At 45.5% G+C, this 113013-nt stretch overlaps 2 protein-coding genes and 2 long non-coding RNA genes across 4 annotated transcripts; 2 read left to right on the top strand and 2 right to left on the bottom strand.

Annotated features, from left to right (window-relative positions):
- Nucleotides 1-41055: 41055 nt before the first annotated feature.
- On the bottom strand, nucleotides 41056-89833 carry LOC103005008 (uncharacterized). Its single transcript, XR_449663.2, has 5 exons — nucleotides 89794-89833; nucleotides 85114-85195; nucleotides 84028-84140; nucleotides 49176-49344; nucleotides 41056-41232 (listed from the first exon to the last, which is right to left on the bottom strand). It is a non-coding gene; the product is annotated as an uncharacterized LOC103005008 (long non-coding RNA).
- FMOD (fibromodulin) lies at nucleotides 73295-83712 on the top strand. Its single transcript, XM_007166127.2, has 3 exons — nucleotides 73295-73579; nucleotides 76320-77307; nucleotides 81807-83712. Exons 2-3 carry the CDS (start codon nucleotides 76329-76331, stop codon nucleotides 81956-81958), a joined length of 1131 nt encoding a protein of 376 aa, XP_007166189.1. The 5' UTR covers nucleotides 73295-73579; nucleotides 76320-76328; the 3' UTR covers nucleotides 81959-83712.
- Nucleotides 89834-103468: 13635 nt separating the features above from the next.
- On the bottom strand, nucleotides 103469-107478 carry BTG2 (BTG anti-proliferation factor 2). Its single transcript, XM_007166126.3, has 2 exons — nucleotides 107325-107478; nucleotides 103469-105961 (listed from the first exon to the last, which is right to left on the bottom strand). The coding sequence occupies exons 1-2, from the start codon at nucleotides 107476-107478 to the stop codon at nucleotides 105627-105629; spliced, it is 489 nt and encodes a 162-aa protein (XP_007166188.1). The 3' UTR covers nucleotides 103469-105626.
- On the top strand, nucleotides 106765-111283 carry LOC130704788 (uncharacterized). Its single transcript, XR_009005276.1, has 3 exons — nucleotides 106765-106972; nucleotides 107332-107493; nucleotides 107921-111283. It is a non-coding gene; the product is annotated as an uncharacterized LOC130704788 (long non-coding RNA).
- The last annotated feature ends 1730 nt before the right edge of the window (nucleotides 111284-113013 follow it).

Here is a 113013-nt window from a genome sequence, read left to right as displayed (position 1 = left end):
ATTGTTGAAAATGTTGATGCTGTTCCTACATTTGGCAAATATAGACATGGAGGTCCTGGCTGTAAAGAGCTTGTAGAAAAGGGAAGTTGGAGTAAATGAGTTGGAAGGTTTGGAATGCACCAACACTTCCTCTATGTAAAGGCAGGAGCTTGTTCCCTTCTCCCTTGTCCCAGTCCAGCTCCAATTCTAGGCTCTCTAACTCCCAGACCTTCTGTTGAACAATACTCCCCACCCTGTCCAACCCCAGCAAACTCTAGGCCTAACCCACTGGCTTCCAGGGAAATGGCAGGCTGGGGCAGAGCCTGGGATGACAGCTCCAAGGGAAGCAGTCAGTGCTGCCCTGTCTCCAGAAGCCAATGGAAAGAGTGATATACAGAGTAGGAGAGGCAAGCTGTTACTCGGGTGGAAAGCTGGACTCTCTGTCCAGTTAATCAGTGGGCACTTGTCCAAAGATTTGATTCTGGGACCCCCCCTGCAGAGTCTGAAGGGACTGGGGGAGAGGGTGTCCATAGACATTTTGTTAAAAATTGAGCCAGGTAACCAGCTGCCTAGGAGATAGGCCTGCCTTAAAACAGGGGCTGGCCGCTAGGCTCCTAAAGCGTGTTTTGAGAGACCTGAGAGGAGGCAAGTTTTCTTGTTACAAGCCTTGAAAGTTCCAGAACATCACTTCTGTCACATTCTATTGGTCAAGCAAGCCACTAAGGCCAACCCAGTTCTCAAAAGGAGGAGTAGTCCAGGTTTGTGGCCTTCTTTAATCTACCATGCATTCTCATTTGCCAGAAGAGTGAGGCTCACAGTGTGGCACCTGACTGCTTCTAGGGCATATACTTGTTAGACACTGTATTAGTTTCCCAGTGCTGCTGTAACAAATTACCATAAGCATAGTGGCTTAAAACAACCAATTTATTCCCTTATATTTCTGGAGGCCAGAAGGCTGAAATGTGTCTTATAGGTGAAAATCAAGGTTTCAACAGAATGGTGTTTCTTCTGGGGGCTCTAGGAGAGAATTTTTTCCTTGCCTTTTGCAGCTTCTAGAGGCTGCCTGCATTCCTTGGCTGTGGCCCCATCCTCCACAGCGGGAACACACACTCAACCTCTGCTGTCATCACACCTTCTCCCTGACTTTGACCATCTTGCCTCCCTCTCATAAGCACCTTTGTGATTAAATTGGGCCCACCCAGATAATGAAAGATGATCTCTCCATCTCAAGATCATTAACTTAATCCCATCTGCAAGGTCCCGTTTTCCATGTAAGGTAACATATTCACAGGCTCTGAGAATTAGGATGTGGACATTGGGGGGCCATTATTCTGTCTACAACAGATACTGAGCCTGACCTAGAACACAGGCTCCCAGCTCATGAGGTGCTTCCTGTGATAGTAGGAGAGGGCTATGTCAGTTACTTATTGCCTCAAAAATGCAGCATAACTGACCAACCCCCAAACTGAGGCCTTCAAACTAGAAGTGTTCATTTAGCTCACAAGCCTGAGGGGTGCTGAGTGGTTCTCATCTTCCCTGGTCCTGCTCACATATCTGTAGGTCAGCCCTCCTCGTCTGGGACAGCTGAGACAAATCGGTTCCTTTCTGCATGTCTCGTATCCTCTGTGGGCTAGCTCAGACTTATTTTCACGGCAAGGGCAGAAGTGCAAGAGCACCAGGAGAAACATGCAAGTGCCTTATAAAGCTTCTGCTGGACTCACGTCTGCTGACAACCTGTTGGTCAAGGCCAGCCATATGGTTGGGGCCAGGGTCAAGGTAGGGAGGGCACCAAAGATTTCACGGCAAAGGATGTGGATACAGAGAGCAGTGAAGAATTTGGACTCTGAATTAATTTCCCTCCCCCGTGACATGGTTGTTTCAGTTCCAAGTGCCAGTGAATACAAAGTCCACCCATGAGCACTTGTGTTGGGCTCACAAGGGCCAGAGACGTGGTCGCACTCTATTCTCCCACTGCGGCTACATCTGTATATTTATCCCATCCCACGAGCTCTTCTTACCAGGTGACTGGAACCCAGTGAGAGGCAGGTTTTATGTTCCCTCCCCCCTTGAATCAGCAGGGTCTTGAGATTGCCCTGAACAACAGAGCACAGCAGAAGTGATGCCGAGTGACTTCTAAAGATTAGGTCACAAAAAGCTTCAGCTTCTGCCTGGTTCACTCTGTCTCAAGATGTTTGCCTTTGGAACCCATAGCCATGGGTAGTAGCCATGTTGTAAGGAAGCCCAGGCCACATGAAGAGGTCCCCTTGAAGAGGAACCAAGGCCTTCCCCCAACAGCCAGCACCAACTGGCCAGCCATGTGAATAGGCAACCTTGGAAGTGGATCCTCCAGACCCAGTCACACCTTTAGGAACTGCAGCCTTGGCTGACATTTTGACCACAACCTCATGAGAGCTGAGTCAGAACTACCCAGCCAAGCCACTCTCAGATTCCTGATCCGTAGAAACAATGAAAGGTAATAAATGATTGTTGTTGTTTTAAGTCACTAATATTTGAGATGATTTGTTATGCAGCATTAGCTAACCACTACAGGCCTGTTCATGAGGCTTAGGACAGAATGAGAATAAACATGGTCTGAGACCTTAAGGAACCTACAGTCTCCAGGTGACCAAGCAGACACTAATGGAATCAACAATGTATATTGTTGTATATATAATGTCTTAGTCCATTTGGACTGCTATAACAGAGCACTATAGACTGGGTGGCTCATAAACAAGAATTTATTTCTCATCTTTGTGGAGACTGGGAAGTCCAACATCAAGTTACCAGCAGATCTGGTATCTGATAAAAGCTCACTTCCTGACTCACACACAGCTGTCTTCTCACTGTGTCCTCACATGGCAGAAGGGGCAAGGGAGCCCTCTGGGGTCTCTTTTATAGAGACACTACTCTATTCATGAAGGCTCTACCCTTGTGACTTAATCACCTCCCAAATGCCCCGCCTCTAAATACCATCACATTGGCAATTAGGATTTCAACATATGACTTGGGGCGGGGGGCACAAACTTTCAGTCTATAGCAATATACAAAGTATTTAATACAGTCAGGATATATTAGGGTTGCCAAGAGAAAATGTGGGTCAGAGATATGGTGACCATATTTTTCCAACTCAGAACTGGGACAATTGACTAATGGTAACCCATTGTAGCTTAGAATTGGAACAGAATATTTAGATCAGGGCTGACCAGAATAGTCAGGTTGGTATGGTCCCTTTGTCCAGCAATTGTCCTGCCCAGTTGGGGCCTGTTGTGATCTGTAAGGGCTATCTGTAGTGACAGCTACTGTGATGGGGAAAAAGTGATGACTGCATGAATATTTCCAGCCTTCACCCTTTCCCCTGCCCAGGAGAGAGGGCTTTACCCAGTCATCTTCTTCCCCTCCCCTCTCTCCAGGGGTGGTCTGTGTGTTTGGGGCTTTTATGTTACAGAATCAGGAAGAAAGTGGAGATAAGACGAAGAGCTGGAAAAGGAGTCTGGAGGTAGGAATTTTGGAAAGGAGAGCTACAGGATCAGATTTGGTATATAGAGAAATAAATGGGAGAGGGGAAACAGGATTTTGAGAAGTATTGTTTTGAGAATACTACAAATAACTTGAGTTATTTTGAAAAATTTTTTGGTTGCCAGACTGAGTTTATTGATGGCAACCGCTTTGAGCATGGACCACGTGGGTGACAGCTCTCTGGGGGCTGCGCTGTGATTTCACAGCAGAGCAGGAATGGGGTGTGGTGTTTCTATGTGTAGGAGACGGTTGGGTCAGTGACTGTGAGGGGAAGAGGCTTGAAGCCAAAGAAATGTTCATCTGTTCCAGGCTTAGAAGTCTGTGTGACTTATGGCCTGGAGAATTTAGGCTGCCCCAGGCCCAACCGCGTCCAGATATGTGAAAGGAGCTCAAAGACTCTCGGGGCTTTTAGAGACCTGTCTGTTTGTGGTGTCACTGACTACTCTGGCTGTAGCCCCTGGAGCAACTCTGGGAGAAGAGGGGGAAGGAGGGGCTTGGCCAGAGCTTGACTGTCTATCTCTCAAAACAGAGGGAGCTGGGCTGGGGGGAGAAGCAGGAGCTTTGCTGGCCCCCCAGTTAGGAACTCAGAAGTAAAGATAGGGAAAAATTGTCCTGAGAATAAGGGTGTATGTGTAAAGAGCTGCCTCAATTTCCTGGAATTTCTCAAAGGATTGTGAGTTCCCCAAGGGGAAGGGTTGGTTCTTAGTCGTGTTTGTTCCTCAGACTTAACACCATGCCCGACAGGTTGTAACTGCTCCATAAATAACGTTAGAGGGAGGAAGGGAAGGAAGGAAGGTTGGTTGATTCTGTGACCTCCCTTCAAAATTAATTGACTACCTAATTAAGACATGACATTGTTCTCACTGAAATCTAATTTCTCCTGGAGGCAGAGTTGTTGTAGAAGACGCCGATGTCAGTCCTAATTTTCCAGAGTTCCGGAGTTCCTTTCGTCTGCTCTGATCCAGCCACACCTCCTCTCACAGCGAAGACAGAGTGGCGGGGAAGCCACCTGCAGTCTGATAGACCTGCCTTCCATCCCCGCTCCACCACTTCAAGCAAGTTACCAAAGTTCCTCACAAAAGTTTCAGTCTGCTGTAAAAGAGGTCAGGACCTGGCTGAAATGAGGGTTAAATGATATGTGTCCACAAGGCCCTGACACAACCCCTAGCACATGGGTCTCAGGACACTCAGCTTTTCCTTTCTCTGGTGGATAAACTCAGTCCTGTTCACTGACTGATCTGACCGTTCCTTGTACTTTATCTCTTCAAGCTGCCCTCCTGCACTTTCTTCCTTGTCTCTGACCTTGCTTCCTCCTGACGTCTTCCAGTCTTGGTCACTGCTCCCTGACTCTGTTTCCCTGCAGCATTCCTCTCGCTAGCCCTGCTTGGTCTCTTTGGTAGGACTGTGGCGGTGTCCCTCCAGGAGGCTCATGCCCTGGGAGGTGAGGGGCCAGCACAGAGTCATAGAGATAGGACTGTCCACTCCATGGCTCTGGAAGGTTAACGCCCTTCTCTTTCCAGCAGCTGCACACAGCCTGTTATTAGGGGGAAAATGAAATTAAAATTAAAAACCGGATGCTCCTACATTCCACAGCATTCCAGGGCTCTGTCTCAGCCCCAGGAGAAGCCCATCCTCCTCCAGCCTTTCGCCTCACCTCAGTCGCCATCCCCTCTGACTCTGCCCTCCATCCTCTGCCCAGATGGAGGTGGCAAGCTGCAGGCTGACCTTGGTTTCTTGTCGGCATGATCACTCTCATCTTCCCCACCCCTGAAGGTGGGAGGCTTACACAGGGTGCCCCAGCCCTGCTGTGGGCATTTGGACTGACCTCCAAGGAGCTTGTTTTTAATTTAAGATTGCATTGGGATAGGCCCACCAGCAGGTGGTGGGTCTGTGCCTGATTCGAAGGAAGACAGTACTGGAGTGGGGTCAGCCTATCCTGACAATGAGTTTGCCACACTGTCAGGAAAAACCCCAGAGAGTCCAGGTGAGTGGTCAGAGGTCAGAGTGGAGAAAGCTCAGGGGCCATGCCCAAGGCTCACCCCCATGCAAGGTCTTCTGAGGCCTCTGCATCAGTGATACACAAACCCTCAGGAGGGAATGAGATCGGGGCCTGCTTTCTGTCCAGCATGGGGCACCAGTGCACCGTGAGGAGGGCCCGGGAGGAGCTGCCAGCGTGGCTCTGTGCAGGGTGAGGAGCCAGTGGCTTGGGGAGGAGCTGCAAGCCCTTGCCACATTCCAGAGCGCAGAGGACCAAGAGCCCCCAGCTTGGCCCAAGGCATCCGGGCTGGCATCCAGCCCAGGCGTTTCCTCCTTTCTCTGTTCTCTTTCTGCATGCTGGGGCTAAAGGTTCAGCTGGAGCTTCCATCTCTTTTCTCTGCAGAGGAGCTGTGCTGGAATTGGGGAGGATAGGGGAAGGGTGGGTGTCAGCCAGGGGAACTTTCCACTTTGCTTAAAGCTGTTGGAAAGCCAGGTATCTCTAAAATGCGGGCTGAGCATCTCAAGTGCCCAGAACTGTGCCAACCACCTCCAGAATACAGAGATGAGGAGGCCTGGTCTCTGCCCCGAGTTGCTGTCTGTCTAGGAGGGAGGGGACTTCTCATGGAAGGGTCCTGGACAGCCTCATTGGCGGGGCACCTAGAGGAGATCAAAAGAGGAGACATCACCGAGGTTTCCAAAACATTGTGCTCCACAGACTGCACAAGGATGGGAGCCATATCTGCTTGTTCATGGCCAGTGCCTAGTACAGTGCCTGGCCCACTGGAGGACCTTAATGCACATTTGTTGAATGAATGAATAAATGAAATGAGGTAGTCCAAGAAGGCTTCCTGGAGGAAAGGGGATCTGAACAGGGCCTTGGAGGATGGGCAAGATTTAACCAGGCCAAGCTTAAAGGGAGTTTATCCTAGGCACCTGGGAGCCTTGTAAAGGAAGGCAGGAAAGGGAAATGGCCACAGAAGGGCTGTTCTGGACAAGAGCAGGAGGGACAGCTCCCTGTTACTCTCAGGATAAAGTGCAGACCCCCAGCATCACTTCTGAGCCCCTTTGCAGTTGGCTTTGCCTTCCGCTTCAGTACTATCTCTACCCTCCAGCCAATGCAAGTATTTACTTGCAATCCTTGGAATGAGACTCTTGCTTTCTCTCCTCCAGGCCTGTAAACATTCTCATCCCCTCTGGCAGGAAAGCCCTCCACCTCTACCTCTGCATCGGTGGTCTCGTCCTCCCAAGGTCTTCCCTTCCACAGTCAGGTTGTTCAGCCTTTGCCGACCAGGGTTCTTGGCCTCCTTAATCAATAGAAATTGATCAGAGGCCAGACGAGAAATTCAGGCAAGGCTTTATTGGGGCCCCTCCTGCAGCAGGGGTAACGAGAACAAACAACAGGTTCCCTTGATTGCTCGCTGACTCGCTCACTGGGGTGGGGGCGGGGCAAGCTGTTTCTAATATGCGGTGAGGGTAGGGGTGTGTCCAGGGGTCAGACCTGAGGGGTGGCTTAAGTGGTTTGCCCTCCCCTTAGGTGGTGTTGTGTGCAGGGGTCACGTGCAATACCCTGCTTTTTCTCCCAACCCCCTGATTTTGCTCCCGGCTCTTTGGAAGTGGCAGTTGGGCTTTTTGGTCTCTTTATATCTCGTTGTCCAGAATTTGCCCCAGTTGTGCATGCACACATTTATTTTTAGTCCCTTATAGTTTCTTTGTGTTCTGTTGCTCGAGGAGACGTGTGTTCAGGTACAAGCACTGCAGCAAAGGGTCCTGGGTCCCAGCCTGTCTCAAGCCCTCCTGAGTGTGGCCACACCGCTCCATGCTTGCCCCATGCCCACACTTATCACCATCCACTGGTCATGAACAAGTTGTCCCAGGTTCCCCCAGAGACTGCCAACCACAGTCAGAGACAATTGACTATGATTTCAACAACGTGGGTGCCAATGTCAGAGGTGGCCAGCATCCAAGAGGCCAAAGGTACAGCTGACAAAATAGAGAAGGTGTGGTCCCAAACACCCTTGACCTTGGCTCACATGCATCTCTGAGTGGAGGAGCCTGGGCTGAAATGGGCATGGCTTACCAAGCTTTTCCATAAAGCGTTAGCGATTTCTGATCACACTTGGCAAATATCCTTTGTGGATGTGGGTTTCCCATTAGCCCGTAAGCTCCTTGGACCTGGAGGTCAAGTCTCATTCTCCTTTGTATCACCAACTAAGCACCATGTCAAGCACATGGTAGGTTTAATACATATTTGTTTATTTATTTGGTTAGTTAATTGATCACACCACGTTAGAAAGTGTCATCATAATTTCTAGTCTCTGCCCTCAATCTTGAATGGGCTGCAGGAAGGGGTACCCACCCCTAGTTCGCATGCCCAGAATAGAACATAATACCAGAAGTAGGAAAAAGAAGGCTACTGCAGTAAATGGAAGCAGGTTCACAACTAAACATTATGTGCTTAGAGACAGTAAAGGCTTTAGAGAGCACCTAGCCCAAGCTCTCACTTTATAAGACGGGAAACTGAGACTAGGAGATGGAAATTATTTGTCCAAGGTCATAAGACATCTCTTGCACGTCAGATCCAGATATTTGACCTTGGTCTATGAGGTTCAGCATTCTTTCCACTATAGCAGGCTCTCTTCCTCGACTCCCACTAAGCCTCCTCCTACTGCCTTTTCCCAAGAAGTACCCTGGTGGAAAGATCATGGGCATTTGTGCCAGACTCGAGTTCAAATCCTGATTCTGCTACTTAATTGCCATTTGACCTTGTATAGCATTCAGATTATTCCCTTGTGAAAGAGAGATCTAGCCCCTGCACAGGGGCCAGTGTCTGCATTCCGTGACAGAATGTCAGCAGACAGCCTACACTGTGGCCTTCAATTAATGTCAGTTCTGCCCTCCTTCCTCCCAGTTCTTGCTTCTCTCTTTCCCTGGCTCTGAGGAAACTGTAAAGTCTACTTAGAAGGGCTTCTGGAGGTCCCTAGGCCCGTTTCCCTGCATGTATTCAGAGCCCATCCCTCCTTCCAGCTTCTAAGGAAGACGTCTCACTGTGCAACCATGCCAGTGGATAAAGGTGGGTGGGCCCCCCCTCTTGAAATCTAAGATCTAACCCAATGCTTCTTGCTGAAGTTTAGCAGTGAAGCTATCTTCTCTATTTCGCCCTCCAGGAGGATGCTCCTTTTTTTACTTTCTTCCTTCCTTTTTCTACTCTGTGTGTTTATTTTTTCTTCACTGTCCTAATTTAGATTCCCTTTCTCCTTCCCCAAGGCTTCAGGAGCCACCTCCATCCCTTCTCTCCATCTTCCCCATCCCTGTAATTTGTCTTTAGATGGCGGCTACATAATGTCTCCTGTACACAGCCCCTCCTGGACCCAGACATCTTCCCAGCCACGCTGGATACTGCCTCTGGCAGAGAGCTTATCTCTGTCCACCACACCACAGCTCCTGAGGCAGTCAGTCTGGGACAGATGGAAACAGAACAACTGAAGTGAGTCTGCAGGCTGGGCCCTGGAGCTGTCTCACCCAGCTGTCGACTTGGGGAGAAGTAGGAATCGAGGCTGCCTTCCTGGCTCCTCTGACAAAATGCCAGAGACCCCCCCCCCCCAGAGCCTCCGCCCATTCTGCAAGATGGGTGCTACGATCTCTTCTTGTCCCAGGCCCTCTTCTTGGTCTGCACTGACCCTTTGCTAGAAAAATTTCAGGTCAGGCTGAAGCGATCTGCTGGGAAAACAAACTCTGTGCCCAGCAAGCAGGATGGGCCAAAGGGTTTCAGTTTAATCCAAAAGCTCAGAGCATAGACCAAACTTCTAAGTCAGGAAGGGACTTTTGGTTGTTGTTTTAAGGTCAGCCTGTCTTTTCTTGTGTTGACTGCCTTCTTACTCCTTTCTGCCTCACTCTCTCCTCTCACCCTCCTGGAGTTGGAGAAGGTCAGGAATGGAGGGCGGGCAGGCCGAGCCAGAAGGGAAATAATTTCCCTGCCTCTCAGTGTCCTTGACCTTCAGTCTCACTAGAAGACCTCATTGATATTCCAGTGCTGGCCAACCTGGGGAATGGCATGACCTTGTATTCAGGGAGCACAGCCCATCTTTATCAAAGCACCTTCATTCCCATTAATCCATTTTAGACTCCTAGCAGCCCTGGATAGGGCATAAGGTGAGAGACAGTCCTCGGAGGTCACAGAGGTCAGCCGTGCCCATGCTTAACTCCCTCCTAGCCCTTGGCATCTTTGACCATCCCCTTAGAGAGCATTTCTTCTGTGACCCAGAGAACTTCCTGAAGCTTCCACACAGTGGCCTCACACTGAGGTCCTTGAGAACATGGACTCTGGCTCAAAATCTGACTCTGCTGTGAGTGGCTGTGGAGCCTTGGGCAAGTTACTTAACCTCTCTGTAGCTCAGTTTCCTTATCTGTAACACATTGGTAATATTGTACCTAACCCATAGGGCTGTTATTTAGACTAATTGATTACTATTTAGAAAGTGCTTAGCACAGTGTCTGACACATAGCAAGTGCCATGTTAGTGTTTGTTCAAGAAATTAGTCCCAGGAAGGACAGGAATAAAGATGCAGACATAGAGAATGGACTTGAGGACACGGGGAAGGGGAAGGGTAAGCTGGGACTAAGTGAGAGAGCCCATTCTTCCCACTAGTCACACCCTATGTTCCAGCTGAACTGGAATATTCGTGGTGCCCCAAACATGCCTGGCACATTCCCACCCTGCGCCTTTGCTCCTGCTGTTTCCTCTGCCTGGAAGTCTTTCCACACTTCATTCTAGCAGGTTCTACTGATTCTTTAGGGTTCTGGCAGGCACTGCTTGCTGTCCAGCCCATATCTGTGCTCCCCTTCTGCCTCATTTACAGTACATTGCTTTTGTTTATAGAAGGGAGATCAATGTGCCCTCCTAAAAATAATGATTTTCCAGGCTTCTTTGTTGCTAGAGGTGATAATGTGACACAGTTCTGGCCAATGAGATATACATTTTTTTTAGCAAAAAAGGAGGAGGCAGAGCTGTCATGTATCTGGCATGTGTCTTTTGCTTTTCACTTTCTTGCTCCCTTGAAAGTCTATGATGTGATTGATGCCTGGGGGTGGAGGAGCCAACTTCCAACCCAAGAAGGCTACATATTAAGGATGCTGGCCCGGAAGACAGAGGGGGCCTGGGTTCTTGATGACATCCTTGAGACCTGCACGGGCCTCCCTCCACACTTCTTGTTAAAAGAGAAAAACAAACACCTATTTGTTAAACCTCAGTAATCAGGTTTCTGTCACATGTAGCCAAAGGCTGTCCTAATTGATGAGAAGCCTCATCCCAACAGCTGCTCTCTCCATTTTTAACCATTCTGACTGGTAGGCTCTTCCTTGCCTCTGAGCTCCCCTGGTTTTTGTACCTCTCCCAGGGAAGTTATCTTACTCTCCCTAACATTCTCACTGTGTATTTGTCTCAACAACTTCAATGTGCATGTTTTGAGGGGAAAGGAATACTTCCTCTCCCCGGGAACCCCAACAGTAGCACTGGCCTTAGGAGATCCTTGGTAAAGTTTGTTGAACAGACTTGATTGGTGCTGGCCTCTCTCCTCCAGGATCTACTAGGATTACAGCATCACTGAGGATTATTTTATGATGATCTCATCACAGGCTCTCCACTAACTGCCCATGCCTCCTGAGTGTGCCACTCATCCTCTATCCAGGCCTGGACTCCTCTAGAGCAGTGAGGTGTCAGGGTCAGAGAGGGTGGGGAGGAACAATCCTTATCAGTCCCTTCTAAGGAGCAGGAATAGAGTGGATATATCCTTGCCTCCTGAGTGTCTGCTCCTTCAAGACAAGACATGTCTTATTCATATTTGTTTCTACCACCTAAAGGATACCTGACACAAAAAAGATGCTCAATAAATATTTATGAGAGGAAGGAAGGCAGGGAGGGAGGGAGGCCTTAAATAAAGTTGTCAGGCAAATGAGTTACGAACCAGCATGCAAGCCCTGCCCTTCCCCAGCCCAACCCAACCTTCCTTTGTGGCACTGATCTTCAAATGTTGCCCTGGCTCTCCCTTCACCCTTCAGTCTCTACTCAGATATCACCTTCTCTCCCACCTCTCTCTGGCCTTCCCACGTCCAAGCAGAATTGACCATTAAGTGCTTCAGCAGTAAATTGGATTCTCCATCACAGCATTTACTCAACTGGATTGAGAGTCTCTGCCCCTCTCTCTTCAGCAGCAGATGGAGCTACTTGAGGGAAAGGATCAGGGCTCAATCCTCAGACTGGCTGAGAGGGTCTCCAGGTCTCTCAGGTCAGAAGGTTGCACAGCAGGGTAACTGAGATGAAGGTTTGGGTGAGACAGCTCCCTCCTGGCATGAGGAGGAAGGTGGGATAAGGTAGAAAAGGATCACCTTTGAGGAGGGCTTGCAGACACGCAGGGCAAATGAGGTACTCTCAGGCCAGCAGGAATGTGCCATTAGGATAGGCTTGTTTTTCATAAAGGAAACAAGATATCTCCTGGAACTGGAAATCAGAACTGAGCCTACGAGCAGAATGGAAAATGTACCCCCACTGGCTGCTAAGGGGCACAGGGCTCCGGCATCATGGGAGAGGGAATTGGACCTCAGCGATCTCCTAGGCGAATCCCTAGATTATGACGAGTCCTCAAAGATAATCATGTGGACCTGAGAAACATTTACAACTTTCCAAAGAACTAATGGAAATTTTATCCTATGATAAGACTAAACAGGTTAAATTTTAAAGTTGTTTTTCTTTGCTTTTGGCTGTAATTATATCAACAGAGTATTCTCATGGGAATATGAATAGTTTGATAAATGCAGTTAGGTAGACCGAAAGTCTTTCAAAAAATACAGGGTTCTTCTTTTGGTAAAGTTGAGAAGCACTGATCTAGCTCAAATCCTTCATTTTATAGGCTGAGGCCCGGAGAGGTCACACAGATAGTTAGTGGCAGGCTGAGGGCTAGGACCAGAGTAACTAATCCCAGCCAACTGCTCTTCCTGCTACACAGCGTATCTCTCTTGTCTTCCCTACTCCCTTCCAAAGAGAGGCTCCTCTAGGTCTGCTAACCCAGCTCCTTCTGCTCTCCTGTTGTACTTATACAGGAGTCCTGATACCCACATGTTCTATGGCATGGCCCACTGGGCCCCAGCATCTACTGCCATTAGTATTGTGTCCACAGCTGTCAGGGGAGTGCATCCACGAATAAAAGGAGGCATCCCAGAGGCCCCAGGGGTATACATAAACCAGGTTTATGTTTAGTTATCAGTAATAGTAACCCTGACAGATAATGGCTCAACTAAGAAAGTTGTTTTCTTCCTTCCTTCTTTCCTTCCTCCCTCCCTCCCTTCCTTCTTTCCTTCCTTCCTTCCTCAATGAAACAAAAAGTGTGGAGATAGATAGTACAGGGCAAGTGCAGTTGCTCAAGGAGATCATTAAGGTAGCAGGCTCTATCTTCCTGTTCCGTCATCCTTAGTGTGTGAACTTTCTCCTCATGGTTGCAAGATAACTGCTGGATATCCAGGCATCAAAGCCAATGCCCAGCCAAGAAAAAGAGAGGAAATAAAAAAGTGGGAAGGAAAAAGCCCACTGCTAGAGATGCTTTGCCATTTTATTCAGGAAGGGAAAGCCCCCTCTAGGATTTCAGCTACTCCCATTGACTAGAACTCATCCCATGGACACTCCTAGCTGCAAGGGACACCAGAAATTTTAGCTTTGCTCTTTCCAGCCTCTATAACAGAGAAAGGTAATATAGAAAGGGATTGAAATGGGGGTAGAGCAAGCTGACATAGATATATACAATCCTCCTTGCATCCTTTCCCGTTCTCTCTTCCAGCCTTCCTGTTACAATGGAAGGCAGCTTGTGAGGCCAGTCTTTCCACTGGTGCTATGGATCCCACGCTCTACCACCTTCACACCTCTATTTTCCATATTTTCCATCTTTTCTGCTTTCCTGGATCTTATTCATTTTTTATACATGCTCAAATCATTCCCATGTGATAAAAGTCAAACAACTCCAGGAGTGGTGATTTAGGGGGCTTGATAGAAAAATGTTGGGATGTTGACTTGTGTTGGTCAGTTCCTGCTGACCGTCAGTGAGTTGTTGCAAGAGAGAGACAATCATCACTCATGCTTGTCTACACGACAACAAGAAGGAAATAATTTACAGCTTCATTGAAAGGCCCTTTCTGCCCATAGCTAAAGGTCTAGGAGCTCTGAGAGTCAGAGATTCATGTCCCTTGAAGACTGCAAATCTAAATTCCCTTCGCTTCTTGAGTGAGGACAGGACACTTAATCTTTTAGGCTTTGGCTTTTCATGTTTAAACTGGGGACAATAATATACCTGCTTCAAAGGATAGTCATGAGGATATAATGAATTAATATACACAGAAATGGTTTGTTATCTTATAAAAGATAAAGAAAAGTGGGAGCTGGAGGGAAGAGAAAAAAACCAACTTTCAGATCTGAGTATCAGTATTAGATGCTCTTGGACTAAAATTTAGCCCCATCCTATGTATTTCCTGCTGTGTGAGCCAAATTTGTTCTTTTTCTCTCCTTAACCTTGTTTGAGTTGTATTTCTTTCTGTGTAACCCAAAGCATCCTCTTTAATAAATCCCTTTACTCCCATGGCTTCCAATAATTCTCAAATCCATATCTATAGCCCAGACCTTACTCTTGTGCTCCAGAGTGATATATCCACCTCCATACATGATATTAATACTTGGATATATGCAAACTCCTCAAACTCAAAATGTCTAAAAGTAGACAGACACTTCATCTTCCCCACATCTGTGTTTTTTCCTCATATTTTCTGATGACATTATAATCCATTGGCTGCCCAAACTGATAACCTGGAAATCAACCTTTTCCTCTTCCCCTCCTTTATTCTCCTCATCCCATCACCAAGTTCTGTAACTTCCACCTTTTAAATATCTCTATCTCCAATGTATCTTATCTGGGGCCCTCTTCTCTTGCCTCTGTGACCTTGCTGTTCTCTTGCTGTTTATTTCCTACTCAACAGTCATTTCTCTTTTCACCTGGCTATGAGAACCCCAGTTTTGCTCCAGGCAGCAATGTGTCTAGCTTCAGGTACTGAATTATAATGTACAATCCAGATTTTCAATTTTGCAGTCTTGCTTGCAGTTAGAGGGGCATTGTGATCCAATTCTGACAAATGAGATGTAAAGAGACATCTGTGATGAGCTTCTGGGAAAGTTTCGCTTTTCTGAGAAAAGGAACAGATGGTGGCTAGCACTGTTCCTTCCTCCTTTTCTCTGCCTTCAATAAGATTATTGTGTCTTGAGGTAAGACAATCATCTTGCAACCATGAGGGGACAAGCAAGAGAATAAAAAGCCAACACATGGACAGTGGTGGAGTGGAAGGATAGAACAAGCTTGGGTCTTTAATGATATTATTGAGCTGCCCAACCGTCCCTTGGGGATGCCTGATTTCCTGACTTCTTGTTGTTAAACCAAGGTTTAAACTATGTTGGGTATTCTCTTACTTGAAGCTGAAAGCATTTCTAACTAATAAAACCTCCTAATTAGTCTCTCTGTCTTTATTCTCTTTCTCTCCTTTAATGCATTCCAAAGTATTCCATGAATACTTTGAAACTTTGGGTTTATTTGTTTATTTATTTATTTATTTATGGCTGTGTTGGGTCTTCGTTTCTGTGCGAGGGCTTTCTCTAGTTGCGGCAAGTGGGGCCACTCTTCATCGCGGTGCACGGGCCTCTCATTATCACAGCCTCTCTTGTTGCGGAGCTCAGGCTCCAGACGCGCAGGCTCAGCAATTGTGGCTCACGGGCCTAGTTGCTCCGCGGCATGTGGGATCTTCCCAGACCAGGGCTCGAACCCGTGTCCCCTGCATTGGCAGGCAGATTCTCTACCACTGTGCCACCAGGGAAGCCCTGAATACTTTGAATTCACCAGTATTCAAAGTAATCTTTTACAAACATAATTCTGATCTTTACATTTCCTAGCCTAAATGCTTTTGATGGTGTCCCATCAAAAACATTTAGTGTAACTTGTATGACTAATGTTACAAGTTTGGAATAAAAATAAGGACTTGCCTCTGTTTACTATTCACATTAACCACTTGAGCCTCAATCTGTACTCCTTTTGGGCCTAAGGACCACAGTGGTCGCTTAGCCCAAGAAAGTCAATCTGCATTCAAATGTCAAAAGAAGGTGGGGAACTTGAGAATATGCCAGGCCACCATCAGGTCCTTTCTTTTGGCCACCTTTGAGTGTTATATGGTGTCTTATTTGTAGGCTGGTCACGTTTGGCTGATGCATCCCTATCTGATGCTGCATGACACCCTTGTTGATCCATGGCCCTGTACCAGCCATGATGGTGAGTCTTTAAGGAAGGAGAATCCCATGCCTTCATGTGACATGGCTACAGTATACCAAGGTTGCAGCTCTGTTGGCTTACACTTGTAGTCTTCCTAGACCACATCTCCCATACCAAGTGACTGGGTGCAGAGGAGCTCCCAGCCCAAAGCTCTTTAATCTCATAGAGTTGAACTCAACTCATAGAGTTAAACTCCAGGCTCTGTCTTCTTAGTGTTCCCCCTAATTCTGCACACAACCATATCAGGAGGAAGTGTGTGTGTTGGGGGAATCCCTTAATATGTCTGGACCCTTCCTACTTCCTTAGCCTCATTTCATGGCACTCTCCTCCCTGTCTCTTAGCATCAATGATGCCAAACGTCTCGCTGTTTCTCATAAGCATGAAACTCTTTCTCACTTTTAGATTCGAACATATTCCTTCCTCTGCCTGAATATGTTTCCACTCTTTTTCACCTAGCTAATGCTTATTCTTCCTTTAGGTCTCAGCCTAAGTGTCACCTCCTTAGAGAGGTTCATCTCACTCAGTTTCCCCTTCCAGAACACTCGCATGTGTGTTAAAGTTTCCATTAAAAGTAAAGTCTGTCTGTCTTGTTTATTGCTTATCACAGTCCTAAAAATTAGTGAGTGAAGGAATGAATGGATGAATGAATGAATGATGGTTTGGTCCCCAGTGACACCCCTCTTTTTTAAGTGATGGACTTTTACTCATCCTGCACACCTTCTCCATACTTCCACTGCCAAACTGATTAAATTACCCTTCATCTGTATTCCAGGAGCACATTTTACATCCATATCACAGGCTTAATCTCATTAAATCATGATTATCCTTGTACTTATCTGCCCCCCACATCTATGATTTGAACTCCTTATGTTCCATGGCTTCGTTTCATTCATCTTTGCATCCCAAGATGACTGGTTGGCATAAACAGACTCCCAGTGATGTTGACTTTATAAATTAATAAGTCCACGGTTGGAAGAGCCCATAGAACCCTTGAAGTGGGAAGTGGGAAGGGGGTGGGGGAGGAGGCAGAAGGTTAGACTTAGCTTACTGACCTTAGCATGGCAGAGATGACTTCGTCTTCTGCCTAACCTGTCTGGTGACGTGGACAGAGAGTTCTGTGTTTCTGTGGCTAGGTGTGTATTTGTATATTTAGGTTCAACTAGAAAAATATAAACTACCCTTGAGAGGACCTTCAAGATGGCAGAGGAGTGAGACGTGGAGATCACCTTCCTCCCCACAAATACATCAGAAATACATCTACATGTGGAGCAGCTCCTACAGAACACCTACTGAATGCTGGCAGAAGACCTCAGACTTCCCAAAAGGCAAGAAACTCCCCACGTACTTGGGTAGGGCAAGAGAAAAAAGAAAAAACAGAGACAAAAGCATAGGGACGGGACCTGCCCCTCTGGGAGGGAGCTGTGAAGGAGGAAAAGTTTCCACACACTAGGAAGCTCCTTCACTGGTGGAGACGGTGGGGGGGGCGGCGTGGAAGGGGGGAAGCTTTGGAGCCACGGAGGAGAGCACAGCAACAGGGTGCAGAGGGCAAAGTGGAGAGATCCCCACACAGAGGATCGGTGCTGAACAGCACTCACCAGCCTGAGAGGCTTGTCTGCTCACCTGCCAGGGTGGGTGGGGGCTGGGAGCTGAGGCTGGGGCTTCGGAGGTCGAGGTCGGATCCCAGGGAGAGGACTGGGGTTGGCTGCATGAACACAGCCTGAAGGGGGCTAGTGCGCCACAGCTAGCTGGGATGGAGTCTGGGAAAAAGTCTGGAACTGCCGAAGAGGCAAGAGACAATTGTTTTGGGGTGCCTGAGGAGAGGGGATTCAGAGCACCACCTAAACAAGCTCCAGAGATGGGCATGAGCCATGGCTATCAGCGGAGACACCAGAGACGGGCATGGGATGCTAAGGCTGCTGCTGCAACCACCAAGAATCCTGTGTGCGAGCACAGGTCACTCTCCACACCTCCCCTCTCGGGAGCCACCCGCCACTGCCAGGGTCCCGTGATCCAGGGACTACTTCCCTGGGAGAACACACGGTGCACCTCAGGCTGTTGCAACATCATGCCAGCCTCTGCCGCTGCAGGCTCGCCCTGCAATCCATACCCCTCCCTCCCCCCAGCCTGAGTGAGCCAGAGCTCCTTAATCAGCTGCTACTTTAACCCTATCCTGTCTGAGCAAAGAACAGATGCCCTCAGGCGACCTACACTCAGAGGCGAGGCCAAATCCAAAGCTGAACCCCAGGAGCTGTGTGAACAAAGAAGAAAAAGGGAAATTTCTCCCAGCAGTCTCAGGAGCAGCGGATTAGATCGCCACAATCAACTTGATGTACCTGGCATCTGTGGAATACCTGAATAGACAACGAATGTTCCCAAAATTGAGGCGTTGGACTTTGGGAGCAACTGTAGACTTGGGGTTTGCTTTCTGCATCTAATTTGTTTCTGGTTTTATGTTTATCTTAGTTTACTATTTAGAGTTTATTATCATTGGTAGATTTGTTTATTGATTTGGTTGCTCTCTTCCTTTTTTTTTTATATGTAGATATATATATGTTTTTCCTTTTTCTCTTTTTGTGAGTGTGTATGTGTATGCTTCTTTGTGTGATTTTGTCTGTATAGCTTTGTTTTACCATTTGTCCTAGGGTTCTGTCTGTCCATTTTTTTTTTTTTTTAGTATCGTTTTTAGCACTTGTTATCATTGGTGGATTTGTTTTTTGTTTGGTTGCTCTCTTCTTTCTTTCTTTCTTCCTTTCTTTCTTTTTTTTTTTACTTATTACTTTTCTTGTTTTTAATAAATTTTTTATTTTAATAACTTTCTTTTCTTTTCTTTTCTTTTCTTTTCTTCATTCTTTCTTATTTTCTCCCTTTTCTTCTGAGCTGTGTGGCTGACAGGGTCTTGGTGCTCTGGCCAGGTGTCAGGCCTGTGCCTCTGAGGTGGGAGAGCCGAGTTCAGGACATTGATCCACTAGAGACCTCCTGGCTCCATGTAATATCAAATGGCAAAAGCTCTCCCAGAGATCTCAATATCAACGCTAAGACCCAGTTCCACTCACAACCAGCAAACTACAGTGCTGGACACCCTATGCCAAACAACTAGCAAGACAGGAACACAACCCCACCCATTAGCAGAGAGGCTGCCTAAAATCATAATAAGGTCACAGACACCCCAAAACACACTGCCGGATGTGGTCCTGCTCACCAGAAAGACAAGATCCAGCTCATCCACCAGAACACAGGCACCAGTCCCCTCCACTAGGAAGCCTACACAACCCACTGAACCAACCCTAGCCACTGGGGGCAGACATCAAAAACAATGGGAACTACGAGCCTGAAGCCTGCAAAAAGGAGACCCCAAACACAGTAAGTTAAGCAAAATGAGAAGACAGAGAAACACAGAGCAGATGAAGGAGCAACGTAAAAGCCCACCAGACCAAACAAATGAAGAGGAAATAGGCAGTCTACCTGAAAAACAACTCAGAGTAATGATAGTAAAGATGACCCAAAATCTTGGAAATAGAATGGAGAAAATACAAGAAACATTTAACAAAGACCTAGAAGAACTAAAATGCAAACAAACAATGATGAACAACACAATAAATGAAGTTAAAAATTCTCTAGAAGGGATCAATCACAGAATAACTGAGGCAGAAGAACAGATAAGTGACCTGGAAGATAAAATAGTGGAAATAACTACTGCAGACCAGAATAAAGAAAAAAGAATGAAAAGAATTGAGGACAGTCTCAGAGACTTCTGGGACAACATTAAACGCACCAACATTCGTATTATAGGGGTCCTGGAAGAAGAAGAGAAAAAAAAAAAAAAGGGACTGAGAAAATATTTGAAGAGATTATAGTTGAAAACTTCCCTAATATGGGAAAGGAAATAGTCCAATCAAGTCCAGGAAGTGCAGAGAGTCCCAAGGAGAAACATGCCAAGACACATATTAATCAAACTATCAAAAATTAAATACAAAGAAAAAATATTCAAATCAGCAAGGGAAAAGCAACAAATAACATACAAGGGAATCCCCATAAGGTTAACAGCTGATCTTTCAGCAGAAACTCTGCAAGCCAAAAGTGATGAAAGGGAAAAACCTCCAACCAATATTACTCTACCCAGCAAGGATCTCATTCAGGTTTGATGGAGAAATTAAAAGCTTTACAGACAAGCAAAAGCTAAGAGAATTCAGCACCACCAAACCAGCTTTACAACAAATGCTAAAGGAACTTCTCTAGGCAGGAAACACAAGGGAAGGAAAAGACCTACAATAACAAACCCAAAACAATTAAGAAAATGGTAATAGGAACATACATATCGATAACTACCTTAAATGTAAATGGATTAAATGCTCCCACCAAAAGACATAGACTGGCTGAATGGATACAAAAACAAGACACGTATATATGCTGTCTACAAGAGACCCACTTCAGACCTAGGGACACATACAGACTGAAAGTAAGGGGATGGAAAAAGATATTCCATGCAAATGGAAATCAAAAGAAAGCTGGAGTTGCAATTCTCATATCAGACAAAATAGACTTTAAAATAAAGACTATGACAAGAGACAAAGAAGGACACTACATAATGATCAAGGGATCAATCCAGGAAGAAGATATAACAATTGCAAATATTTATGCACCAAACATAGGAGCACCTCAATACATAAGGCAAATGCTAACAGCCATAAAAGGGGAAATCAACAGTAACACAATCATAGTAGGGGACTTTAACACCCCACTTTCACCAATGGACAGATCATCCAAAATGAAAATAAATAAGGAAACACAAGCTTTAAATGACACATTAAACAAGATGGACTTAATTGATATGTATAGGACATTCCATCCCAAAACAACAGAATACACTTTCTTCTCAAGCGCTCATGGAACATTCTCCAGGATAGATCATATCTTGGGTCACAAACCAAGCCTTGGTAAATTTAAGAAAATTGAAATCATATCAAGTATCTTTTCTGACGACAATGCTATGAGACTACATATCAGTTACGGGAAAAAAATCTGTAAAAAATACAAACACATGGAGACTAAACAATACACTACTAAATAACCAAGAGATCACTGAAGAAATCAAAGAGGAAATCAGAAAATACCTAGAAACAAATGACAATGAAAACACGACGACCCAAAACCTATGGGATGCAGCAAAAGCAGTTCTAAGAGGGAAGTTTATAGCAGTACAATCCTACCTCAAGAAACAAGAAAAATCTCAAATAAACAACCTAACCTTACACCTAAAGCAATTAGAGAAAGAAGAACCAAAAAAACCCCAAAGTTAGCAGAAGGAAAGAAATCATAAAGATGAGGTCAGAAATAAATGAAAAAGAAATGAAGGAAACAATAGCAAAGATCAATAAAACTAAAAGCTGTTTCTTTGAGAAGATAAACAAAATTGATAAATCATTAACCAGACTCATCAAGAAAAAAATGGAGAAGACTCAAATCAATAGAATTAGGAATGACAAAGAAGAAGTAACAACTGACACTGCAGAAATACAAAGGATCATGAGAGATTATTACAAGCAACTCTATGCCAATAAAACGGACAACCTGGAAGAAATGGACAAATTCTTAGAAAAGCACAACCTTCCGAGACTGAACCAGGAAGGAATAGAAAATATAAACAAACCAATCACAAGCACTGAAATTGAGACTGTGATTTAAAATCTTCCACCAAACAAAAGCCCAGGACCAGGTGGCTTCACAGGTGAATTCTATCATACATTTAGAGAAGAGCTAACACCTATCCTTCTCAAACTCTTCCAAAATATAGCAGAGGGAGGAACACTCCCAAACTCATTCTACGAGGCCACCATCACCCTGATACCAAAACCAGACAAAGATGTCACAAAGAAAGAAAACTACAGGCCAATATCACTGATGAACATAGATGCAAAAGTTCTCAACAAAATCCTAGCAAACAGAATCCAACAGCACATTAAAAGGATCATAAACCATAATCGAGTGGGGTTTATCCCAGGAATGCAAGGATTCTTCAATATATGCAAATCAATCAATGTGATACACCATATTAACAAATTGAAGGAGAAAATCCATATGATCATCTCAATAGATGCAGAAAAAGCTTTTGACAAAATTCAACACCCATTTATGATAAAAAAAACCTCCAGAAAGTAGGCATAGAGGGAACTTACCTCAACATAATAAAAGCCATATATAACAAGCCCACAGCCAACATCGTTCTCAATGGTGAAAAACTGAAAGCATTTCCTCTAAGATCAGGAACAAGACAAGGTTGGCCACTCTCACCACTATTATTCAACATAGTTTTGGAAGTCCTAGCCACGGCAATCAGAGAAGAAAAAGAAATAAAAGGAATCTAAACTGGAAAAGAAGAAGTAAAGCTGTCACTGTTTGCAGATGACATGATACTATACATAGAGAATCCTAAAGATGCTACCAGAAAACTACTAGAGCTAATCAATGAATTTGGTAAAGTAGTAGGATACAAAATTAATGCACAGAAATCTCTTTCATTCCTATACACTAATAATGAAAAATCTGAAAGAGAAATTAAGGAAATACTGCCATTTACCACTGCAACAAAAACAATAAAATACCTAAGAATAAACCTACCTAAGGAGACAAAAGACCTGTATGCAGAAAACTATAAGACACTGATGAAAGAAATTAAAGATGATACAAGCAGATAGAGAGATAGACCATGTTTTTGGATTGGAAGAATCAACATTGTGAAAATGACTATATTAGCCAAAGCAATCTACAGATTCAATGCAATCCCTATCAAACTACCAATGGCATTTTTCAGAGAACTAGAACAAAAAATTTCACAATTTGTATGGAAACACAAAAGACCCCGAATAGCCAAAGCAATCTTGAGAAAGAAAAACAGAGTTGAAGGAATCAGGCTCCTGGACTTCAGACTATACTACAAAGCTACAGTAATCAAGACAGTATGGTACTGGCAGAAAAACAGAAATATAGATCAATGGAACAGGATAGAAAGCCCAGAGATAAACCCATGCACATATGGTCACCTTATTTTTGATAAAGGAGGCAAGAAAATACAATGGAGAAAAGACAGCCTCTTCAATAAGTGGTGCTGGGAAAACTGGACATCTACATGTAAAAGAATGAAATTAGAACACTCCCTAACACCATACACAGAAATAAACTCAGAATGGATTAAAGACCTCAATGTAAGGCCAGACACTATAAAACTCTTAGAGGAAAACATAGGCAGAACACTCTATGACATAAATCATGACAAGATCCTTTTTGACCCACCTCCTAGAGTAATGGAAATAAAAACAAAAATAAACAAATGAGACATAATGAAACTTAAAAGCTTCTGCATAGCAAAGGAAAACATAAACAAGACGAAAAGACAACCCTCAAAATGGGAGATAATATTTGCAAATGAAGCAACTGCCAAAGGATTAATCTCCAAAATTTACAAGCAGCTCACACAGCTCACTATCAAAAAAACAAACAACCCAATCCAAAAATGGGCAGAAGACCTAAATAGACATTTCTCCAAAGAAGATATACAGATTGCCAACAGACACATGAAAGGATGCTCAACATCACTAATCCTTAGAGAAATGCAAATCTAAACTACAATGAGGTATCACCTCACACGAGTCAGAATGGCCATCATCAAAAAATCTACAAACAATAAATGCTGGAGAGGGTGTGGAGAAAAGGGAACCCTCCTGCACTGTTGGTGGGAATGTAAATTGATACAGCCACTATGGAGAACATTATGGAAGTCCCTTAAAAATCTAAAAATAGAACTACCATATGACCCAGCAATCCCACTCCTGGGCATATACCCTGAGAAAACCATAATTCAAAAAGAATCATGGGGGCTTCCCTGGTGGTGCAGTGGTTGAGAATCTGCCTGCCAATGCAGGGGACACGGGTTCGAGCCCTGGTCTGGGAAGATCCCACATGCCGCGGAGCAACTAGGCCCGTGAGCCACAACTACTGAGCCTGCGCGTCTGGAGCCTGTGCTCCGCAACAAGAGAGGCCGCGATAGTGAGAGGCCCGCGCACCGCAATGAAGAGTGGCCCCCGCTTGCCACAACTAGAGAAAGCCCTTGCACAGAAACGAAGACCCAACACAGCCAAAAAAAAAAAAAAAAAAGAACTAGTAGCTGTAATTAAAAAAAAAAAAAAAAGAATCATGTACCACAATGTTTATTGCAGCTCTATTTACTATAGCCAGGACATGGAAGGAACCTAAGTGTCCATTGACAGATGAATGGATAAAGAAGATGTGGCACATATATACAATGGAATATTACTCAGCCATAAAAGAAACGAAATTGAGTTATTTGTAGTGAGGTGGATGGACCTAGAGACTGTCATACAGTCTGAAGTAAGTCAGAAAGAGAAAACCAAATATCATACGCTAACACACATATATGGAATCTAAAAAATAAAAATAAAAAAATGGTTCCTAAGAACCTAGGGGAAGGACAGGAATAAAGACGCAGACGTAGAGAATGGACTTGAGGACACGGGGAGGGGGAAGGGTAAGCTGGGATGAAGTGAGAGAGTGGCATGGACATATATACACTACCAAATGTAAAATCGATAGCTAGTGGGAAGCAGCCACATAGCACAGGGAGATCAGCTTGGTACTTTGTGACCACCTAGAGGGGTGGGATAGGGAGGGTGGGAGGGAGACACAAGAGGGAGGAGATATGGGGATATATGTATATGTATAGCTGATTCACTTTGTTATAAAGCAGAAACTAACACACCATTGTAAAGCAATTGTACTCCAATAAAGATGTTAATATATATATATATATATATATATATATATATATATATATATATATATATATATATATATATATTACCCTGATTGAGGAAGATGGGAGAGGCAGATGGCCTTAATCAGCAAGCCACGGGGGCTATTTTCAGAGTTTCCAGTGAGTTGTTGGCTGTCCTAAGGGGGTTCAGGAGCCAAGGTTGGGGACAGAGGTTGGAGACAGCTGAATTGCTCCATGCAAGAAAATGAGAGGAATTTGGATTTTGCCCCTGAGAAGAAGACAACAGAGAAGAGGGGAAAGAAGATTTGCTGAATAAGGTGGAGAGAGTCTGGCTCTGGAGTTGTGAGAATGACCAATAGGTTTTTAAAAATAAGAACAGAAATGTCTATTATTTGAGTTTTTTGCATTGTTATAATGTAAATTTCTTCATTTCTTCAAATCTTCCTAAGTTTGTCACATCATGGAAGCCTTGAGAGTGTTTCTGCCATGTTCTCTGTCTGCATGGAGGTGATGTGGAACAGAGATTGTCGTGAGGAATGGCCAGGGGACCCTAGCCTATATGATTCATCAAAAGCAGGCATGCCCTCTGGAAATATGCAGAAAACTTGAGATGGGCGTTAGGCTTTGCAACATCCAAGGGGTGATGATGGTTCAAGGCACGTTGGTCTTGATCTTTAGGGTCAGTGTACTCCCTCTGGTCTTGATGAACATGGCTGCCTGTGTTTCAGAAGCAGTATGCGTGTAAGTAAGATGTATGAGCTTTCATTGTATGTATAGTTGATGGCTGCGTTTGCAACTATACTTGAAGGTGTATGTGTTTATGTACTTCTTTTGGGTTTATGCATGGATATGGTTGCATGTTTTGTCTTTGTTGGAAATGCTGCTAAATGTTCATGTGATCATACTTTTCTTCCTCATTGAATCTTCACACAAGGAAACTGAGCCCCCTCCCACTCTGTAAGGTGCAGAGGCCTTCCCAGGATCAAACCAGCTCTCCCTGTCTGAGCCCAGCCAAGTAACGTACACTCCCTGCCCCCATCTTCCCTTTTAGGGCCTCATCCCATTTTCCGGACTTCTTCCTCCAGCCCCAAGCACAGCAAAGGCCCTCAACCAAGCAAGAGTAGGAAAACAAAAAAATCAGGTCACCAGATGTGTTCCATTCCATCCTCTCCCTCCCCACCCGTGCTTACCACAGGCCAATAAATTCTGAGTATATATACAGCAAGCACCTGGCATGCCCCCAAACCCAGCTGTGCCCCTGCCTGGTGACAGACCCAACGGAGGTGGAGACTGAGGGTGTACTCCCAAGCCCACCACACAGCCCACCCATGTCTCTAGCACCAGGGTCCAGTTCATTTGCTCTGTCTAGTCAGCCAAAGCAGACCCTAGAATGAGTTTTCCCATCTGAATAACAGGTGATATATTTGTGCCATCTGTACTGTCAAGTCTTCTTCTCCCTGTGCCTGTCTGGGGACAGGAGGAGACTGAGATCTCCTGGGCAACATCCCTGTCTGGATATGGGAGGGCGAGAGGCCGGAAGCTCTGCCTCAGCTTGTGCACAGGCTCCCTCTAGCTGGCCCCCACCTGGAGCCCAGGATGAGTGTCTGGGTCTCTGCAATGAACCAGGCATCTGAGATTCTCATTGGAGACTGTTTACTTGTCGATTTGAATGGCAGGTTAACAGCCTACAGCAGCTCTCTTTCTGCCAGGGACTTTCAGGAACAATTTCTCCAAAGCCAGCGTGGCCCAGCCTGGGCATGAGCCCTCCCTGTCCCTCCCTCGCTCCCTCCCCACATCAGCCACGTGGACCTGACTCATGCAGGCTCTCTAAACCCCTGCCAAGAGCAGTCAGAGGACTGCATGGATAAAGTTGGATGGGTTACTTCAGGAGCAGAGAGCAGTCCAGAGTCCCTTTGGAATTCCGTGCGTCTCCATATCTTCCTTCCACTATTGTCCCCCAAGTAGCCTACCACCCAACCAGCTGAGGCAGCGTGTCATCTCGCTGTTCCAGAGAGCGTTCACCCCTCGCCACCTGGTTCATTCCTTCCTCCAATACCGTGCAATATGATCAGGGCCCACTGGGGGAGGGCCTCTGGGCTTTTCATGGGAATATTATACTAATAACTCACACCTAAAGCAAGGCACTCATGTACGATATATTACCACGTTTTACCCCCATGATCGCCCAAAGAAGAAGAAATTGAGGATAAAAAGACCAACTGAAGGCAAACACAGAGAGTTTTTTGGGCAGTGAAACTATTTCTGTATGACAGTGAGTGTACTGGTGGATACATGTCATTACACACTTGTCAAAACCCATAGAATGTACAACACCGACAGTGAACCTGAAAGTAAACTATGGACTTTGGGTGATAATGATGTGTCAGTGTAGGTTCATCAACTCTAACAGATGTCCTGCTCTGGTGTAGGATGTTGATAGTGGGGAAGGCTGTGCCTGGAGGGGGAGGCAGTTGTACATGGGGAACTCTTTGTACTTTCTGCTGAATTTTGCTGTGAACCCAAAATGGCCCTAGAAAAAGAAAATCTGTTATAAATAAATAAAAGATTAAGTGACTTGTTATGATCACAGAAAGTGGTAGACCTGGGATTTGAATGGGGGCCAGCCTGCTCACATAGTCCATGTTCTTTCCCACTGAGATGTCTCTGCCTAGGATAGGATACGAGAGATTAATGAGCCAGGCGGCATGGATACACACTGAAGTTTCTCTGAGTCTTGTCTCCTTGACCCCAGTTTTAGATGTACTGCCTAAGACTCTGAATGTACTTGGAGACTTAGCAGTTAACTCTCTTTGCCAATTGTCACTCCTCCCCCGAGCCTGTCATCTGGGTGCCCCACCCTCCACAGGCCCTAGACCGTAAAAGCCTTGAGCCTTGACTTTTTGACTCTGTATTTTTAGCTCATAGCACAGTGTTTGACATATAGCAGCTGTTACAGCAATGCCCACTGAGAGAATGCATGAATGAATGAATGCATGAACAAAGAAGGAGAGGGACAGAAGAAAACAGGAAAGAAGAGAGAAAGAGAAGAAGATAAAAAAAGGGAAAAAGATGAAGGAATGGTGGGTGGAGAATGGGGTAGGAGGAGAAAAGGCTTGGCTCCCTGACTTGACCTCATCCCCTCTGTCTTCCTTAGGGGCTGGAGAGCCCTCTCCATTGCTTCCTCTTGCCTTCCCTCCCAAAAGGAGAAGGGCTTTGGCTGAGCCCTGCCCATACCCCAGGTATTCCTCATAAAATCTTTAACCCTTAGAAGAACTGCCCCATCCCTTTTCCACAAAATGAATGTGTTATTTGGGCAAAAGAGAAAAATTGAAGTGGAAAAAATCTGTTATTTGGAAATTCAGCTGACTGCCCTCATTTGGAATGAAAGCTCCTTCAGTCGCTGGCTGTGCTGCAGGCAGGCAGGCAGGCAGAGCCAACACAGTAACACCGGAAGCCGGGATACTGGGAGGAGACCTGGGGACTTTTCAGAGGAGCTGCCAGAGTGGTATGAACTTGGAGTCCAGGAAGACAGTGATGGGGCTCATCTCTGGGGGCTGAATCCCAATGTCCTTCCTCATCTCCATCATGACAGTGGTCAGTCAGATGGATCAGGCAGAGAACCATCCTGGGGGCAGGAAAAGGACCAGAAGAGGGAAGCCAGGGACTGCATCTGCCTTGTATCCTTAGCACCTCCCTCAGTGTCTGACACATGGAAGGTACCCAAAAAACACCAGCTAGAAAAAAAGAGTAACCCTTGTTCTGAGGGTTGATGGGAGACCCAGGCCCTACCCTTACCCTCAGGTTGCTCACAGCCTAATGGTGGAGAGAAAACAGCTATAAAGAAAACAGACATGAGATCCAAAATTTGAATACCAAGTCAAATAAAAATCATGTAAACCAGGGGCTTGCTTTCAGAGTAGCACAGTGGACTGGCTGGCTTGGAGGCAGGCGAGCTTAACTGAGAGAGTCTTCTCAGAGTCAGTCTTAAGTGGGCCTTTGAAGGAGTAAATGAAAATTATTGGGCTGAATCCAACAGGATGGGTATGAACATGGAGAGGGAAAATTTGGACTAAAGCAGAGTGCAAGGAGAGCAGGAGGCTGAGCGGGAAGGCTGCGGCCGGGTCTCCATGGCGGCAGAGAGGGTCTCACTGGCCCTGACAGGTGTCTACAGATGTGGTATATGTAAACAGGGCTGGAGTTTACATGGGTTCACTCATCACCTGGGTAGCTGGGGAAATATAAAAGGATGTGTTAAAGGCCCCAATGTAATCTCCCAGATTCTTTGTTTTCAGCCATGGTTGTGCTTATAGGGGTGATGGGTAGAGGCCTAGACTTGTAAAAGCCCAGAGACCAAGTCAATTTCCACAAGAAAGGGCACAGAGACCAGTGAAGAAAAACATGGAAACATAGGACAAGAGGTCAGAGGTGTGAGTGAAGATACACCTGTTTTACTTTGTTTAGCAAGAGAGGGAGGTTGGAGCAGTACTGAGAGGAGGTAGATAATAGCATAAAGAGGCTTGTAAAAAAGGTTGGCTAGGTGTGCCGTGTGATCTGCTGCACATGTGCATGGAGGTTTCAGTGAAGACCCATATAGATGTCAAGGTTTCTGGAGCTGGACTAACAGTTCCTTCAAACGTGACCTGGTGAAGTAGACTTTAGAGATAAAGGGAAACAAAAAGGCTCAATTTTATTCATTATGCCTTCCTGGCAGACAATGTTTCTTACCAATTATCCATTCTTTCCTTACTAATAAACCACAATTTGTTGCCCAGACACAACATATTTCCCAGCCTCCCTTGGACCTAGGAGCTCTGACATAGCTCTGACCAATGAGGCATCTGCAGAAGCTGCTGGAGCTTTTGTGAGAAAGGTTGGATTTCCTGATATAGGCCCACCCCTTCCTTTTTTATCATTGTCTTTTTACTTCTTCCTGCCTGGAACATGTGATCAGGAGGCAATCATGAGGATGAAAGTCATAAGCAAAGGATGATGGAGCAGAGAGGCTGAAGGAGCCTGCCTCAGGCAACCTGATTTCCTGCTATGTAAAATCGAAAAGCAGCCTCACTGACATGGGTGTGTTACCAGCCACTAAACGCAGTCCTACCTGACCCAGTGGCCCTCACCAAGGCTTAGGAAATGAGGAATAGCCCCCAAATCACAACAGCAAAAACAAGTCATAGTTTTGGGGCATCTCCCTGTGGCTGGTGACTGGGAGGGCAGGACCTCATGCAGCATAGGGGGGCACCCCCAGCAGAGTTGTGAGAGGCGGGACCTGAGAGGCTCAGCAGGTGTTCTGTGGTGGGACTGAAGGCAGAAAGAGGAAGATTTGCAAAGCGCAGCTACTCACCTACTCTTGCCTCACGTGGGGACTCCCTCACCCCTCATCCCCAGGTGGTAACCTACTCCTGTTTTCATTTTTCTCTGGGGTTGGAGGAAAGAGAAAGGAAGGCAGCAGTAGCCAGACTTCCTGGTGGCTCTTGATTGACCTCATTGTGCCCCACTAAAGTGCTAGCTCCCTGTCCATCCCTCCAGACACTGGACAGATGCCCAGTGATTCCAGCCATTTGTCAAATTCAATTTTTTCTAGGAAACTTCAGAGACACATCATACTTGGTCAAGAGACTTGAGTTCTACTCAAGTTATTCAGTATGTTCAGTAACTGGTCATGGACCTTAGCTGGACAAGTCACGTCTACTCTAGACCAGTTTTTCCTTATCTGGAAGAGGAAAGCGTTGCTCTATCTGCAGTTCCCAGAGGCCAGTTTATGAAAACTTCCTGGTCTGTGGAAACATAATAATAATGACTGTTATTTACCAGATGTTTCCTTTGTGCCAAATGCTTTTCAAATACTAACTCGTTTAATCCTGATAACAAATCTGGAAAAGTGTGTAATCACCGTCTCTTAATAGATGATAAAACCAAGGCTCAGAGAAGTTAGTAACTTTCATCTGAGGTTCTTCAGACCATGAGTAGTATAGCCTGTGTTTGAACTCAGGTATTCTGGCCCCAGAGTTCATGTACTCAATGAGCACACTACAGCTCCTGTGTGTTAAGGAAAAACTAAGGCGGATGATGATAAGCATGTGTGCATTTGGATGCATGCAAGTCCACACACGTATTCTAATATATTTGTGTAACATTGGTGTAAGCTTGACACTGACCTTCTGGGAAAGAACTGGGATATAACCTTTATGTTAAGAGTAAGAATAAAAGTCTTTCATATTTTTATGTTAAAGTGCCTTTTTTTGAAATGATGACAGAAGATGAATATTTTATTTGTTCAATAGGCAAAATAAAAATTGACAACCTGTTATTGTTTAACCTTATTTCCCCCGCAAGTCCTAACAGACCATGAAATTAAAAGTCTGGCAGGCCCTGGGCTACAGGGACTTCAAAGTACTTTCTGGCTTGAACAGTTTGAGAACTTCAACCGTCAGATAAGGTGATTTAGGCCACATGTTCCAGGAGACATCGTCCCTGATACTGAGCCACTCCACCCTGATGCCCTGGTGAGCTTAGCAGAAGGAAGCAGTCAACAGAGGGGCCTGTTGGTACCACACCTGCTTGAAACTGCAAATATGTTGATCCATAAAGAAATTTCCCTTTCATGTCCTGTCCTCGCCCCAGCTTAACTCCAGCCCTCTCTGCACTTGTCTACTTTTTGGGATAAGCACCATAGAAAAACTCTTAAATTACTCATTAACTGGGTAGAGATATTTCATTTGAGATCAGGTCCCAAACATAACCTCCCCCGACCCAGTCTTGAATTCCAGGTGTCAAAGACGACCAACCTCTAATCAGAGTACTAAGAGAGAGGAAGCAAAAGGAAAAATTATGGGTTATCTTGAGGATATCTGTTCAAAGTAATTGTCCTCCACTTAACATGGATTCTGCTAATGCCTGGAGCTGATCAGAAACAGAACAAGCAGTACAGTGGGCAGTCCACTGGTGCTTTCTTTAACACAAAGCTGGCGAACTCTTATTTTGAAGCTAATATAGAACAAGTAATTTGGGAAAAAAGGAATTTGTGTATCCCTATGTTGTTATTATTATTATTTTTTTCCTTACTAAAAGTCTCAGAGACACTTATGAAGGAGGGACATTGCTAATGTCCCAACAGCAGCCAGGGACATTCTTAGGAAAGGCAGTGGAAGCCACAGTGCTGCTTCTGCTGTGAGGCCCACATGCCTAAAACCCAGAAAAGAATTAGCCTTTGTGGGCTGGGCTAAGACCAGACAGACTTAGGGTTAGGATTTGAGGAAAGGGGGGTGCTTTTTTCTTTCTGTCACACAAGCATAGAAACAAAAGAGTCACGAAGGCTACCAATCTGGCAGAAATCTAAGGAATTAGAGGAAAATGAACAAAAATAAACAAAAAGACATCAGTTTTCCAGTTTTTCAAACCAGATGTGACCCTGGAATAGGGTGTAATGAGGAAGAAAAACAGCTGTTGAATATAACATGTGGTGACTCAAATGATATCAATCTTTCATCATCAAAAGGGGCTTTGACAAATTCACCATTCACAGTAAGATTTAAAATAGAGAAAGAGGAAGGAGGAGCTGGGTTACAGCACTAATCTGATTTATTTGCTTCAAAAACTCAGGCTTGTGGCCTGAACTGGCAATGGAATCTAGCCATTAAAAATGATTTGCTCTGGTGATGGGATTTTGAGAAATGAAGTTGACAAAGTGGATTCATCTATTTAGAAAAATGTTTGCAGCTATGGTGGTCCATTAAAACACCAAGAAAAAGACAGAACAAAAGAAACAAATCTTTACCAGAAAGATTCCTTATTAAACCCACAATCCTGTAGTTTCAAAGTAGCAGCAAACAACTTGCAAATTAAAATTGGAAATTCGTGTTTCCTGAGCTTTTTGTGGGATGGAGGGCTAGGGAGGGACTGTCTGCTTTTTATGGGTGGGAAGTGATTTCTCACCCTGGCTAGAGGCCCATGGTTTATGTAATCAATTACTCCCTCAACTGTGTCCTTAGCCTTTCCCACTATGGGCTCTTTCCCTTCAGCCTACAAACAGACCACAGGAAGTGTTGCTGTCTGCTCTACATGCTCAGACAATCCCATCTAGACATAACTTTCCATTGACCTGGGTCCCCTTTCATCTATGGCCCTGGCACTCATCTTTTATTCCCAGCCACATTGCTTGAGAGAGAAGTCCACATGCCACCCTGTTAGGATTACTACACAAAATACAGAATGCCCAGTTAAATTTGAATTTGAGATAAACCATGAATAATTGGTTTATTCTACTAATACTAAAAATATTATTCATTGTTTATCTTAAATTCAAATTTCAGATAAATTCAAATTTAACTGGGTATGCTTTATTTTTATTTGCTAAATCTGGCACGCCACTGACCTTGTACCCCCTTCCTCACTTTCCATTTGCTGCTCAGCCCATTGAAATCTGCTTTCTGCCTCCTCCTCTCCACTGATCCTGCTCTCCCCAATTTCCCCAGAGATCTCCTAATGATCAAATCTAAAGGAGGTGTTTCCAGGCCTTACAGCAGGCACCTATCTGGAGCATTCAGCAGTCACTCTTGGCCTTCCCTCTCTCATGGTGAAACTGTCTTCGCGTTTCTTGTTTTCTCCATCTTTTTCTGAAAGCCCTTCTCTGCTTTCTTCATGCACTCCCCTTGCTAAACTTGGTGCTCCCCAGGGTTCTGCCTTTGAGCCTTCATCATTCTCTACACACAGAGCTGTGTCGCTGCTGTATTTCTCTCCCTGCTCAGCCCCACTGGTCTCAGCTGCCCTGAGCAGCTCTTGCCTCCTTGTCCATCATCCTGGCTGTGGGGGACCAGAGTACATCTCACAGAGAAACCTTCCTGCCCTAGGCCTCTGAGGAGAAGGGCTCAGCTGTCAGAGAAGAGAGCGGTTTCCAAAGGGCTTGGAGCACTGGGCCCTCCAGGATTGATCAGCTATGAATTATGGACATCATATCCCAGTCAGTCTTGGTGCTGCAGAGCCAGCAGGGGTGTCCCTGCCTTTCTTCCAGAGTCAACCTCTTCTCTTGGGCATCCCTTTAGCATGCATTCATTTGACTTTAGGTGTCTTCCTGATCTGTTTTTTTATATTTGTTGTTTTTTAATTATTATTATTTCTACACACACACACACACACACACACACACACACACACACCCCATCTGATTGGGAGCTCCCTGGGCCCTCCTCCACCAGACTGTGCCCAGCTGGAGAGCAGGGACTGACAATGCCTCATGGGTAGTGTTTCATACACAGGTATGACCGTGTGACTATTAGGATTGAGAGCTGTGAAGGGCGAGGAAGAGTTTTTTGAGGGAAGAACTAGGAGACTGTGAAGGAAAGGACGTCCTCAACCCACTGCAGTCTGGTGCCTCCAGCCAACAACAACCTGCACAAACTGCTCTCAATGTTGCTAGTCCTTCCAGCTGCCCAGTCCAATAGACGTTTTCCAGTACTTACCAGTTTGGACTTCTCTAATGCATTGGATCCTGTTGTTCACTCTCCTCTGTTACTGTTTGTTTTTTAAAATAATTTATTATATAGCCAATGGTAGCAATTCTCAGTCATGCTGTCATGGTACATTCTAGTGGGGGTGGGAGGCGGGGCTGAAACAGATAATTACTTAATCAACAACTTGGCAAGTGGTTATAAATATTTACAGATGAATAAGGCAGGAAAGATGATACAGTCTCTTTGGTAAGGTGATATGTGAGTAGAGACCCAAATGAAGTGATGGAGTAAGCCATGGGGATATCTGGGGGAAAAGTGCTCTGGAAAGAGGAAATAGTAGGTGCAGGTGAACAAGGAGGGAATGTGCAAGAGGGTCAGGGTGGTAGAATCAGAGTGAGGGTGGAGGAGTAGGAGATGAAGTCAGAGAATTAGCAAGGATGACTAATCATGAATGGCCTTGTGAGCCATAGCAAAGACTTTGAGCCTACTCTATGTGGAATAAGAAGCTGTTGGAGAATTTGGTGGCAGTTTAGACTACTGTGTACTGGTAGAGGTGGTAATAAATTATTGGACTTGAAGGTGCAGCTGACAGAATTTGCTGATGGATTACATGTGACTGTGACAGGAGCAAAGACTAGCCCCAATTTTTTTACCTGAATAACTGGTAGGGTGGTGATGCCATTTATGGAGAAGGAGAAGACTACAGGGTACATGGATTTGAGGGGGAAGATCAGTTTAGTTTGGGACTTGTTTAATAATATCTATTGAATATCCAGTGGAGATGTATAATAAGTAGGCAGTTGAAGAGAGGAGTTAAATGCAGGATAAAGGGTGGAAATAGGGATGTAAAGTTGGAAATCATCAATATATAAATGGTATTTAAAGCCATGGACTTGGTGGATCATCTAGGTAGTAAGTGTGGGTAAAAAAAAGTCAGGAAGATGAGGAGGAGCTAGCAAAAGAGACTGAGAAGGAGCTGCCATTGAGGTAGGAAGAGAGTGATGAGAGTGATTTCCCAAAGACCAAGGGGAAAAAAAGGTTTCAAAAGAGGGCATGATAGGTTATGTCCAAATGAGAGACAACAGAAGATAAGAAATGAGGAACGATCATTGCGTCTGCAGCATGGAGGACATTGGTGACCCTGACAAGAACTGTTTCACTGAAATGGTGAAGCCAAAGCCTGACCAGACAGAATGCAAGAGAGAGGAGATGAGAGAGCAAGTTTAGAGAGCTCTTTCAATAATTTTAGCTGTAAAAAAGAGAGAAATTGAGCAATAGCTGGAGTAGGAGTGTAGGGAGAGGTTTTTGTTTTGTTTTTTAAATGGGCGATATTATTGCATTTTGAGAAATGTTAAGATTTTCTCAATAATAACATCACATTCATTTACTTATAGTCTGATAGGATCTGAGTGGAAAAGGGGCAGAAATTTCTCACTAACCATAGGCTATCTCCCATGCTGCATACCTTACCTGATTCCCCCCCCCCATAGAAGGAGCCATCCCCCAGAACATTATCTATTGAGGGGGTCACAGTGGTGGTAATGTTGGATTTATTTACTAATGTATTAGAATTTTGGCACATCTACCTCTGCAAATATGTAAATTTTTTTCTAAGTACTTGGGGTTGTAGACAACCAGGCAAGTAAAGATAGTGAAGATTTCCATTTCTGTCTGTAAAGGAGTAACAGGGACTGGACTTGCCATCCCACCTTAAACAACTTTTAAAAAATTGACAAAATATATGAAATAATGATTTTCAGACTTTGGACAACAGGCAGCATTGTATAATGACTTCTGAGAGAAGGGAAACAAATGAAGTGATCTCTGAATTAAGGATCAAAGTTCAGTTTTGGAAGTCCAAGTTGGCCAGACTTTGAAGGGCAGAGTTGGAGAGGAGAGAGCTACACACAAAGAGAGCTTCAGAGATCTACAGAGGGTTCCCTCAAGTTTTCACCTGAGTACTGATCAGTGCATGCATATGAGGAAATTACCCAAGGCTGGGGGAAGAACCACTTAAAGGAGGAGGCAGAACAATCCCCATTGCTCACACAGCTCAAGAAAGTAGGTTCTTATTCCCACAAGCCAGAGGGGAAGGATCTCCTAAATCATGGGGCATAAAGTAGAGTCCTCATACTGGTATTACCTCAGTAGTGAGGCCAAATTAGACTTAGACTAAAGGCTTAACAAAGCCTGAAAGCAGTTCAAGAAAGAATCAATCTATTTCTATATGACTTAACTGTATCCTAGAACAAACTTCAAAATTATTTAAATACATATATAATTTTAAAAATCCAGCAACCAAGAGTGTAAAATTCACAAAGTCTGGCATCCAAGCAAAACTTACCAGGCATACAAAGAGACAGGAAAATATAACCTTTAATGAAGAGAAAAGTAAATTTATTGAAACAAACTCAGAAATGACACAGATGATAGAATTAAGTGGACAAGAACATTAAAACATAATGATAAATATACTCTGTGTGTTCAAGAATGTAGAGGAATGAGTGTACATGATAAGGAGAGGTATGGAGGACATAACAAAATACCTAATCAAATTCTGTAGGTTGAAAAACATACTAGATGAGATTATAACATATTATTAGACTCTATACAAGAAAAGACTTTAAAAACCGAAAGACATAGCAATAGAAACATTTAAAAATGTAACACCAAGAAAAAGTCTGATAAAAAATAAACAGAGCATCAGTGAACTGAGGGACAACATCAAACTGCATAATATACATATAATCAGAGACCCAGAAAAGAGGAACAGAAAACATGTTTAAAGAAATAATTACTAAAAATTTTCTGAATTTGATCAAAACTGTAAACTTACAGATCCCAATGAACCCTAAGCAGAAGAAACATGAAAAATACATCAAGACATATCATGATCAAATTGCTTAAAACTAGTGATAAAGTCTTAAAGCAAAGAGAGAAGATCACAAGCAGACCAGCAGTATAAGAAATGTTAAAGGAAGTACAAAAGGAAAATGATACTAGGTGAAACTGAATATACATAAAAGAATAAAAGAAATTACTGGAAATGGTAAATACTTGCATAAATATAAATTTTAATAATTAAAAAATATACATTTAAAAGATAATTTACTGTTTAGTGTAATAATAATAATAATTTATTATAGGGTTTATGACATATGTTGAAGTAAAATATATGACAATAGCACAAAAGTTGGGATGGAAGAAATGCAAATATACTTTGTACAGATGTTATATTTTACATGAAGTGGTAAAGATAGACTGTATAAGTTACAGATGAATACTATAAACCCTAAAGCAACAATCGAAAAGAATAATACAAAGGAGTATAGCTAATAAGTTAATAAAGGAGATAAAATAGAATCATTAAAATTATCAACCAAAAAGATGACAGGAAAAAAAAGGATAAAGGAAATCAAGAAGAGACAAATAGAAAACAAATAGCAAGATGATAGATTTAAACCCAACCATGTCAATAATCACATTAAATGCAGTTAGTCTTAACAGTCTAACCAAAAGGCAAATTGTCAGATTGGATTTTTTAAAAAGACAATTATTTTCTAAGATACCCATGTTAAATATATAGGAAAAGACAGATTAAAAGTAAAAGGATGAAAATGATGTATCATGTTACTATTTCAAAAGAAAGTTGTAGTGACTATACTAATATCAGACAAAGTAAGTTTCAGAACAAGAAATATCACCAGGAAAAAGAGAGTCATTTCATAGTGATAAAGGGGTCGATTCCTTAAGAGGAAGCAATCGTCCTAAAATATTTATGTACCTAATATTAGAGCTTCAAAATACATGAAAGAAAACCTAATAGAAACACAAGGAGAAATGAACAAATCCACAATTACAACAGGAGTTTTCAACATTCCCATGTCAATAATTGATAGAACAAGTAGACAAAAAATAGCAAGGATAAAGTAGAGTTGAACAACCCTACAACCAGTTGGACCTAACTGATATTTTGAGAACACTCTGTGATACAGCAGCAGAATACACATTGCTTTCCAGTGCCCATGGAACATTTACTAAGATAGATAACTTGGGCCATAAAGCAAGTCATGAAAAATTTCAAATGATTCAAATCATACAAAATATGTTATCTGGCCAAAAAGGGAATATATTAGATATTAAGAATAGAAAGATACCTGAAAATTTCCCAAGTATTTGTAAACTAAGCAACACTTCTGAAAACATCTCATGTTTCAAACAAATATTCACAAGGGACATTAGAAAATATTTTGATCTGAATGAAAATGAAAATAAGACATATAAAAATATGTGGGGTGTAGCTAAAGCAAGATTTAGAGGAAAATTTATAGCACTAGACACTAATGTTAGAAAGGTATACAGATTTACAATCAATAACCTCAACTTCTACCTGAAGGAATTAGGAAAAAAAGAAAAATTAGACCCAAAGCAGAAGAAAGGAAATAAAGAGCAGAAAATAAATTGAAAACCAAAATATAACAAAGAACAATCAATGGAACCAAAAGCTGAATCCTGGAGAAGACCAATAAAATGGATAAATCTCTAGCCAGATTGATCAGAAAAATAACAGAGAAGACATATATTACCAATATCGAGAGTGAGGAAGGGGTAAGCACTATAGATCCTACAGACATTAAAGCATTAATAAGGGAATATTATGAATGACTTTATGGCAGTCAATTTGGTGCCATAATGACTTTATAAGACAGCTTGGTCCTAGCCAATGCAATAAGGAAAGAAAAAGAAGAGGCATACATATTGGAAAGAAGGACGTGAAAACGTCTGTACTTTCAAGTGACATGATATTCTATATAGAAAATCCTAGAGAATCTACCAAAAAAAAAAAAAAAAGCCTACAGAACTTTTTAGTGAGTTCAGCAAGGTTGCATGATACAAGGTTGAAATCAAGTGTATTTCTATATATTAGCAACAAAAAAACAGAAATTGAAATTTTAAAATACCATTTATAATGGCATAAAAATACAATCCAGGGATAAATTTGCCAAAAAATGTACAAGATATTTAAACTCAAAAGTACAAAACATTGCTGAGAGAACTCACAGAGGACCTAAACAAATGGAAAGATACACCAATTCATGAATATTTGGGGTTCTGGGACCCAGTTCCACTGCAGGGGAGGAGGTGCTTTCCATAACAACAACAAACAATTCTCAGACCCCAGTTGTCTACAATTCAACTCAATTCTGACACTATCCACCTGTAGATATCATCAGACTCCACAGATTAAGGGCTTAGTCCCACAAGACTCCCCACCCCCACCCACTTCAGACGCAAGTTGCAGGCTGAGGTTATCACCTGTGCTTCTGACCAACCCACTGTAGATTGGAAGTTCCAATGACCCCCTCCAATTCAGTGTGTCAGTCACAAGTCCACATTGTCGTTACCTGTAATCCTGAATGATTGGCTCTACATCAGAGGTTCCCAACACCCCCTCCTTGGGTTCGATTAATTTGCTAGAGCAGCTCACAGAGTCTGTTTGCTACAGGGATATTAATTTACTGGATTGTGTCAATGACTTTATGGGTATACACCTATGTTGAAACTCAACAAAGTGTACATGTTAAAAATGTGCAGTTTTTGTACATGTAACTTGATAAAGTTGTAAAAAGCTAAGAAACAAAAGACTTGACAAGCTGATTATAAGATTAATATGGAAAAGCAAAGAGCCAAGTTCAGCCATGACAAAAGGAGGAGAGTCTTGCCCTAATAGATATGAGGACTTGTTTCTAAAAACTACTATAATTAAGACAGTGTAGTATTCATACAGGGAGAGACAAACAGTCCAGTGGAACAGATTAAAGAAACCAGAAACAGACCCACAGATGTGGAAACCTGGTAAACAACAGAGATGGCATCCTAAATCAACAGGGAAAAGATAGACTTCTAAATAAATGATGCAGAGACAATTAGGCATCCATAAGGAAAAAAAATAAAATTAGATATTTACCTCATAATATTCACAAAAATAAATTTCAAATGAGTAGATACTTAGATGTTTCAAGAGCAAAACTTTAGAACTCTAAAAAGAAAATACAGATATATCTTTATGCCTTTTGTATAGGGAAGACATTTTTTTTTAATTAATTTATTTATTTTTGGCTGTGTTGGGTCTTCGTTTCTGTGCAAGGGCTTTCTCTAGTTGCGGCGAGTGGGGGCCGCTCTTCATCGCAGTGCGTGGGCCCCTCACTATCGCGGCCTCTCTTGTTGCAGAGCACAGGCTCCAGACGTGCAGGCTCAGTAGTTGTGGCTCACGGGCCTAGTTGCTCCACAGCATGTGGGATCTTCCCAGACCAGGGCTCGAACCCGTGTCCCCTGCATTGGCAGGCAGATTCTCAACCACTGCGCCACCAGGGAAGCCCATAGGGAAGACGTTTTTAAACAACATACAAAGAATGTAAACCATAAAAAAGTAATCAATTTGATTGCCTGAAAATTATAATCTTCTGCGCAACAAAAATACCATCTATTAAATGAAGAAAACAAGCCACACAATAGGAGAAATTATAACTGAGCAAAGAATTTGCATCCATTTTATACTTTGAAAAATTCCTCAAACAGTAAGAAAATTATAAACTCAATAGACAGATGATGTGAACAGATAATTCACCAAAGAGAAAACCCCAAATTCTGTATATTTATGAAAATTGTCTCAACTTCACTAGTAATCAGGGACATGTAAATTAGAAAATTAATAAGAATATTTACACCCATCAGACTAGAAAAATTTTTAAAGTCTGACAATACTAGACACTGGCAAGGAAGTGAAAAAACGTGAACTCAGTCACCCCTAGTTGGAATGTAAAGTAGTAAAACCATTTTGGAAAAATACTTAGGCATAGTTGAAGATGCACATAGCTTATTCCACTGCTAAGCACATATTCTAAAGAAACTTGCACAATTGCATAAAAAGACAAAAATGTTTATTTCAATAATGCTTTTATTTTTGTTTATTTATTTATTTATTTATTTATTTATTTATGGCTGCGTTGGGTCTTTGTTGCTGTGCGCAGGCTTTCTCTAGTTGCGGCGAGCAGGGCTACTCCGTTGCGGTGTGCAGGCTTGTCATTGCGGTGACTTCTCTTGTTGGGGAACATGGGCTCTAGGCATGTGGGCTTCAGTAGTTGCAGTATGCGGGCTCAGTAGTTGTGGCTCACGGGCTCTAGAGAGTAGACTCAGTAGCTGTAGCACATGGCTTAGTTGCTCCCCGGCATGTGGAATCTTCCCAGACCAGGGCTCGAACCCGTGTCCCCTGCATTGGCAGGTGGATTCTTAACCACTGCGCCACCAGGGAAATTCCAGCAATGCTTTTAATAGTGGAAAATTGTGAACAACCTAAATTGTCCACCCACAGTATTTGGATAAATAAATTGTGGTATATTCATACAACATATTATATAGCAATTTCAAGGAATGAACTAAAGCTATGCATTGCAATAAGGATAAATCTTAAAATCATGAAGTAGATAGAAAAAAAAGAAATTTGCAAAGTAATACATTCAGTATAATATTCATAAAATTTAAAAGCATGCAAAGTTATACTATATGTATAATGAAAGTACAAATATATGCATAGGAATAACTTATACCAAATGACTGTAGTGTTTTCTCTGGGAAACACAAGAAAAGGAATGAAAACAGGGACAGTTCACTGTGGAGCTTAACTGTATCTGAAGAGTTTTGCTTGTGGTGTGTGGTGAACTTATTTGCCTGAGTCCTGGTTCCGCCACTTATGAGATGAGTGACCTTGGACAAGTCACTAAACCTCTCTGTGCCTCAATTTCCTTATTTATGACCTAGAGATTATAATTATACAACCTCCTATAGAGGCTGTGAGAATTACCTGAGTTCAGTATACAGTGTTTAGAACAATGCTCGGCACCCAGTAAGCACCATGAGCATTAGCTATTATTATATCTCAAAAAAAAATCTCAGTAACTATGTAAAGACTTTTAAAAGCAGTCTTACTCCTTCCCCTTCCTGATCAATTCAGTCCTGAAGCTGTTAGGTAAGGCAGAGCAAGGTAGGCATCCATGGAGAGGAGCGATCTGGCATGTGGTGTCAGAGCCAGAGCAGAGTAGCAAGGCATCCACACAAGTAGGGGGAATGCTGATGTGGGGAGTCAGCGCCCAAGCAAAGTGAGAAGGGTATCCATGTGGGGATAGCCCAGAAAAGGTGTTGGAGTCCAAGGGGAGGGGTGTGAGGAAGACATTCATGATGTGAACAGTAAAAAGGTAGCATCCATCCTGGGCTGTCAGCCCAAACAGGTGAGTAGAGGTTCCAAGTAAAAGGGCAGCTTGCCATGGGAGTCAGAGCCTGGGCATGATGACCTGACCTCCACACACAAGTGTGGCCCAGAGAAGGTTATCAGAGCCTGAGCAAGATGAAGAGAGCATCAGTAAGGGACAGGGTTGGGAACGGGAATGGGAAGGTGGTTACTTACAGGGGGCATTGATTAAATGACAAAGTATTTTAATTATAGTAGGAGCCAGGTTTCTCTCTGTCAGAAAAAGAAGTTGCAAGTGTGGAAAGGGAGAAAGAGTAGAAACACCCCTGTGGTATTAGATTGGAATTGGAGGCATTGGTAAACACACATGTATATCCTAGCTCTGCCCCCTGAGAGGGCCTGGGAAGAGTAACACCCCAGGAGCAATGAGCATCCCTGGCACCCAGAGCTCAGCTTCTGAGTATCACTCCGTGCTGAAAGACACTAGGGCTCTGTGAAGATATGGTTGCTTTCAAGGCTGGGGCAGAGAACATGCAAAAGGAGCCTAGAACACCTTGTGCCAAAGGCAAGGAAGTGCTCAAAGTATGATGGGGATGTGGCAAAAGGACACAGAGGCCAACTTGAAGGAGCTTGTACCAGTCAACTCAGAGAAAATTTCAACATCAAAATTCATGTTAGCAACAGAATGTAACCCATTGAGTAAAAGACAAGTCCATCAGTTAGCAGACGATGGCCTGTGGACCAAATCCAACCCTCTGTCTGTTTCTGTATGGCCCACAGGCTCAGAATGATTTTTGCAGAGGAACATTTGCAATCAATTTGATAGTGGGGAACACTGACCTTGAACCCCAGTTAAGTCTAATCTTTCTCCCACCCCCAAAAGAATTCTATTCTCATTAGGAGATCTGCACTACAAAAAAAATTGTACTCAATAATTATATTTTTAATTTCATCAGTGAAAATGTTCTGGAAAAATTTTTTTCCTCTCATTATGAAAGTACCTACATAATAGCCTCAACTTGGCTTCCTGGCCTGCAAATCTGAAAATATTTACTAGATAGTAATATCTCTGGCCCTTTACACAAAGAGTTTGTTGACTCCTGGTCTAAATTAATTAAATGTTTGATGAAGAATGGGATATCTAAGTAGTTTCAAAGCACTGCCTATAAAATACTTTTTAGTTACAAAGGAAAAAAGAAAAATGTCATAGTGGAGAAGCCCAGCAGACACCAACGTAAGTAATGAAAGCCTCTTCAGTAACAGGATAAACTGATATCAAGCCTCACCTATTAGGGTGCAATGAAAAAAGCACAGGTCACTCCTGTGATATTCCTGCTAAAGATGCATAACCTGAAAATAATCAGGAGGAAGCAATGAGGGACATCTACAAAATAATTAGCCTGTAATCTTTGAAAGAGTCAAAGTCATGAAAGTCAGGGAAAAACTGAGGAATTGGTTCAGATGGAAGAGACTAAAGAGAAGCAGCAACTAAATGCAACATGTGATTCCAAAAGGGATACTTTTGGTATAAAGGCGATTCTTGGGACAAATAGCAAAACATTAATGATATCTAGGGATTAAAAGGTGGTACTACACCAATGTCAATTTTCTGATTTCCATGGTTGTGTTGTAGTTATACAATATGTAGGAGAATATCCCTTTTTTGTAGGAAACACACATTAAATTTTTCAGGGGTGCTGAGGCATCAGTTGGCAACTTACTCTCAGCAGTTCAGGGAAAAGAGGTTTTTATACCATACTTGCAACTTTTCTCTAAATTTGAGATTATTTTAAGAAAAAAAAAAGTAAAGGCTTTGACAAAGTTAGAGAGTTCTATATTATTCTCACTACCCCAGACTCCCTCAGAGCTAGGGATGCACAGTTCTAGCCAATGAGACATAAGCAGAAGAGTATAGGGAATTCATGGAGAAACTTGTGTTTCCTTCCCACAGACTCAACCCCTCCCTCCTTCCTCCTGCCTGGAACATGGATGTGGTGCCCCAGTGGAGAGCATCCTGGGTTTTATAGCACTGTGGTGACAAGTGTGAAGAAGAAAGCTGATACCTTAAAGATGCCACAAAAGAGTACTCAAAAGATGCTGGGCTGCCCCAAAGCAGGACAAATGTCAATTACATTTGTCCTGAGCGATGGGGAGTCATTTCAGGAGCCTCTGAGGGTGCCTGCAGAGTAGCTCCGAAGGACAGGAGGAAGGTGGCCCATCATCCCCTTGCATTGTGTGGCCTCTTCCAGTTGCTATCATTCCTGCACCCACCCCTCTTGCAGGCTATGATAGAAACAAATCATAAAACTAAACATAAATTTTAAAAACAGAGGAAGAGATGAAAATTAAAATAAAAAATTTAAAGCCAGGAACAGAAGTTGGAAAAGGATAAAACAGAAAAAAATAAATAAATAAATAAACCAAACCTTAAGAATTATTATTTTTAAAATTAGGTATTTAAGAATATTTTAAATAAAAATTAAATATTTTACAAGGAAACAAAGTAAAATTATGTACAAAAAGTAAACATATGTATGAAAAGTAAAGGCAAATAAAAGCTAAGACCTTCAAAGGAACAAAAACACAACAGGGAAAAGATAATAAAAGGATAAATGTCCGTAGTAAACCATCAAGAACAAAAAAGCTAGATATAGACAGGCAGGGAAAATACTTTCCCATCAAGAAGAAGACTAGGAAAGATAAAAACTGCTAAAGACCATTGAGTAGAGTCAGGGGTTAATGCCACCAAAGAGAGGAGGAAAAAGAAGAAAATATAAAAAGTAGAAAAGGGTCTGAGGAACAAGCAGCATCTTTCTGGCCTGCAAGGAGAAACTAACGCTTGTCCCAAGAAAGAACTTAGTATCTACTCTAACTCAGGAAATGAAATGCATTTTAGGAAAGCCTTCTGGGAGGACAGCCTGGGGGAAGACATGCTCCTCTTGTTTCACCATCCTCCAGAAGGTTCCTGCCCCTGCCCTTGAGTGTCACTTGGAGATAGTGGTTTCCTATCAAGTAATCAGGAAATACTAGGCAAAGAGGTTCCAACCAGCCTGTTGGAGCCCTGAAAAGTTGCTGCGTTGTTGTTGGTTTCAGGTTTTAGCTCCTGTGTTTAATGCCTCCCTGGTTGCCCCCTGGCCTGGCTTTGGAGGGCAGGACTGAATGAGATGAAATCAGGGGTTGCTGGGGGAGCAGTCCTACAGAGAAGTATTTGATGAGAAGCAAATCTAGTTTTGGAAAGTTCCCTGGATGGGCTTTTGAAGGCAAGGAAAAGAGGCCCATTCAAGTTGCCTCAAGAAATGTATGGAGGAACCCAGGAAGAGATTAATGGCCAGATCTCAGGAGAAACAGAAATTGGAGGGTGTCCATGCCCCTTTGCTCTGGTGGTCCACCATGAAAATGGCTGCTACAGACTGAATGTTTGTATCCCCACAAATGCATATGTTGAAATCCTGACTCTCAATGCGATGGTGTTAGGAGGTGGGGCCTGAGATAAGAAGGTCATGAGAGTGGAACCCTCATGAACGAGATTAGTGTCTTTTTAAAAGAGACCCCAGAGAACTCCCTCACCTCTTCTGCCTTGTGAAGACACAGTGAGAAGGTTGTTATCTCTGAACCAGGAAGTGGGCTCTCACTATACACCGAATCTGCCAGCACCCTGATCTCCGACTTCCCAGCCTCCACAACTGAGAAATAAAATCTGTTGTTACAAGCCACCCCAGGCTGCAGTGTTCTGTTGTTATAGCAGCCCGAGCAGACAAAGTCAGAGACTTTACAGTTACTCTCACTACTCAGTTTGTGTTGTCTTTTCTTTCTCAACCGGCGAGCTTTATATAATGCGACATCATGTGGATTTAGTTACAGACAGATATGGATATTGTGTAACGAGATGCTAAAATACAATTCTTTCTCCCTCTGTCTTGACTGAGAGCCCAAAGGCTTTGCACAAAGCCATGGGTGCAAAGTGACTCCACATTCCTGAGTGAGGTGCTAAACCATCTATACAGGATTTGCAAAGGAGATATCTCAAAACCCATTTTGCAATTCTAAGCACATCAACAACCTTAAGGGTATTAAAGGGTTGTGATTGAAGTTAAAGGGGAGGTGATTTGATTTTTTTGGAGAAAGTTATAGAAGTGTTTTGGAGGTGGGGAGGAGAAGCTTGCCCTTCACATCAAACAAGGTGATTAGGTCTTAAGGGATCACTTGAAGAATATAATAGACATAATAGACTGGGGCTGGGCCCGTGCCTGTAAAGGTAATAAAGAGATTGTGACTGGCTAGTGCCTTGGCATAGTGGAGTAGAGAGAGCTGTGTTGGGAAGCAGCTGTGCTCTCATGATAGTAGGACCAAAATGCTGATAGGAGCCTGGAATAAGGATGGTGATCTGTGACTTTATATAGAGACCCTGCCCATGATGACTTCCCAGGAGAACTTTGGAGCCCCAACAAGAGTATGTGTGGTGTAGACCAAAAGATACCCATGAGCTAAGGGAGGAATGGTAAATGGGCAGCCAGAGGAAAGGCATGGTTTGTATCAAAGAAGCTGCCATCAAAGGACCACAACAGGGGCATCACCAAGAAACATATGTTAGACCCAAGTGAAGAAAGTCAGCTTTAAACATCCACTAAGGCCAGAAGATATCAGCACTATACTAAACAGTACCAGTCAAGTAAGAATTGCCTGCTCCTTGCATCTCCTCTCTCCTTGAGCAACGGCCTTGGAGAACGAGGCAGCCTAGTGAGGGAGGGGAAAATGAGGAGATGCACAAGGTGGGGACATAGAATATAAGCTGATCACCATCCCTTCTGCCCTCTGCAGCTTCTGGCCTGAAGCAGAGGAAGAAGAAGTACTGAGAGAAAGAGAGAGAGAGTTTTATAAGAAATTTAGAGTTTTGATCAAGTAGAGAGGAAATAATTGATGTTTCAGGAGAGAGAGGGGAGAACTGCAGGACAAAGGTCTTTAGTAGACAGGGGGAGATGGGATCAGCCCAACGTTTGGAGAGGGACCTGCCTCAATAGGAGCAGGGGCTATACATCCACTGCAGTCGGGAATTGGGGAGTGAATTTACTAGGGAAGTATAGCTGGATCTCCAGGCAGTACTGAACCTCATTAAAGCATGTTGGAGAAAGACAAAGACATACACAAGGGGTGATTACACTGAAGGACCATAGAATCCCCCCTGGGTTAGGAGGGACATGAAGACAGGAGGGGAATGAGGGTCATTAAATTTCAGGGCCAATGTAGCTAAGATGCTGATGAGTGTGAAGAATTGTGAGACTGACTGTGCTGGCAGGCGGCCACCAGAGACAACCCTAAAATGGAAGACCCAAACCTATTACCATTGTTCACTCCCACCTCTCCACACTTTAAACACTTCTGAGGCAGCTGTCTGTTGTCTGACCTTCTGCCCCTGGCACATTTTGTACATCCTTCAGCAAAAAATCTACCTCAGTTCTTGGCCCTATAACCCTACTAATAAGATTATTCTCCTCAAGTTTCAATCCTTATACTCTTTTTTCCTTATACTGCCATTTCTGGACCTGAGTACTTTGGATAAAGCTCAGCAATTTTTCAGAAGATCAGAGGCTGGGGAAGATGTGTAGCCTCCCTCGACCCCAGCTGAGTAAAATGTTGTCTCTCTTATGCATGAAGTTTTCCCACAAGACAGTTTTGGGAGACAAGTAGCATCCCAACTCCTATAGGTGGGGTCCAGGAAGTAACAAGGAAAAGCACATAGCCACAGACACCTTCAGGATCCTCCAGCTAAAATGGCAAAGGTCTGAGACCCAGATAATGCTGGGGAACTCCAGCCAGAGAGCTATCCTTAGAGCACATGGATCTTAAGGAAATAAAACTAGAAGTTATCAAGCTATCTCAACTACGTTAAGTGGAAGCACATACAATTAGGAGCTGCCTGGGTAAGGTGGAACCCCCTGACCCATGTGTCAAACACTCATAGTGGGTAGAACAACAACAAAAAACCCGCATGGTGTTTTTCAACCTCTGTTCTCCCCCAAGCAGTTGTCTGTTCTGTCTTCTGAAGACCGAACCTCCTTAAGGAAATGGAACCCACTCTAAACCTCTCCCCCGGTGACGTGGCCTTTGCTTCTAGTGCGAGTGGTTTTAACACCAATGCATTTGTTCCCTGACTCTAAGTAACAGAGTGATCCCAGCGGTGGTGCCCTAAAGGCAGCCCACACTGGCCTGCAAGAACTAACTGTTCAATTTTCCAGAACTTTGTGAGCAGGTTGTTAAAGGCATTCTACATCATTTGAAATTAAATTATAAAAACTGACAATTACATCATATTAAAAACAAAGGTGGGAATTCCCTGGCGGTCCCGTGGTTAGGACTTGGCTCTTTCATTGCCAGGGCCCAGGTTCGATCTCTGGTCAGGGAACTTAGATTCCCCAAGCTGTGTGGCTCGGCCAAAAAAAACCAAGAAACCAAAAAACGAAAACAAAAGAAAACAAAAACAAAGGTAATAAATACTCAACACTCATCTCTCACTAATTATCTTACTGCGTCTTATAATTACTTACGTTCTGGAGGTTACGTACATCTATTGTATCAGATGGTAGAAATATTACGAAATGGAGTGCCAGTGCACATCTCTTCCCAACTCCATGTTCAGGGACTTCACTTTTGGTAGTTCCAAATAGGCCATGGAGATCAGCAGGCACTACGAATCAGCCCCCCGCCCGGCCCCAAGAATTGGTTGTTAAACATTTACCAGCACACCACTGGACTCCACGGACCTGAGGGAAGTCAGTATAGAACAACCCCAGCATCAGCCCACCTCTGGAACCCAACGTTTTCTCTGCCTTTTTCGTACACTCTCCTCTGCTCAGGGAGAGGGCAAAACTGTATTTACTTACTTGAAGGGCATCTGGGTCAGATGGTCTCCCTCAGACAGCAGTGCTGAGGAGCTGGCTGAAGAAATATTTTCCCAATTCTGCCTGGTTTCCATTTGAACAGGAAAAAAACTGGTTCTAAGGAATGCAGCCGGTAGGTAAGTAAATAGGGCAGCTGTGATGTGAGTTCCAGCTGAAATAAAGAAAACTTATGAGTCTGGTTTATATAAAAAGAAAGCTTATAGATTCAGATTTTCCTCCCTTCCTGCCTCCGGTCTCTCTCCTACAACAGGGCACAGTCTGTGCTTGCATTGCCCTTCCCTTCCCCCAGAGATGTAATTGGCACCTGGTTGCTCCTTGGCTCTAGTACAGGATAAACTTGCTGTTTTCTGGACACTTGTTTTCAGTGGTGGAGTTATTCATTTCTCTTTTCATAGTGGACATTACTTAGACTCCATTGGACTCTCTCAAGGGCCCATGTTCAAGGATCCACTATTCTGAGATGGAATAATACTCCAGCCCCAGTTCCGTTCAAAACTCAGTCATTTCCCTTGAGAACCAAGGACAGAAGGAGGAGATGGGGAACCCAGCAGGTTTAGGAATTCAGCTAGATTTCTGATCCTCCCTGAGAAGATGCAATTCTCTTTCCTATCCCCAAACCTGGTAGTGAATTAGCCACACCAAAGACGCATGTGTATATGCACTCCGTGTCAGTACGGGCAGACCTTGGAGATAGTGCAGGCTGGGTTCCAGACCACTGCAATAAAATGAATATCACAATAAAGTAAGTCACACAAATTTTTTGGTTTCCCAGTGCATATAAAAGTTATGCTTACACTATAGTGTAGTCTATTAAGTGTGCAATAGCATTAGGTCTAAAAAAGTACATACCTCAATTAAAAAATACTTTATTGCTAAAAAAATGCTAAGCATCATCTGAGGCCTTAGTGAGTAGTAGCAGTCACATCAAAGACCACTGATCACACATCATCATAACAAATATAGTAATAATGAAAAAGTTTGAAATATTGAGAGAATTACCAGAATGTGACACAGAGACATGAAGTGAGCAAATGCTGTTGGAAAAATGGTGCTGATAGACTTGCTCAGCGCAGGGTTGCCTCAAACCTTCAATTTGTGAAAAATGCAATATCTGCAAATGCAATAAAGTTAAGCACAATAAAATGAAGTATGCTTGTATATGGCAACAACACTGCAGAAATGGCTCTATTTACTAGTTTCTATTTGTTCATATGTATGTGTTAGGGTGTAGTGTAGCCATCTATTGTGAACCTGAATGTTTGCAGGTACATGTGTGTGTGTGTGTGGTGTGTGTGTAGACAGGCATGTGTGAGTGCCATTTTGTAGATACCTGTGTGTTTGAACGCGTATAAAATCACGTTTGTGTGTTCCTCTGTCTGTATTTTTGCATATGCAGATGTGATTCGTGTGAGCAGGAGTGAGACTTTCACAAACCTGGTTGAAATGCTTGGAGAACGTCATCATCTTCTAAAAGGAGAGGAATGAAACATTTTGAAGAAAGGATTAAAACACCCAAACATTTCTTTTTTAAGACTCCCTATGTTTCCTCTATGTGTAATGGAAAAATACCAGATATTTGCATTTTTCTGTCATGATAAGGATGGTTGATTTCATCCAGGGACAGGATTTCATCATTAAGTTTAAGCTAAAAATTCTTTAGAAGGAATGTTGTAAGAGGAAAGATGAGAGACCATGGCCCCTGAAGGGGCAAGTTTGGACATATCAAGCTTCCCTTCCCCTCTCTCCAGCTGCTGCCATCTGCCTCTAAAACATCGTGGCCCTCTTACCACTGTTCAAAGGGAAAGGGCTGGTCTCTAGCTGTGGATCCCTTTAGCACATGGACAAGGGGCCAGGGGCCATGCCCTTCTTCCTTCTGAGGACAAGGAGACACAAAAAAGACATGAGATTGTGTTGTAGCAGAATGAGCAGGGGGAAATGTCTCTACTTCTTTATGGGCCGCGGGATATAATAAGGCCTTTCTGAAGTGTTTGTGAATTCTCTTCCAGGTGATTCTAGGAGGAGACGACTCATAGTTCTCTGAGGTGAATTAGAAGTAGGATCATGGAGGGGCATACAATCATCAGGATGACCTCTGGAAGTTTTAATAATACGATAACTTATATTTATTGGGTATTGTTATGGTGCCATGAGGGCTTTGTGTGTGTCAACTCATTTAATCTCTGCCACAACCGTTTAAAGATAATTATTACCCTTACTTAACATATGAGGAAAAAGAGACACAAAGAGGTAAAGACACTCGGCTAAGGTCATAAAGCTAGTAAATGATGGATTCAGGATTCACACCAGGTGGTCTGGCTCCAGAGTCCACCCAGTCAACCATTAGACTGTCCTAGTCCTGCCAACTCTGCTCTAGGGCTCTGTGTCACTTCAGAGAAGTCAGTGCCTCTTCTTATTGCTGACACCTGGAGGGTTAGGGCTAAAATGGGTGTCCATCAAAGGCCCAACTACCAGGAATACTTTCAGATGCATGTGTTCATTCCATGAAAACCCAAAGCTGGAATAGAACCTCAGGAAGCCACCTGCCCTCACAAGTTTGGGGTTGGAAAGTTTCTGGCAGGAAGAAAACTCACATATCTAGCACTGTGTGTGTAACAGCTGCTGTGCTCCTTGCTTGTTATAATCACCATGTCCTGACACACTGGTGTAACAAACCCTTTGCCTTGTTTCCCTTAGAGCTGTAAAGTGTTTCTTCAGTGAAAGCTTACCGTACCCACAGACTTCTTCTAAGGAAAACTGCCCTGCTCAATGCCCCTGTAAATTTGTGATTCTGTCTTCTTAGATACAGCTGACTGGGGCAAAGGTGACCCAGTGGCAGCCGATTCACAGACTAGCCGGCCCTGGCTAGAAGATTAACCAGGACCCTCAGATGGTTGCTTTCAGAAATCCAAGGTTGAAACTATTGGAAGGAGGAGGTAGTTAACAGTGGATGTTAAGGTGGAAAGATATAGAGAACGGAAAGGCCATGAAAGTTGTGTGCAAGATGAGGTTTTCAGGAAGCAAAACTGGGAGTGAACAGAGGCTATAAGGAAAAGAAGGCATATGCACAGGGAGAGAGAAGTGGCCGAGTCCCAACGGCCTTCTGGTTTCAAAGCAGCCACCAGCCTGCCTATGCCCTAAAGCAGCTTGAATGAGCTCCTCGCTATACAAAGACCTCTTAGAATACCAAAGTTTTCAAATTATTTACATTTTTTATATTGTGTTAGAATTAAAACAGAATCAAGGTTATCACATAATAAGTCTTTAGCTGATTTCTGTTCCAAAATGCCATTTTGGGTGGGGGGAAAAATTAGTAAAGGTAGGCAAATTTCACACAACACGAGATTTATCTTATCTGTGCTTGTAGTAACTACATCTCACATACATTAGTAGTTGTAACAAATACAGACTATTGTAGTGCTTTACTTCCCTGCAAAATTGTTTTAGGTATTATAAACATCTGGTGTGTCATTCATGTGAATGTCATCCATTACAATTTGCAGTGTGTGGCAGTGGGAAATGGATGGGAACAACTGCGAGGTATTTTTACACATCTTTTCACAGAGAGTCAAATTGAGACTCAAAAGGTTAAGTTCCATGCAGCTAGCACATGTCAGAGACAGGATACAAATTTAAATCTTGACTTCATAATGCAGCAGTTTGATGGACTAAAAATTCTGAAGATTTCTGTTACAAAACAACTAGATCCTATACAAAATATAACTGTTATTTCAGTGCCAGACTTGTAATAAACAATTCTACAAGGATGAAAAAAGGCCTTATAAACCATGAACTAAAACCAGTAAAACTGGTTAAGCATAAGTAAAAGGTGAGGGTTGCCCAGAGGATAAATGCTGATATCAGGGCTGCTTTTAGGAGACTAAGCCTTGGGCCATCAGCAAAGTGGAGGAGCTGAACCCCACACCCTGAATTTTAGCCAAGGATCCACTAGGGTATAAAGCTTTCTGTGGTCCGTAGTGGTCCTAGCTTCCGTCAAAAGCAAATGCAAATTCTCACTGAGAAAAGAATCTTCATTTTAGTTCTCTAGGTTTTTCAGAAATAAAAATCAAATATGAGCTCGCCATCAAAGATCAGTAAACACACAAGAAATAAACCACCACAACAAATGTAGCCCCCTGCCTCCCAACAAGAGCTTCAGGTATTGAAATTATCAGATACAGAATATGAAGTCATGATATATGAAATGTTTAAAAAATTTTTGAAGTGGAATGACAGATATGAAATAGACATTACCAGAAATGACAGGCATACATATTTGAGGGAGTTCCAGGGCCTAAGCCCTTAGCAGCTCTCCTTCATGAAAGGCTCCGAAGAAGTGAAAGCATCACTGCTGTTCCCTAGTGGCAGCCTCTGGCTGAGAGGGAGCTGGAGCTGAGCAGATTTGGAAGCAGTCATGGAACTCACCACTGTGAAGGCCCCTCAACCCCTTCTAGACCTTTCATGCTACCTCTGAAGCCACAGCTTGGTAAACACTATACATTTAAATACTATCTTACTGGAGTGAACATAACCTGCAGGCATAGCAATAATCAACTCAGTGTTCTCTCTAGGCCTGGGGAGGGGGTGCTTAGGGGGAGCTGGATTTTGCCTTCCATTTTTCCAAGGTCAGAAATTACTTTGTAGTTCACTTGGCTCAATTTCCCTTTGGATCAGCACTAAAACAGCTTTTAACTAAAAGTTTTCTCCCCATTGAAATGCACCAAAGTCAACTAAGACTCCTGGCCTTAGGTCATAATTCCCTTACTTTTTCTCCCCTGAGAAGCAGCCTTGAAGGGTGATTGATTTGCTTAACATTTGTTGGTGCATATATGAAAGGCAGCTGCTTCTCCTCAGCTAACATTTGAATCAATGTATGCTGTTTCTTTCTACGGCCTAGTATTTCTTGAAGGTCTTCTCTGGCCTTCCTCCACAAAGAGGCAAGATCCTCCTCTCAACAGGAAATGGGAGGAAACACAGGAGCAATACAGGGTCAAAATGTTGAAGTTGCAAAGAGGAAAAAGGAGATAGCTGGCCAGGGGACACAAGAAGTCAGTGGAACGACTGCTCGTCCCTCCCAGGATCTGCATCTCAGCTTCCCTGGCTTAGGGCTGGTCTATACCTCCGCTCTGCCCCACCTTAGCATCCCCGGGTCCTCTTCTTCTTCTCCTGGACCCCTGGACAAGAAAAGACTTTCCTTTTGTAACCTAGACCTTGCTGCACCATCCCTCCTTCACATTTAATCAAGATCTCTCAGGCTTGGGTCCCTGGAAGTCCTACCCTCACTCCTAAGTGCTATAACAAATAAACCCTTTGTTCAGATTGTCCGTATCCCTTCCTGATTGCTAACAAGATGCAAACACATTCGAATCTCCTCCCCAGGTATGCTTCTCTAAGGTAACAAAGTACCCAGTTAATCCAGCCCTGAGGGTCAGGCGCAATAGAACAAGAATGCCCAGTCCCTAAACCCGAAAGAGGAAACAATCAGCCTCTGCAAAGTTCACAGTCCTTGGTGTTCATCAGAAACACCCAGAGAGATTGATAAAATTACAAATTCCTGGGCCCCAACACAGAACCACTGAATTAGAATCTCCTGAGATAGAGACCCCCGTGACTGCACCAATAGCTCTTCAGGTAATCCAGATGCACACAAAAGTTTGGGGATTACTGGTTTAAGGGTATCAGTTCTACGGAATCTGGAATGAGAGATACTCCAAAGAGACCCTGAGATATCATAACTTAGAATCCTGTAACAATAGTAATAGAGGTGGGAGTAGTAATGATTGCTAGCACTTATAGCTACTCTCCATGTGGCAGGTACTATTTCTAAGTGCTTTACATGTTATTTCCTTCTCACAGTAACCCTCTGAAGTAGGCACTACTATTATCTCCATTTTATAGATTAGGAAACTGACACGTAGAGGGGGTTGTCCTAAGATCACACAGCTAGTAAGTAGGAAAACTTAAATTTGATCTCAGACAGTCTTACTCCAAAGTCTCTGCTCTGAGCCACTATACCATACAGTTGCCCTACCCTAACTGGCCCCCTCTCCTTGTTTAATAGGTGGGGGGGTTGAAAGGGGAGAAGGAGTCTAGAGAAGAGCTGGGAGGAAGATGGAAAGACCATTGAGCTCCATCTTCCCCACCTGTCACTAATCCCTGCCACACTAATAAGAGGAGGACAAACAAAGGGGTCAGAGAGGGGGTGCTGAGAAAGAACGGCCTCCCCATTCAGTTTGACCACTCTGGTAATAACTTCCTGCTGGCCCATCCATGCGTCTGAGGAATGGTCTAGACTGCTCCCTTTGTCTGCCATGTCCTTTCTCTGCATCAGCACCTGACAAGATCCTCCTGATCCTTCAAGGCTCTCTGGAAAAGAATTAGTAACTCTCCACCCTGACAGGGCTTATGATGACATCTTCTTTTGCAATGATATATGTTCATCTCTTTCTTCAGCCGTGTGTTCCTTAAAAGCAGGCACTCCACAGTCCTGTTTATCAATGTAGTCCCTATGCTTGGCACTTAAGGACTCTCAATAAGCGTTGTTGAAAAAAAATGAATGAGGAACCTACTGTGTGCAGGCACCACTAGACCCTGTGGATCATTGAGGACCGTGCATTGTCCTTGATTGCACGGAATATATAACCCTGTTAAGAGGAGCAGATGTGTCCCCAAGCATCACTGGCCTGCTGTGTCACTGTGAGTCAGCCACTGCCCAGTAGAAATTCTTTCCTGGTAGAAAAACTTTATAAAACCTTTGGGGATATTTTCTACAATTCTGTTACCTCCTGTCTGTTTCCACATAGAGACATCTTTAAACAGAAAGACCTGTGTACTTGTGTGCTTGTGGTTTGGAGAGTGGGAGGGAGCCAGAGAAGGGGAGCTGAAAAGGCCACTTTCCGACTGTACTGGGGGAGGGTAGGTGGTGGCACAGTGAGGAGGAGAGGGAAACTGACAGAGGCCCCAGGTTGCTGGTGAAGAAATGAGGGAATTCTCAGGGAGCCAGCCTGGGCAGAGGCAATGCTCTTAGGGATGGTTTTTACGTCTGGGTGCCAGTCCAGGGCTGTTCTGCACAGTCTTGCTATGTTAGGTGGGATGTAAGGGGCTACCTTCCTATTGCTCCCTCTCCTCAGCCAGCTCTACTCAGAGCCCAGAAACCCTGGGGCCAGATTGGCTCCTCCGCAGGCTGCCACACAACATTTGTTTGGGCCTCGCATACTAACTGGCTCCACACTGCGGTTCCAGGACTTAACTGTGAGCCCATCACGACCCCTTCTGTCCTCAGATAGGAATGTGCACAGACTCATAGCAGAAACCGGGGTTGTACAAGTACCGGAGGCTGGAGGGGGTGGGGGGTGGGAGATCTTGGGTGTTACGCTTTGCCTGAATGGATGCACAGTCATCTTCTGAAGGATGAGAGGAAGCAACAAGGCCAGGAGGCCCAGCCAGGGCCACAGAGGTCAGGAAGGAGGCAGCGGCATCCCATGAATTTCCCCAGTGGAAAACCAGGTGCCAGAACACAGGGTGGAAAGTTAATGCATCTCCCAGATATGGGCTATTTTCTTTTTCTTCTGATCTCAGACGCTTCCAAATGACTTGTCCAGGCCTGGCCAGTCCCTCAGCAGAGCCTGGATGGATGAGGTTAGGGCCGAGAGGTCAGCACTGCCAACAGGACTCAGGAGCCCCAAATTTGTCTTCTTTCCAGAATGAGTCAGTCCAGGCTGCCGGAGCAGGCTACCTCGCCTGGTCCCCACTCCTTCAGGGGCCCCAACACAGTCTGGTGTTCCAGTCCTGGACCTGGGCAAGAGGGATTAAAGGTGCTGGAGCCCTGGATTTGTGCATCAAGCCCTTGCCTGTTCATCCACCTCTGACCTCAGGCCCCAGTTCTGACAACCAGCTTTCTTCCTCGCTCCTGAGGCCCAGTTCCTCACATCCTGAAGATCTCAGCCTCTCCACCAGAATTATAGTAAAGACTCAGCCTGGTAAACCCCTGCCTCTGGAGGCTGCCAGCTACCCAGCCCTCCTGCTCTTGCCCAGGGACAGCAGATCCTCACTAGGCACCCGTGGTAGCCACTGTTAATCAATCACATCACTCTTTCCTACTTTTTCTGCTGAGGTCAGACTTAAACCCCCACCCTTGACTCAGAGCTCCAGAGAGTCACTACCAATTCTTCAGACCTGGCATGGGAGTTCCCATTCCCTCCTAATCTCAGAGGGATATTGACATTATTCTACCTATTTTAGGAAGAGGAGAATTTGGTAGAGAAAGAAGATACAAGAATCTTATCTGGTTCTTAATCCAAAGTGGGAAATATCCTCTAATCAGGCTGAGCAAAGTCCCAGAATGTAACCAGGACCACTAGCTTTATTCAATGTCTCCTTCATTAAAAAAACAAAGTGTGTGATCTCCATTTACCCCAGGGGAAGTCCTAGCTTTCACTCAGCAATAAACTCTCATTTCACACCTCTTTCATGCTGCTTGCTGCCAAATACATATAGAGATGTCTATGTATATGATACTGTCCTTGCCCTAACTGTACTCAAAGTCCACTTCCTCAGTATCCCTTGAGTGTGTCTTTGGGAGTCCTAAGCCCTGACTTACAATGTAGCTCTAAGGCATTGATTTCCTAAACCTTGTGCTTCAGAATCACCTGCAAGTTTGTTAAAAATACAGATGCCTGGGCCCTACCTTATTCTCACTAAGAATCTCCTGGACTAGGGCCTGAGATTCTGGTCCTATAGCAGTATTCTTAAAGGGTAGTCACAGACCAGTGGCATCATGAACACCTGAGAACTTCTGATAAATGCAAATTCTCCCTCTGTACCACAGACTCTGGAGATGGGGCCCAGCAATCTGTGTTTTAACAGCTCTTCAGGTGATTCTGGTGCACACAAAATTCTAAGAACCACTGCTCTAGGTGATTCTGAGATAGATTCAAGTTTGAGAGCCATTGATCCGAGGGGCCTTCTAGAATTCTGATTTCAGCCACTGTTCCTTTGGGCACATCCAGTGCAGCCCAAGAGGTAGGGAGAAAACACTGGAACATCTTTAGTCTTCTCTAGGGGACTGGCATATTCCAAGGGAGAGGCTGGAAGGGACAACTTCTCCAGGCTATTGCTATACCTGGCATTAGTTTCTGCTGGCTGCTAGACCACTAGCCAGCCAAAGGCCCTTCTGAAAGGTTCTATTCAAAGTTGTTAAATGAGCAAACACCATCATTTTTTCCTTTCCTCTGCACCTGGAGCTGTGACCAGAAGTGTTGGCAGCTGCATCTGTGGCCCCAGAAAATGGTCAGAGCAAAAGAAGATCAATCCTCACCTGCTAGGGAGCTGGATCCCTGGGAAGGAGCTGGCCAGTGGGTTAGAAAGAGAGAATGTCTGCTGGAAAATTGGGCCAATTCCTTGGAGTGGGAAAACCAACCCTTGTCTATATCCCTAGCACAGTGCTTACATTTGAAAGGTACCTGAACAGTGAGCTGTGCTGAATGCTTACCAGACGGTCTCTGGGGATCTCTCAGTCTGAGGGGGACACATGGACAGGCCAACCACCCACAGACAATCCAACAGCAACATTATAACCAAGATAGGAACCTATGCCATAGCCCAGTCAGGGGTCAGGGCACTTTGGGGTGGGAGCTGTGGACCTTTATAATTGCAGACAGAGCAGAGACTTGAATCTGTCCTGTCCTCTACATCCCACATCACATGACCAATGCAGGACTCTGTGCTGAGCTGGCCACTGAGCAGAGGGAATTACACAGCTGTGCGTCCTCTCTCAGGGGTCTACACTCATAATCATTTCCACAAGGCAGTGTAAGTCCTGGGTTCTGAGTTCAACTACAGTTTATTTTTTAACTTCCTATCCTTTGATTCACTTGGGGACCAGGAATAAACCCTCTGGTGTTTTATAAAATCACATGGCTTTGACTTGTTGAATTTGAGCACCAGAAGGGGTCACCATGCACTTCCTCCCCACTCATATCCCAGAAGATCCTTCTTACTAGCAGTGGGATTGGGTAACTTCCATGCCCTTTCCCAGCCTCAATCTTTTTATCTGCAAAATAAGGATGACATTGTCAACCTCACAATGCCCTTACACCATGTTACAGGCATTTAACAAATTCTAATTTCCTACTTATTTTCTCATTTAGGCTGAAGAAGCCAGTGCCCAAGTCCACAAAGTGGTAGAAGTGGGGCCTGAGTCCAATTTCTCTATCTCTCCATCCAGAATTCCATTGCAATGGGTTGAATTGTGTCCCCCCAGAGGATATGTGGAAGTCCTAATCCCTGGTACCTGCGAATATGACCTTATTTGGAAATAGGGTCTTTGCAGATGTAGTCAAGTTAAGATGAAGTCATATTGGACTAGAGCTGGCCCTAAATCCAATGGGCCAACTTGATAAGAGAAAGGAGACTGAGATTTGGATACAGAGACACACAAAGAAAAAGATGGTGTAAAGATGAAGGCAGAGATGGGAGTGACGCAGCTGCAAGCCAAAGAAATCCAAGATCTACGGGGAGCCAGGAGAAGGTAGGATGAGGCAAGGAAAGGCTCTTCCTTGGAGCCTTCAGAGGGAGTGTGGCCCTGCCAATACCTTGATTTCACACTTCTAGGCTCTAGAACTGTGGAAGAATAAATTTCTGTTGTTTTAAGCCACCCAGATTGTGGTAATTTGTTCTGGCAGCCTTAGGAAACTAATACCTCCATCCTCCCCGCAAACCCGAAGCATGGCTGCTGACCTTTCCTTGGCTGGCCCAGTTCCCATCAGCAGCCTCTGCTCTCCTGCTGATCTCCACCGTTATCTGATTCTCCATAAAATAAAATAATATTTTAAGTGTGAATCACGCTTTATAGTTTACTGGGTATCAACAATACACAAGTTTTTCACTCAACCCTCACAGCCACCCTGAGAGCTTTAAGGTTTGTTGACCCCATTTTATAGATGTGGAAACTGAGGACCAGAGAGATTAAGTTGACTATACTATGATCTCATGACAAATAAGTGGAAGAGCCGAGGATGAACCCAGATATTCTGACTCATAAGCCAGGATTGTTCTTCTTTAAGCTTTTTTGTTGTGAAATATAACAATACACATACATAAAGATGCACAAAACAGGGGACTTCCCTGGTGTTCCAGTGGTTAAAAATCTGCCTTCCAATGCAACGGATGTGGGTTCTATCCCACATGCCGCGGGGCAACCAAGCCTGCGTGCTCTAAATCCCGCATGCCACAACTAGAGAGCCCACACGCTGCAACTAGTGAGCCCGTGCACTCTAGAGCCCTCATGCCACAACTGGAGAGAAGCCTGAGTGCCGCAACGAAAGATCCCGCATGCCGCAACTAAGACCTGACTCAGCCAAATAAATAAATAATTTTTTTTTTTTAAAGATGCACAAAACACAAATGTATAGCTCAAGGTCAGCAACACCCACATAACCACTCACTAGGTCAAGGAATAGAACGTTGCCAGCTCCCAGGCACCCTCTGCCAATCACTCCTCCTTCCTTCCGCCCAAGGTAGTCACTGCCAGGCCATTCCTCTCTGTTCCATTCTAACCTTTGCATCATTAAGAATCAGCAGAGTAAGATGTGACAAAGTGAGAGAGTGGCATGGACATATATACACTACCAAACGTAAAATAGATAGCTAGTGGGAAGCAACCGCATAGCACAGGGACATCAGCTCAGGGCTTCGTGACCACCTAGAGGGGTGGGATAGGGAGGGTGGGAGGGAGGGAGATGCAGGAGGGAAGAGATATGGGAACATATGTATATGTATAAATGATTCACTTTGTTATAAAGCAGAAACTAACACACCATTGTAAAGCAATTATACTCCAATAAAGATGTTAAAAAAAAAAAAAAAAGAAGAAAAAGAATCAACAGAGACCACAGGAAAAGACAGAAACCTGTCAACTTTTTCCCCTAAGGCTCAGGAGTTCCCTGAAGCTAGGATGCTCTAGGGCTCTTCCCCATCCTACTCTTTAGGAGAAAAACAAAACTCCCAACTGGTCTTGACATTTCAGAACCATAAAATCTGGGAGTGGCTGCCACTTTTTGAAGGGGTCAAACCACAGACTTTTAACAAGAAGGGGGGGGGGAAGCAGAAGGATAGGCCCAAGGGCAACAATCATGGGCGAGTTAAAGAAACAAAACAAAAATTACAAGTCCCCCAGGACCCCCTGGCTGCCACTTCTTCCTCCCCATCCCATCCGAGATGCCTCTCCTGTACTTGCAGGGGTCAGCTAGATCCACAGGATTTCAGCCTAATCTCATCCAGAGGCAGGGGTGAACCACATGGATTCTTGGATCTTTCCTGCCTGAGTTTGTGACACCTCTCTTCTCCAGAAGTCTGTGCTCCTGTTCTTGGTATCATGGGGCAGGGCAGAGTAAGAGAATGGGAGCTGAGCAGGAAGATCCTGCCAGGAATTTGTGCTGTCTTTCCCTTGCCTGACTGCTGGAGAGTCACCTAACTCCTCTGGGCTGCAGACCCAGCCCTCTGAGGTGAGGGTACTGGTCAAGTCCCTCTGAGGTGCTGGTGAGTTAACACTGATGCAGACATGAAATGCTCAGGCGGGCTCCCAGATGAGAAGAGACAAGCAGATGGATCCTCTGTGCGGGGCGAGCCTCTGGGTCACACACCCGCCCTGGGTTGCCCCAGGCGGAGGTTCATTGTAAATATTTCTGCAGATGGGCCAAAGGCAGGAAAACCAGGGGCTCTGGAGGGACAACAGGAGTTCAGCGGAAGTGACAGCCCAGCCAGCTGTCAGTTACACTCAGCGTCACTCTCCACCTGCTGTCAGGCTGCTATTGCAGAGCTGAGGCCCAGGGAGAAGGCAGGACAGCGCAGAGGTTGGGAGAGCAGAGTGGGAGGTCTCTCCCTGCTCAGTTCTCCTGTCTCTTCTCCTTGGACTAGGGCAGGGCAGGTCCCTGAGCCCAAGGGGAAATTCACACTATTGGGTTTTTTGTTTCCTGGGGAAAAGCCATGGCCTGAGTTCCTGAAATCTGTTGGAAGCAGACTGGCTCTGTGGTCTAAAATTGGAAGCTGTGGATTTAGTTTAGATTCTATTATTTATAGGTAGCTTGAGCAAGTCACTTGAACTCTCTGAGCCTCAGTTTCTGCATCTGATAATAATAATAACATTTTAAAATTTATTGAGCACTTATTATGTGTAGGTAATGAATGACCTAGATGCTTAATATGCATTCTCTCTAATATCTGCCCTGTTTACTTCACAGGGGTGTTGTGAGGATCAAATAAAAAATATATTTCCTCAAAAAGTTAAACATAGAATTATGTTTAACTATATGACCCACTATTCCACTACTAGGTATATTCCACAAAGAATTGAAAACAGGTACTCAAACAAATACTTGTTCACAAATATTCATAGCAACACTATTCACAATAGCCAAAAGGCTGTAACAACCCAAATGTTTATCAATGGATGAATGGATAAACAAATTGTGGTATATACATACAACAGATTATTATTCAGCCATAAAAAGGAATGGAGTCCTGATACATGCTACACTTTGGATGACACTTGAAGACATTATGCTAAGTTAAAGAGGTCAAAGAATCACACATTGTATGATTTCATTTGTATGAAAAATTCAGAATAGGCAAATCCATAGAGATAGAAACTAGATTAGTGGTTGCCAGGGACTGAGTGGGAGGGAAGAATGGGGAGTGATTGCTTATTGGGTGAGGGGCATTCCTCAGGGGTGACAAAATCTTTTGAAACCAGAATGGTGGTAGCTGCATAACATTGTGAATGCACTAAATGACACTGCAGTGTACATTTAAATGGCTAATTGTATTTTTATCTCAATAAAATATGTACGTATATATGGAAGTGTGCAATGTGTGAAGCCTTTGGTGTATATGACCACTGGCTTGCTTACTCCTCTGCAATGAGAAGAGATGAGGGCAGCTTGCCTTAACTCTCCTCTAAAGCACACTGCAACCATGCTCCACTACATATGGTTCAATTCAGCCTCCCAGGTCAGTGCTGTTGCCAGTCTGTGCGGGCATATGTTATCATGCATACACTGATGTGCCCACAGGCGGTGGTGCTCTGCAGAGAACACAGTTCCCACGTGGAGCACCCATCCCTCTGCAGTGGGCAAATATGTCCTAATTTACCCATCTCAGGTAGTAGGGAATTATCAGCAAATCCAATGAGTTCCTATTCTCATTGAGTCTCTTCACATATAGCAGTGCCCACAGAAGGCTCACAGAAATGCAGGGCAGGCTCCAGAGACAATAGCAAGTGGGAGGCTGCGGGCGCTTGCAGCCAAATGCGAAGGCAGGGTTTGCTTTTAGCTAGTGAATGACACACACACTCCCCTGGCGCCTCCCGCACTGATCTCCAAGCATTTAAAGGGTACTGCTTTCCTCGGGGAGGGTCCCTGGAGAGGCAGGGGCCAGGAGGGACGCAAAGCCTGTAGGGCTGGATGTGTACCATGGGGAAGGAGTGTGGCCAAATTGTTGCTGCTCTGGGCACTCCGGGTTGGTACCCAGGCTTCTTCTGCTGTTAGGGTCATTAGGTCTGGGTTTATTACTTTGCATGAAGATCCCAGTAAGGCTGGGTGGACAGGACAGTGTGTGTGAGGTGAGGAGAGAACAGTCTTGGGTGCTGTAAGCTCACCAGGAAGACTGCTTTCTTACACTGCCAAGCAAGAGGGGCCCCAGCTCTCCTCCATCCGTCGCCTGCTCTAAGCCCCAGAGGATGCAGGGTTCTATCTAGCAGGCGCCTGGTCACCAACCTCTAGAGGAGCTGCCTTGTTGCCCCTGAGGCCACATCCCTAATGACCCCAGATGAATGGGGCCAGGTGACCTCTCTGAATCCCAGGGCTTAAAGTGGAAGTGAGTTCATGCCTCTGGGCTCCTTTGCCCTGGTTGACGTGTTGGAGCCACAGTTACTACATGAGCTGCCAGAGGCCCTGCCAGCAGCACTCAAGGTTCCTTCTGCCTGGTGGCCAAGCCCACTCAACTGCCAGAAGCCAGAGGTCTTAGGTAATGGTTCCCTGCTGTTTCCTTGCATTTCCCCCAGGCCTGGGAGGTACTGGGCTTTAGGAGATGCTGCTGGCAGCCCGGGGCACAGACAACAGTCTGCATGAGGTAGGGAACTGGCGCAACCAGGCAAACTGTGCACACCTATTGCCCTCCCCAGTGTTCGTGCACGTTTACACACACAGGCACTCATAAGCATAAGAAGCAAGAGGATGAATAACGCAGAAGGGAGGAGGTTTGTCAGGAGGTGGTCCTCTGCAGTTGGAGAGGCATCCAGCCAAAAGAAGAAAAAGAAAAAAGGAACAACAACAAAATCTGACTTTCCTTTACCTATAACCAGCTGGTGCTCTCTTCCCATCCCTCCTGCTATGTTAAATTAGGAGAGGACCTCACACAGCAGAGGAGAGGACGTTCATTAAAGCATCAACTTTGTGCCTGAACCCCAGTCACTTTTTTCACTCACTTAAAATGCCTCCTGACGATATAGCGACACAGCTCAGAGCTTCCATGGGGCTCCCAGCCCTGGGCTGCAGACATAGGTCTCTAAGAACAACAGTATGACTAGGCAAAAACATCTCTTCCGCTACTAACCTTTCAATTCTTCATTCCCTTCCAAATAACAGCACTTGTTCATGTCAAATCCCACTAATTGGTGACACTAACTCCTCTCCTCCAGCAAACCCACAGTAGCCAACTAAAGACCAAGGCCTTCCTAACTCAGGGCCTCCTCCTCCTCCCTTCCCCAATGTCTCCCTCCTCTCCTCCATTTCTTGTCCTGTCCGGGCTCTCTTCCCCCCTGTTGAGACAAGATGGTATGTCTGGCAGCTGTCAACTCACTGCACTTTATCAAACCTTGACTGAATACCCACGATGCCCTAGGCATGGGTGCAGAGTCAGAGGAGATGTTCCTTCAGCAGTGTCAGTACAAACCAGGGCCAGAGTCAAAGAAAACTAGGCCAGAACACAGAAAAAGAAAGAAAAAAAGAATCAAAGCACACCTGGACTTCTGTCCCCTTCAGGCTTGGATCTCATGGAAACCTGGCTCTGGAAGAAAGAGAGATGTGGAAGGCAGGTGTTCTGCAGCAGGTCAGGTGGCTTCCCACAGTCCTGGACTCCGTGGTGGAGACCCCAGGAGCAGATCTTCTGGAATTGGGGCTTTCTGGGAGAACTTCCTTCCAACTAACTTGCCCAGGTGGGCACAGAAGACTCACTTAGACAGTATGGGTTGTAATACAGGTCCCAGGGCAAATGCTGAGTGCCTCTGCTGCTGCCCTGGGCCGACAATGGGAGGCTGGGAGCCGCAGCAGCAGGAGAAACACAGACAATAAGGAGTTGGCACTGCCTGTGAGAAGCCAGGGACAGTCTCCTTCAGTATATTTCCCTGAGGGGGATCACTGACAATAGGGACTTCTGGCGACCCTTGGGCAGGTGGTGCAGTCAAAAGAATCCTAATTTTGTTTCCTAGTTTACTCCATTCATTCATCTGTTCATTCATTCATACATACTATATATACCATATGCTTGTGTTTAAATCTTAGTTCACCTCTTTGAGCTTCAGTTTATCTCGTGTTAAATGGAGATAATTGTAGCTGTGTTCCAGCGTTTTATGACGTTTAAATGAAATGATGTATGAGGACTTAGCCTTAAAAAATATTAATTCCCTCTGTTTCCTTCTTCTAGTTCTCTGGAAAGAAGGCAGCTCCTTCTAATCCTACACCCCACATCCCACTTATCCCCTCAAACCAGAACATGTTTGCTCCTGGAAGATGTTGTTTTGTTGAAACTTATGAAATGGGGGGCTGGAGGAGGAGGGGGCAATGGATTTGGAGAGAGGGGCAGGTCCAAAGGAAAGTAGCAGGCCAGACAGAAATGCCTCAGGGCAGGTGAAGTTCAAGAACTTTTTGTGAGGCTGGCTGCTGGCAGGGAGGTAGAGGAAAGAGCAAATTCTCCCACAAGGATGTGTTTCTTAAAGCAGTTGGGGATCTAAAAAGTGGGAGGAAGGGGGGCAGAGAGTGAAGCTTTCTGTATCTTGACTGAAGATGAAAACAATTTCTATTCTTGTAAATTCCCTTAGAAATACAGCCTCAGGAGGATTGGGAAAGGAATCTATTTCTTCACAAAGCTTTACCAAGCTGCCTGGCTAGGAGCCATTGGGCAGTTTCTCTAGCAAGAAAGTTGTGCAAGAAGCAACAGTGTCCCCTCCTCAGGCTACAGCAACAGACATAGGGAGCTGGGCCTGTCAGTTCCTGCTCTGGGTGACCCCACAGCCACCATGATGCACAGGGGCAACCCCCCGCCCAGCTGTCCTCCAGTGGCCGAGGAGCTCGTCAGCCAAGGTGAATGACCTAAAATTATGCTGTTCAGTTGGGGATTCCTGGGATTCATGATGTCCTGGAGAAGCATGGCATATCTGGGGCACCATTTTTACTAAAGGAGATTTTTTTGGGGGGAGGAGGGGTAATTTCTATTGAAATAAACATGAATGCTTTATGAAACAAAATTCAAAATTCAGATGATATTTTTACATTAAATGTGAGATTTCAGTTTGAATGAGCTGCTTTGGATTATGTTCCTTGATCACATTCATTCTCTCCTTTTCTGGGTACTTCATAAAGAAAAGTTTGAAAAGCCCTTCTTTTTGGAGCTAGATGTTAGGATGACCTCTATCTTAGAAGTCATCATGATCATCCCCCTGCCTCCGGATAGCACTCTCAAACCTGGTTTCACACTAAAATCATCAATCAGTCCACAAAAAGATGTCAGGCTCCAACTGCAGAAATTCTATTCCATTTGTCTGGAGTGGGGCCTGGGCCCAGGTGTGTTCCAAAGCCACCCCAGTGGCTCCCATGTGCAGCCGGGGCTGAGAACCACTCCTCCTAAATGGAGGGCTGTATTGTCAGACTCCTAGACCCTTTGGGCCCGCTAACCCCTATTTCTGTTTTTTCTTACAAGTGTCAGGTATTTAGTCTGCTTTCTTTCCAGGCTGTCACCAGCTACAGTCCTACTAAAATTGTCTTCCCTCTGACCTTCCCATAGATTAGGATACAAGGCCCTATTTTTAACCAGTTCCAGGACAAACACACAAGGTGAGGAAAGGAAATGACATTTTCTAAATGTCTCCCATGTGCCAGGTGCTGTGCTAGATACTTACAATTGTTTTAAAACCACCCAAAGAGCTAGGTGTTAACATCCTCATGCTACAGATAAGGAACCTGAAGGAGAACCAAGGAAATTAAGGGAACCAAGGAAATTAAGGGGCATGCTCTAGATTCTGGGATTCAAAGCCATTCTGTCTGACTCAAAATCCCTGTCCTTTCCAAGACAATGACAATATATTGCCCTTCCTCTTTTTGTTTTTAAGGAATTTTTCTTATTTGTTTTTTATTTAATTGTTAAACTGTTGTTTTATTTCAGGGACCACAGAAGGAACTAGAGTTCTAGATATCTCACACAGTACTAGGGATCATTATTCCTGGTCTTTGCAGACCTAACTGAACTAGATCCAAGTCCAACGACCTTTGGATGGGTTCATGGGACCTGTTCCTAATTCTTGCTTTGAGGACTCAGCCTCATCCATCTCCAGGTAGGAGTTAACCACTCTCCTCAGCCTGAGGGTATTCAGAGTGGTGCTACCAGTTAGGTGCTATTCTCTCCCCAACCCAAACCTGATTCTTACACTCCTGTCTGGGAAGGAGCTGAGGCATCTCCTCTTGTGGGCTGCTCTGTACATGGCTCTTGAATCCTGACCTTTCCATGACCCCCCCCCCCCCAGATAAGTAAGATATTTCCCTATCTATCCCCCAAAGATATTTGCACATGTCTCTGGAGGGTTCTACACTGACCTTATAGTCACCTTTCTTGCCCTTCCTTAGGGCAGTTCAATAATTCTAGCCCTGAAAGTCCCACCTCTACCCTTGGCTAGCTTCTCTCCGATTGGTTTAAGTTACCAAAGTATGTTTACTACCCTTTAGTAAAATCCAGCTTCTTCACCTTTCATTTATTCATAATGCTTAGAAAAGGGCTAACACATGCCAGGCACTTGGCCAAGCATTGTACTAATGGGAGGCACAACGACATTGCCTCATTCTTCAGGGAGCTGACAATCTACTAAAATAACCAAAGGATGCTACAATTTATTGGAGGTCCACGTGTGGCAGGCTCCCTACTAGGATCCTATGTCCTTTATGTCATTTAGTCCTCCCAACATCTCATGAGGTTAAGGTTATTGCCCCCATTTTACAAATGAGAACGTTGCCTCACTGATGTTTAAGCAATTAGCCCAAAGTCACAGAGACTACTTTAATAAGTGGTAGAGCTGGAATGTGAACATGTATCTGTGTTCCCAACCCATGCATTTTCCTTTACTCTGGAGATTCTATATAGCATACTGGTTAGGAACTCAGACTCTAGAGGTGGATAGACTTAAGTTTAGAATCCAAGCCCTGCTGCTTTTAATTGCTATACGACCTTGAACAAATGAATTAGCCTTTCTGAACTTCGGTTTCCTCATCTGTAAAAGTTAGATATGAAAATACCTATCTCATAGGGTTGTGGTGAGAATTCAGAAATGGTACGTGATATTTTAGAGCTAATATCCAGACCTGGTCTCACCTACAGCCAGGTAACATCCATGACAGGTACCAGCATCCTGGGAACTAGTCTATCCTACACCTGTTCTCTCCAACAGCCCCAAGCACAGTCTGAGGGGAACCATTACCTCATTTGCAGAACAAAGAGGGATGTCACATACTGAGTCACTGAATAACCAAACCCTCCAGGTTTCAAATTTCAGGTTTTCTCCTCTGCCTCCTTCCTCATTTAGGTATCGCTCCCTGAACCAACAACCTCCCTTTCCTGATTCAGATACACTCATATTTTCCATAAGGTGATCTTCTGGAATCCATCATGTTTGTCCTCATCATGTTAATAATAGCAAGCATGCAGTAAATATACAGTAAAATAAGAGATGCTATCCATTAAATAAGAAAGGTTGCTCTCTGTCTTATTTTTAAAGAGCTTATTAGAAGGAAATTCTGAAGCCCTCAATGCATTTCCCAGAACTTGGAACTTGAGGTTCCAAGTTCCTATTCTCCTACTGCATTTGAAAGAAAACAAGCCTTCCCCCCAGCTCCAACATCTTTGTTTCATCCTCTGTAGAGAGGAGACTATCCATGGTGAGGACGTCTAATGACCACTCAGTGCCAAGGGAATAAGGGGAAACATCTCCCTTGGAAACTCTGAGACACCACTGTTGGGTGCCAGTATAGCCAGGACTTCCCATCAAAACCTCAGACTAGTAAACAGTCCCTCTCTGGCATCAAGAGTTTTCAGGATGGGCAAGCAGCAGCGCCTGGATTGTATCACCATGATCATCTTTCTACTGACCTCTTTATATCCAACTCAATAATTCTGTTTGGGTGGATTTCAGGCTTACCCCTCATCCCTTGGTTGTTTGGGATCAGAGGCTGTTTTATAAAAACAGTGGCTTTTGGGTTCTGTGAAGGTTGAAGAGGAAGGGTTTGGCGGCCACAGGTGCATAACTCTCTTTGCTGGTAGGAATTTGAATCAGAAGGCACTTTGTCTCTTCCAGACAGGGTGGGTCCAAACATCAAAGGCAATCAGCTTTGCCTAGTGGTTGTGGCTTAACCTGTACTTTTCTGGGTGGGAAGGAAATAGCAATGACATGAACCCCTGGAAAGTCTAACTGGCCTGAAGGCCTAAGGGTTTTCCTGGCCTGGTTGGTGGTGGCTGTTCTACCAAACATTGGGTTCTGAAGATAGGCAGACTCTGTAGGGAGCCAAAAATATAGTTCACTTTATAATACTTTACCAATTACCTACTAAGCGCCAAGCACTATATGCCCAACGGGGATAGAGGCTACAGAAATGAATAACATAGCCTCTTTCTTTAGTTTGCTTGCAGTCTAGTAACTGGGTAGTGCTGGCTTGACACCTCCCAGAAAGCACCAGTGTCCCAAATGAACTTTCTTCACATGCTGATTCCTTTGGCAATCTGAGAGACATCAGGATCCCCTACTTGGTTTCCTATATTGAAATCAAGCTCTGAGGGCCTAGATCCAGGAACCAGGCAAACAGAGAGGCAGTAGTCAAAATGGAGGTTAGAATCCATTGACAAAGGAATTTTTGAACAGTGAATGATTCCCTGAAACTCTTCCTCCTGACCTGATCTCAATCATCCCCTCCCTCTTTTCTTCCTCCCAAGCCTACCTTGAAACAGAATAGAGGACTAAAGACCTAGTGCAAATCCACATGGGGATACTGTGTTTTTTGGTAGATCTTAGTTGGAAAGAATCCCAATCAATGTTTGGCCCCCAGACTCTACTGACTTTCATTGTTACTAAGTGAAGTATTATTCGGTATGCTGGAATTTTAAAAAATTAACATCTGTACCTAATGGGTGTATTTGTCCAGGCTATCTAGATCCAGCTAAGGAGTGTCTCTCAGGCCCAGTTGCTGGAACTAGTGTTTTCCATTGAAAAGTGACTGCTTTCTAGGCTCAAAAATGATGGGAAAGTTATCTGTGCCTTCTTTATAACCATCTTCACATTAAGGCCACTCTGCCTCCCTCATGAGATCAGAGTTTGCTGCTTATACATCTGCTTTATTTTGAGCAGGTATTCTATCAAAACCTTCTTTGTGTCCCAAACACTTAAGAGCATGCCAGGCACAGAGTAAATGCTCGTATGTATTAAATTGAAATGAAATATGTGTGGGGTCAGGAAGAGAAACCCGGTATCCCAGCCCCCTCTCATCTTTACAATCCCCTGTCCCCAAATTCAAGCAGATTGGGCCACTGTAATTAGCTGCACTCCATATTAATTGAGTTCAGCCCTGACAGCAGGGTGGTCATTACCCCCTACACTCCACCAGTCCTCTGGCCTTGTGTTGTGAGAAAGGTCTTTGGAGTCATGCAGGTCAAGGTTCAGATCCTTGTTTTACCACTATCCAATCACTTTATATCTGTGATTCCCTATTTCCAACACAAAATATCTACTGTGATTATTAATGAGATAACATACGTAAACCATCTAGTTTATAGTAGCAAAGGCCCATTCATTATATTTAATCTTTTTAAAAACTCTTTGAAATTCCTGAGGAGACTGGGTCCCTAATAAGGACCTTTCATATTATGTCAACAGCTCAACCCTATTGGAGCAACCAAAAGTGCCATTCTTTAAAATTCAAATTCTAAATTCTTCAAATTCAAATCTGAGGCTTTCTCAATTGGTACTTTTAAAAAATAAGGAGCAATTCAAATTCACACCCTTGTGCATTGTTGGTGGAAATGTAAAATGGTGTATCCACTATGAAAAACAGTATGGCAGTTCCTCAAAAAAGTTAAAAATAGATTACCATATGATCCCACAATTCCACTTCTGAGCATATAACCAGTATAATTAAAAGAAGGATCTCAAAGAGATATTTTTACACCCATGTTCATAGAGGCATTATTCACAATAGCTAAGAAGTGTAAGCAACTCAAATGTCCATTGACAGATAAATGGATAAACAAAATGTGGTATATGCATACAGTAATTACTCAGTCTTTAAAAGGAAGGAAATTCTGACACACACTACAACATGGATGAACCTTGAGAACATTATTCTAAGTGAAATAAGCCAGTCACAAAAAGACAAATACTGTATGATTCCATTTATATGAGTCATGCAGAGTAGTCAAATTCATAGAGGTGGAAAGTAGTTCTTTCTACTCTGGTGGTTGCCAGGGGCTGAGGGAGGGTGAAATGGGGCATTTTTGTTTAATGAATATAAAGCTTCAGTTTTGAAAGATGAAAAAGTTCTAGAGACTGGCTGTACAGCAATACTTAACACTGTGCCCTTAAAATTTGTTAAGATAGTAAATTTTATGTTATGAGTTAGTTACCACAATTTAAAAAAATTTAAAGGGGTGTTCCTTGGATGTTAGCATGAGGCAGTTAGTTGAGGAAAGAGCATTCAGGATGCATGGGTTCATCTAAGCTACTGAGATTCTAGGTAATCCAAATTCTTCTAGTCCCTGAACTTCCAGTTCAGACTCATATATCTAACTGCCTGCATGCATCTCCACTGGAATGCCTAACAGGCATCTCTAACTTAGACTCTGTCCCTCCCCATCTTTCTAATATCAGGAAATGGTGCTACCACCCAACCAGTTGCTCAAACTCAAAATCAAGGACTCATCCTTGACTTCCCCTAACTCCCTATCTGGTCCATTTGCAAGACTCCTTGTCTAAAAATGCATTGTTCCGTCTTCCATTGCACTAGCCCAACCTGCCATTATCTCTCAACAAAGGCGGGCTAGAGCTCCTGCTTCCACACTTTCCTGCTTTTTGCCACACAGCACTCTCTCCCATGTGCTTTTAAAAAAGTAGGTCAGATCTTTTCACTTCCTCTGCTTAAAACAGGTTGCTTTTTAAACATTCAGAATAAAAGTTAAATCCATTCCATAGCCTAAAATTCCCTTCATGGTCTAGCTCCTGCCTGCTTCTCTGACCTCATCTTCCCCTTACTCAGGGTCTCTACATCTGTAAAATGGGCACAACAGCAATCATCTCTGGGCCAGGGGCCTCACACAAATTACCTCACAGAGTCCTTGCTACAACTCAGCAAGGTACTTGTTGCTAACCCTAAGATCATCATGAGACAGGCGAAAGTGCATGAGGCTAGTGAACAGTAAGTGATCAACAAATATGAGAGTCCCTTTCTTCCCTTTTATCCCAGTGGGGAGAGAGAAACCCTACAGCCCAGACAGGTCTACACTGGTCAGGGATGGAACTGGAGCCAGAGCCAGCTGTCCTGTGTCCTCTCCCTTGTCCATTAGCCTAACCACCTGCCCGTAGAGGGCGCCGGAGCCCAGAAGGGTGAGCACTAGCTCTCCGGTGGGACCCGTGGGTTGCTGAAAGAGTTAAGATGCCTCTTCCCAAATCCTGGCCCTCCCCATCCCTGCATCTGCCCTTGTGGGTTTAATGAGAAATCCAGGCGCTTCGTAAGAGACTGTACAAATAACTTCTAGGGCGCCACTAACTCATTCAGCAGAAAGAGACCCTGAGCTGCCAATGCTTTAGGGAAGATGAGTGGAAAGAAGGTGGTTTTTATAGCGTCAGGCGGACAGCAGGATTTTGCGTGGTTGAGTGTGAGCTCCGCCCCTGCAGCAGAGCTGAAAAAGCCAGGATCCGGGCTCCTCAACTCCTCTCTTCACAATATTTGATTAGGAATTTGGGGGCGGGCCCTGGCCTGGCACAGACACACACACTCTCAGTAGACACCCTCACTCCTCTCCCTCTCACACGCTCTCCAACCAAGGAGGCCAGACAGAGAGACGTGGTCATTCTCTGAAAGGTTCAACTCGAGGTAAGTCAGTCATTTTACTTCAGGTTTTGTCCCTGGTAGTTCCATAAAGGAACAAGAGCAAAGAGGCTGGGGAGCAGGGAAAGGGCCGGGCGGAAGGAGTCATTCGTCCCTCTCCCATCTGGGCTGTGTCCCAGGATGCTGGAGCGGGGAAAGGGGAGTAGAAGGAAGGGTTTCCAACATGCTACCTTTGTCCTACAGTTTCTTTCTGTTGTTGGGGGACATCCAGTTCTCAGGCATGAAAAACTGAAGGGCCAGGTATCTAAGGTAGCCAGCTCTGCCCTACTACTACTCAGAAAGCCCACCATCCTAGCCCTGTGTCCTTGCAGTCTCTCTTCAGAAGGGTTGTGGTAACTAAATTCTGTTATGAGACCGGAGAGGGAGTTTTGTGTAGTGTGTGTGTGTGTGTGTTTGTGTGTGTGTGTGTGTGTGTGTGTGTGCACGCGTGCACAAGCACGCTTGTGTGTTGCTGGGGTGAAAGGGAAAGAATACACAGAAATGTTGAGACTTGACCAGGTCCAAGGAGCTGTGAAATGGGGATCCAATTCAGGTTAGGGAATAGCTCTGGTTTGACCTCCTGGACTCTGACAGAAGGGAGAAATGGTTCTCTAGAATGGAGAAATGAAAGAACAGCAGTAACTCCTGAGTAAGCTCCCCCCAACTCAGAGAGTGCCAGTCCTAGAAACTCTCCACCTCACAAAACTCTGAGCACAGGAGGGTCTCTATCATTGGGGCTGGGGGGGGTGAGGATTTAAGAGTATAAACCCTAGATCAACATTGCTAAGAGATGGGGGTAGGGTAAAGAGAGGAATAAGGTGCCACCAAACCCTTTTAGCAGTCATGACTCCAAAGGAGAGTCAAGTGGGCAGGAAGCACAGCCCTGGAAGGCTGGGTCTTGAAGAGGAAGATGGCTCTTGTCTGCCACGGTGCCTAGTCTGGAAGGAGAAATGGAGACAGAGGCTCACTGTGCCAGCCTCCAGACAGCCACCGTGATCCTGCAGCAGCCCAGAGCTGAGCATGGAAAAATGTGCTGCTGGCAATGGGCCATTCCATCCGTCTTCCCCTGGCCAGTGCCAAGGCCCAGCCAGCATGCCCAGGCAGTGGGTGGCTGGGTTGGCTCCTCAGAAACACTGTGGGCTCTTTGTCTGAGGCTGCCTGAGGATGAGCCAGGTGCCTCGCCTCTGCAACCCAGAGACTAATGGAATAAAGTGGGCCTAAGGGAATTGTTTTCAGGGGACAGAGAGGTCTGACAGAGCCGGTGGCCAGAAGGTGACTAGATTGTCACCATTAGGGTCCTTCTCATCGGTTCATTGGATTTGATGTTGGCTTTTAGACTCCTTTCTTTCTCCTGTCCACAGTTGCCAACCCCAGCAAGGGCCAATAGCAACGTGAATGGCATACGTGACTATTCCCAGACCAAGAAAGGTTCTAAGGTTTTCTGCCCAAGGGTGACAATCACCCCTCTGGAAGGTACCCATTGCTCACAGGGGTTATGCAGTGCTTTGGCTATAGGTATTCAGAGTAAGACATCCAGCCTGATATGCCACCCCATGACCCCTCATCTTCCACTCCTTCAGCTTCCCTCTCAGGTGACACCAAACCCACACTTCTCTCTAAGCCTACCCTGCTCTCATCTCGCTAGAATAACAAGCTCGAAGGCAATGGGCTGCCAGGAAATGTGGGGGCCTAGATATGGAGCCTGGTAATCTGGAGGTAGCTTGGGATGGGAGAGGAGGATGCCAGAATCCCATTCTAAAGCCATGTTCCCTTGGGCATACTCAAGAGTCTTCAATTCCTGTTCCATTGTTTGATGTTCCTCATTCAGTCTCTTGGCCCCATTTGGCTCTTGCATAATGTCCATGGTGGAGTGTGAGAAGTAGTAACACTTTACTGGACGAGTGCACTAAGACTTGCATGCACTCAGTACCCACTCTAGAAGACAAGTGCCATACCTGGGTGGCAGTGGCCCCAGTCTGGAGGGAATCTATAACTGTTACATGAAGACCCTGTGCCAGCCAAGTTGCATGTGTAGCCACAAACTGCCAACCAGAGCGTTTCCTCACCAGCAGACTGTTATAGGTGCTGGCACTGTTACAGATGCTGGCACCACAAGCCCAAGCCTTGCGGTGGCTGCAGGGGGACCACAACCTTCCCCACAGACTCAAAACAGAAACCCTCTGCCTTCCCAAGTAGTTCAGATCTTCCCCTTTGAGATCTCAAGCCACTTCTGGATGTTTCCCAGAGATATGGAAAGAGCCAGAGGGCTTTTTCCTTGGACTCTTGGGAAACATTATGTCCTGGGGAGTCCAAACTGGATGTGAATTCAGGCCCCTAAAGAGTACCCACCACCACTACCACTCCCATGGGAATTGCTGTGGCCTTTCTAGCTCCCCCAACAGTACCTTCAGGTTGCTAGAGGTTCCTATGGACCTGCCCTCCAAAAAAAATGCAGCACTTCCATTCAAGCTCCTTCTAATCTCAAAGGCTATGTTTCTGTGACCCTATGACCAGAGGAAAATGCACCTAGCTCCCCCCAGACAGCCAAGTTTCCGCTGGACCAAGTGTGTAGAGGCAGCACTGGGAGGAGGCCCAGAGGAAGTGAGAGCAAGGCTCCTGCTCACAGCTGTTTGCTGCTGAAGTCAGGTCTGCAGAGCTCAAAGACTAAGGCTCACCTGCTCTGCCTCCCTGCCCCCCTAGAGTCTCACTCATGCCTGCTTACTCTGTTCTCTCTCCCTTCTTGCAGAGAGACAACATGCAGTGGGTTTCCCTCCTGCTGCTGGCAGGGCTCTGCTCCCTTTCCCGGGCACAATATGAGGAAGACACCCACTGGTGGTTCCACTACCTCCGCAACCAGCAGTCCACCTACTACGATCCCTATGACCCTTACCCTTATGAGCCCTATGAGCCTTACCCCTACGGGGGAGAGGAAGGTCCAGCCTATGCCTATGGCTCTCCATCCCCACCAGAGCCCCGCGACTGCCCCCAAGAGTGCGACTGCCCCCCCAACTTCCCCACAGCCATGTACTGTGACAACCGCAACCTCAAGTACCTACCCTTCGTCCCCTCCCGCATGAAGTACGTCTACTTCCAGAACAATCAGATCTCTTCCATCCAGGAGGGCGTTTTTGACAATGCCACTGGGCTGCTCTGGATTGCTCTCCATGGCAACCAGATCATCAGTGATAAGGTGGGCAAGAAGGTCTTCTCCAAGCTGAGGCACCTGGAGAGGCTGTACCTGGACCACAACAACCTGACCCGGATGCCTGGCCCACTGCCTCGATCCCTGAGGGAGCTTCATCTCGACCACAACCGGATCTCGAGGGTCCCCAACAACGCGCTGGAGGGGCTGGAGAACCTCACGGCCTTGTACCTCCAACACAACGAGATCCAGGAAGTGGGCAGTTCGATGAGAGGCCTCCGGTCACTGATCTTGCTGGACCTAAGTTACAACCACCTTCGGAAGGTGCCTGATGGACTGCCCTCAGCCCTTGAGCAGCTGTACCTAGAGCACAACAATGTCTACTCGGTCCCCGACAGCTACTTCCGGGGGTCGCCCAAGCTGCTGTATGTGCGGCTGTCCCACAACAGTCTCACCAACAATGGCCTGGCCTCTAACACCTTCAATTCCAGCAGCCTCCTTGAGCTCGACCTCTCCTACAACCAGCTGCAGAAGATCCCCCCAGTGAACACCAACCTGGAGAACCTTTACCTCCAAGGCAATAGGATCAATGGTGAGACTTTGGCAAAGGGGAGTGGGGAGGGCTGTCTGCTGCATTGGAAAGACCCAATTCTGAGTGCTGGGGGCAATACAGAAGAAATAGAAGTAGGGGAACCAAAGAGTACCAATGAAGTAAGCTGAAAACCCTGCCATACCCCTGTACAAAATGGTACATAGTGGCATACTCTTATACTACACAGCAGAGCTAGGAAAAGTCAGTGGGAGAGTGGGTTGGTATGGAAGAAGACTTCCCAGAAGAGGTAAGTCTCAATTTAGGTCTTGAGAGATAAGCGGGCATGGGCTGGAGGAACACAGGACTAAGCCATTCTGAGAAATGCAGTTGCCACAAACAAAGGGCCCAGTCATTTAACAGGCCACCTGGAGGGGGCAGCCAGGAAATTCGTGTGTCTAAGAGGAAGGGGTCATGTGTTAAGCAGTGAGAGAGGAGTTTGGAGAGGTTTGGGAGGGGGCAGTTCATAGACAGGGGGATTTAAGTTGAACTTCTATGGTCCATCTCAGGAGGAAAGTGTGCTGTTAAGAAACCATGGTATCTGTACTTTCTCACTGACCCAGAAGAGGATGAGCTCTCTGTTTCCACCTGATCTACTCATGCCTCGACAGCCTGGTCTTGTGTTTGGATGTTTATTTGCTTTTTAAACATAACAACTGGTGGACAAGAATTTGTAGCCTCTCAGAGCTGAATGCGGCACTTGCTCTGGTTGGTTCTGCCTGGAGCACAAGGAGCCCCTGGTGGCAGGGCAGAGGCCCCCTAGGGTAACATGAGCCTGACCACCACAAAACCCTGGGGTGGTGGACAAGGACAAGGGCTTCTTGTTTTCCAAGCTCTTCCCAGAAAAGGCCTAAAGTGCTGCCTCTCTGTCTCCAAGAACTAAAATCTTCATTTCAGATTGGATTATCTAGTTGATTTTCAGCTCCCTCTCGGGATCTTGTGTTCATAATGTGCTTACATTACCCCAGGGCCTCTGATATCTTAATCCAGCTGGAAGGTACAGAGCCAGATTTTAACCTCTCTTCCTCTGCAGCAAAGTACCCCTCTCCCTGGGGAATGAAGGACTAATTAATGACCATTGGCAAAGGGCTTTGAAGTAGAGCCTGCTGAGAGCAAACAGCACCATCAAAGCATGGATAGGGACTGAGTCCACAACCTCTCCCATCAATACTTTCTCTCCCTGTGCTCAGGGAACAGATCAGTCGTTTGGCAAGATGTGAACAAGCTAGACAGCCCTCTGAGTGAGAGAGGCACCAGTCCCAGAGGTTGACTGTGAGGCGGGCAAGGTGAAGAGGTGCCTGGCTCTCTAGTTGGAAGTGCAAGACACCATCATGTATAGGGCAAACTGTTTTGTATTTAAAGTCTCTCTTTCTTTGGGGGGTGGGGGGGTGGGGGGTGCGGGTCTTCCTATTCCCAAGGCAGGGTTCTCTGGTCTCTAAGATGCTGCATGCTGCAAAGGGTTTGACATTTGCTTGTAGCTGTCCATCATCCCACACAGAAGTCACCACTACCTATCTGTCACTCATTCTAAATACAGGAGGATCGTCACAACAGAAACGTCATATTGTATACTGTGTTTTATCAGAGTTTGACCTTGAAAATGTGACAACAAAGAGCGGCTGTCATGGGAGAGAAGCCATTAGCTATTGCCTAACTGTACAATCAGTGAAACTTGGGGTGGGAAAGTCTCCACTGCAGCATCTTGTCACCCTGCCTTCTTGCAGAACCACATCTGCCGCTCAAATACAAGGCGGTTCACCCCTTCCAAAAGCTCTGCCAAAGATAAAATCACTTTAGTCGAGTGTCTCAAGGTCTTGCAAGAAAGTTCTCCCTTAAGTCAAACCTAGAAATGTCCAGTGTCTACCCCAAATCCCTTCTTGTGCAATTTAAGCCAAAGCCCCTTTGTCTGGTTATCTCCCTCTTAGTCTTCTTTTGGCAAAATAACACCAACTCCTTATTTTTCTTAATTAGTAGATTAATACATGTAGAGTGCTTGGTTCGCCTGGCATATAATTGAAAAAGCGATACACAGTAACTATATTATAAGCTTTTCTTCTCATTGCCACTCTGAAATTGCCAGGTACAGTTTTGTTCTGTTTTATTTTTTTCATCGCAAAGATGGGGAAACTGACACACAGAGAAGGAAAGGCAATCTCTTTAGGTCACCCAGATCTTGTAGCATAGCCTCTACCATCAACATCAAGGGACTGAAAGCCAGGCTTCTCTAGCTGAGAATGGAAGGAGTATCTCTCCGACTCAGACCACCAGCAGGAAAGACAGTTCTCCGAGCTCAGCCCCTCGCCTGGGCAAATGTGAAGGAGGTCTCCCTGCACAGCTGGTCAGGGACCCAGAGCAGGGGTGGGTGGTGAAGGTGGGATATTGAAGCAACCCTCTGAGAGGCGAGCTAAAAGGACAGGAGCTGAAGGGTGTGCAGGGGAATTAGGCCCGGCCCTCTCCCTCCCCCTTCCTTCTTCCATTAGCATCTCCCTCAGTTTTTCCAGCCTGGCAATAGCAGGAAACACAGCTCAGAATGTTATTCAGTAGCTCTGAGATCCAGAGAGCAGGGCGGGTATACCAGGAGGAATTTGGAAAGACTTTTGTCAGAATTTAATCTGGAATGGAAAGTGTCCTCCAGAGTCTCCAAGCAGAAGCCCCTGTCCTATTCATGAGCTTAGGGAAGATAAACAGGGGGGCTCACGGTGCTCAGCCTGTGGATAGAATCTATACATGCTGTGTGCTGAGCAGCCCCTAAGTGCTCAACAGTTGGGATCCAGGACTTTAGCAGGCAGTCTGAAGGCCCCAGGATGGTGTAGAGAATCTATGGTGGAACCTCTAAGTGCAGTCCCCCGACAGGGTTGGAGGTGATATTTAAGCTGGGCCACTTTACTTCTCCCCAGCCCAAGCCACTCCACCTGTTCCATCCAGACACCATAGGCCTGGCCCCTGGCCTTGGCTCTGCCCCCAACCTGTCCACCTGGAGGCCACTTGATCTATTCCCTGGGACCAGAAAGGAAACATCCAAAAGCATTCCAGGTCTCCACCCGCCTCCTCTGAGTGCTCTCCAAAGAAGGGTATTTCCTGTTCTTCTCATTATTCTTTGGGGCTGGGTTTTCTATCTTACATTTGCAGTACAAGTTAACTGGCTGCAGCCTCACCCCACCTCCTCTCCATCAGTCTTGACAGAGACTGAAAACAATTGCTAGTGCTAATTTAAAAAACAATTTCTTCATCTATCTAAGCTCTCCATACTGTCTTCCTTGCAACCTTCATGTTCATACCCATAATCTCTCCATCCACAATGCCCTCGAAGGTCACCTCTAGGAAGAGAGTCAGGAAAGCCTTCCTCCCATTCCTCCTGCCCAGCTCCAGGCTGACACACAGCTCCTGACCACTGTGGCAAGCAGAGGAATGCCTCTGGTTGAAGCAAAAGCAAGCCCAGCTCTGGGTCTGCCTAAGTGTTACAGCCTACAGAGACCCGACAGGTAACCTCACCCAAAGCCCCTTTGACATGAGCCACCTTCCTGACGCTCTCACACACCATGTTGAAGGCAGCCTCTAGGGGCTTCAGCAGCTTCTCAGTGGTGACTCTGGCTGTCCTTGCTGGAGTTTTAGCTGAGTTCTTGGTTTTTATCCTTCAAGTTCCTGACCCAGTAGGCTAGAGACAGAGGTGGTTGATTTGTCCAAGAGGACAACCAGAGGGAGAACAAGGTGAACGGTAGCAGAAGGATTTGTATTTAAATCAAACAGAACTACTGTATCAATTAGGATTGCATGGTTTGGAGGGAAAATCTTCATAAAAGGGTACTTCTTTTGAGATCACAAAAAAGGAGGGTAAACCATATCATATTAAATGCGGGATGCAAGGGATTATTTATTTGACTTTTGAGCTCCATAGCAGCCCTGTTCATCTATCAGTCTCCATCTCCTTAAACCTCAGGGCCTTGCTCACTCCTTTGGCTTTACTCAGAATGTACACGGACAACGCCCTCAAAGCTCTGAACTCAGAGACACTTGTCTCTCAGTCTAGATTTTCTCTCTTTTATTTCCTGCCACTTTCTCTATCTGCAAAGTGTTAGGAAATATTCCAGATTTTAAGTCCCTGCATTTCCCCAGTCTTCCTTCTCAAAGCAATTCGGAAACACCCTCCTCTCCAAAAGCACTCAAAGCTGCTAGGGTTCGTCTTTGACTGCCTTCTGCTGCCACCTGCTGCCCATAGATGGGAAAAGATCAAGGCCTGGCTGGAAGGACATTCCAGGATATTCCAGGGTCTACAGAGAGGGATGGGTATGAGGTGGAGCTACACAGGCAGAGACCCCACTCTGTCTCCGGTTCTGCCCACTAATTGGTGTAAGTATGACTCTGATCCTGGAAAGTGCCTGCTCCACCCAGCCGAGTTCCACCTCTCACATTAGAAGCTTCACAGAGGCTGTCTGGCCTCACTGCAGACCCAGGTCCCTGATCTGGGCTTCTCCGACCCACCCCCGCCCCTCTTGTTCCCACAGAGTTCTCCATCAGCAGCTTCTGCACCGTGGTGGACGTCATGAACTTCTCCAAGCTGCAGGTGCTGCGCCTGGACGGGAACGAGATCAAGCGCAGTGCCATGCCGCCTGACGCGCCCCTCTGCCTGCGCCTCGCCAGCCTCATCGAGATCTGAGCGGCCCACGCACTGGGCGCAGGGCCAGAGCCCCCATGCCCCTCTGCATTTGGCTTGATGGTTTGGTTTGGCTTTTGCTGGAAGGTCTGGGACAGACCATGTGACAGAAGTCCATGGGCTCCCTCTGCAGTCTTCTTCCCTGTAGGCAAGTTCAGGTGGAATCAGGGGACAGGCAGCCTTCTTCTGAGGGACATGAAACTCTCCTTTCCAGGACAGAAGTGGTGGCAGAGGGAGTAATCCCTGAAGTCCCAACCCCAGAAATCTCGTTACCCATTCTTCACAACGATCTGGTGCCGTGAACCTTAAAATTTGCTTGAGCAATAGTACATAACCTTACTTTTTAAACAATCACTGACTGTGTCTGTGAGCAGCGCTTGACAGCTCTCCCATGTGCTGGGCTAGTTGTGCAGTTACTCTGGGCTCCCACTCACCGCTTCTCAGTATATACCTCTTGGCCAACTCCCTCCTCCTAAGTCCGCCTCATCCACTCAACATTGCCCCACAGACACCTCTTCTCTCCTTGGGCAGAGGCAGGAGACCCCAAGGCATATGCTCATCTGCCCAGTGCCTGTGCAGAGAACTCACACTCGTGTCTGAGGTTGGAAGGACACCAAGAGTCACCTGTACACCAGAGGTCACCAGTATGATGACCATGTCCTTGGCTTGATGTGGGAGGAGAAAACCAACCTCAGGCTTAGCTAAATGTATGGGGCTATATTTCAGCAGCTAAGCAATTCTTTGAAGGTGGATCAGACTTCAAAAGAGGAAAGGCTGTGGACTCAGCTGGAAACTAGTTTGGGCTTGACCAAAAAAAAAAAAAAGAGGAAAGGCCAGATTCTGCTTATCATCAGCATCCATAATGGAGGGAAACACACCTCGAATTGGCTGAATTGAGGAAGTAGCTGCAGTAGTTTCATTCTTAGCCAGCACTCTCTGCATTCCCAGCAGCTCCCTACTTGGGTCTTTATCTTCAAAGGCAGAGTCCATGCGGTTCTCAAAGCATGAGAGAGGTAATTTGTCCTCTCCTCTTATGCAAGCAGAAAGGTCTATATCCTGATGGGAGAGACAGACTCCAACCAGCCCTGGACGTGCCAAAGGAGGAGGCTGTGGTATTAATTGTTTTGGTATCTGTACTAATTGTTTTGTCCTAAGGCCACAGTTAATAGTACCAGCTCTGGCTGGAGATGCTCATTGGGTCAGTGAAGCCCAGGCCAGGCAGCCAAATCTTGCCTGTACTGAGCACAAAACCCTCTGCCTCCACATCTCTGAGCTACACTCTCATTACTGAAGATGGCTGTTGCTTTATAGCTTGGGTGGAGAGCAATTAATTCTTCCCATTTCTGAAAGTAGTGTTGTCTGGGGACCTAACCCTTCTGCTCTTTGGGGTACCATTGGGAGGGAGCCATCCAGGCAGCCATGGCCAGGGACTGCTTGAGGACAGTTAGCCCTAATCTGCTCCTTGCCCAGATGCCATTGTGTCCCTGATACAGTGTATGCTTGGAAGCAGTTTCCCTGAAAAGGGAAGGGGGGGATACTTGGACTGCTTCTTGGCTCCAGACCCTGAAATCCACAAAAGCCAAACCAGCTCATTTCAACAAAGGAGCTCTGAGGTGAGGGGCAAGGCTGCCCCTTGCCCCAGGGCTCTTCAGAAAGTATCTGCATGTGAACACCATCATGCCTCTATAAAGGATCCTTATCACAGGAAAAGCATGAGTGGTGGCTAACCCAACCAATAAAGTTATTTTACAATTGCATCTGCAAGAATGGAGTCAATTAAGGCAGACACAGAAGGGTTACTTTAAGGGGGGGTCACATAAGCCTCAGACTGGAGGAGCCCACTTTCTCATCTATTCTGCTTGGGTAGATATAGCTAAGAGGTTTTTAAAAAGTCACCTGTATAAAATCTCTAGTTAGCAAACTCTGTGCTCTGGAAGTGCTTGTTTAAGTCTAACTTCAATCTCACTAGCTCCATATCTCCTTCCATTTGGTCCCCAAGAGATAAAGAAAAAAAAAATTTTTTTTTCAATCATTCTATCATTTTTCTCCTTCAACCATCCTCCCTTGTTTACCCAGTAATTATGGCGCTGGTGGGTCCAGAGTATTGTTGTCTTAACCGCGCCTGCCCTCTAGTGGCAACTATGTAGAACTGAGGGCAGTCAAGTACTGCAAAGCCAAGTTGGGCCTGGAAAAGGAAAATAAGCATTCAGTAGCCCATCTGCTCTTTCATTCAACTTCTCAATGCACATGTCTTGAAAGCCTTTAAGAGCTAGGCTTGTGCTTTTAGGACAATTCACTATTTTCTAATAGAGAAATAACCACAACTGATATTTACTGAGCTGAATATATTATTTACTGAAGATATTCACTAATATATTCTGTGAAATTCTCTTTCTAAATCCAGTGTTTCTCAAGAGGGTAGCAGGAGTGGATTATCCATCAGGATCTGATGGATAAAAGTTGTCTCTTTTCCTTTAAGCTACCATTTGATCAGTACTTACGTGTTAGGTGTTTTATTTATGTGGCTTCATTAGCATTCCTAAACATTCTATGCCAGAGGTACTATTATTTTCACTATTTTATATAGATGGAGAGACTGAGGCACAAAGAGGCTGAGATCACACAGGAAGAAAGCATCAAGGCCAGGATCTGACCCCAGGTCATCTCTCTCCCCAGCCTGTCAGTTTTGCTGTACTGTTTCTACTGTGCTAGCCTGAAGATCTCTGTGTTACTGGTGTATGCAGAACTACTAGGAGTGTGGAGGATGCTTGGTGGTAGATGGGGTGTCACCAGTGGGGGGAGGCCATCCGACTTTATTTTTTGTGGACCTAAATCCATTCTGCTAGCATTCACAGTCCCATTATGAATTTTCCAATTAAAATTCACTCTTTATCAATAAATATTTACCACAAGCCCTTGGTCAGGTACTGGGGATACTGCAGACAATAAAAGCAAGCCTTCCTTGCCATTGGGGGATTTATAATCTGGTGCAGTGACAAGCAGTGAACTAAAGAGTCACCCCAAGGACCACATGGTTACAAACTGAGAAAGGGCTGTGAAAGAGATGAGGATGGGTCTACATGAGGATTATCAAGGAGCCTGACCTAGTCTGGAGGATCAGGGGCAGATAATCAGATATGGAGGGAGAGTGTACTTACCTAGATGAAGAGATGGGAGGAAAGTCCAGCAAAGATAACAGCATGTATAGACCTCCTAATGCAGGAGGAAGCTTCCTGGACACTGAAAGACAGCAAAAATGGCTGGGGGCACAGCGGCAAGGAGCAACGAGGCTGGAGCTGTAGGCAGGGGTAAAACCATCTACTGCCTTTATTCTCTTATTTCAGACACAAGTACCAAAAAACTTTACCAACATTCCAAAGCCCTGGCTCAATCTCACAGTTCTGTCTTCCAGCAACTAGTGGGCAGATCTCACTTTGCGCCATCAGAGCCTTTTCTGAAACTTTTAAAGGTGGCAATCCATGCCCACTTTCTCCCATTCGGCTCTGATCAGTACCGAGCCCCAATGGAAACTTAACCAATAATCAAAGCATCAGAAGGTATGGTGTAACCAGGGAGTCTTGACGTTTGTGGACCCCTTTGGCAGCCTGCCAAAGCCTATGGACCTCTTCTCAAAATGTTTTTAAAGGTATAAAATAAAATCCATTGGATTCCAAAGGAAACCAATTACAATGAAGTACAGTTATCAAAATGTATAAATATTTTAGATCATATATATATATATAAATGTGTATTAATGTCATAAAAAACGAGATCCAGCAACAAGTCTAAATAACTACAGTCATTTCGAAGTGCTAATGAGCATGAATGTATGTATTTTCAATAACTGTAATGTGATATGAAAATATCTGTAATTTCAGTTGGTGACAAAGCTTCAGCTTGCTAATACTGCAGTGACTTGTTACCTTCATAATTGAAGGGAATGCTAAATTTCAGTTAGCAGTGTGAAAAAGGAAGATTCAGCGTTTTCTCATCCAAGTTCTGGGACCCTCTCTAAATTAAGCCATGAAAAGACAGGCAGAAAGGCAGATCATAGGGGAAAGGCAAGAAGAGAAAGCAAATCATGGTCTTGTCTCCCTATAAGCACAGCTCAATCATTCAACAAATTTTTTCTGTATGCAAAACCCTGAGCCAGATAATGTCAATAGTTGGTGCATTTAGTGTATGAAAGAATGAATGTAAAGGTCTCCAGGTACTTGCTGTGGAATTTGGTGGAGACAAAAATAACTAACTTGCATTACATCCATAGGGGAAGTAGAGAGTTGTTTGTGTCTTTAAACTTTACAGAGTAGCACTTTCTGTATTACTCTGCTTCTTTCAGTGAACATTGTGTGTTCAAGATTTATCCATATTGATTCTTGTAGTTCCAGTTCATTCATTCTAACCATTGTATGAAAACACCTAAATTTATTTCTCTATTCTCCTTTTGAGGGACGTTTAGATTATTTTCAATACTGTAATGTTAGAAACAAATAATGCAGTGAACATCCTTTTATCTGTCTCTTTGAGATTGCATTTGGGAGTCTCTCTAGAGTTTACATCAGGATTTCTTTACAGTGCGCTACTGGCATTTGGCTCTGGATAATTTTTTGTTGGGCAAGGGGTGGGGGGACAGAGTGGACTGCCTGTAGGATGTTTAGCAGCATCCCTGGCCTCTATCCACTAGATGCCATTAGCATCTGTCCCCTCCCCAGTCCAAATCAAAAATATCTCCAAAGTTGCCAAATGTTCCCTTGGGGGTCAAAACCACCACCAGTTAAAAACTACTGGTATATATGCCCAGGAGGGAACTGCTAAGTCGTGAAATATGAACAATTTACCTCTACTAGATTCTGTCAAACTGCTCTCCAAAGGGGTTGTACGAATGTGCACTCACACCAGTTGTACATGAGCCTCCATTTCCCCACATTCCCATGATGCCAAATACTGCTTCAGATTTCAGTAATTTGAACAGTCTGATGGATGAGACTTGGTATTGATATTTATTTTAATTTGCATGCCCATCTTTTTTTTCAAAGATGATAGCAATTACACTGATCTACTCCTTCTTAGAAGCTATACTGAGTCTTTGTTGACAGTCTCCAAAAAGGAAAGGAGCTAAATCTGCTGGGCCAGCACAGAGAATCTGGAGCTGGAATCCGCCTGCTGAGCATGCAGCAACAGAACTGGTCCTCCACCCCATCCCAGACTAGCTCCCTCCACCAAGAAGGCTGGGGGGAGCCCCAAACGGGACACAGCCCTCTGTGCTGTGGGGAAATGTGAGCAACTTGCATCTTTCCTAGTCTACCTGGCCGTGGGAGCAAATACAGAGATTAGAAGGGGTAGGGAGGTGGTCTCTCTTGCCGGGGACAGGAGGCTGGGAATAATAGTACCCTCAGTGTCCCACCCAAAGCCCACCCCAGAGGAGCTGCTGTAGCTACAATGGCTGTGATGGCATTTGTAAGCAGTGGCAGTGGGCAGGTGCAGATGAGAAAGCATCAGGAACAGGTAACTACATGAACAGTAAATGAAGGGCAGCATCAAAGGCGAGCATCTCCCCAAACTCAGGTCACAAGACATCAGGCCATGACTCATGAGCATTGGCGAAGACAGCAGTGAGGATGGTTTGTAAGACCCCACACCCCACCAAGGACAGAAAGAGAGAGGTAAGAGGTAAACAGTTGTGCTAGCTGCAGTAAGGCACGTCCACCTATTGGCTCCATTGTCACACCACCAGATCATCCTTTACTTGTAAGATAGAAGAGGATATGTGGGGGACCCACAGTCAATACGACACATCATTTCATGTGTTAGTTGAGCAAACTGGTTAGACTGTAAATTCTTTAAAGGTAGAGATCGTGTCATATGATCCCTCCATATACCTCACAACAGTTAGCACAAAGCTGGGTTCATAAGTTTTTAATAACAACTGTTGGATCATATTTCTGGGAGCCAAATGGAAATAGTAGCATAAAATGGATTTAATAGCCTGTTGCACACACCCACACCCACACAAACACACCCCTTTTAATTTCCAAAAAATTTGAAGTGCTTTCAACAGTATGACCCCATTTATTTTCCCAAAATATCTATAAAGTAATGAGACAGGTCTGATACACCCACTTTACAGATAGGGTAATTGAGACCTAACACTTTTTATTGACTTGCCCCTAATGGCATATACTCAACACTGAAACCCAGGTCTACTGGCTTCCCATTGAACTACATCCCAGTGCTGTGTGCCCCTTGCATCCTCCCTGTCCCCAGCATCTGGCACCACTGCGGTGCCCCAGACACATCATTGTTTTTGTTCTTAATAATGCAAAACATCAACAAAGGCCACGTCTGACATCAACAGGGTATGGCAGGTGATAGAACATGGCAGGATGACCACTAGGGGTCTGTGAGCACTGAATTGCCAGCCTCCGTGTTCACTGAAGAAAATCTATGGACCAGTGTGTAGCATGTGGGGGAGAGGCAAAGACTGCAGAAAAGATGAGTCTCTGAGCAACAAGAAAGGACTTCAGTGGAGAGTTTTGGGAAAAACTTAACAATCACACCTTGGTGTTAATGTAAGTATATGGAGAGGTCAGGTAGGGCACCCCACGAGTCTGTGAAAAAAAAGGAGAATGTTAAATCCTACTAAAATGGGATTATTGTAAATCCTCAGATGCTGCTGTTCTAAAATTTTTGAGAGGGAGTAATTTGAAGAAAAGTCCTTGACTCTGAGCTTCCACTGCAGGGGCACAGGTTCGATTCCTGGTTGGGGAATCCCGCATGCTGAATGCGGCCAAAAAAAAAAAAATCTTAAGAAAAGTCCTTGAGGAAAAAAAATCCTATCTTGCCAACAGATCTCTCCCTTCGTAAAATCTATGAGCTAAAACAGGACCCATGTGAAGGCTGGGGGCTGTGAGACTGTGCTAAGCTTTATTCTGAGTCCTAAATTGCTTTACTGATAGTAATTTTAAATGTCCCTAGAATCTAGTTGTTATCCCTAGCACCTAAACCAAGAATGGGGGGCTGAGATTAACTGTGGGGAAGTAATACTCATTCCTTCTTTATTAATATCTAAAATAATATCATTTATTAGGCATTATGTGTCAGGCATTTTGTCATAATAATGCTAGGAGGTAGGTGCTATTATCATTAGCATTTTTCATTGGTAAAAACTGAGGTTCAGAGAGGTGAAGTATCTGCTCAAGGTCACACAGCCAGTAGCAGTGGCAGAGCTGGAATTGTACCCTGTCACCGTCTCTAGAGTCCTAATCTTGATGCTACTGTGCTAGGTTCTTTGAATATGTATGTATGTATGTTTGTGTGCATTGAGGTGGGGGAACAAAGTTATTCAAAATGCTTTCTCTTACAAAGCTTACAATGTATGTCCTCAGAAATGTATACTCAACTAAGTCTAGGAGGTTGTTGCCAATAGGTACAGTGTAATAAAGCGGATGGTTAATTTGGTTTTAGAGGATGGGTGACTGGTAACACGGCCCTGGGAGGGCGTGAGCACACACAGATATACAAGAAGAAAACGAAGAGGGCCCGAGTAACAGACTTGGGAAAATAAACGCCCAAATACAGAGGGACTTCGGAGAGAGGACCGAGGAGGTTTCAGAAACCCGGAACCTCCAAAATTGCTCAAGAAAGGCTGCACCAGCCCTGCAGTCGGTCAGGCTGTGAGGAAGGCCTGAGAAATGGGGGAAAGACCTAAGCTTTAGGGACCCGAGACGCTCTAGCAGCAGGTGGCGGAAGGGAGGGGTTCCCGGCACAGAGGCAGCCACTCCTCGGCCCCTCCCCCGCCTGCCCTTTCCTGGTGAAAGGCCCGATTCTCCGCTACCTACCCGCGTAGCACCTCCACTCCGAATACGCGTAGTGTCTCACCTCCCCCCGCCCCCCCCCCGCCCTTTTTAACTCCTCTCTGCCAAACCTAGACATCAGGGAGGGCTTTGACTGGTCCGCTGTGCCACATGGCCAGCCAATCAGCAGCTTGTTACCAAGGTGGGGGCTTCCCAGAGGAGGCGGAGGCTGCGGCACCACCCAGTTGCCAAACTAGGAAAACCAACTAGCTAGCGCGTTTGGTCGCGTTTCAAGGTCCCAGGCAGCTTCTCCGTAGGGACTGAGGGACGTGGATGATTGGCCGGGGGCTCCTCCCTCTGCCCACATCCGGGAGGGAGGGAGCCAAACACCTGCCTGCCCTCACGCCCCCAGCCTCCCCATAGCACCACCCTTGCTGTGCACGTCTGAGTCCGGGCGGCCCGCGCGGGATCAATCTCGGCTGTCCCCGACTGAAAGCCGTCGCCGTTGCCCCCCAGGCGTGTTGAGGACGGGAGAACTGCCTCGCTGGAAGGTGCAGAAAACAAGCCCACCTCACACGTTTGAGGCCGACCAGACTGAGAAGTGAAGACAGGCTGAGATGCTGTGTGCCCCACAGTGACCAAGTGACCAATTCATTCCACATGACCTTGTGGCCTGGGCGGGGCTAGAGTGGGGAAAGCCCCAAGAAGCAGAAGAATCAAATCTCAAGTCCCCTAAGCCCTTTGAATTGGTTATCCCATCAGTAAAATAGGGCTAACAATAATGCCTAAACTGCCACAAAGCAAGGGTCTGGACCACAGGGTTTCAGAGCCCCAGGTCCTGGAACTGTTCGCTCGCCCTGGTGAAGGTGGAAGAGGGATGCAGGTGGGAAAGGGGGGCTACCCGAACAGGACTACTATCTTTGGAACAGCAAAGACCACATTTCCAACCGTAGCTCATTACAAATGGGAGAAAGGATGGAGGCAAATCTACACCCTTACCAAATTCCCCTTTAGCCTTGTACCCAATTCCCAAATTCCCTGTTTCTCTCAGTTTCCACTGTGTAGCCTATATACATGCCTCCTGATCTGGTAATGGTAATGACGATAATATTTAATAACATTTATTGTGTCCTTACAAAGAGCCAAACACTCTTCTAAGTGCTTCACCTATATTAATCCCCTCAAGAATACTGAGTGGGAGCAATTTTTTATCCTCATTTTAAAGATGAGAAAATTGAGGCATTGAACAATTAAATAACTTACCTGTGGTCGCAGAGCTAGTACATGGCAGAGCTGAATTCAAATTCAATCTGACTAGTATGTTTCTACCTAGGGACCTAGGGCCCCTGTGCTCTTGGGGGCACAGACTGCCTTTTGAAGCATCCTGTGCCCCCAAGAGCAGGACCTCCAATTATTTGCTTTCTCAGTATTTCCACAGACTCAGTGTATGGTCTCACCGTATAAAATGAAACTAGATAAAATGGTGAATTTTATGTTGCAGAAGTTTTACCACAAGTAAGAAAGAAAGAAAGAAAAGAAAGAGAAAGAAAGAAAGAAAGAAAGAAAGAAAGAAAGAAAGAAAGAAAAAAGGAAGGAAGGAAGAAAGGAAAGAAAGAGGAAGGGAGGGAGGGAGGGAGGGAGGAAGAGAAAATCCTCCTATCCATTTGCCCAGTTCAGGTCACCATTAAACCAATCTGGAGCATCCCTAAGTGCCAGAAGAGAAGGGGTAATCCCCTAAACTTCACAGTTTTGTTGTGTGTTTCCAAAATGGTTCCCTCTTAGGGCAGATACGAATTTCAAAGTTGGGGAGTGGTGGGCAGGAGTACAGAAAGGAGAGGCTGAGAGCCTGCCCCCAGCTGGTGTAGGCAAAGACTATCCACAGGGCCTGCTTGGGTCTAGAGGGCAATCTCTGTTTCACTTCCCCTCCTCCATTCTCTTACTCCCTGAACCCTGACCTCTAGCTCAGTCCTCCCTACCTCCCCCACCCCCACCCTCACCCATCCTGCACCCAGTTTCCAGGTTCCCAGCAACTTGGGCACACCATCTGCCTCTCCTCCCCCTTCCCCAGGGTCTTAGCTCCTTTTAGTGAGCCCTTTAAATAATTAAATGCCCCAAAGCCTCCCAGACACTGATCCCAGATCCTGGTCTGGGGTGTTATTCAAAGACCAGGAGCTGGGCTGGAGGGCTGCCAACCTGGTCTTCTCTATTCAGCTCCTTTTTTTTTTTTCCTGCTCAGCTGCTGGGTGGTTAATGGGCCTTTCCTCCTGCTTTGGCCCCTCTGCCTGCCAGCCTAGTACGTAGAAACCAAACAAAAAGAAAAAAGCTGTAAGGGACTGATGGGGGTGGGGAGGGAGGAAGACACCAGACCCACCTCCAACTGCGAAAGGGATGGGGACAGAGGGTGGACAGAGAGGGCCAGAGCAGCTTTTCCTGCTCCTCATCCCTGCAGAGGAGCTGGGGCCACTCCCTCTAACCCTGGGGAGCTGTTTGGCCGAAGGGGGAGGGGGAGGGGGATGTGATCAGGGGAGAGGGCTGGAGGTTGTCAATCACTTCGGTGTTTTGGGGCTTAGGCAGCTTCCTCATGCAAATCACCCTAGTGAATTACTGAAAGTTTGATGCAGGCACAAAGAAGCTGCTTCTCTCGCCCACCACCTCTCTCCACTGCACTACAGCAACCCCACCCCTAGCCAACCAAACAAAAGGCCCGAGCCCAGGGTTGCGTGAAGGAGTGAATGGGTGAGACCATCCCTGGTGACGTCCCACCAGACAGATGGCAACAGTTGCCCCACACCAGTTTCAAGCCTCCTTTCATCCTTCTGCCAATCATAAAGGAGAACAGCCTCCATCCCTCCAGAGTCCATCAGCTCCTCAGAGCCCACCCAAAGACAGAATGGGGGTAGGGGGAGGCTGCCTGGGAGCTGGAGGTGAGAGGGGAATGACGTTGGACGTTTGGCTGGAAAAGAAAAGGGTTGTTCAAAGTGCTGGCACAGGGGCCAGCCTGCCCATCTGTTCCCCTCTGGGGAGGCTCTGCCCCCACACTCCTCCTCGGCTTCTGTCCAGCTCTGTGCAGAGCCAGGACCCCTGGGAAGGGAGACCTCAATTTGGGGCAACAATGCTACACTGTGGTAGCTTGGGGCTTTGTGCTTTGAAGGTTTTCGTTCTGTAAAAATCCCTTGACTGGGCATTGTTTTGCCTCTCAAAAAATAGCGTTAAATAGAAAAATCCAAGACCTAACAGGCGGAGAACAGTGAGATCTGGCACTCTGCCATTAAATAATGACGTTTGAGTTGTTCTAGAATAGGATTCTATCAAAATAACCCATGTGTGCTTTCAAACATTAAGAGGCTAGGTGGAAAGAAATGGACCAGGAATCAGGAGACCTGGCTTCCATGCTCAGCTTACATCTGCTTGCTGTATAATTCTGGGAAAGTCATCTAGCCTGTCTGAGCCTCAGTTTCTTCTTCATAAATGGTAAAATCACCCACCACCTCTACCTCCCAGCATCGTGGAGAGTAAGCTGATGTGCAATCCAGTGCTCTATAAACGGGACAGGCTGTGCAAATAGGAGGTTTTCTTTTCTTTTCTTTTCTTTTCTTTTTTTTTTTTTTGGTGGGATCTTAGTTCTCCAACCAGGGATCAAACATGTGCCCCCAGCAGTGGAAGCATGGAGTCTTAACCACTGGTCCCCCAGGGAAGTCCCCCATGGAGGCTTTACTTTCAGTTTCCCCACAGTCATAACTCCCAGGAGGTGGAGTGTTGAAACATTTTTCAAAGTGCTTCACATCTATTATTTCATGAGGCAATTGAGACCAGAAAGGTCTAGGGCAATGCAAAGATCTTTTTTAAAGAGTAGAGGTGAAGACTCCCCTGGCCCCCTAATCTCCTGAATCTCCGATTTTTGTCTCCTTCTCCCTCCACCCTCCAACATCAGTCCAGTCTGTTTTGGGAGGATTAATGGGAACTCTAGGTTAAGGTGCTAAGAGATCTCGATTAATTCAGAATAAAAGGGAATCATTCCTTATGTCTTAAAACAGTAAAAAGGTATAGCATATGCAAAGTTATGATTCTGAGGCCACAGGTCTGCATTCTTCTGGGCTGAATGCCCCTGGTTGCTCTTTCTGCAGAAGAACTGAGCTGTGGTGCTGGGGGTGAGGGGTGAGGGGTGGGAGTGGGCAGAGTCGCTCAGAGCTTAGGGAACAGAGCTCACCACTCTCCTCCTACATGGCTCCATGCCTTGCTCCTCCACCCACCCACCGGGCCTCCTGTTGTTTGAGTTGGCCAAGGTGCCTGTGCTCAGAGCTGTTTGGGCACAAGATAATAAAGGCATTTCTCAAAACATCTCTCTTTCCCGATCCTTGCTTGAGCCAACCTCACCCATCTCTAATCATTTCCATTTGTCTAGCAACTGTCTAAGCACTTATTTATGTAGAATGTATCATTCTATGTAGTTCCATTAATTTGTATTTAATCACATATCAGTGTTTTATATACTGGCATTTATGATTATCCCATCAACATCTTTGGACTGACAACACACTGAGGACAAAAACTCTCGCCTCTGCCCACCCCCCCACACTGTGCTTCTCACAAGGACCCATCTCTGGACATAAGAGAGCCCTTACTCCAGGACACATTGCCTGCCTGCCAAACTGAAAACTCAAAACCATAAAAATGTCCTTCAAGCTGCATGTGCAGCTTGATCTGTGCTAGAGCCCAGATATAGACCCTGGACTCCAAGACCTGCATTGACCCACTTCAATCCCTCATATTCAAATAACACTATAATCTTAACAAGTGGTTTTACATCGTGTTCCGCCCTCCTGGGTATCTTTGAAGCTCATCTCAGGACACAGTGTTCCTTTCTTTTCTCTCCCCCCTGGGGGGTGCCATGGGAAAAGTCATGGGAAAAGCCTATTGGCGACTATGACCGGGAGATTATTTTCCTTTTGCAAAAACAAGAGAAGCCACTGAGACCTAAGCCTCCACCCTGAGCAGGTCCCAGTAAGAAAGGAAGTGGGTCACAATGAGCACAAGGAGTTCCTGTGTTTTGCACAAGAGCTGGGAAGTCAGCAGCTGAGGATGAAGCAATCCATCTGGCTGGTTGGTCTCTATTGGATCAGGATTTCTCCATCCGGAAAGAGGCAAAGGACAAAGGAGAGATAGAGAGAGAGAGCCCTATGGGGTTGGGGGGAGTCCACTGAAATGTATAGACTAGACTACTTGGTTCCCCAGTCCTTCTTGCTCTCAGTTTCATACCCAGGTACTGCATTAAACCCAGAAGCTACAGTGGGTATTAAGAAATACCAGAGGTGATCTCTAGAACCTTCAAATTGAAATATGACACATAAACAAAAAAGAAATTCAAGGAAGACATACACAAATAAAAGATCATATACATGAATAAGCAAGGGAACAGCAACTTCTTCCTATAAAAGTTTAGAGGGCTGTTATAAAATCAATCAAGGCTAGGATAAGTGGCAGGATTTCAGAGGACAGGCAATCTGAGTTTGGACATAAAATATACGTAAGATTGAGATTCCAGACTTCTTACCTTTTTTTGACTATCTGCAGTGTGAACTGTGGCTTGGTGTAAAAGTTCCTGGAATCCAGAAGACCAGAGGGCTAAGGGTGACAGGGGGAATTAGAAGAAACCCTGGATCCAGCTTTGCCTTAGTTTTTATTTCTTTTTTTCCCCCCTCTGTTTATTCAGCCAGTCCTGGATTTGACCCGACCCTGTCACTTACTAGCAGTACGCCTGTAGGTAATTTGCTTCACCTTCCCTGAGTCTTAGTCTCTTCATCTATAGTCTAAGGGTAATAATATCAACCCATGGAGTTACTCTGAGAATTTAATGATATTATACACATGGTGAATGCTCACTAGTGCCATTTATTATTGTGTTATTCTGTTAGCCCATTGCAAACACAAAGACAGAAAAGGATTAAGGAGGTAACATTCCCATTCATTCATTTACAATATTGTTGAGAACCTACTGTATGCCAGGTCCTATGCAAGCACTGGAGATACAATGTAGCATCAAGATATGCAGCCCAGCTCCCAGAGCCAACAGCCTCCCAGGGAGACATAAATAAAATAATCATCCAGATGAGTGGATCACTTCAACTAAAATGGAGAAACTTGAACCGCAAATACTACCCTGCCTTCCTGGGAAGAGTGGCCAGGGAGAAACCCAAGACAGCGTTTGTCTTTGCACCAACTGTCTGGGGTTGGGTAGGTTTGGTGAAGATGGGGTGTACAGTCGCTTCAGCTCTGAGGTAAGAAAACAGAGGCTTTGTTAAGATGGCCCCTTCCACTCTCAGCCTTTGCCTTGAGAAGCAATGCACTCCACTTTATGGCAGGTGAATGGTGGAGGGTGACCCAGCACCACCAGCCCTTGTCATGTCGGCGTTAGAGTCCAGGGCAACCAGGCCTTTGTCCTGAGGTCCCTGTGGTGACTCACACTTTAGACCTTGACCCTCTGCCCTGGGGAAAGGGGAATTAAGGTGGGAAGCTTCTAGACATTTCACTTGTGAAATGACCCTCTGTTCTGACCCAACTGAAGCCCCTGCCCTGCTCTGCTGAGAAAGCCTTCTTCCTCTTTGGGCCCAGTACTGTTTATACACTCTCAGAAAGGCAGGTATCAGGAGGCAGCTGCTGTTTGTGGTCAGTTCTCCCCAGATACAGGAGCTCCAGACCTACCCCCACACTGGCTGCCATTGGTTAACAGGAAGCCAAAACAGACTCCCTCTCGCTGCCCTCAGCCACCCAGCCAGCAAACAAAGAGCTACAGGAAACACCTGGAGGAATGAGCAGCTGGCAAGGGGATGCTCTGCCCAGGAGAAGAAAGGGCTTTCAGGATTAGTTAGGCCAGTGAGGAGCTGGGGGAGGGGCTCGGCTGCTTAATTGCACTTCTCTGGTACCCACCAGCGGCCGACTAACAGCTGAGTTGCTCCAATGCACTGTCACTCCCCCACCACCCAACCACACACACACAGAGGAAAGGGATCATCCCCCTCCAGCACCAGCTTTCCTAGAGCCAGGACAAGAATACTCATAAAGGAAAGACTTCTGAGAGGGCTTGTGCCTCTGCCCCTCTCCTTCCTTCCGTGGCCTCCTCACTCTCAGCCAGAAAGTTTAATCCTCTTCAGACCATGTAAATTTAAACCCATGGTATAAGCGTGAAGACAGAATCCTTAAATGATGCATCAGTCTATGTTATGTGAAAGCATTTTTCCAACAGTAAGTCTCCATTTATTTCCAAACTTATTTATCTAGATCTGCATCCATATCTGCCTACTTATTGCTTATTATTTCAAGTTGTTGTGGTTCCAGTTGTGTGGAACAGATTTAACTGAAAAGATCAAGTGAAGTCCTACCATCAGCATCCACCTAAGAACAAATTTGCTGGTGTGTAGACCATGTGCTGGGAACTGTGATATCTGCAGGGGGACTCAGCTCACAGGGCTCCCTCACCCCCTCTTAGGAAACTCCCAAAGTGGGCAATTTCCTTTCTAGGTCCTGAGTGGGAAGGAGGATTAGAAGAGGGCAGTGAGAAGAGGGCACTTACCCCACAGTCACCTGTGGGCACATCCTTTCATTCAACTGCCAGTGTACTCAGTGTACTAAGACTGTCTCATGCCAAGTTGTGGATGGCACATGGGGGTATAAAAAGAAATAGAACACAATGGTTCCTCCTATGGAGGTGTATACGGTAACAGTTGGAGAGGGGATGCAAGCTTGCAAAGCCACCAGACCTCAACCAAAAGCAAAACATGAAGATGTGCTGACTCTTTGTTATGAAAGTGTAAACAGTAATAAATGACATGTATATATATCATTAAGAGGCTCTGGAGTAAGAAATGTGTTATAAAAGTGCAAGCAGTTTTAAACCATATGTACAAATATTGAAAAGCCCTGAGGTAAGAATGTTTTTAAAGAGGACTAGCAGGATTATTCAGGAAAAGTATCCTGAAGAGGCAACAGGTGAAGGAAAAAACTCTAGAGAGTCACATAGGTTTTTTTGTTTTTGTTTTTTAAAGCTTTATTTATTGGCTGCATCAGGTCTTACTTGCAGCACAAGGGATCTTTCGTTGTAGCGCGTGGGTTCTTCATTGCGGCACACGGGCTTCTCTCTAGCTGTGGCATGCAGACTCCAGAGCGCAGTAGTTGCAGCGCATGGGCTTAGTTGCCCCGTGGCACATGGGATCTTAGTTCCCTGACCAGGGATCGAACCAGTGTCCCCTGCATTGCAAGATGGATTCTCAACCACTGGACCACCAGGGAAGTCCCAAGAATCACATAGATTTTAAACTTGTTTCCACTACCTCCCCCTCTAGTTACTGGTGCTTTGCTTTCTTCATCTGTGAACTTGAGGTAACAATATTTCACAGTGTGCTGTGGACATTACAAGAAACATTCTGTGTGTAAGGCACCAGGCAGAGTATCTGGCAATTGTGGGTGCTCAGCACATGGTAAGTGCTCATATCCTAGAAGAAAGTGTGTCAAAGTCTTTTACAAGCAGTTTTGGGCCGTGATAATTGTCAGAGTAGAGAAACTTGCAAATGTGGACATGGCGGCAAGGAAAGGTGAGCAGGTAAGAATTGACAAGGTGAGGGGTCCTGGTGCAGATAGGCCATTGCACAGAGTATTTGAGGTTGGAAAGACTGGGAGAGCCTTATATTCCCATCTTAGGGATTCAGAATGACAAAGAAAGGCAGCAGGAAGGGAATGGCACGACGAAAATAGTTTGCACTTGCCCCGGGCTGCTGGCCAGGCCAGGTAGTAGAGCAGGTAGAAGGCTGTTGTTTTATTTCAAGTGTGACAGGAGCCCGACTAGGACTCTGTGCTGGCCTAAATGGGACAGAAGAATCAGAGATTTTCCTGTTCCATCTGGAAATGGAAATGGAATGGTGAGAGGTGATTTAGCATAAGTGACTCATTTTACGGATGAGAAAACCAAGACTCAGAAGGCGAAAATGACCAGTCTAAATTGTCAAAGACATCTATTACTAGTTATTTTCAGACCTGAAGCTAGGGCCCCTATTTCCCAACTCCTAAACCTAGAGTTATTTCCACCACCCCACAGCTGGCTTCACAAGCAGACATTGGGAAGAGAATTTCTGTAGACAGCATCAGTGTTCAGGAGCTGTGGAGTCTATTCTCTCTCCTGCCACCTTGGAATTCCTTCCTGATGGCAGCCCAGGCTTTTCTTCTCCAGGTGATTACCTTCTGGGTAAACCCATTTAGGGAGTTAATTGTTAACTAAGGCTCTCCCATATTATGACTTAAAGTGTGTGCACCCCTCTTTAAGTGACATTTACATTTCAATGGCAGGTGCTTAAAGACCTAAGAGCCTGCTAGAGTCAAAGGATTGGTTTTTTTTTTTTTAAGAAGGTGCAATCACAGGTTGGTATTTTGAGCTGGGACCCATCATGGCCGACCCTGAATGGACTTGAGTTTTTCCTCCCATCGCTGATCTAAATCTCTTTCATCCACTAGCCTCTACTCTTGGCCACTTTGACATTCATTCATTCAACCAATATTTACTAACACCCACTAAGCACCAAACACTACTCAGATAAGGTCCCTGGCCTACATTCTAGCTGTAAACTCAGGGTTATAAGGACTAGGGCAGAGGAAAGAACTAACATGGGAACACATGTCCCAGACTGGGAAGGGGAAATGTCACAGAAAAGTTGCCTGGAAGAGATGGTCTAAATCTTGAGAGGCAAGAGTTAACCAGATCAAGTGGGTGAGTAGGAGAGGGGCAGAGCATCCCTGAGTAAAGGTCCAGAGGCCACAGTCCCAGGCACAGGTTAATGGACACCAGTTGAGGGAAGGGAGAGCTGCTTCTAGTCCAGTCCTTGGAAGGGGAAGAGGCCCCAGGTGTGCCCTTGGTTCTATTAGGGATGTTCCTTCTTAAAGATCATAGCCATGGTGACAGCCAGCCACTGATGTCCTCAATGCAAAGCCTCACTGTTAGTATGGGGGATGGGGTCAGAAACTTCTACATCCCCACTCCTAGGGGCATTATAGGTCACAAACTGGCAGCCTAGGCTGATATGCACTTTAAAAAAATAGCTTAACACTTTAAAAAAAATAGTTGCCATCATTAGAATTTAGGGAGATGTCAAATAGAAGTCTACATTTCAGGTTTCTCTTGAAAAATTACAATATCTGGTATAGAGCTAACGAGTGGGGTCTTTTTCTGACAAGGCTTGAGCTGGCTCTCCAAGTTCACTGTGGCCTCTGTCCAGCTATCCTCATTCATTGACTGTCTGGCCTTACCCTCACCCTTGCTACCCACCAAATTTTAAAGGGGCCCTCCCTGCTGGTATATAAAGTAGCCCTTGGTCCAACCTGCCCAGCTATAACCTCCTCTTACCTGATGTGCTCTGGGCAGCCTGTCAGGTTTACTGAACCAGGGTTGAATTAAGGCCGCCCTTGTTTATGGCAATGAGGGTGGGGAGTGGAAGAGCCAGGCTTCAGCTGGGAACAAAATGTCTTGGAGCTGGTGGGAGCTCACAGAACCAGGCTTCTCTCAATCCAAGGGAAATGACTGGCTGCACATCTGGGGTACACTTGTTTGTATAAGATCATTGTTATCCAGGGCCCTGGTAGCCTTTTAGACTAAGCTCAAATGGTTGTTTTTTTTTGTTTTTTTTTTGGCCAGCTCTGCAAAGAAATGGTGCAAAGAGAAGGCCAGAACTCATCACCCTTCCCCTTCTCAACCTCCCCATTTCTCTCTCTTCTGGGAAGGGAGAACAGATGGGTGTGATTCCACAGATGGGCAGGATGGAGGTAAGCAAAGTTGTTACTGGAAAATCCCTTTCCCCACCCACTTGGTGTGTGAATGAGCACGTAGCCGGTTTGGTTAATCTCCACAAGCAGAACATGAAGCCAACAGGTCAAAACTGCTCAGTGGTCAATGAAATCAGATGTCTGGAAAGGATACTGTCCATTTCAGCAAGAATGACAAAGGTCAGACATCAGTTCATTCATTCATTTATCAGGTACTTATAGAGGCTTCTTGGTGTTAACTGTAGCTGCTCTTGGAGGCCCTAGTAGGAACTTTAATTTAATAATGGTTTCCTTCCAGTTATCAGAATGTCAGAGTGTCCTTATCCGTCTCAGGACAAGTTCAGAGCCCATGAAGAGATGAGGTTAATTTCTACTTAAAACTACAATTCTCATTTATTTAGTACTTAAATGTGCAAAGCACTATTCTAAGTAGAATATGGATCTCATTTAATCCTCATACCATTTTGAGATAGGTTCTATTCTTAATCCCATTTTACAAATGGGGAAATGGAGGCCTGGTGAAGTAATCTGCCCCAGGTTTCACAGCCAGTAGGTAGGTGGTAGAGCTGAGATTAGACCTCCAGGCAGCCTGACACCAGGGCCTGAGCTCCTGACCTCTTTGCAGCACTGTCTCACTAGACCTGGAACTTGAAACCTTATCAGGCAGGAGTCTGATCCAAACAAGGGAAGATTATTACTGACTTCACTTCCCAGCCCAAATGAACTTTTAGTTCAACTAATTGAAAATATGATAATAATTGTGCTAATTTGCCCTCCAGTAATTGCTAGGATAATGGAGATGATTTAGAACCACAAGCTGAAGAAAGGAACAGAGTTCATCTAATCCACCCCCTAATTTCTGAGACAGGAAACTTTAGGGGTTTATACGAACTCACATAGCTAGTTAGGAAGAAGAACCTGGACCACAGCCCATAGATTCTACCCCCTGCCCCCACCCAGCCCAGAACTCTTTCAATTGCACCACTCTTTGTTGGGCCGGGTGCCAGCACTGGCCCGGAAGCCAGGAGTCCTCACTATCTTTCCGGACCACAGGCTACTCGAGGAGCAGATGTCAGCCTCACAGAAGTGGGTTTCTTCCCCCTGGGGCTCGTTTGTTGCAGCATCAAGGACTTCCCCACCCAAACCTCCTTATCAGGAGCCAGGATGGGCTCTTAATCTGCAGCTCCCAGGGCCTTGTCTACACTCTTTGGGGTGGTGCTTATCATCCAGAAACAGCTGACCAAGCACAGGTCTCCCAGGCTGGCACTGTTTACCAAGTGGGGAAGCTGGGAGCAAAATGGACCAACCAACGCCCGGTCCCTGAACACATAAAAGCCACCAACTGCAATTCCTCAAGCAATTCCCGTCTACAGCCCCTGTTCCCTCACCTGGCTAAGGGGTACTCTCCACTCCTATTGACATTGGTCAGATCTAAAGTAAATAACAAACTGCTTGATCACAGAACCCTCTTATTTAAATTGAGGGACTATTAGTTCTACCTAGAGCCATGAGCAACCTCAAGATCAATCTGCCATTCTGTGGTTTACCTGGCTTGGAAACAGAGGTGGGTGATGGTGTCCCCTTAGCCTCCAGACAACCCTCCCTGAATTTCAGGCCTTCGACTAAACAATAAAATATCCTTCATGAGAGAAGCCTGTTAGCAAACAAGAAGATAGATGCTGATTTTGTACTGAATAAGAGAAGAGTACACCAGGATGGGCAAAAATTCGACCCTAACCTCATTGATTAAGAACCTAGGTAGGTCCTTAACAAATGAGTACCTAGGACATTTGTGTTAGAAGCTAGACATGAAAATGGGACCATTCTTTTAAACAACTCCTTGACACAAGTGGGTCCCTAACCAATTCTATTTGTGATACAGATAAGCTAGCTTCCCTGACCCCCATCTCCTGGCTCACCTACCCTCCCAGTATGTCACACAAAGCCTCCCAGGCCTACCTCCCACCTAGGACACCTAGGTCAAACTGCATGTTTGTTGATGAGGGTCATGGAGGTATGAAATGAAGTGTGTGTGTGTGTGGGGTGGTGCCACTGCTCATGAGACAACACGTTTAAAATTTAGTTTAAGTATAGTCCACTTACAGCCAAGAAAAAAGATAGCCCAGGTCAAAAATGTACTTGTGACCTTAGTGCAAACTGTGGAGCTAGCAAGTGAAGTGGGGGTGGGGAAGCCTGTTTCAAAACCTCATGGGTAGAACCCAAGAGTCAGGGATGAGAAAGGCTGTTTCTATGTCCTTGCATAGATCCTATCTACATAGCCAGAGTTATAAATGGGTAACAAACCTATGCTCTTGGTGTTTGCTGTCAGAAGTAGCTCCTTTTTAGCTAACTGGTAACATTGGCCTTCTGTCACATGTTCAGTTCCAGTGCCTGTATCCTGAGGCCCAATTGCTCTTGTATAATAAGAATGGTGGTTGCCAAATGGGAGCCCCAAAGATGACAAGAGAGCTTGACCAGGAATTTCAAAAAATTCTGCCCCAACCTGGAAAGGGGTTCAGTGTCCTCTGTTTACCATCCCAGTCTGTGAGCAGGCTGTTAGTCTTAATCATTTTTAATAATTTTAGTACCTAGCACATACAATAAATGCTTGCAGAATGAACTAATGAGTAAGGCAGAGCAAGAACAGGATGCATAAGATGAGCCCTGGCTAGACTGAGGAATGCTCAGACTAGAACACTAGCCCATCTAGCATTTTCACAGGGAAGTTAGAATATGCATTAAAGAAGGGAAGTAAGGAGCTATCTCCCAGGAAAGAGGGGGTGCTTGGAAATGTCCCTACCACCTATGCGATAGGTCTTCTGAATCCAACTGAAGAGAAATACTATGAGACACAAAGGATTTGCTTGAGGGAAATGCAAATTAGTGATGTGGGAATTTTTTCTTCTCTATACCACACGACTTCATCTGCTACATTTTTATTAAAGAAACCAAAAAAAAGTGTCCATTTGTCCATAAAGCTGTACATTCTTCCATATAAAAACACTATTATACAACTAGTAACCTTTGTCTTTTCTGTCAGAATAGCTTACAAATGTACTATTTATTTTTTACTTAACGGGAGAGACAGGCCTGCTCAACAGTCCAGCTCTGTGTGTTTTGTTGTTTTTAAAGTGAACGTGATAAAGAAGAGAGAAAAGATTAAGAATGAGACCATGAGGCAGCTTATAAAAAGGCAGGGACCTGTTTGCAGACAAGATGCAACAACAATCTGCAGTGATTCACAGCTTTGTTTCAACCCACAGACCAGAAAATGAGCTCTTGGGTCTACTGGCCTGAAGTTAACTTTAAAGGAATAAGGACTGGAAAAAGGATCTGGGAAGGTAGCTCGGGATCTGGAAAGTTGAAGAGGCAGTACTGGCAGGAATGGGTAGGGGAGTGTTTGGTAACTAGCACCCTTGAGTCAGAATTGAGTATTTAAGAAATCCAGGAAAGGGGACTGGCAGTGGGGAGAGAGTTTCCTCACTAAAGGCAACAGCAGGAGGGTAGCCAGGTTGACCAGATGTTCTAGCTACATCCTTCTTAAGGTGATTCGGGTTTGGGAAACTCAAGGCCTTCTGAGGATCCCTCACTAATGTCACCGAGAAACTGAAGGAAGGCGATTTCTTCCCTGTGTAATTTTCCATTTTTCTCCAACAGTAACAGTAAATATTGCACAAGTCTATAGACAAATTTGGATTGTACTGAGAGAGACAGTAGCCTCTCCCACAGGTGCTCTGAGCACCAGGGAGAAAAAACAATGCCCAAGGTTTGGCTTTTAGTGTCAGCCCTACAAGAATACCAAGTAGTCCTGCAGAACTTGGGGCATTCTCCCATTCAGCCAAGGAATATCTACAAGGCTAAGCATCCAGCCATAGTCCTGAGGACAGAGGGAGAAATGGTTCCTTAAGCCCACCAGGGCACCAGGTGGTTGTGAGAGCCAGATCCTCCTCCAGATCCTCCTGTGACCCAGGAGGCCATATTGCACAGTGACTGAGAACTCTTGTCCTAGAAAATAGGGAGCTCCATGACCCAACCAGAAGGGGAGAGGAGCGGCGGGGAGGCCCGGGGGGGGGGCAGTTAGAGAGGAGTGTTGTGCTTTTAAAAAGAAGGCAGTATTCAAGGACTTGAAGTTTCCTGTAGCTTTTGAGCCACCTCTCAAAGGGATAATGGCAGCATCATGAGGACTTCCGTCTGGTTACAAAAAGAAGGGTTTTGGCCAAAAAACATCCCAGTGGATACTCTTTGGGTCCCAAAATTCCACTGCAAATCAACCCCAAGGTATTTGCCACACATACTCACACACAGAGCAGCTCATAGCAAGGCAAAGGTTTTGTGCAGAGTGCCTTCTGTCCCAACTCCAATAACCCTCAACCCCTGCCTCACTCCCCTGACTCCCAAAACAAAAAGCTTTATATTCTTGGTGGGAAGCAACACCTACAGCCCCCTGAGAATAGAATTAGAAACAAGTCATGATTTCAAGAAAAGCTGCTCAGGACAGAAGGAATCAGGAGAGGTCTTTTCACTCTCTGCCTAGGATCTCATCAAAAATTGAAAGAGAAGATTAGGCAATATAGTATGATTTAAGTCCAGGCTTGAATGCCCCTGAGTAAGATTAAGAGAGGGGCCAGGGATGCAGGTGTCCTGGGTGAGAGGTTTGAACTCAGCCTCTCTTCTCTCCCCAGGGCAGATCCTGACCTCTCTCATTCACAGTTACTAACCTTGCTTGCTCCCTCTCACATCTTCCTGGGTTGCTAGCCAAGCTTCTCCCACCTCACTTTGGCCAGATCCATGCCCTCCCTGACCATTCCCCTCTCCCATTCCAGACACTGGCTCCCAGACTCAAGCACACAACAATTCTCTCCAAAGGCACCTGGGGAGGCCACTTCCAAGCAGCTCCCTTCAAGGATTTTTTTCTTAAAAAAATCTTTTGGTTTTTTTCCCCCCTTTTCTTAAAAAAAATAATATATATATATAAATAGCTCTTCACTTAAAATACAATTCCCCAGGTAGAGGTATGCAGTGGCCTGTTGTCACAGCAGAATGAGTACAGCAGAGTGCCAGGTGGGGCGGCGGGGGATCTAACTGGAGACTGCCATGACGTAGTTCTTTGAGGGGCTGCTCCTGCCCAGCATCATTTGGTTCTTGCAGGTGAGGAGCCCATAGGAGGTGGCCACCGGGGCCTCCTCGTACAGGACGCAGATAGAGCCATCCTCCCCAATGCGGTAGGACACCTCGTAGGGGTCCACCCACAGGGTCAGCTCACTGGGCAGCAACCGGTGCAGCTGAGGCTGGCTGAGTCCGATCTGGCTAGCCACTTTACTGATGATGGGGTCCATTTTGTGGTTGATTCGGATGCAGCGGTAGCCAGAGCCCTTGGATGGTTTTTCAGGAAACCAGTGGTGTTTGTAGTGCTCTGTGGAGACAGGACAAGGGGGATATGCACTGGTTAGAGCAGCTGGGCCATGGATGCTACCACAAGGGGGGTAGGGGTGATGGGATAGGAGAGGAAGGGACCTAGTGATTTTAAGTAAGCAACATGGTTTCTCATGAGTTTCAGGACCCTCCTGAAACCCTCCCGACACTGTAGCAGAAAAAAAATTATGGGATCTGGAAAAACCCCTCCTTCCAGGACAAGGGTTTATGTGTATTGGGAGGGCGTCCCAGAGCTCTGGGTCAATCCTCTGTAGCCAGTATATTGCCTTTGGCACATCCCCAGTTTAAGGAGGAGGGGTGTGACTGGGGCTGGCATGTCCAGGCAGGGCCTCTGGGGACCTATGAGCTGAAGTTTCAAGGCCAAGAAGGCTGCCATCATTGTCGGACCCACAGCAAGTCATCATGTCTCCCACCCTGTGCCTCAGTGGTTCCCTCTGCCTTGAAAAGTCAGAGGCTTGTCTCAGCGGGTAAGGGAGGCAAAACCGGGATGTTTGGATGAAACATACGTTGTTCCTCAGAAGGCAGGATCTGTGTGGGCACGTTCAGAGATGGCTATTGCTGCCCAAGACCGCCGGCCAACCCGCTAGAAACAGCTGGGAGATGGGTCTCTCCCCAGCCAGCGGCTGCCTGTATCTTGTCAACCTCCTCCGTCTCACGTCGCACCGCCCCCAACCCCGACACACGCCCGCAGAGCGCAGTTACTACGTACAAGGCTCTCTCTGTACCATAATAGGTGGCAGATGGCTAAGGGTGGGGGGGAGGGGGAGAAAATACAAAGGGGGCCCGGATTCCAACTTTGACTGAGTCAACAGCAGACGCAGGCTCAGCGCAGCCCCGCGCGGCCGGAAGAACCACGGCTGGGACTCCCAAGTTGTTGAGAAGGTTCAATTGCGCCTGCTTGTTCCATAAGGACCCCCCGGCCGGTCGGGCTTTGTTGCCTGCAGGGTCTCAGAGTCCAGTGAGGGAGATGAGCTCGCACTCAGACCCGCAGGTACCCCCCTTCCGGGGCATAAGCCGGGGACTCGGGATCGCACTCAGGACTAGTGTTTGCGCCCGCGACAGCTTGGAGGGGAGCGCCCAACCAGAACAACCGCGGACCGAGACCCGAGAGCAGGGCCGAGGAGGAGAGACAGGACCCAGAGGAATGGGTGGAAGGTGGGGATGTGGGGGTGGGGGGAGGAGACTGCAGGCCGCCCCGGGAGCTGGAAGGAAACCGAGTCCCGGAGCTGCTCGAGTGGGGAGCCCTGCCCTAAGTGGAGAGGAAAGACGCCTCAGGCAGGGTGGGGGGCCGAGCCCCGGTGGCAGGGTTTGACGGGCGCCAGGACCCTCTGCAATGTGCTCACCCATCAGGGCTTCCTGGAGAGCCCCGCTGAAAACCTGAAGTCGCTGCTCGTTCACGCAGCCCCGGGTCCTCAGAAGGCTGGAGAGGAAACCCACAGCTGCGGCGATCTCCGGGAGCATGTCTGTTCTCTTCCCGGTCCAGCTGACCTGGCTCATGTCGTGTGCAACTCGGTGAGCGGTGGCGGAGGCTGGGGGTCAGTGAGAGTTCTCCGATGGGACGTGCCGAACCGTAAGCCTCTGCTCGCTCGCCAGTCGCGAGGGCTTTGCCCGGACTGTACCTGCTATGCGCCTTTCATACTGTTGCGAGAGCCGGAGGAGCCGGCGGCGGAGTCCATTGGCCGCAGCCAGCGGATAGGGGCGGAGCCTGGCGTCCGCCCCGCCCCGCGCGCCATAGGTCTCAGTCCCGCCCCCACCCTCCGCTGCCTCCTCTGCGCTGAGGTCATCGCCCGCTGACGTCAGTGCTGGGAACCGTAGCTGGGCTTGCAGGCTGAGGGAGGCGGGAGGAGAAAGGGGTGGGGGACGCGAAGGCTCTCTGGAAAGGAGAGTGGCGCTTCAAGCTGGGGATTCTCTGACCTCTCCTATTCTCCCATTCTTCCAGACAGTTTAAAGAACACCTCCAACAAGAAGCCTTCGTTGACACCACCTCTCCCAGGAGGTCGCCTTTTCTGACTCCCCCACTTTCAACCACACCCTGTCAGAACTCACCCATTTTACAGCTTTGACGCGTCTCCTAACTAGTCGGAATGGGTTCCTCTTAGCTCTCCGGAAATGGAGACTAAGTATTCTATTTACTTCCACGATAACACCAACTTCCCCAACAAGTTATGCTCTTCTACAGCAATGCTTTTTCTCTTGCCTAGAACCATCCGAGTCTTACCTACTGCTGGGTGGGTAGGGGTGGAGGGAGTGTTGCAAAACTTTTCAGTCTTCCTCTTCCACACGGGGAACCAGGCTCAGAACGTGGCAGCATCACAGGCACTCCTAGAGGTCTGTTGAATGGGGATAACTCCTAATCAATATCCCAGGGTCCAGCATACATAGGTGCCTCATACATATATGTTAAATGAATCAAACCCAGTGGCCTCTGTAAATTCTTATTTTCCTTGACCACCTTTTCCTGGAGGCAGTCTCCCCTCTTTTTCCTTGACCCCAGGTTTCTCTGCCTCCTTCCCCGGCTGTGTCTTCCCTGGATCTCTTCCTGTCCCCGTTCCCTCACTATGTCCACTCACTCTTCCTTTTCTCTCCACTTTCTTTCCTTAGAGAGATTCTATTCATGTTGTCCATTTTGATGTTTACTTTTTTACTACTGACTTTCTTATCTGCGTAGTCTGTCCACATCTCTCATCCCGCCCCTCCTACCTGCTCTGTCTCTCCCCTCGGATGTCCAGCCACCACATCAGTGTCAGTCTAAGCCCACTGTCTTCTCCAAGGCCAGCTTCCTTCCTGATCTCCATTTCTATCAGATACCATCGGTTCCCAGTCACTCTACCCAGAAAACTCAGACTCACTTTTGGCTTCACCTTGTACTTTGCTCCTTAGATCCAGTCTCAAGACCTGTTACTTCTTCATATCGAGATGGTTGCAGTAGACTCTGTCAAATCCAATCCCCAAATCACCCTTCCCACTGTTAGCAGACTTACCTTCCTGAAGTTCTGCACTCACTTGCTCTTCTTTTGCTCAGATCATTCTGAGACACCCTCCATTTGTCTACTGCATTAAGTATGGACTCCTTTGCCTAATAGTTAAGACCTTTCATAATTTGGCCCCATCTTTCTTTTTAGGTTTCTGCCACTTTGTGCTCCAAGGTGACTCTCCTCACTGTTCTCTAAGCATCAGAGCAGCTCTGCATCCCAGAGCCCTCAACATTTGCCTATGATCCCTATCCCTGCCCTGTAATATGGTCCCCATTCCATGTATGCCTATATGTGCCTGGCATTGCTGCACCATGGCTCATGCCATTATCTCTTGGATACCTCACTGCCTCCTTTCCATCTTTCCCAATCCCTCACACTCCTGAACGCTTAAGCTTGGTCCTCCACCTTGAAAACCTGTGCTGACCATTCTCTCACTACAGAATTAATATTATCCATACCATTCATTTGGCATTTATAATCTGTTGTTTGATATTCTTAGTGATCTTTTTAGAGGTTGACATCTTGTTTGCAGACTGCTTGAAAACAGGTTACTATGCTCATATGTCCTGCATTTCCAGGACAGTTCAGGTTTCAAATATTCTGCTCCATTGCTTCATATAGCTCATTAAAATGCCCTGGAATTCTAGTATTTTGGCATTGAACACATCTCTTAGATGGCTTCTTCACTGCCTCCTCCCTGAAGCTGGATCAGGCCAGATGAGACCTCTGCTCATTGAGGGGGAAACAATTGTTACTGGAAACAGGGCTAGGACAAGATAACCTAGAGTGCATCAAACAAAAAGATCAGGTGTCAGCAAGACCAGAATTGACCAAGGTCAACCACCAAGGAGGCCAGGGAAACAGGTCAAGGTATAGGCAGGTGTTCAGGGTGGTTTAGCACCAAAATCTGAAAATACTTAACATCTTCCTGGGTATGCTGTTGACAGGGGTCTGGTGTTCTGGGCCTTGCTTTAGTCCATAATTGATGGGAAAAAAGTCTTGTGACAGATCATCACCTGTTTTTTGCCTTAGGAAATAGAACTCTATCTTTATGTAGGTTCTCGTATCACTCACCAGGTCACATAGCTAGTTCTTAATAGAGCCAGGACTGGCACCAGATCTGCTGACTTCAAATATGCCCTTTTCATTAGACCATGGAATCCCTGTGCTATTACAATGGCTGCTGGTCCCACCTCAACCCACAGAGCTGTTCTAGATGATGATGCAATGAACTGGAGGGAAACAGTCTTCATTTTGGGACAGTAGCAAGGTCTTATCCCCCACATTCCCCCATTACCTAGGAAGTGTCTTAGTCTCATCACTGGTGGTTAGTTCCTGCACTTTGTAGAGGGCGATGATAATAAGAACCAGAAAGCACTTCACCTACTTTCTCATCCTCTCTTCTTTCTACACACAAGCCTAGGGAGAGGGAGTTTAATGTATCCAACATTCAAAGTTTCCAAGTTACTCTACAGTGTAGTTGAACCCAACTCAGGATTTAGATTCTCAATCAGTTTCTTTTAAGGCCAAATATTGGGTTGGCCAAAAAGTTCATTCGGGTTTTTCTGTACCATCTTATGGAAAAACCAGAACAAACTTTTTGGCCAACCCAATACATTATAATAATCCAAATTACTTTTGGAATTTGCTGAAACTGTCCTTAAACTGCTAAGACCATTGTTCTTAGAAGCTCTAAAGTCCAGATTTCACTTCTTCTTCTGTTGCCTGCCACCTCCGTTTCCTTGGTATAGCCAAGGCATAGTTCAAGCATCAGGATAAGGACAGTGTGTCCCTCCCTCCCTCTTCTCCTCTTCTTCCTGCTCCTCTTCCTCCTCACTGATGTCTTCCCCTCCCCCGAAGGGCCTTGAGTTCAATTTTGAACATTAAATGTCCTAACACTGTGCTGACCTGTGGCTCTACCTACTGCCAAGTGGGCAGGTAGTGGTGGAGGTGGGTGTGGATGCCAGTTTATGCCTCAACTGGATCAGAAACTTCTTCTGTACCATGTGACCCCTACCCACTGGCTCCCTTGGTCCTGGATGCCCATCTCACCCACTTGCACAGCCTACCTGTGTGGCCCCTCTAGAGTGACCCACAACATCCCAAACTGCCCTCTTCAGACCAAATCCCCACCAGAACTGGGTCCCTCTCCTCAGGTCTCATCCCTGGCCTTGTCTGTGGAGTCATCACACATGCCTTGCTCTCTACTCCCCAGTCAGGAGCAACCAGAACATTGTATGCGACTGTCTTGCTCAGCATCCTGCTGGGCCTGCAGGGTCTTGGCTTGGTTGTCAAGGCTACCTCCCAGTTTCCTGACCACATGTTGAAACCTGAGGTTGAATAAAGATGATCTGCCAGCAGAGTCTGGGCTGCAATATTCTAGGAAGATGACATCACCTCACTCCTACACTGTGCAGTGCGTAGTTTTACTAGGTCTGTGTGTGAGTGTGCATGTGTATGTGTGTGTGTATGTGTGTATCAGTGTGGGTAGGAGGGCAGTATATATATATTTGAGTGTACATACTTAAATGTGTATGATGTTTGTGGATAGGAGGGAATGTGGATATATGTTTGCAGATGTTAACATGTACTTAGTATATGTTGAAGAACATCCTTTTGTGATGTGTGGGTGTTTTGGTGGAGTGTGTATTTTGGCAGGCATGTCTGAGTGTGGCTGGTATAGATGCTAATTTGATCTTGCCTCTTTTCAGGCCTCATCAGTGACAACCTTGCTCTGCTGCCCAGAGCTGATAAGAAACATCACCCAGGGAGGACAGATGCCTCTTCTTCACTTTCTAATCAGAGTGGAAATACCACTAAATATATTCATAATTCTTTGCAAGCATCATTGGGTAATGTCCAGAACATCTTTTTGAGTTCCCTATCACCTTCTCACAAAGCTGTACCCTTCAAGATCAGCTCTAGGCCAGCCAGTCCGGGTGTTACTCTTTAGAATCAGGAACAGGAATCGAGGACAAAAAAAGATGACATTGTCCCTAGAACCTGTTAACAAAGACTAAGAAAGTGGGAATGTTAGCTATTTTTAAGTTTCTGTCTTTAAATCCCTCCCCCCACCCCAAAGTGAACTGAGAACAGGGACAGAAACAGATAATGTGAAGATGATTAGGGTAAAGTGGAAAACTACCAATCTGGACTGAAGGAAGCCTTGGTAGCATATAAATATGAAAAGGGCTTTCTAATTCCCAGGTCACAACAATTTTCAAGTCCTTAAGGACCATTTCTAAGAATGCGTTGCGGGCTGGAGAAGAGTCAGAAAGCTAAAAAGTAACCCATTTCTCCACTTGCTCTGAAGATAGATGCAAAAAGAAGATTCCATTGTATAAAAAGCACCTAAATTAAGCAATAGAAGAACTTCCTTATAGGAAAGTGAGCAACTAGGATGTGCTAAACAAGATGTCTCCTCCAGTCAGGACTCAGACACTGAGGTACAGGGCATCTTTATAGTGAAGGATGAAAATAGCCACAGAGGGTGGTGGAATGAAGTCTGCTGGCCCCAAGCAGCATCTAACCTGCAAAGTATCAGAACCTCAGCCATTGCCCACACAGTTTCCAGGTGATGAATAGAAATAGCCATGGCAGATGCAGGCTCCACCTGCTACCACCAACCTGGGAGGCCATCAGACACCTGGTGACTAAAAAAATCAGGGCCTCTCTAAGCTTTCCTGGGCTCACCCATAGGCAAACTTGGGAGCCTGGGTGGGTCACGGTTCTCCACAGCACACAGTCTCTGGATTTCCTCTCAGTGTGCTCAACTCTCTCTCCCAAATACGGTCCGTGTAGCTCAGAAGTCACAAGTTGGAAGTCTGTGAGGCAGAGCTGACTCAGTCACAGATATATAGTGTTTGGTCTCTATAGTGTTTAAGCATTTAAAAAATTAGTTGTCAGCATTTAATGATTAGGAAGTGTCATATCAAAATAAAACCCTAGAATTATAATTTCTCTTTAAAAATCAGAATCTCTGTTTACACTGGTTCCACATTCTTATTTAGCAATGACTGTTAATTAAGACAGGAAGTGTGTCCTTCAGTTCACCCCG

Source organism: Balaenoptera acutorostrata, chromosome 1 (genome assembly GCF_949987535.1).
Source record: "Balaenoptera acutorostrata chromosome 1, mBalAcu1.1, whole genome shotgun sequence".
NCBI classification, from domain to species: domain Eukaryota; kingdom Metazoa; phylum Chordata; class Mammalia; order Artiodactyla; family Balaenopteridae; genus Balaenoptera; species Balaenoptera acutorostrata.
This window is presented reverse-complemented; position numbering and strand designations above follow the sequence as displayed.

Excerpts from the sequence above, each read along its gene's own strand:
- FMOD (XM_007166127.2), top strand. The coding sequence starts at position 76,329 with ATGCAGTGGGTTTCCCTCCTGCTGCTGGCAGGGCTCTGCTCCCTTTCC. Across the intron at positions 77,308-81,806 it reads CCAAGGCAATAGGATCAATG|AGTTCTCCATCAGCAGCTTC; the intron begins GTGAGACTTTGG and ends TTGTTCCCACAG.
- BTG2 (XM_007166126.3), bottom strand. The coding sequence starts at position 107,478 with ATGAGCCAGGTCAGCTGGACCGGGAAGAGAACAGACATGCTCCCGGAG. Across the intron at positions 105,962-107,324 it reads TCTCCAGGAAGCCCTGATGG|AGCACTACAAACACCACTGG; the intron begins GTGAGCACATTG and ends CTGTCTCCACAG.